General features: G+C 43.1%; 1 protein-coding gene across 11 annotated transcripts; it reads left to right on the top strand.

The window, feature by feature from the left end:
- Positions 1 to 38945: 38945 nt before the first annotated feature.
- ARHGAP12 (Rho GTPase activating protein 12) lies at positions 38946 to 103384 on the top strand. 11 transcript variants are annotated; one of them, XM_077302488.1, is made up of 20 exons: positions 38981 to 39085; positions 39521 to 40000; positions 46390 to 47136; positions 66583 to 66846; positions 71774 to 71914; positions 75726 to 75806; positions 86260 to 86385; positions 90331 to 90399; positions 90637 to 90729; positions 92128 to 92193; positions 92293 to 92370; positions 93085 to 93186; positions 93430 to 93528; positions 95821 to 95923; positions 96576 to 96695; positions 97854 to 97952; positions 99764 to 99841; positions 100074 to 100208; positions 101075 to 101177; positions 101620 to 103384. In XM_077302488.1, the coding sequence occupies exons 3-20, from the start codon at positions 46471 to 46473 to the stop codon at positions 101792 to 101794; spliced, it is 2598 nt and encodes an 865-aa protein (XP_077158603.1). In that variant the 5' UTR covers positions 38981 to 39085; positions 39521 to 40000; positions 46390 to 46470; the 3' UTR covers positions 101795 to 103384. The 11 variants fall into 11 exon arrangements, with proteins under 11 accessions (XP_077158601.1, XP_077158604.1, XP_077158605.1 ...); XM_077302486.1 differs by lacking the exon at positions 39521 to 40000 and having other exon boundaries at positions 38946 to 39085; XM_077302489.1 differs by lacking the exon at positions 39521 to 40000 and having other exon boundaries at positions 38946 to 39085; positions 93088 to 93186.
- The last annotated feature ends 40795 nt before the right edge of the window (positions 103385 to 144179 follow it).

Raw genomic sequence — 144179 nt, forward strand, 5'->3', positions numbered from 1 at the left:
AAAACGAGGCTTTATGCCTAGGAACTCGTTCTGAATAAAGCTTCTTGCCATCGCCAGCTTGGAAATTTCTTTCTGCTTAATCACCTGGAGGCTGGCATCCCTAGCAAGGCTTCCTCTGGTGCAGAGCTCCTCCACTTGTGCTGGGACATTGTATTTCCAGGCACCTTGAAGGACCTCGCGTGACAGGAGCACAGTGGAGGTTGGCCTTCACAATGCACAAGCGAAAGAAGCCTGAAGCACAGGTGTTAGATCCTTACGATAATTTCAAAATAAAATAGGAGGACTCCTCTCGGTTTAAACAGGCTCCGGGCTGGGCAGGTTATAAGAGACTGGCGTGACCACTGAGCAAGGTGGAGTGGCATGCAGCAGGTCTGGGACTACCATTAAAGGCACCAACCAGTCCGTCTTGGAGTTTCTTATCTTCTTGCAATTATTCCAGCCTCAAGTTTTAACAAGAACTCCAGCAGGATGTCTAATCAGGATGTTGACAGATTCCAAGGTAGCAGCAAGCCTGCACAGTTAGCCAAAACAACCAGCGTGGCTTGTGGGGCAATTTGTAAGCACCGGCATTCTTTTCGCGGCAAAGGGATGTGGTGGATGCCGGAGCCGGCTCGGCATTCTCACTCGGTGGCAGAACATGCGTGGCGACAAGAGGGTAATGATTTGAATGACTCCAGGAGCCCAATGAACTGCAGGGGCTGATGTAATCGTCTTTTCACCAGCAGGCTGAGTCAGGGAGGAGCACATGCTCTTGACACCAGAAGCAGAGAGGGAAAAAAAACAGCACAGCTGTGATTCACAGGAAAGCCCTCTTGCCCTCAAGTGATGTGTAGAAATAAGCAGGCTGCCATCTTTGGGCATCCGGCCTTTGCCATGAATTCCGTCCTTGGCATCTTTTGTAGAATGAAGCCGAGCTGAGATATATTTTGAGACTGGAGCTGATTCCGTTGGAGTATTCTCAGGCTACAGGCAAGTCTTGAATGGATTGAGACAGACACCCCCACTGTAATTAGGCCCTGTGACAACTTCAAAGCCCACAATGTTTCATTCTTGGACTGAGAATTAGACCTTGTTGGTCTTAAAGATGCCCTTCAGACCGACACAGCTACCCACCTGAACCCTTTTCCTGGGGTTGGGAAGAGGTGTGGTTGATACAGACAAAAAGCTGTGTAAAGAATTCCCGGTTGCAATATATGTGACCTTTGACCCAGTAAGTGGAATCCTGCAACTTCCTGTCCAATACATGCTGGCTTGCTAAAAGGGGAATTACCCCTTGTGCTGAAGCATTGCATTGTACTCTTCTGAAATCCGGCCCGAGTGTACTGCTTACCAGCAAAATTCTCTGTGCCAGATTTCATTCAATCTTTCCGAAATATTTCGTGGCTTTAGTATGTTGTTAACCGAATGCTGCTTTAAGCCTACGTGGCAAGCACACCGGGATGAGTGTTTAATGGGGTGTGAAGTAGACAAGGTGAGCAACCCCTTCGAACTATCAGTTTAAAATAGTGGATGATCCCAGCACCTTTCCCGTGTGCACCGCACTACAGGAGGTAGCTGAGTCACAACCGCAGCCGTTGGTAGCAGCTTACTCTGTTCCTGCATGCAAGTAAAATGACCATGTAAAAAATCCCACTCAGCACTGGAAACATCTGGGAGCAGCTATCGGCCTACAGAGCTGCACTGCACGCTAAATGCCAACTAATGATTGCACTGGGAGGCCAATCGGGATCGTGACCTCCCTGCCTTTGGAAGCCGTGTGATGCATAAGGAAGTGAGCCTTGAGCCACATCATGCAATGTGTATCCTTCTATATCCCTATTCGGAATGACGGCAGCCTGCTAGCCTCAGCTGTTTTCATTCGTCCCAGATCTGCCCGTGACATTGGGGACTCATGATCTGATCAGATACTCAGACATATACATTGAGCTGTAAAAAAAAAAGAAAAAAAAAGGAAGAGGCAATCTGGATTAGAATCATAGAATTATAGAATCACAGAGAATCATAGAGTTGGAAGGGGCCATACAGGCCATTTAGTCCAACCCCCTGCTCAACACAGGATCAGCCCTAAGCATCCTAAAGCATCCAAGAAAAGTGTGTATCCAACCTTTGCTTGAAGACTGCCAGTGAGGGGGAGCTCACCACCTCCTTAGGCAGCCTATTCCACTGCTGAACTACTCTGACTGTGAAAATTTTTTTCCTGATATCTAGCCTATATCGTTGTACTTGTAGTTTAAACCCATTACTGTGTGTCTTCTCCTCTGCAGCCAGCAGAAACAGCATCCTGCCCTCCTCCAAGTGACAACCTTTCAAATACTTAAAGAGGGCTAATGTCCCCTCTCAACCTCCTTTTCTCCAGGCTGAACATTCCCAAGTCCCTCAACCTATCTTCATAGGGCTTGGTCCCTTGGCCCCAGATCATCTTCGTTGCTCTCCTCTGTACCCTTTCAATTTTATCGACGTCCTTCTTGAAGTGAGGCCTCCAGAACTGCACACAGTGCTCCAGGTGTGGTCTGACCAGTGCCGTATACAATGGGACTATGACGTCTTGTGATTTTGATGTGATGCCCCTGTTGATACAGCCCAAAATGGCATTTGCCTTTTTTACCGCTGCATCACACTGCCTGCTCATGTTTAGTTTACAGTCCACAAGTACCCCAAGGTCTCGTTCACACACAGTGCTACCTAGAAGCGTATCCCCCATCCAGTAGGCATGCTTTTCATTTTTCTGACCCAGATGCAGAACTTTACACTTATCTTTATTAAATTGCATCTTGTTCTCATTTGCCCATTTTTCCATTGTGTTCAGATCTCGTTGAACTCTGTCTCTATCTTCCGGAGTATTTGCCAGTCCTCCCAATTTGGTGTCATCTGCAAACTTGATGAGGTGTCCAGCTTTGGTTATATACTGAGAATGAACACACCCTAAGGGATAAGCCATTCCCAAAGAGGTAAACAATGTGGTGTGGGGTGAGAGTCAGTGTAGAGTAGTAGTTAATAGTGGTGGACTTTGGACGAATTTGGAAGAACTGGGTTTGGTTCCCCACACCTCCTCCACATGAAGCCTGGGACGGATTCTCGGTTGGATAGAATGGAGAGATGGGGGCGCACCCTCTTTTGGAACCCCCGGATGTGGACCAATTGTTGTGAAATCCAGAGGAGGGGGAGCAGGGAAGAGGCTCTCGGAGCTACCCTGAAAGTTTGGAGGCTGTAACTGGAACCCCCCACCCCCCTGGGAAAGGTAGGAATGCCGGGACTCCCATTAAAGTCAATGGCGCCATTGACTTTAATGGGTGCTGAAGCCGAATCGGTCCGGATCAGGCTCCTGGTGCACAAACGTAACTCCCGTCCAAATGGGAGTGCCATGTTTCATACATCTCCCAGCACTGCATGAGTTTGACTATGAGTGACATCATAAAGGGAACGTTATTACATTTATTTCAATGTATAACTTTGAGCTCAGTGAGAACCATTCACATTTTTCAGCACTAAATGGGAGGGGGGGGCTGTCTGTGAAGTCCTTGCAAATCATTCCCAGATCCCCACCCCAATCCAAGGGGTATTTATCAAAGTCCATTCAGTTCACTCTATGAGGATTTAGGAGTCCTGCATTTCCTAGCTGTATAACTAAGGTTGCCAGCTCTTGATGGGGAAATACCCAAAGATTTTAGGGGTGGAGTCTGAAGAGGTCAGGCTTTGAGGGAGGGAGTGAGGGAGGGACTTCAATGGGGGATAATGCCATAGAGTCCATCTTCCAGAGCGGCCATTTTCTCCAGGTGTCACCCAGAGATCAGTGGTAACACCAGGAGATCATCTGCCACCTGGTGGTTGCCATCCCTTCATCTTCCTTTAGTCATCTGTGGTCCTAACTAGCACTGATCTCAGTAATTTGCAGGTGAGGGGGGTTAAGTGCTGGTTGGTTAGCTTCAATGAAGGAGCACCAAGGAAGTGAATGTCTCTGTTCAGCTCCATGGTATTCACTGGCAGCCTTGGCCATAGAGAAGCTGCTGCTCAACTTTCCACTTTGGCAAAGATCCACATGATGGGACATCACAAGGTAACTTTGTCACCTCAGGTTGCATAAGAGAAACCCGCTGTCTGAAATCAGCAGCATGTGAACAATCTTCAAGATGACCTCAGTCACAGTGGAGTGAAGGTTTGGACAACAACAGTCTCCCTCATGCAGAAATTCTAGCAATTTCCTCCTTATGCAAAACATCTCTACAGTCCACACAGGGAAGAGAGGAATTATGCCACCTCAAAGTCTTAGGTTTAAAGGCATAACCAGTACAGCGTGGTGTAGTGCTTAAGAGAGGTGGCTTCTAATATGGAGAGTTGGGTTTGATTCCCTACTCCTTTTCTCCATGCAGCTAGCTGGGTGACCTAGGGCTAGTTGCAATCCTGTTAGAGCTTTTCTCATAGAGCAGTTCTGTTTGAGCTCTTTTAGCCTCACAAGAATATCTGTGGTGGGGAGAGGAAAAGAAGGCAATAGTAAGCCGCTTTGAGACTCCTTCTGGTAGAGGAAAGTGGCATATAAGAACCAAGTCTTCTTCAAAGCTGTTCTGACCGAGCAGTAATATCAGGGCTCTCTCAGCCTCACCTCCCTCACAGGGTGTCTGTTGTGGGGAGAGGAAAGGGAAGACTTTGAGACTCCTTTGGGTAGAGAAAAGCGGCATATAAGAACTAACTCTTCTTCCTTCTTCAGTAATATCAGGGCTCTCTCAGCCTCACCGCCCTCACAGGGTGTCTGTTGTGGTGAGAGGAAAGGGAAGGAGATTGTAAGCTGCTTTGAGACTCCTTCTGGTAGTGAAAAGCGGTGTATAAAAACCAACTCTTCTTCAGCTTCTTACCACAGAATGCTGTTATGTTTCATTTGTGAAAGGTTGACAAAATGATATAGCCCTTTAAAACGTATGTTCAGTAGGTGATGTGAGGGAGAGAACATGACTTAATTAGTAATTTTCAGGATCCTCTACCTTCTCTGCACCGTTTTGACACCAGGCCCAGCTGCCCCCCCTCCCTTTGTCACCCCCTATGACCCACTTCTCCCTTTTCCTTAAATGCTGTCTGTCCTCTGAGGCTATGACCTAGAAACAGGAAGACAGCCCATGGGGCACAAAGGGTATGTATCAGATACATGCAGATAAAGCTGACAAGCATGGAAAACAATCAGCCACCGAAGAGAGGAAGCACAAGGTTACTCCTGCTCATAATGTGATCTTCACTGATCCCCACCTCATAGAAGTGTTAATATTCCCTTATAATCCTCGGTTCTGAGGGCAGCTTCAGTTTGGTGCCAGAAATTCGAAGGAAACAGTTGTGCTAACAGCTGCAAGAATACATGGCGATGACTTCACTAAACCCCTTCTTAATATGCTCCTTATTAAAGCGTAAACATATTACTTACTTGTTCTGAGGTAATGGGTGTTTTATTCCTACTGCATTGTGTAACAAGCTCTTTGGAACATTAATGGGGTTTTTTTTTCAATTCTGTCATGCCTTTGGTGATCTATGCCAGTCTTTCTCTCTTCCGGTTTGGAAGAAAATTGCTCAAGCGCTTATCTCATCATGTTTTCCTTCCTTAAGACCAGAAGAAAGTCATCTCACTTGAGTTTGTGTCCAAAGCCTTGGGAAGGGGGGCATCCTGATCATGGATAGATTAGTATCTCATCAGCCACTTCCAGGACTAATCAATACAAAAAGGAGTATGAATACATCAGTCTCCATCAGGCTTGCGAGATTTGGCTTGAGGCCTGTCTGTCACCACGGTCATTCCAGAGATTTAGAAAAAGTTGTTTCTGGACTCAGTTTCTCAGTGTGCCAAACTGGGATTTGAAATGCTTGCAGTATACTTTATGTCAAGGGTTCATATACTTAGTGAGTAATGATCTACCTTTGTCCTGGAACTAGGAAGGTTGATAACTAGCCAAAGAACTCAAAAAAAAACCCCAGTGTGATGTAGCTGTTAGTGTCAGAATATCACTGAGAACCTGGCTTTGACCTCCTTTCTTCTATGGATGTTTGTCGAATAACTTTGGGTCTGTCATCATCCATCAACCAAATCTATCACGTTTGGCCACTGAGAAGATAAAGTGGAGAAATGGAGAACCATGTATGCTTCCTTGAGTTTCTTTTGGGGGATGGCAAGAAGAAAAATCTCTAAAAAATAGGGAAGCAATGGAGCAATTTTTGCATATTTAACAGGGTTAAGTAAGTCTTTCAGATGCTAGAAGATCTCTGTATGCTGGGATGAGGAGGATTCATGTCTCAAAAGCATGACCAAATTACTCCTCGTCCTAAGGGTTTCTTCTTTACAAAGCCCAACCGTCACTTAACGACGATCTCTTCCAAAGCAATTTTCTTGGCTTATGATTGTGTCCAATTTGCAAGATTGGTACTGCCAGCTTCCATCTCATCAACAGATCCTTAATGATCTCTTTGTTAATAAGATTCTTCTGCTGGCAAATGTCTGTCAGAGGTTTGGCTTAGATTTGCAAGAGATTTAAAAAAAAACATCCTTCAGCTAGGCTTCATAATTTGAAACTTAGTTTTGCAATACTTTGTTATATGATTAGTTTTCAGTTCTTGACTGGGAAACCATACCACTGGTGGATGTGTGGATACTTACATTCAGAGATTGGGGCCATGGAAGTACAAAGCAAATATTTCTTCAACCTAAGGAAAATTCCAGCTTTGCAGAGAAGTTAACACCTTCCAGAATGATAGAAGCAATACCTGTATCTTTAAGGAATGAATGGCCGTTGCTAAGCAACCACAACAGTATTGCCAGCCTTTGTTTCTGTCGGTAAAATTTGAGAACAAGGCCTTTATGTACCTGTTTTGGTTTTTGTGGGAGGACTGTTCAGGGCCATGTCTGGCAGCAACCATGTGTCACTTAATACCATGTGACAGGGCTCACCCAGAACTGACTGCTTGCTACTGTTCAACAACCACCACCCATGGAAGTCAATGTAGTATAGTGATTAGAGTTTCAGACTATGATGTTTCCCTTTCAAATCCCCACTCTTCCCCATGGAAGCTCACTGGGCGACCTTGGGACAGTTATACATTCCCAGCCACTGAGTGACCTGGGACCAATTATTTATTCTCAGCCTAGCCTACCATGCAGGGTTGCTATGAGGGGAAAAAATTCTAAAAGAAGAGAATGCTGTGCACTGCTTTGAGTCCCCATTGAGGAGAAAGGCAGAGTATAAATTAAGAAAATGAATAATAAATAGAGCTGAAGATTGTGGGCAGATAAAAGGCAGATTCATTGGCAAGCTAGAAAGAGATAGGGAAGGGAAAAGTGAGGATCTGGTGACAGGAGGAGAAAAGTGAGGTGGCCATGAGATAGACAACGTATGATTGCATCTGGCCAAAAATGCAGAACTCAGACATAGTTTTCCTGAGTAGAGGCTGCCGGGGGGGGGGGGGGGGGAGAGAAAGCTAAAGATGTAGGGTAGATTGGCTAGTGCAAAGGAAGCATAAAAAAGGGAGAGGCTATGAAGACTTTCAGGGAAGAGAAAAAGGAAATGGGGGAGGGGGGGAGGAAAATGAGATGTATCCTGCATGTCCTTGAGGGCCTTCCACGTGCTTAATATAATTCCTTGTTCATTCTTTAGAAGAAGCAGAAGAGGAGTTGGTTCTTATATGCTGCTTTTCTCTACCAGAAGGAGTCTGGCTTATTATGTCTGTCTGAACAGGTATAGGATATTACAGCATCTTTGGCTGTCTTGGCAAATTAAAAACACTGCAGTTGTTATTCCAGGACTTTCTGATTGCTAAAAGAGATTAATCCAACCTGTATTTTTACACTTGCAAAGCACTAGGTATCCTGTATTTATATTCTGCTTAGTGTATGCAATAAATCATATTGCTAAAACCTTAATACTCCCAGTGCAATGGTATCATGTGTTACTCATTTATGTCAACAAGGAGTCTTGGAGTTAATTCCAAGCCAAAGTTCAGAGGTAGCTCAGGGATAGGCTGCTTTATATAGCTTCTGTACCGCAAGGAATTTGTTATACATAGAATGAAGACAGAACAAGGAGATTGTCTAACAAGATAAGTGGGGCAGTTAGATTTTGCTGGTTATATTTTCAGGTCACCAATTACAAAACCATAAGGAAGGAACAGAGGACTACAAATTTTGGTCACAAATTCCGGTGAAATAACAATGCTGCTGGGTGGTGGTTGTTGTTGTGTGTGTGTGTTTTTACAAAGACAAATGGTCACACGGTTAAGGAGAAAAAAAATTGCTGACAACAGAGTAAGAGCAATGGAATGTAAAATGCAGAGGGTGTAACATTATTATGAACACTTCTTGTGTATTCAGGAAAGTAAGGTGACTATTTGCAGTGCAATAATTGGTGATAATTCCCCCTGTTGTTTTGTTAAGTTTTCCCAGGACCTTTCAGATGATTTTGTAAGTAAATAGCTCCGAGTTAAGCAGATCACTGCCTAGTTTTTGTTATAATTTTCAGAAGCTTAAACCTCTGCTTAACTTCAGCCAAGGAGAATCTCTTATTTATCTCTCCATGTAAGAGAATGAGCTTTCTGCCTTTATTGATATACCAAAACTTTGTTTTTATAACTATTACTTTCTGTTGAAATTAAACTAGAACAGTCCCACTGATCAGAATAAAATGGATTTAACCTTTTCTGTCCCAATCAGTTTTTGCCGTGTACATCACCTAAGTAAGACAATATGTTTTAAAGGGCAGATTGCACATCTGGGTGATGAGTAGGCTTTTTTGTTTTGCTGATTTTGCTGCTTAGCAGTATTGTGGATATTATTGCTTTGTGCTTCTTTTGTGTTGCTTTGCATGTCGAGTCCAAATAGGAGGTTAGAAATGCTCTAAAACTGAATGAACAAATATCACGTTGTCTGCTGCCAGGATTTGCATGTAGTATTAATAATTCACATGTGAATTAATACTGTGTAGTGTGTAGGGTATTGGGCTAGGACTGGAAACCAGTGCAATATAATCAGACTTAGGCTTGGAGACACATTGGATAATGCACTTCCAATGTGCTTTTGCATCTGGATTTTCCTGTGCAGAACAGGATAATCTGTTTCTAAAATGTATTGAAAGTGCATCATTCAATGTGTGCAGAATGTATCCTGGTCTCCAAGTCTAAGTGTGCAGAGAGGGTTCAAGTGCTCAGCTGGGCATGGAGGTCACCATTTTTAAATTCTATTTCACAGATTGGTTGTGAGGATAAAATATATAGCATTAAACCCACCATTTTTGTTAAGTTTCAGTGAATATTCTCTGAAAACTCCACCATCATTTCTTTTAATTCAAAATCCACTTAATTGCTCGAGGGATTCTTTTAAAGCTCTGCAGAGGGTTTTCCATTCAAAGATGAAAAACAGCTTTAAACATACTGGGGAAATTTCCTGATGCTTTCATCACATGAACTGTTTTAATCTGAAGGAGTCCTTCCTCTCTAGCAGGGGTAGTCAACCTGTGGTCCTCCAGATGTTCATGGACTACAATTCCCATGAACACCTGGAGGACCACAGGTTGACTACCCCTGCTCTATAGTTCATGGAGCCTACTGACTGATGCCATCCCAGTTAAGCAAAGTGCCAAACTGGGTCCTCCAAATATTCAGATGGCATCATTGAGTGCATTGGCTTCTTTATTTCTCCACAGTAAGCTAAAATAGAACTTTGGAAAGAAAATGAAAGGTATTTTTGACAGTGCAGTCCTAAACACTCTTCTAAACTCATTAGCTGCAATGCACTTAAAGGTAAAGGTATCCCCTGTGCAAGCACCGGGTCATGTCTGACCCTTGGGGTGACGCCCTCCAGCGTTTTCATGGCAGACTCAATACGGGGTGGTTTGCCAGTGCCTTCCCCAGTCATTACCGTTTACCCCCCAGCAAGCTGGGTACTCATTTTACTGACCTCGGAAGGATGGCAGGCTGAGTCGACCTTGAGCCGGCTGCTGGGATCGAATGCCCAGCCTCATGGGCAGAGCTTTCAGACTGCATGTCTGCTGCCTTACCACTCTGCGCCACAAGAGGCAATTCACATAGAAGGATGTAATTCTGTTTAGGATTTTACTGTAAATAGACATTTTTTCCCCCTTGGTGCTTCTCATGGAGATTAACAATTTTGTGAGGCTCCGAGAACTTTCACACATAAATGCCAGATAATGATAGCAGATGTTCAGGAAAAACAATCTGGGAAAATTAGTTCTGAAAGGGTCATTTGTCCTTTGTATTGCTTAGCAGATTGGGAACCTGAAGTTAGAAAATGCCCCGAGAACAGAGTGGCCCTAAAATATGTTCTCATCCAGGGCTTGAAATTGTGTGGAAAACAATGCCATTAAAAAAAGCTATGTATAATAAAGAATTCTATCTTCAGCAGTCATCCGATTGGCCATCCAACATTACAATAGGGTCTATTTGTAAAGTCCAAATTATTTGGGACTGTTTTACAGCCTTCTTTCACTTACATGCTTCAGATCAAGGGGTGGTGGTGGGGGAGAGGCTTCCTCAGTACTGGTTTTATTAGCTCATAATAATGTGCTAAAATAATAATAATACATAACCACATCACTCCGGCAACATGGGTGTTTCGTGAGTCGCGCCTAGCCCCGCGGGGCATATATATATATTTTGTTTACACTGCAGAGGAAAAGAGCTGCTGACTTCTCCCCTTTCCAAAAGGTCTTGTTCTAAAGTCAGCAATTCATGCCTCCGGACTGCAACAGAAAGGTGCATACAGACAACCTTAGCAGTATACGAGGCATGTCTTTGGAAGTCAGGGTTAGGAGGAGAAGTGGCACATTCACAGTGTTTATTGTTTTGAACGATGTGACATGACTTCCAGGAATCTGGGAAGTTATTATGCCCTAGCCGATCCTGTCCTTCCGGCAGATGGCAATAAGTCATAATGGATGAGCACTGCAAATGGAATGTTTTCATGGCCTGGCTAGTTAGGGTGTCCACATTAGAAGGAGCTTCCATTGATGTCATAGGGATGGGGGAGAACCCAAGACGCCACGGAAATTAATGGATTGTTTGTGAGAACGTTGACAGCAATGCCCGCTCAGAAGGAGGAGTGGATTGATCTCTGGTGGTTAACCCTTCTAGTCCTCTTGAGAAGCTTTGGAACAGGCGTCATCTACCCTGGACTTGAAAGCTGAATAGAGGCCAGGGATGTACGGAGCTGAGTCAGCCGTACTTCCTGGGGTCCCGGTACCAACAGCAGATTTGTATCCGCAGAGCAGAGTGCTCTGCAGGGGGGGCATAAGGAGGTAAGAGGTCCCTCACGTATGTAGGGGAGAGGAAAGGGAAGGCAAATGTAAGCTGCTTTGAGATTCCTTCTGGTAGAGAAAATAAGCATATAAGAACCAACTTTTCCTTCCTTCCTTCCTTCCTTCCTTCCTTCCTTCCTTCCTTCCTTCCTTCCTTCCTTCCTTCCTTCCTTCCTTCCTTCCTTCCTTCCTTCCTTCCTTCAATGGCTTCAATGGCTTCAGTGCAGTTTTTGAATCTGGAGCTGATGGGCCCAATCAGCAAATTTATAGTTTATTTTTGGGAGAAGGAGTTGTTTATCTACAACTTGCATTTTGGGGGGAAAAAAACAGCCACTTCCCTGTTCATCTCCAATTTCAGTGACGGAGAGTCTATCTATTTCCTTATGGGATTGGACATTTATTTTCTACTTCATGAGTAACAGAAGAAAGAATAACAAACTGTAGACTGCATCAGCCTAAGCAAGAGCCAAGAATGGAGAGAGAAGCTGACATTCTCCCTGACATATTATAAACAAACAAACACAAGTATGTGAGGCTTTATTGCTACCAAAAAGCACAACCCAACAGGCAGGATCTTGTAGAGATTCTTAACATAAGAAATTATCATTTTTCACCCCACGACAGCTGGAAAAAATTCAGCCAGAACATCCTGCCAGAAATAAGGTCTAGTGGGAATGAGTCTGTACAGGTGCCTCAGCGATATTGCAAAAGTTCCACGTTTGGTTCCAACATTCCATCTTCGTGTTTTCTAGCTTTAAAAAGATTGTTATGGGAAAAACAAGGAACAGACCTCAGCTGGACATGTTTTTCACCAGTGGCTGATTTGAGCATCCGGCCAGATTCCCACATGTGGACAACCTTCCCTCACCTGGGCCCCTTGCCTCCCGTATCACCTTAATTCTGCAAATATTCCACTGCTCTGATATGTCAGATAAATACATAAAAGCATGAAGAAACCCCAGGATTCCGCAAAACGAAGGACACCGACAGATGTGATAGCCATAACCCCTGCTGAGACTTCCTGTTCAGTTATGCATATTTTAGGGGTGGGGGAGACTTTAAAGACCTGTATTTGTCTCCCTCGTGAAACAATAATGATATCACCGGAGACCCCAATAGGGTTAGTGAATCTAACTAAGGGCTCAAGGATTGGAAACTGTTTCCACTTTCCCAGCCAGCCCTTATCCATGTGCTATTTGTCTTTTACGGAAAGTTGGAAATCTGTGAGCACCATTAACTCTGTTTGTACCCATAGGTGCCTAATGTACTCTGTCCCTTATACCCCATTGAAATCAGGGAGTTGAGACTGGAGTAACTCTGCGTGGGGCTGCACTTACAGGGCTGTTCCCCCCTGTGGGGGGCATTACTTGAAATAGGCACACAGGAACCAAAAGTCTCTTTGACAAATAAATGCATTAATCACTTTCCTCTAAGTCACAATGCAGGAGCCGTCTCTTCAGTGATCATTCTACACAGGCACCAGTCTTTGGGCTGTGGGAAGTCAGAAATTTGTCTATTCCAGGTCTTGGTGAAAAACCTGAATCCCAGGCAATGGTCATTTCTTTTAACAATTCTATTTAGAAGAAGAGTTAGTTTTTATACCGCTCTTTTCACTGCCCAAAGGAGGCTCAGAGTGGCTTGCCTTCCCTTCCTCTCCCTACAACAGACAGCCTGTGAAGTACATGGGGCTGAGAGAGCTGTAAGAACTGTGATTGGCCCAAGGTCACCCAGCTGGCTGCAGGGGGAGGAGCGGGGAATTAGAGGCTGACCTTCTTAACCATTACACTAACCTGGTTAAAAACACTTGTTATCCTTGAAGAAGAGTAGATTTTCATACCTGCTTTTTTCTACCTTAAGGAGTCTCAAAGCGACTTAAAATTGCCTCCCCTTCCTCTCCCCACGACAGGCACCCTGCAGGGCTGAGAGAGTTCTGAAAGAACTGTGCCTGGCCCAAGGTCACTCAGCAGGTTTCAGGTGGAGGAGTGAGGAATCAAACCTGGTTCTCCAGAGTCCGCTGCTCTTAACTGCTACCCCATGCTATGTCTCATTATCCTTGAAGAAATACACAAAAATCACGATCCCCCCATCTAAATGAAATTAGAAATAAAAGCATATCCCTTCTCCTACCTAGCCTGCATTTAAGAACAAAACACCATTTCAATAATGCTTACCAAGCCTTTTCAGAAAAGATACGTCTCACTGCAACCCAGATTCAAGAGATTCAGGGCTTTTTGGGGTGTGGCAATCTTGAATAGACACAGTTGCATGTGCCTCACACAACTTTCTTGAACCATCTAAGTTCTTCTCTCCACAGGCAAGATGTTAGACACCTCTGAGCACCCCAAAGAAAATTGTCACAAACTCTTTTCCATTTGTTCTAGGTCTTATTCCAGACATAAAGCCATTGATTCATAAATTATCTTTCTCAAGGCTGAAGCTGTGGATTTGCAAGAACAGTTTTTTTTAAGAGCATGTTGGTAAATTTGTACAAGGATGTAAGAGCAAACATTCAGGCCTCCTGTGTCAAAGCATTCTAAATGGTGATTTCGAATGATCATTAGGCAAACCTAGGAGCTGCCTAGGGTGCCAGGTACCAGGAGGTAAAAGGAGCCCCATCTTTTCCCTATGCATTTCATAGAATCATAGCGTTGGAAGGGATCTCCAGAGTCATCTAGTCCAATGCAGGAACTCACAACTACCTGCCCACCCACAGTGACCCCAATTTCATGCCTAGATGATCCCCCACACCAAAAATCTCCAGAATCCAGCCTGGCCTGGAGGGAATCCACCTACTAACCCACAGTGGCGATCAGCAATTCCCTGGGTATGCAAGGCACATCCCTTCTTGCCCACCCACTCACACTCTGCCTAAGTTCATAAAACCAGCATTTTTGTCATGGTAATCATGGGAAAGCTGATACCATGCAAAGTTATCTATTCCCAAATATCTTATTTTAGGAGGATAAGACCTTCTTAAAATAAATACCATTCATTCTTGCAACTTCATATCATAATGAAGAGTAAGTAATTGCATGATTTTCATATGCATGGGATAAAAATATTCTTATATTGTTCATTTTGAACACCCCCTAAGTGAGACATTTTAGATGGCTCACTTTTAGCTCTGTTGAATTGGGGGGGGGGGGACAAAGTAACAGTCCACTCAGGGACCCAGAAAGCTGGGCTGGCCCTGAAAATACGCTTTAGCGCTTCAGCAGCCCTCCACCAAAATCCATGGGGTCACGCTGATACCGCTTGCTGAATAAACTCGATGGGTTGCTGTGGGAATACTGTTAGTCACCCCACCTTCACCCTACCTCTTAAATAAATATTTGCTGAAAGTAAAGCTTTAGAGGACAAGAAAGAGCCATTGCTCACTATATGTACAAATGTCCAAGGAGAAGTACAAGGAGAGGGAGAGAAGAAAGTGGCAGCAACATACATTATACATCAAAGTTAGGAGGGCATGAATAATACATCAGAGTTATGATAAGCAGGCCTCTTCCTGCCGGGATTCCTCTTCTTTGGGCAATTCCCCTCTGATGATGGTGTGTGTTTGTGTGGGGTGTGTGTGTGCAAGAAACAGTTCAGACCTCTGCAGCAAAGCCATAAGATCGAGTTCTCACTTCCCAGCACCAGGGTAGGGGTGTGTTCTTCTGTGGAGGGTGAGAGGGATGCTTGGCCATTGATGTGGGGTCACAGTAGCAGCCCAAGAGCACCAGGGCACAAGCCCCTGGGCAGAGAATGGGGCCCCCACCTGGAATGCTGATTCGCTCAGCCTAACGATTATGTTTAGAATTGAGCACCCCTACATCTTATGGGGGAATTAACAGCAAGACTCAGTGTGGGTGAGCTAATGTTAGCTATTTATTTATTTATTTATTTATTTATTTATTTATTTATTTATTTATTTATCAATCATACTTATATACCGCCCTCCCCGGAGGCTCAGGGCGGTTTACATAAGAACAAGGAACAATACATAAAACGGTCTATAAAAACACGTGAATAACCTTACAATAATAACTAATAGTTGTAACCAGATAACAATGTAACAGTACAATATAACAGTTTTAATTGTATTTTAAACGTCTCTTTGTGTTTTACGCTATAATGTAGTATGCTGCCCCGAGATGACGGGCTTAAATGGGGCGGCCTATACATTTAAATAACTAACAAACAGACATGGCACATTGACAACTTCCACATTAAGAACAAGCTCTTTCCCCCATACAAATAGGAACAATTCCTGTTTTTTGTTTTTTTAAGAAAGAAAAACACAAACTCTTTCTCATTGCAGCAATGTCTCCTTCCTGACACCAGCAACTTTGATTTCTCAAGATCGTCCTGGCTCTGGGTGGATCTTTCAAGTTCACTGTCCTCCTTATCGTGCTTCGATCTTCCAGGAGCCAAATGACTCTTTAACAACTATGACCAATTATATGGCAGAGGAGGGGAGGGGAGGGAAGTAGTCATTTACAGCAGAATGCAAAAAAAAAAAAAAACACTCTCCTGGGCTTAAGCACCATGGAATAAAAGGGGACTTACTTCTGAGTCAGCCTCCTCAGGACCACTCCTTTATTATTCATCCAAGGAAGGCTTCATTAGGCAAAAGTTTCTGAACTCAAAAGGAATGTTCTTGCTGCTTCTGATGCTAACAGCTTGTAAGTTTTAAAATACATAGTTATAGAAGGAAACACTGACCCATCAGTCTTCTTACCGAAGTCCAACGCTGCCAACGATCACAGCTTGCCATGTCAATGAGTTCTGCTCTGCATTCTGTACCCTCAGCAGGTCCTCCCATATTATGGGGTTGTGTGACTCCCATTTTCCAGAGGCTGATCACACAGCAGAGAATCCGCTTGTCCTCCACAGTGTGGGAAAAGGGGGCTTTGCAGCTGCTGGTCAGTTTCAAAAACACTCTTGTCAGTTTCAAAATCAATGGTTCCCCCCTTCTCTTTGCCTGCATTCCTTTCTGTTCCTTTTCTTTCAACAAACGAATGCCAAAACGCATGTGCAAAAACTGAGCCACGAGGATTAAAATGGAAGGCACTTGTTGGATATTAGTGTGATGGTGCCAGTTGAATTCTGGATCAGCTTCAAGGTTTTGGTAGTGACCTTCAAGATCCTATGTGGTCTTGGTCCCTTGTATCTGAGGGACCATCTCTCCCAATATGCCAACCCCCAAGAATACCTAGTTCATTAAGTGACTGGTGATTCTGAGCCTTAAAGACATCTGCCTCAGCTTAACCAGAGCCAGACTTCCAGCCTGGTAGAACAATTTGCCACCTGGGATTCAGACCCTATCACAGCTCTGCAGGGCCTATAAGACAGCAGTCTTCCTCCAGGCCTATGGTTGAGGCCCGGCTGGCCTAAGATCATAGGGACCTCCCTCCTCTCTTGAAGATGGCTGGAGAGGGGGTTTTGTTTGGTAGATTTAACTGTTTAGGATGTTTTAATTTGTTAATGAATGGTTTTATCTATCAATGTAAACTGCTCCAAGCCCACCTGTGGAGAGGGGTGGCCTATAAACCAGAAAATATATTATATACAGAAGGTGTACATATCCCAGAAAAATGTAAATACCACTGATGTTGCTTTTTGTTTTACAAAAGTCAGAGAGGGAGACAGATTGGGCATACGGGGACAGACAGAAGCCCTTTTCTCAGACTGAACATGCGTGGGCTGTCAGGCTGTTGTCAGAGAGTTCATGGCGGTAAGTGGCTCTGTTCTTTTGTATTGCGTGAGTCTTGTTTTGGGCAGGGAGGTTTGTTGGTGGAGCGTGTGAAAATCTGAAATGTGGCAGCAACCCTTGTGCATTCAGTCTTCTGTATACAGGCCCCACAGCACAGAGACACTCTGTGCACACAGATATGCTGTATGTGCAAGTTGAGAGTCTTGCAAAGATTTCCAATAGCCTGTACAAACCAATATGCAATGTTTGTCTGTGGAAGGGAATTACGCACACAGAAGTAGACCTAATGTACATAGGGCAAGGGAAAAGCTTATTGCTGGAATCCCATGTTCTACTTGCTTTTCTTTTGTGTGCTTTGATTGATTGGAAAGGGCTAGAGCAGGGGTGACCAAACGGTGGCTCTCCAGAGGTCCATGGACTACAATTCCCATGAGCCCCTGCCAGCTCTCCATGGACCTCTGGAGAGCCACCGTTTGGCCACCCCTGGGCTAGAACACTGTGTCTTATTGCATTTTTCAGCAGGAATGCTTCAGGGAAGAGTGTTTTGTGCTAGGAATATTAAGTTCAAGCAGTTTTATAGCACTTAGATTCAGCTTATACCTATGCTGCTTCCAGGCTATAGTCAGATGTGTCATGACCATCTCACGGACACAGGACTGAGCCAGGGCCCAAACAACTAGTTGAGAAAAATATTTGGGGGTTGTTGTTGTTGCTCCCGTCTCAGTTTTTGACCCTGGATCTTCTAGACTTTATTTTGTTAATCACCATTATTTCTGAGTTCAGCACTGAATTGTCTCTGAATGTTTCTACTGTTTCGGTAGACATAATACCGAGACCTAAAACAGTTGCGCGGAGTTAAAGTTTTCTTATTTCCTGTTTCCATTGTTCTGGCTAATAATGTTTGCAAGGTTTGCTGTTTGCTGGGCTGATTCAGCACAGATGGGCTGGGATCGCTGGCGCTGTGCAAACAAAATTTCATGCTCTGCACGTCTGTGGAGTTTTCTTTGTAGAATCTCAAAATACTTATGTAAATAATGCCAAGCGGACGGACGAACGAAAAAGGTGGAGGAAACCAGTTAGGCAACAGGGCTCAGCAGAACCCGACTTCAATCAGTTCGAGAGATGAAAAGGCTGCTGAAAATTCGTTGTGGGAACATTTGCCCATTAAGTACTCTTTGTGCTCGTATATCGCATGAAGCAGATAAGCATGGACATAATCGTGTCTTCTTAATATGGCCTAAGAGCATTGATGGTGTTCAGGGATGAGGACCTTTTCACCAGTAAGAATGCACATATTATGTATTCAATGTGCTTTCCTCTTGCTCTACCCCTGGTTATGGTTTAAATCCAGGAGTGGTTTAAGGATTTGCAGGGCCCATAGCATGGGCGCCAGTTTGATTTGCGGGGCCCTAGCAGAGTACAGTTGTGGCATGAGCACCTGGACTGAGAGCAGAAGGCCAACCCAGAGTGGAAAGGGGTGTCACTCTGAGCATCCTTAAAGAAGGAAAAGAGGGCGGGAAAGAGGCTACAGCCCTGATCCGTAGGGGCGAAGGCACCATGTAGGGCCTCTGGAAGTACAGGGCCAGTAGCACGTGCTACATGTGCTACATCAGTGCTTCTCAACCTGGGGGTCGGGACACTCTATGGGGGTCGAATGCAGGGGTCGTGGCAGGGCAAGCAGCTTGGTCGGAGGGGAGTGCTGCCACTGTTGCCGCTTCTCCTCCTGGACTCAATTTTTGTTCTTCCAAATCATTGGTTTTCATTACTCGGTTCATACCCTTCCCTTCTCTCCAAGGGGCCGACATTGCTCCTCTTCCATTTCATCCACACAACAGCCTTGCCGGCTAGATCAAGATAGAGCGTTCATCAGTCGGAAAAGAGCGAGATTGGCATGGTGGGGCAAGAGGCAGAAATGAACTGAGAAACCCCGTGGGGGAAACCAATTTATATACAATCATGAACAATGGATCTTCATGCCATTGGTCAGTTTCGGTTTAATTTCTGTGAAAGAACCCTTGCATAATTGTATGGCTGGGGGTCACCACAACATGAGGAACTGTATTAAAGGGTCACAGCATTAGGAAGGTTGACAACCACTGTGCTACATGGATAAACCGGCCCTGTTCAAATCTAAACAAGACAATATTCGCCCCTTCCACATCCAGATCAAAGCTTTTGTGTGATCTCTGTGTGTGTACATTTATCAACACAAGATATCTGCACCCAAAAAGCCCTTCCAATGACAGAAATACGGATGCTGCATTTATTTTGTCCCCTGTGCCAGCACCGGGTCATGTCTGACCCTTGGGATGATGCCCTCTAGCGTTCTCATGGCAGACTCAATACGGGGTGGTTTGCCAGTGCCTTCCCCAGTCATTACCGTTTACCCCGCAGCAAGCTGGGTCCTCATTTTACCGACCTCGGAAGGATGGAAGGCTGAGTCAACCTTGAGCCGGCTGCTGGGATCGAACTGGGAGCGTCTCTCCTTGCATTTAGTTCGGGCAGCTCTGTGTTGTTTATGGTGGGCAGGTTGCCCTGCTTGCTTTTAACGGTGTCCATCAAGCATTCAAAGCAATGAGAGGCAGCAGTGTGCAACTGTGCTAAATAAATAACGAGGTATCTAGAATTCCATTCATGGAATCACAACATCACCCATAACTTGGCATTACTTCTCAACTGGATCACGTTTGTTGAGCATCCTCTTGGACTTACATCCAGTCTGGTGTATTAATTTAAAAAAGTATTATTTTTGCCCTTCTCTCCATCATATTTAGGCACCCTTACCGATGTAATGTCCATAGGTTTCTGTGATATCATTGGCAGCCAATAACGTGGACTGGGGTTGGGAAGCACATGGCCAAATGCAGTCACAACTATGGGTAAATCTCCATTAAAAATATTTGGAATGGGGGGGGAGGGTTTGGTACAAGGGTGGTCAGAGCTTGACATGGGGCAGCTGATTTCAGCAGCAAAAACAGTTCTTTGAGAAGCATTCGCTGAGCCACCATAAGAGTGGAGAACAAACCCCAAGGTGGTAGTATCTTTGCAATCCAGCATCCTGCAAGATACACCAGTTCTTTCCTATGTTTTCCCCCTCCGGCTATTTCTCCCCCTCCCCTTCACACTCCCTGACCAGACGGCTTCCCAAACCCGCTCCTGAATGTATTCTGCTGCTTTGTAAAATCATCAACTCATGCTCACGCTGAATCCCTGCAAACTTTGGCTGGAATGTATATGAGCCCTAAGGGCATCTATTCCAGATATCATCTGCCTCACTTATGTTTGTCCTTTGATACCTCCCTTTGAAGTTGATATTACATCCACAGTCTGTTGAAACACCACAACATCCTTGAAAAGTAGCTTAGACAGATAGCGACCGAAGCAAGTTCATCCGAGGGAAAAAAAATCAGGAATTTAAACATTTTTTTCACTCAGAGTTGTTCAGCAGTGGAATAGTCTGCCTAAGGAGGTGGAGAGCTCCCCCTCACTGGCAGTCTTTAAGGAGCAGCTAATAGAATCATAAAATCATAGAGTTGGAAGGGGCCACACAGGCCATCTAGTCTAATCCCCCTACTTTTTAGGTTCAGCCTAAAGTATCCACTCTTCAGTTGCCCCATCCAACTGCTGTTCGAAGACTTCCAGTGAGGGGGAGCTCAGCACCTCCTTAGGCAGACAATTCCACAGCTAAGCGACTCGGACTGTGAATTTTTCTCACCTGATATATAGCCGATATCATTGTGCACATAGTTTAAACCCATTACTGTGGGTCCTATCCTTTGTTGCCAACAGGGTACTTATCCTGGATGCTTTGGGCTGATCCTGCATTAAGCAGACGGTTGGACTAGGTGGTCTGTCTGGCCCCTACCAACTCTGATTCTATGGTTTTATGATTCCGAGTGAATGCCTAGGCCCTGAAATACCATCCCTGCTTATATTTCATGCTCATCTCTTACCTCCAAATAACTATGTTTTGTCTCTGGCCAAAAATAATGATTTTGATCTACAAGAAAAATTTATCTTCGTAGCTGAGTAGGGATTTGTATTTAGGCATTCTCAACAGTAGTGTGTTTTCAGTCCAGTGTATTCGCTGGGGCTTCCTCCTAGGTCAGCTGCATATTTCTTGGCTAATTTCTCGAAAACAACCATGTCAGACTGACATAACAGCACCTCTAAAGGCGGCTCCCCTCCCCTCCGCTTGTTCAGCTCCTTGGCAGCTTCTTCCTACTCATCCCTTTATAGCAATTCTTTTAAACACCTCCTCGCATTAAACAATGCAGTCACCTCCTCCTCTCTGTTTCCTCTTTTAACCCAAGCAAACATTGTTCGTTAGAAGCAGGAATTCTGCTTCCAATTCTTGTAATTTTGGGGGTCTTCGTTGTCCAGTGAATAATTTAAAATCCCATTTATATCTTAAATATTCAATCAAATTGTTTGTTAAATGCCTGTTTTCCACTGTCTTGGCAGTCCCGAACATCTAAATGCCAGCGGATGAATCTGTTCATGCCAGAGAACTAATCTGGTGGAATGACAAGCCCTATGAAAGTAGGTTGAGGGATTTGGGAATGTTCAGCCTGGAGAAAAGAAGGTTGAGAGGGGACATGATAGCCCTCTTTAAGTATTTGAAAGGTTGTCACTTGGAGGAGGGCAGGATGCTGTTTCTGCTGGCTGCAGAGGAGAGGACACACAGTAATGGGTTTAAACTTAAAGTACAACGATATAGGCTAGATATCAGGAAAAAGTTTTTCACAGTCAGAGTAGTTCAGCAGTGGAATAGGCTGCCTAAGGAGGTGGTGAGCTCCCCCTCACTGGCAGTCTTCAAGCAAAGGTTGGATGCACACTTTTCTTGGATGCTTTAGGATGCTTAGGGCTGATCCTGCGTTGAGCAGGGGGTTGGACTACATGGCCTGTGTGGCCCCTTCCAACTCTATGATTCTGTGATTCTGTGATTCTGTGATCCTAAACTCGGTGAAGCCTATTGACTTGAAGGGTGGAATTGTGCTGAGTCCCAACGTTCCCCTACAGCTCCCCTCTCAGAGCAGCGTCTGATAAGATGGTGACATAGGAAAACAGGAAGCACAAGCACCCAATGCTTCCTGTTCCTTCGGATCTCTGTTACCTTCCTCACAGGAGACAACCTTGTTAAGGTTGAAGAAGAAAAAGAGTTCACTTTTTGTACCCTGCTTTTCTCTACCCAAAGGAGCCCCAAAGTGACTTACAATCTTCCTCTTCCCACACAACAGGTGAGGTAGAGAGAGCTCTGAGAGAACTGTGACTGGCCCAAGGTCACCCAGCCGGCTGCACGTGGAGGAGTAGGGAATCAAATCCCATTCTCCAGATTAGAGGCTGCAGCTCTTAATCACTATACCAAGACGGCCCTCCAGAAAACTGTGCTGTCGCTTGAACAGAGAAGCTGGATAAAAGGCACAAGATGAAGCTTTTTATGTCATAGAGGTAAACAGCATTCCATTCAACTTTTATTAAAGGAACAGGACAGTGTTCACCCTGGCATTTGGCCCTTTCTAATTCACTTTTGTTAGTTTTCACACACATAGGAGAAGCTTTTGCCCCTACAGAAAGATCTTGGAGATACTTGCTAGCTAGATTCTGGCTCAGTGGTAAACCATCAGCTTTGCACCCAGAAGGCTGCAGGTTCAGTCCTCAAGCACCCCTAGTTAAACACACCAGATAGTAGACAATGTGAAAGACCTCAGATTGAGACCCTGGAGAGCCCCTGCTGGGCTGAGTAGACAATATGAACCAAAGTCCTTGCTCAGTTACTAGAATAATACTCCATGTTGTAGGACTTACTGTGAATGATAACTGGCGAGATGAAATCGAAATGTCTGAGGAGAGCACCCAGCATCTCTTGCTACTCTGAATCGGGCAGGCTGGTTTGCTGCTATTACAGGTTTGGGGACTTTTATTTCTCAGAAAAATAGACTTTTAGTTTACACTGAGTTTAATTTAACTCATTCGTTGCTTAAAATGTATCCTCTTGAACCCAAATCTCATGATTGGTTCTAGGACAAGCTAGAAATAAACCTTAAATAAAAACCCAACAATGTCAATAAATGAAAACTAATGGTTTACTGAAGGAAAACTGGCATCACTTGTTGCTGATGGTTCATCTGCCAGGCAACTGATGGTCATCCAACACTTGTAGCAAGTATTGTCTGGGTTTTCAACCACACAATTTCCGCAATAACGTTTGGTTTCCACAAAACGTCATCTCCCATTAGTCAAGAATGGCTTATCCTTGCCGCAAAGAATTCCACTTTTTAAAAACTTTACCCTCCCCTCCACCCCCATGTTTCCTGGCATGACATTGAGGGAACTTTTCTTTGTTTCTGAATGGGAAGGTCAATCTTGCGTTTGAATGAAAGCAAACATCCCCTTTCCCTGCATTTACTGTGAACTGCTTGCGGAGTCTACTCATTTTTTGGAGGAGGTGGTAGGGCAGCCTTGTAGTACAGTTACTTGAGTACAGGAACACAAACCTGGGGAGATAGAGATGGGAGGATACCTGCACCCAGGGTCCTACTCATCCAGTGTTGAAATGGAGCTCAAATAGAGGTAGACAGGGCAGGCGGTGGGAATTGACACCAAGTATTATGTTCTGTGCAGCAACAGATCCCAAATATATTGGAGTAACAAATTCACACACAGTGAGATTTGGGGGATGTGCCCAGTGCCTTCTTCAATGCTGCAACAGAATAACTGCACTTAAAAAGAGTGAGTAGAATTGTAGTCTCCTTAGGGAGTGCTCCTTTTGACCCCCAATTTTTAAATTCAGGATGGGTTGAGAATGACGGCAGCATGACAACAATGGGGGTTGGGGGAGATGCAATGTGCATCAGGTGCAAAAGGGAAACCGTGGTGACCAGTGGTGAAAAAAACAAACACAGATTATCCTACAAGTTTACAGATGACAGCTCTTAAGTATAAACCAACCAACAATTACACTGACAACAGGACAAACACTGGGGGGGAAACCGTGTGTGGAATCAGCCACATTAATCCTGCTCACAATTATTGATTCTTGCTCATGTTTATTATTGTTTATTACTATTGGGTTTATTGATTTTGCTGCAACATGGCTGGCCTTTCGTCATCTTGTGGGACTTCAGTCTGGCTCTGACACTTCTATTCTCTGTGATCCTGGTCTGGGATACCCATCCAGATTGCAGCTGCTAGTTCTGGTTTGGTCCTCTTGAGGTTAATTTGTCCCCTCTATGTCAAGGTCTGATTGCTGACATGATCACCATGTGGGCATCATGTCTCAATGTGAAGTCCCTTAGAAATCAGTGACATGCAACAGTATGATATTGTGGGAAGAGAAAGAAAACCACAGATGTAAAACAGAAGTGATGGTCTTTTTGTAGCTAGACATTACATGTGTGGTTTAGGGTTGAATGAACAGAAATAGGAGAGAGAGAGAGAGAGAGAGAGAGAAATTGGGGCATTCTAAAGTTGCCTGAATTCTTAAAATAGAGACAATAATGTCATTTAAAAAAATCTCCGGAAGGTTATCCCAGCAGACCTCCTACTTTAATCTTACATCTGGTCCTCTGTAACCTTCACAATGACACCTCTTTCCATTTGTACGTCTCAAAGGACTTTAGATGCCTGCTGATGTATCAAAGTCTTAATTTATGCCACAGTAGTGGGAGTTGCAGATATGGTTTGAGGGCATTAAATGGCTGGGTGTAGGCACCTGAATCACTTTCTCTTTTGTTCAGGAACAGTCAGAAGGAGGCACTTGGCAGGCATTCTTTGCCGGCAAAATCATCTGATTCAGCTTCTTTCATGAAATGCCAGGAAATTAGAAGGGCATGTATTAGGACATGTTGGCGGAGTTAAAGGGAATCTACTTCTAAAATGGAAACCAGACTATTGATGCCAGTGGGAGAAAGTGACATGGAACAAAACAAACGGTACACCAGCTTGGCGTAGTGGTTAGAAGTGCAAACATCTACTCTGGCAAGCTGGATTTGATTCCTTGCTCCTCCACATGCAGCCAGCTGGGTGACCTTGGGTTCGCCACAGCACTGATAAAACTGTTCTGACTGAGCAGGAATATCAGGGCTCTCTCAGCCTCCCCCACCTCATAGGGTCTCCATTGTGGGGAGAGGAAAGGGAAAGGGATTGTAAGCCACTTTGAGACTCCTTCAGGTAGAGAAAAGCGGCATATAAGAACCAACTCTTCTATGGGGTGTAGGATTATTCTTGCCTTGGTGTACTCATGAGATGGAGCACACTGTTTGTAGGTTATACCTATGGTCTTAAAGCAGATATGTCTGTATTTTATTTCTCTTATGACTAGGCCTGCTCTGTATTTTTATCATTGTACTCTTACTTCAGTATTTTTACTGCTGTCTTATATTTTGTCCTTTGTATGATATTAAGGCCTGTGGCTATAATACCTACAAAATTACTGACTTACCTAAATCATAGAAGGCAGGGATGACTAACCTCTTCAGCCTGGAGGGGCTGAATGTTCCTTCCAGACATGTTTCTTAGCAATCATGCACCCCCCCCCCCAAAAAAAAAAAGGCTAGTCAGAAATTCTGGCTCCCTAGAGTGGAGAACTTCTTATGTTGGGATGGAGGCCTAGTGGATGAAAAGTAGCCTTATCCATCGTACAAGGAAAGGCAGAGGCAGATTTCTCTTGGGGCCTTAGCTAACCTTGAGTTGTCAGATGTCCATTTCCAATATAAGCCAACTAGGCTTCTGATGTTGAAGGCAAGCGAAGACTCAAGAATGTGAAAGCCCTGCTTCTCTGCTATGATACAGAATTCAGAGAGAAAATTTGCTGATATTCTACGTATCAAGCAAGCCTAGGTTTGCAGGCAGGATGCTCCCATTAGAAAGCACCACATCCCCAGCTTGGGCCAGATTCCATTCACCATTGTTTTCAGAAAAAAGTTCATGCCTTACTAGTATGTGCAAACTTATTTTTTTATAAAAAGATCTGATCTTAACCAAATCCTGTGTTTTCTATTGTTGCATTTAGCAACAATACAATACCAGCCTAAGCGGTTACAGAATCCAGCTGGCCTGTGTGGCAGGGAAGGAAGGTTCTTGCTATTTATCACCTACCCACTGCAAATGCTGGCAGGGGCTCATGGGAATTGTAGTCCATGGACATCTGAAGGGCCGCAGTTTGATTACCCCTGCCTTAGAGTGTTCCAAGCCTTGGTCTTCCTCTTTTATGAAAGGGTTCTTCCAACTGGTCACTAATCTAAAACAGGATAAAGTGAATGTGCCCTGCAGTCCATTCTCCCTTCCTTTTCTTCAACAGCCTACCCAACTGGTATTCTGCTTGCACTGGAACAGCCCGTCTAACGACTGCATAGGTAGAGTGGTTCCTAATTACTTCTGGAACATGTTGGGCTTCAATAGCTTATTAATTATAAATTATTTCTCACTATGCCTTCAGGTAAATCCTGGTCGAGCTCCTTTGTGGATGACATAACCAGATTTCACAATGCTAACACAAAGGAGAAAATACAATTGAATTCCTGCTTTCTTTATATGTTATGAACAAATTATGTGTATCTTCTGCCAGCAACACCAGAAGGGAAGAGGATGAGATCACCAGAGATGTGTTTAGTTATTTATACTCCAAGTTCCTCCCCAAAGAGGACTTTACAATGTCATTGTCCCCTCCTCCACTTTCCAACACAACAAGCACCTGTGAGGTAGGTTAGGGCCCAGCCTAGCTCTGGGCTAGAAATTGCCTGGCCTGGAGATTTTTTTTAGAGGATAGAGCTTTGGGGGGAGGGGTTGTCCATGTAGTCTGGAGATCAGTCGTAATTCTGAGAAATCTCCAGACTCTGCCAGTTCACCACTGAGCAACGTTTAAGGTTTTTGAAACTGTGCATATGTTACAAGGTCCTCCCAAGCAGAGTTGCAGCCTTCTAAGCCCATTTGCCTCCATGGATTTAGAAGGGTGCACTTCTGTTTAGGATTTACTACCAACGAGTAATTTAAAAAGGAGATATTTTTTTCAGGCTAATTTAAACTTGCTTTTGTCAACAAACTATGTCACTCAAACTCTTGAAGAATACATGAATCAATGCTTGAGGGGTTGGATTATTTTTGTTGTTTGGATATTTTTGTGGGTTTATTTTTTCAGTTTTTGTTTGCTCTGCCGTAAATGTTGGAATATATATTCCGATTTATGTATTTAATTGATGTTTCATTGCTGTATTAAGTTGGGAGTCGTCCTTGGAAACTGAATAGCTAAGTGTGAGGGAGGGTTGGGTTTGTTTGGTCTGTTTTTTTAATAAGTCATAGCTGACTCGCGGCAACCTTATGTGGCTTTCAAGGCAAGAATCGTTCAGAGGTGGTTTTGCCATTGGCTATCTCCTCATTATGACCCTGGTATTGCTTGGAGGGACCAATCTTGGTACTTCCGAGTTCTGACAAGATCCAGACCGGCGCTAAAGGATCAGGCTGAGATAATTCATGATTTCCCTACCCATACCACTTCTGTCATTAAAAACATTTAAAACATATATGCCAGGAGATAAAAACCCATATGTGTACCCATACACACTGTGGAACAACTGCTGTTTCTGACTAGAATAACTTACAATTGACTGATTGCTTTAAAAAATGTTTTCATCCCTCACACTCAGCTGTTCAGTTTCCAAGGTGAACTCACAATATAATAATGCAGTGAAGCTACAATTAAATGTACAAACCACAATACATATTGCAACATCTATGGCAGAGCAGCACCTGGGCTCCTCTCTGGTTTGAGGAAGGGATTACATTATTGACTCAACATTGGGGACTAATATATTGAGAAAGGGAGGAAGAAGAAATAGTTTAGATTGTTGCTTTTTCTTTTAATGTTGTGAGCTACTTTGGGGACGCTATGGTCAAAAAGCTATATACATATATCATCAGCTTTGACAATCGTCAGATACAAAAAGTAGCACAACACTGGAAGTAATCAGCTGTCATCAGAATGAAGTTATGAACAGGAGCACAAACCACACACAGAAGCAGAGTAATGCAGAACCATGATGGAAACCACAACAGCAAAAACATAAAAACTAGAGCTAAGCAGTGCAAAAGGTTCTTTCCAATAGATCCAAGTCAAATGTAAAGAGTCCTCCAGTTTTCAGAAGTGGCTGGGCAGTAATTTTAAGAGGTTATAGTAGGATAAGGGACCTCATTTCATGGTCGTTTTGATTTCCCCATTGTGCCAATCCTGTACCAAGTGTCTCTCATGGAAGAGATGAAGCATGTACAATAAATGGGAACCAGATGGCAACTGTAGGATGTTCAGTATGTCCAGCAGTAAACAGTGGCTTCAGTTTGTAACCCATTTGCTCAAGTTTTGTCAAAACATGACATCCAAAGAGGCAAAGCTAGTAAACTGAGAGAACCTGTAACTAATAAAACTGTTTCTGCAATAGGGAAGTTTGTTTACAAGGATAGCTGTGTCGGTCTGCAGTAAAAAAGCTACATTTGAGCCCAATAACACCTTAGAGACAAACAAGATTTTGGGGAGCATCCGCTTTTGAGAGTCAAAATACCAGACGAAGGAAGCTTTGACTCTTGAAAGCTTATACCTCTAAAATCCTATTGGTCTCTAAGGTGCTACTGAACTTAAATCCAGCTGAAAATCACGGTCTCGTTTTTTCCTTCAATGTAATTTGTTATATGAAAAAGTATAAAAATGTAAGTATCCTTATCCATGGTTCCTCTATATATTTGTGAAACAGCCTGGGGGGTGGAATGTGTCCGGCTGTCCAAGTTGGAATAGGGCCAATCAGGGTGCAGCCAGCAGAGTAAAGCGGGCTGCACCCTGTTTGGCCCTGCCCCTGCAGGTCCTGCCCTCCATCTCTGGACGCTAGCCTCTTTGCCCTCAGACGTGCCTCAGTGCCTGGAGCCAGCAGCAGGTAAGGGAAGAAGGCCCTGGCCAAAGGGTTGTGGTGGAGGGCCTGCTAACGAGGGCCTCTTGGCCTGCTAAGCAGGGCCTGCTAACAAGAGCCTCTTGGCCTGCTAGGCTGGGCCTGCTAATGACAGACTCCCGGCCTGCTGACTGCCTGCTAAAGAGCTCTGTCCCGGGCCTGCTAATGAGCTGGCCAGCCCCCGCCCGCCCCACTTGATCCAGCAGCAAGCTGTGGCCCAAAGCCACCTTAAGCTGCCTGGCCAGGGACAAGGGGAGGGGGCCCTTTCAAGGCCCATTCTTAGGAACAGGCTTTGAAACTAGTTATATAATAAGCATGCAGCAGATGTAACACAATTCAGATCTGATGTACATTTTCCTTACATCTGGGCATTCATATCTGCAGTGTTTATTGTTTAACTCAGATAGTAGTCTTTAAGAGCTCGGTAATATTATCTGGTTCAACTGCTTCGTGGTTTGGTATGGTTCCTAATCAAAACCATGATAGGTTTCTGTATCCTCTTTCATTTCCTACATAAAAAATGTGGTTGGTTTTTTTTTTGCTCTAGCCAAATTTTACAGAGAGACATTAATGCAACAGCATCAAATGCACTGGACTATTTGATAACATAATGGACCAGATCCGTTCATCTTTCCTACTGGTGAAAGAGGAAGGTGAGTGGTCCTTTTGATTATCAAACCATTTATGCTGGGGATCTTAAGATAGTTTTATTATCACTCAGCCAGCAACAGAGTCAGCAACACATAAAGGAAATAAGTATATGCAGTAAACACATTCACAGCTTCGTAATAAACTAATTTCCATGATACATGCATAATTAATTAAAAGGGATTAACCACCTGCTTCCTTATTAAACAGGCTGAAGCGCAAAAGTTAGCCACCTTAGTTTCATTAGATCTGAAAAAAGGACAAATAAAATTTGTCCGATCTGCCTGGAAAATTAGAAAGAATTAGGGTAATGCTATAAGGAACAAATAAAATAATATTATAAAATAATAATATAAAATAATCAATAAAAGAGCACAATTTCAATCATATTCAATTGGCAAGGGCGGACACATTGAGGTATGTGAATCACAGAAGAGCTGAAGATAAAAATCTTAAAGCATACCAAAGCGACGGCTCTTTGAAATTTGAGGGACTCCTAGGCATAAAGGTATTTTACCAGGACAAAACTTTTGCCATGAGTTGAAACCCTCTATCGGCTTGGATGATTTTAACAAAAAAAAAATTGTTTTTTTTTGCTCCCCAAAACTTAAGATGCTATGGGGCTGTGGGAGCAGTAAACTCATAAAGTTATAACTCCTTCTCAACAGCTCTCATCCATCCTGAATGGAGATCTATAAAAATTACCGATGTTTATCTAAGAGGGCCAAAATTCAACTTGAGTCAAAGACATTTTGCTTGGAACCATCCATGCGCTTCAAGCAGCACTATCCCCAATTCTAGTCTGACAAGGTCATTAGGAAGGGACGCCAAACATGGATCTGAGAAATTTAGTTCATATTGCTTCCACAGAATGAAAAATTTTATGAAGACATATCTTTATTCAATTTCCCTTCCACAACCAGTCAATCACCATATACCCATCCCTCACTGCCTAGGATATAAGTTTAGGATCAATTGTCCCATTCCAGTAGATAAAGTGGTGTTATTTTAAGCATATTTTATTCTTTCCAAACAAGATATACCACAGACTAGTCATTATTCCCTCTCCCCAGGGAACTTTGGGAACTGTAGTTCTGGAAGGGTACTGATGGATCTGAAAATAGGAAGTGAGGAAGAACTGAGAACAGAGCACAAGAGGAATTGGAGTGGGACATTGTGTAAGCAGTCAATATCCGAATAAAGACAAAATTAATAAAGACAAAATGAAACATAGTCATTGAAGTGTCTGAAGGTTTCTTCACACAATCAGTTTTCTTTGGAAAGTAAACCCCAAAGAACAGCAACAACAAGATCAATGACTCTTGATTCATAGCTATTTCATTCGGGAAGAATTGATAATGTAAACAGTGATACGGGTATTATCTCTGATGGGTGGAAGCTCATATTTTCATAAGGCAACAAAGAGACTTGAGGATTACTCAAAGTAGTCAACTGAAGATGAAACATTGTGCCTGATTCCTAATTGTGGAAACAGGGAAATTATTTGCAGGACTCCTTTGTGTGTACATATTTATATGATCATACATATTTAAAAGTTGTGCTACTGCTCGTAGCTGGAGGCATTTTTCCTTTGGTATTTAGCAAAAGATGCACATAAATATTTAATCAGCACATTGTACTGCCAGCTGTACAAATGGGATATTTGATTGTTCCATAGCATTAGAATTAGGTTGGAAGATAGTAGTAAAATTGTACAGCCCATCTGCAAGTTCAGCAGCATTACATGGAGTAGTTCTCTTGGAACTATATTAAGAATGATGGTAGGGAAAGAATGAAAGGAAAGTTGGATACAACCAGATTTACCAAGGCCCCCTTGTGTGGGCAGGGGTTCGCCGCTGCCAGGCCCCACCTGCACACTGCCAATCAACTGGCTGGTGGAGGAGAGGACTTACCCCGAAACAGAGGGAGATCCATCCAATGTGCAGCAATGTGTCTACATCACTGCCCATGTGACCTAGAATGGTAGAAGCCAAAATTATCACAGAGTTTTTGCCCAAATACCAGTGCATCACCCCAATGTCCTGGACATGATGATGTCACTTCCGCTCCTAGTAAGTCCTCCCCCATCCCCTGCCAGTTGACAGGACATACCAGGCAACCCTATTTATGAGTATACTCTCTCAGAACTGTTCTCTCTCTTAGTTTAAAGCATAGTTTAATGCTGTTGGTTTGTTATATTTTGAATATCGACCTTAATCTGAACAAATGTTTAGCCACTCATAAAACTGGCATTAATGTGGATATCCTGAGATGACTCTTAAAAGCTACCTCACAATAGGAGCATTCTAAGGAGACTGGGTACTAAAAGTTTATTTACATTATTTATTTATTCATTTATATTATTTATATATATATTATTTATAGAATGCCTTTTTCTCTGAGAATCAAGATGAATAACTCAATGTAAAACAATATAATCAATATGGTGATACACCTAATAAGCAATTCATAAGATTAGAATTGCAACAATTTTAAACAAAGCATCAGTTCTAAATATGACATTTTAAACAACGGAGAATGTGGTATTACATAAATAGAAACCCAACGCATTTTCTGGTCTAATTTGTTATAGTGTAGCCCTATTTCCTTGATAAAAACGCTGTCCTGAAAAATTCTGCTTTACAGAACTCACGATGTATCAGAAATATGGGAGCCTTCTTGACCTCCTCAGGCAGGCTATTCAAAAGGCTGATGGCTGCTACAGAGCAGGCATGTGTAGGGGCAGTTGTTGATCTTGCCTGTTTGCAGAGACCCCTACATAGATGAACAAAGCCGTTGTAGCAGAACATAGGTGGAGAGGCAGTCTCCAAGGCCATAGTGACCCATTTGTGTGATAGCTTGAACTGAACTGGATAACTCCTGGGCAGCTCATGGAGTGACCAGAAATTTCATTCTGTAACGAAAACTCATTTTACAATTTCATAAACTTTGGTGTAGCTCAATGTCATTTTAGATCTCAATTACTTCTTCCACTACTCAAGTCCCTCAGTATCTGAAACAAATTTATCATCCAATCCGGAATTTAAATAGCTCAGACACATCTTCATGCAGCATATCCAAATGGCGACTTCCAGATCATCAACATCTCGAATCCTGCCTTTCTGTTCTAGCTCAGACAGGCTCAGGAATTGGTATAGCTTGCGATGACCTATATTGCATTTGAATTGAGTTAAATAAAGGTAGAGACCACAGATTGGGCCTTAATGAGATTGACCTCATTTCCTCGCAACTGCAAATTCATTTCGCTGAACTTTACTAAGAGTTCTGAAAAATATCCATGCCTGATCTATTGAGTTCGTCACTGAGTAAGGCATTTGTGTCTTCCGAGAACTCCACAATAATGTAAAAAAGGACATATAAGTGTCTCAAGCAGTTGATTTTTGATAGCCAATGAACTTCAGTATGAAGTAGCAGATTTTCAAAATCTTCATCATTCTCAATACAGAGTTTCCAGAATAATCAATCATTAGGGTTGCCAGCCTTCAGGTGATAAGTGGTACCTGGCAATCTCCCAGGATTGCAATTTGCAACCGTCTCCAGGTTATAGAGATCAATTGCCCTTGAGAAAATAGCTGCTTTGGAAAGTGGATTCTATGACATTGTACCCCACTAAAGTCCCTCCCCTATCCAGATCCCACTCTTTCCAGGGCTGGTAATTAAGCAAGAAGATCGTGTAATGACAATGTAGATGGTTCCTGAGAAGGGCAAGAATCCCAGTGGAGTACAATGCCCTACAGTTCACCATCCAAAGCACAATTTTCTACAAGGGAACTTATTAAATCGTGGGTTCAGTAAGACACGATAGCAAATGTCCAACAACCAGCTCTTTATTTACCAACAATCGACATTAAACAACAACAACTGAGAACTTATATACAGTTTGAGGCATCCCACCAAGGCCCCTGATTGGCCCTCAAACCTGCCTTGGATTGGCTTATAAAATAGTCCAATTACTGTAGGATTTCAGGCCTTCAGCAAATCAGGACAGAGTTCATAATGCCAGTCTGCGGCTCCAAGCCTACTGCCTCTATTAGGCCACATACACAACGGAACTATCTTTGTAGTCTGGAAACAAACAGTAATTCTGAGGGACATCCAGGTCCCTAATTTTTAGATTTCTGTACATGTGTTTTCTGCTCTGAGGTCATGGCTACTAAAGAAATGCACATAGAAAAGATTAATGCTGTTTGGGAAATGACAAAAAATCTTTAAGGATGTGTGAAATAGTTATTTTAAATGGCCTTCAACTCGAGAGGGAATGTTGGAGTTAAGTCTTAAAATTAATTTGTCAGACCCAAGAATGTGAGTGGAAGATAATTTAATTAAAAGAGAGGAGAAGGTGAAGAGAAGGGCGTCTTTAGTATTTAGAGGTCAGAATTGTGCAGCAGAATGTCATAGGGGGATGAGAGAAGCTAGTATTTCTTAGATCTCTGATGGTAGGGAATATTCTGTTCCTCAAATCTGAAGCTGCCTTATGCACTCCATGACTTCCCGTCTTTGTCATTCCGAATCATCTGCGAGAGGAATGGCCTTTCAGCTGGGTAGCAGGCGACACCGAAACCAGAGAAGGCAAATGGGCAAGAGAACAAATAGAGGGCTGATATTTAAGGAAGCTCAGGACATGGTTTTTTTGGGATCAAGTATAATCAAGTATTGATCCCAAGTATTTTGTGTGTTATTGTGTAATTGGGGTTTAATGGATTTTATTGTATGGTTTTATGCTGTTACTTGCCTTGAGCCTCCAGGGAGAGGTGAGTAATAAGTCTAATAAATAATAATAATAATAATAATAATAATAATAATAATATTTTCCTTTTAAAAGAATAATTGATCACATAAGCAGCTTATATCCTACCTCAGTTTCAACTTGTTGAATATCACCCTGTTTATTATTGTAACCCAAGGCAATACAGTGTTTTGAGATGAGAATATTTTGGCATGGACAAAATGATCTGGGGAATGACAGAAAACAGCACAATACTCAAGCCATCTAAACCCCACATACAGAGGGCAATCCTAAACAAAATTAGACCCTTCTAAGTTCATTGACTTCGAGGGATTTAGAAGGGCATAACTGTTCTTAGGATTGCACTGACAGGAAGTGGAGTGGCTTGGCTGATGACTAGACTATAAGTGGAAGAAAATTTCTAGGAGGCAAGACTGAACACAGGCTAGGGCATATCTTCATGACTGTGGTAGGGATGGCAGGGGAGTGCTCATACTTGTCTGTCACCATCACGCTTCTGCAATTTCATCCCGCTGAGCTTTCTGAATTGTGACAACAAGGCTCTTCCATGTTGCTCTTTATCATGTTAGCTCAGATACTTGTTCTGACTCATTTGCCAGGCATTTGTATATTAGATCTTGAAGATCATTCTTTTGTCAGGATTAGCCTCTGTTTCAGTCTCACTTTCAGGCTTGTTTTGGAACTGAAACTGCCACTGTTGCTGTTCTCCCTAGCCAGGCAGCCTTTAGCTAGAGTGCTGAGAAACAGGAGATATTCTCCCCTGTCACTTTAAGAGATAGCATGCTGGGAATTGTAGTAAGTTGTTTTGGTCGCTTTGGAGGGTGGAATCTATTGCATTATACTCCACTGAGGTCTCTCCCTGCCCACTCTTGGCTCCTTCCCCAAAGTTTCCAGATATTTCCCAACCCAGAACTGGAAACTGTACCTTTATGAGGCAAGAGACAAGGAGAGTGCAATCTGCTGGACCTGATGGTGGGTTTTGGTATAAAGCCTGTGATATTATTCTGAATCAGTTGAGAATCATACCACATAGCCCTCTTTAAGTATTTGAATAGCCCTCTTTAAGTCTTTGAAAGGTTGTCATTTGGAGGAGGGCAGGATGCTGTTCCCATTGGCTGCAGAGGAAAGGACACACAGTAATAGGTTTAAACTACAAGTTCAACAATATAGGCTAGATATCAGGAAAAAAATTCAGTCAGAGTAGTTCAGCAGTGGAATAGGCTGCCTGAGGAGGTAGTGAACTCCCCCTCACTGGCAGTCTTCAAGCAAAGGTTGGATACACACTTTTCTTGGATGCTTTAGGATGCTTAGGGCTGATCCTGCGTTGAGCAGGGGGTTGGACTAGATGGCCTGTATGGCCCCTTCCAGCTCTATGATTCACATCCATTGGTTCCATTTCCATCTAATTTAATTATAATCTCAAACAGCAGTCATTTTCTCAGCAATAATCATGGTAATAAAAAAGTTCATTATGGAAGATGAGAATACGCTAATATGATCCAGAGTCCTCATTGTGAAGAAAAATGGCTTATAAATATCTAAAGAGATAAATATTCAGAGAACTGTGTGAGATTTTAGTGACCATATGAGTAACTGTTTAAATGCTTTATGACCTACAGTCTGAATGTAAACTATTTGGAAGGTACAGAGCTTAAATATGAGAAGGAAAAAAATGCCAGAAATACTCATATTAATTCCTTCAGACATTTAATATACTCCTAGCCTAGACCCTTATTTTCTATTTTCTTCAATGAGCCAATGACATAGTTGTGCTTAAAAAAGGGGAAACAAGAGATAAGAACTATTGGCCCCAGGTATTGATTGCATCTTTGAAACAACACCAGAAATATTACGTATTTATCACAAATATCCTTCCTCCCTTGCTTCATTTCTGCTATTCTTTCTCCTTCATCTCTTTTGATACATGGCATATTTTATGGATGACTTTTTCTTGCTCTCTGCACAAGCCTTATTCTCACTGAAATGGTAAACCTGCGTCTTGGATGTTAAAAAAAACAAGAAAAAGAATAATGCATACAAAAATTAACATGGGTGTGAGGAGAAAATAATACTAAACTCTCTGGATATCTAGTTGTTGTTTTTTAAAGAAAACTAATGAAAATGTTCTCTTTTTGGGTTGGAATGTCAGGAATATTTCTACTTGCTAACAATGATCACAGGGGTATTTAGGAGGGGTATTTAAAATGAGATTTGTCATAGTGATCACTTGTTTCAAGATATGTCCTCTTTTTTGCTTTTCAACCCTAGTATTGTATGGCAAATGTTCTGATGACGTAAAAGATACCCCCGCTGCAACTGGAGAGCCACTACCTGTCAGACTGGACAGTTCTGTCCATGTCATCTGATTCAGTGTGGTGCAGTTCAAGTAGGTAGCCATGTTAGTCTGAAGTAGCACAACAAAAATTGGAGTCCAATGGCACCTTTAAGGCCAAAAAAGATTTATTCAAGGTGTGAGCTTTTGTGTGCATGTATACTTCCTCAGACAGTGCAGGGTCATTAGAACCCTTCCCTGCTGTCCTGTGTCACACAGCCCAGACATAGCTTTATTATCATCACAAATGGGGCCTGGAATTGGGGGTGCCAGTCCCCAGGTGGGACCTGGGGATTCTCTGATTTTACAGCTCATCTCCAGACGAAAGAGATCAGTTCCCCTGCAGAAAATTGCTGTTTTGGAGAGTGGACTCCATAGCATTATACTCCATTGAGGTCCCTCCCCTCCCCAAATCCTATCCACGCCTGGTTCTACCCCCAAAGTCTCCAGGTATTTCCCAATCCTAAACTGGCAATCCTACCTAAAATTAAGCAATTTATCATCCATAATATCACAAGGAAGTAAGTATCCTTTGAATACTTCCTCATACTTGAACCATTGAAATCCAAGAGAGGCAAACCCCTGCTTTGTATATATCAAGAGAATAGACCTCGCTTCAGAAAAGAGATGAAGAGCAGCTGTTTTTCGGTACCTCACTTCTCTTTACTGTAAGGAGTCTCTAAGCGGTTTACAATCGCCTTCCGTTCCTCTCCCCACACCGTATGAGGTATGTTTATTATTATTATTGGATTTATATCCCGCCTCTTCCTTTAGGCTCGAGGCGGGTCACAATAGTCTCAATGTGGGATGGAGAGAGCTCTGAGAGAACTGTGATTGGCTCAAAATCACCCAGCTGGCTACATGTGGAGGAGGAGTGGTGAATCAAATCCCCTTCTCCAGGTTAGAGGCCGCTGCTCTTAACCACTATGCCATTGGCTGTCATATACCACATGTGAAGGCTTACAGCATTGCTTTCCACAATTTCTGCTAGCCTTTACCCTGGCAGGGATCTGTCCTCGCAATTATTAACAACGCTTACAACTTCTTTCATAAGCCTATTTTGAAAAGAGTGGGGATATCATCCTCTTTGGCTGCGGAAGCCCCGTCGACACGGACGGGATTTGCTTCCTAAATCCTGTTGCCAGCCACTCAACGGGAATTAGTTATCCCAATTTCTGTCATCAGATCAGGCTGCTTAAACCTCGAGGTTCCAACTAATGGATTTGGGAAAACTGGCATCTCCTGCAGGTTCAATCACGCTGGTCCTCAGTGCCAAGGACAAAAAGAATAATTAAAAAAAAAACACTCTAACTAATCCATATAAATTGTTCCCGGAATGGCTCTGCAGATAATGCATTTTCAGTATGCTTTTGCGCCTGGATTTTCCCCTGCAGGACAGATGAAAATCTACTCCTAAAGACTCACTCAAAAAACCTTTATTGTCAAACAAATCTACTCCACAGTGGGTAGCTGGTGGTCTGAAGCAGCACAACCAAATTGGAGTCCAGGGGCACCCTTAAGGCCAACCAAGTTTGGTTCAAGGGATGAGCTTTCGGGTGCATGCACACTTCCTCAGATACAATGTGTGTGCGCATGAAAGCTCATCCCTCAAATAAAACTTGGCTGGCCTTAACTTTGGACTCCAACTTTGTCCTGCTACTTCTAAAGTGCACTGAGAGCGCATTTTTTACTGCCAAGTTGTGTTGTAATGTTGGCTTTTTAAAAATGGGCTCCTATGTTTTTATAGGGGCTTTAACGCTGAGACCTGCCACGAGACGGCTTGCCCTGAATGGCGGGATATAAATTTAATAAATAATAAAAATTGGCCCGCTTCTGAGGGGCAGGCCAGCTGCCACCAGGGTCTGCCCTGGCGCTGATACCCAATCAATCGCCTAACCCAACCCAGGCGAGTGCGTCTGCGGGCAGCTCGACCAGACCCCCCCTTCCCAAAGAAGACGCCTCTGTCCGCAGTCCCCTTCCCAGGCATGCCTCCACTCCTCCTCCTCCTGGAAGGCTGAGGGGTCACACGGCGGGGGAGCCTGGGGCTTGGTGGCGGGGGAAATGGGTGGCCGTCCAGCTGTGAGGGGTTGTGCTTTCTACTTCCACCAAGGTTTCCTCAACGACCCTTCCTCACCCCTCAGAGTGACAGAGAGCGAGCGACAAACGGCCGTTTGGCAAAACCGACGTTCACCCCTCCCCCAACCCCTCCCTTCTTCCCGCCGATTCCCCCCTTTTCCCCGTCGCCCCGCCTCCCCCCCGGCACGTGACGGGGGCCTCTGACGCCGGGCCGCGCGATGCCCTGGCGCTGACACTCGAAGGGGGCGGGGCCGTCGGACTGGGTCGCGGCTGGCATAGGCGGGCTGGAGGCGAGAGCAGGCAAGGCGAGCGGAAGGGAGGCAGCCAGGCAGGCGCGGAGCCGCGCGACCGGGACCTTTAACTGAGGTGAGGGGCCGTTATGGGGGGCTGTGGGGAAGGGGCGCCTGGCGTGGCTCCCGCCCGTTGGCTTGCAGAAGAGACTCCCTCCCCACCCACCTACTTCTCTCCTTCCCCCTTCATACAGTTGCGGTGTTAGTGCTCCGGGGTAGCAGCCCCGGAGTAACTCTCACTCTGCCCCCCCCCACCCCCCCCCCTCGTGGCTGAGCTCTTCGCCGCTCAAAGTGGATTACGGTCGAGGAGGGGAGAATAACAAGGGGAGGCGGGGGGCGTGTCCAGTGGTCCGGGGTGGGGGCCCTGCCTGCCTGCCTGCCTCGCTGCGGGTGGGGAAACGGTGCCATATGGGCGCCTCTGCAGGTCTAACCTGGCGAAAAACGGGGGCGGAGATGTATTTTTGTTTTTGAAGAAGATAATGTCTTTTTTGTTTGCTTGCCTTTAATTTAGGGGGGTGCAGAGGAGGTCCCAGGAAGAACTTGCTGGTGGCACCTGTCGGCTGGGCTCTGGGCCCCTGCCACCAGCCTTCCCCCTGCTTGTGGGCTGGAGGGGGGCAGAAGGACCCCTCTCTTTCCCCTGCCCCCCTTCCCAGGACACCTCCGAAGCCAGAGTTTGGGGGCTGGGGCTGGTGCAACCTGCTTCCGGAAATATGTAGGAATCCGCGTCCTAGGACGTCCCCATCAGCGGCATTGTTGCCTCAGCAGCCTGTGACTGGTTCATGCCCGGAAGCGTTGATGTTTGTGTGGCTCATACCCAGATGGAATGCCACCGTGGTAGTGCGGCTGGCCACCCCCTCCCCCTGGGCTTTTCCCCAACGGAGCTTCATGCATTGCTGGGGAAGTGGAGGCTTATTACTGTGGCGCATTTTGCTCTTGCTCCAAAGCGTGGTCGAGAGAGGTGCCACCTGCCTGTGAACACACAGCGTGCAAGGTATTTGCTGTACCGTGTATATTTGAGCAAGTAACAAGCCCCTGTCGGGTGGAATAATGATTAAGGAAGCATTACATAACTTTGTTTTACCAGTTAAGACAAACTGAAGAGTGGTGGGTGGGTGGGAGCTAGTAGCTGAGCTCTAAGTGGAAGTTTGGCATTTTCTCTCTTTGCTCTAGAGATTGCCAGTGTAGGCCTTAAACTGCTTCGAGCCTCGCTTATTTATGAGTTAACCACATTGTGTTAGGAACAGATTTCCCACTCCCCACCATTCTTCATAATCAATTGTAGTTAACACCATGTCAGAAGAGCATAGAGAAGGTGAATGTCTGCGATTGTGTTGCCTGTTTAGTTGTTTGACATTTAAATACCCCATGCCTTGAGAAACTAACAAGAGGTGTGAATGGTGAGTGATGTTTAAAATGACTGTGATTGGATGCTTCCTAATGTTACTGGGGATGGAGGTTTTGCAGGAGGAGTTAGACCATGCTTCTGGATCTGGACCCGACTGTCCATGCTTGCCATCTGTGTCTTTTTGTCTCGGTCCTCGTTTTGAAACTATTTCATGCAACGTTCAGTACAAATGAGTCATTGCAAGCTGTCAAGCAAAATTATTCTGATGCAATTTCAGTGTGTGAAATTGATTTTCCTCAGCAAATATGAAGAGAATGTATATGAAAGCTGGGGACTTGGCCTTCTGTGATGTGTTTGCTTCTCTGCCATAGTGACTAGGAACATTTCTGTTGTCGCTCTTTAGATTAGTCTCGTGTTCTTGATTCTTGTCAGTTGAATCTTCAGTTGTTTGTAAAGAAAGCCCTTTGTATTGCATTCCTTTACTGAAATAGGGGGGAAAAACCACTATCAAGGACAAAACTGTTATGACAGGAGAGGTGCATTTGGTTCTTAAGTGAAATTATGTCCTTAACAGAAAAGTTCTTGAATCCGAGTTTGTTCCTTGCATGCTGACAAGTCACAACATAAGAAAAAAGCATTTATTGTGTAGAAGACTGTTGGCTGTATTTTATTTCATCTGGCCTTGAATTGGCAAGAACTTATAGCAACGGGGAATCCAAATGTCCTCCAATGAGGCTTCAATGACTAACTTTGTTTATGCCTCAACATCATTAATGTGTTCATTGCAGCTGCTGGAAATAATGTTTGGCAGCACAATGGTCTGTGGTGAAGAACAAAGCTATTGTGCATGCTCTTTTGGGGTCACATAAAAGGTAGTAAAGCCTTTTTTTTACTTCCAGTTTTCACTACTGAGTTTTGAACACTGAACTTTGATGACTTTTAAAGTTATATTTTGGGGCCTTGGCTAGGCTCCGTGAATGTGAGCTGATGACAAATTCTGTATGGATTAAAAAAGGTTACAGAAATGGGAATGCATCAAGCCAGAAATTTAGCACACAGTTATATTGGTAGTGATATTGTAGTGATAATGTAGTGATTGCTATCGGGGTTTTCTTTGCTAATTTTGGGCTGCTGTGAAATTTGGAGAAGGAGATCAGTTGTAATGCTAATTTCAGAGCATCCTTGTAACTGCCTTGATTTGCATTGGTTTAGTGAAGTATATAGATTTTGAAGAGAAAAAAAATTGCTTCCAGTGTCTCCTACATTGCCACCCAACTGGAGAGGTATGCATTAGTAAGCTGTATTAAAAAATAATCACACTTTGAGAAACAGCAGGTGGATTTTATGACACCTTAGGGGGATTTGTCTTATGTGTTCTGAATAAGATGCTGACTGTTAGAGTAAGATAATCATAGTAAAAAAAAAAGGACACAGTAGGATGAAACCAAAGGCTGCAGGACAGGTTTATTGATCAGCTGTTTTCCCCAATGTGTTTTGAGCATACATGTTTTTCAGTAGGGGAAGCTGCTGACATATGAATTTGATTTCAGCAGGCTTTCCAAATCATCAGTTTATTTCAGAATAAAAGGACCACATGAACAGGTGTATTAAAATATACATTGCATTCAGGCTTCTGGAGTACTGAAAGGCTGTTTTTGCTACAAGTTTGCCTGCACAGTTCTGCAAGATGTAGCTTTCCCCCCAGGCTTTTGTTTGAGGCCAGGGCAAGGGAAGATCCCAGACCCCTCCTATAGGCACCAACCCTGAGAAATATGGCTGCAGTGGCAGGTTTTTGAGGTGGGCGGGATTATTTTTTAGTTGTTTTTAGACTGTTGTATTTTTAATATATCCATTTAATGTATCACCTGTCACGAGATGTCTGGTCTGGGAGTGGCAGTCTACATATGCAGTAAATAAATAGCTGAAATGGTCCATGGAATTAAACCAAAATGTGTATCTCTCTACTCTCCTCCTGTTTATTTCAGAGTAAATTGAATGTTTCAGCTGTTTGAATGTAAAATTTTAATGTAAGCTTGAAGCTTTAACTACAGTAGGTTTTTTTGCTTTGATGATATGAGAAGCTGCTGTAATAGGAAAAACTAATTTAATATTGATTAAAGCACATTATTACAATCTTCCAGTGTGGTGTAGTGGTTAAGAGTGGCAACCTCTAATCCTCTAATGGAACGGAAGGTGACTTATGCCACTTTGAGACTCCTTTGGCTAGTGAAAAGCAGGGTATGAAAACCAACTATTCTTTTAAAAAATATCAGTAGGAAATCGTTTGGTTTCTTTTTTATACCTTCGGAGTCAATTATACCCCTTGTGAAAAGTTGTTTGCAAGTTTGATCAAGCTGTATGTGATAGTTAACACCTTCCTGTCTAATAAGTTTGATCAGACAACCAGAATGGTGCCTTAATGTTCAATGAAATTACTAAGGTGCCAAAGCAGCAGAAACTCTTGTGAGATGTGAGGGTCAGTGACTCTTGTTAATTCTTAGGCCAGGCTTTCTCAACAACCCTTCTTAACAACCCTAGAAAGTTTTCCTGAATTGGGTGGGAGTTAATTTTTAATATTTTAAAATTAAACTTTTATCAGATGATATGATCGTATGTGGTCATGTTGACCCGCCACCCCCCCCTCTTCCCAAAATGGCCAGTGAAGGGCCTGGAGGGGAGAGCTCCTGTGTGGGCATGTACACACCCATTCTTCCCAACCATATTCTGCACGATCAAACCACTTCTGGAGTTCCTTAAAACTTGAAGAATGTTTCAGGGGTTTCTCAATGGTAAAGAAGTTGATAAATGCTCGTTAGATTAATGTATATTAAGGATACTTCCTCCTTTTTGGAAGGGCCATTGGGAAAAACTATATTCTCCTTTTATCTTTACAATACTTCTGTAGTAGGGTAAACAGAGAGTGAACTTCATGGCTGTGAGGATTTGACCTGTCTGCCTGGTCATGATCCAGCTCTCTAGCCACAACATCACACTGGCCCCTGACTTTTCAAAACCCTGTACTGTTGGCATTTTAAAGGCAAAAGGTGGGGGCATGTCATCTTTTCCAACTCTATAATTGCATGGAAAGATCCTGTTTCAATCAGGGGATTTTATTTTCTTAGTTTTTTAATGGTCTACCTCTTTTCTCTCTTTTATGGATAGAATTTATGCTGCTTATTTCTAATGACTTTTTGTTTTTTTTTATCCTGTGGTTTTTAATTATAAGTTGTGTCGGTGAGGACCCTGAAGAGGCAGCCTAGAGATATCTTTAATAAGTAACTGATATTCCCTTCTCCTTGTGTGGGCATGATTCAGATTGGGTGTGCATGCACTCACTATCTTTTATAGATTTGGTACCATCTATGTTGCCTCTATGATATCTACCTACTGATTATGTGAAATATTTTGCTGATTGAACCAAGATTCTTGCAAACTGAATTGTCTTTGCAAGGTATTAGCTAGAGAGCTGGATCATGACCAGGCAGACAGGTCAAATGACCCTTAAATGCCCTCATGTATATGCCCTTTAAAGCACTCCCCGCCCCTGGTAATGAAATGCAGGTTTTCCACTAATGCATAGCTAAATTATAAGTATTACACTCTTGTGTCTGTCAGCAAGGTGCAAGCACCTCAGAAAGATTTGACTAGGGAAGGCCAGGAAAAAAATTGGAATATTTTTTCCCTGAAGCTGTTTTTCCTCAGGAAAATGCATTACGGAATATTTTCTTTTCCCGTGATAAATAATTTGTTTATGACAAGGTGTTCATACATTTAATCCTCCAATATTATTTCTAAAAACTATGTAAAATGAAGACTTTTATGTAACACTATGTAAATTATCAAATCATTGCAATTCCTGTACACTGATGAAAAGCAAATACCTGGAATATAATACAAATACTGAGAAAATGTTGAGGGTACAGTACTAAAAACGGAAGAGGAAGATGCATTTCTTTCTCTGGGGGGTACTGCAGTTGTCTCAAGAAAAGGAAAAAAGTTTCAGTTTCCTTCTGCTTTTGGGCCCTTCAGGACTTTTTAGTTCCATTTTTGTAACAAAAATAATTTTTAAACTTCTCTGAATAATTTTTACTTGTAATATATCAAACATGATACTGTCTTCCATGTCAGTTTATATGACTTCCTGTAAAGAGTACTAATATTACATTTTTTCATTTCCCCTCAAAACTTCTCATATTTCCACAGAAACCCCTCCCCCGCTTTAATGTGTTTGGAAATTTTACATCTCTATTAACCCCAATATCTTTCATGTCAGATCTGTATTTGTGTACAAGAAACAAACCTTGAACATTTTAATCTGGAGTAGTTTTCATGATAAACACCTGCAGAGTTTTTGAACTGTAACTTAATTGAAGCATATCACATTACTTGTCCATCACTAATTTAAGGTGGAAGGGGTTAAGAGGGGAAAATGCACCACAAATCCTGAATTGCTAAAATGGTATAATTGCCCAGGTCCATTCAGTCCTGAATGCTAGAAATTGATGACAAAATAACCAAGAGTGTACAGGGTATTCAGGCTAAAACTTTCAAATAATAATGTAATTACCGAGATTTAGTGACTGGGATGGGAGGTCTTGGTTACCACAAGCAAAGCTTGTCAGGGTCAGGAACACATAACAGAAGAATTCAGTTGAAGCCAGTATTGGGAACTCTACGTATCTGTATACTCTTAATGTTTTTTGGAGTCTTATGAAGGTGGTGAGAATGGGTTTCCCAGACTGACACTGGGAGAAGTATAAATCTTTCATTTGCTTTCTCCTTTTCTGGCTCTGTTTGTGGTAAACGTTCCCCTCCTCTTCCTTTCTGTTGGTGGAACATTTTTGTTTAGGTGAACGTGCTTAGGGATTGCTGATCCTGAAGGGCATGTTGCAACAAAAATAATGCTGTCTCTAAGACTGCATTAATTAATTAATAATGAATGCACATAGCTTTCAATTATTCCAAGGAAGTAATGGGAAGATGCTGGTTTAATATGCTTTCAGTTATGCACCTCTTTCAAGAACAGCCCCACCTAGTGTGCTTTATGGTGGTTTGAAAGTTAGGAAGATACAAATGTTATTAGCAAGTTCTGGCTAGGCTAGACAAAGTATCATGCTATTGGAAAGGGAGATGGGCATTTGTATCATTCAAACTCCTAGCACTCTAACTCCTGTATCATTCTAACTCCTGTCCAAAATAGCTTGAATTATATATTGGAATTTGTCAGCTACTAGTGACATATATCTAGATGAAACATCCATAACTTCTGCAAGTTCTGGTTGTGCTAAGAGCTTTACAGCATTACCTGAGCAAAATCATTTTCTGTATATAGAAGGATGATTAAAAAGTATTTTATAACTCCCAGAGGTCTTTGACAAATGTTAATATTTAGGATAATATAATTAAAAAGGGGCCACTTCCAGTGCCTTTCAGTGATTATTTTTGGTAGAATTAACTTTTAGGATGGAACTAGTGAAATTATGGGATATGTATGTAATAGCAACTCCTTAATTAAGAAAATATGTTAAAATAAACAAAATGATCTTTTTCTTTACCTGAGATATAATAATATCTGAGCTATGTAAATAATTCCTGTACGTAAGCAAGAGAGATTGTCTTGAGCTAAAAAAAGATCTGATCCATTTTGTTAAGTAACTGAAACAATAGGCTTAGTAGATAGTGGGCAAAATGTAAGCGGCTAACAGTTACATGTGTTCATAAAGGTTATCTTGCTTTAATATATAATGTTCATCTACAGAATCTTTGGGCAGAGAAATAATAGTTTTGTGCATCACTGGACAAAATGCATATGGATCAGATCTTTAAGACCGAAATACAGTGATGCTTAATACTAGAGTCAGGATAACGAGCTCCAGAGCATTTGGCAAGTTGTTTTTGGGCATTTGTTCTGATGTTTTTGGAAATTTGTTCTGATTATGGACATGTCCTATTAAAGGACTGCCAAACAGATTCGGTTAAGTTGAAGATGAAACTCATTATATTATATGGTAATACTTGCGTTTCTTTCCTTACAGTTGTGCTGAAGAATTGAAGGAAAAACAACCATAATGCAGCTTACCTTTCACCTGGAAAGGTGAATACAACGTGACAAAGAAATGGCAGACAAAAGTGGAAAAATTCTTCCAGGGCCATTGTATATTGAGGTTGAATACGACTATGAGTATGAAGCAAAGGACAAAAGGATTGTGATAAAACAAGGGGAGAGATACATCTTGTTGAAAAAGACAAATGATGACTGGTGGCAAGTCAAAAAGGATGAGAATTCCAAGCCTTTTTATGTCCCAGCACAGTATGTGAAAGAAGTGACTCGCAAAGCATTAATGCCACCTATTAAACAGGTGGGTGGACTGCCAAACAGTTCGCTCAAACTTATGCATGGCTTACAGAGGTCTACAGAAAATGTGAATAAATCTCCAGAGCTTTCGAGTTTTGGAAAATCATCTCCGGTTCAAGTGTCGGGCCTAGTTCGGGATGCCAATCAGAATCTTGGACCAAACAGTAGTCCAGGTCAGACTTTTGGACTGAGCTTGGACCTTGCACAAAATAATGGAAAACTTAATGAATTGCAGTTCCCTAAAGTCTCCACTCAGAACAGAACCTTCTCCATGTCCTATTTTCCTTGTTCTGAATGTATGGAAATAGAAAAGACCAGTTTTTTGCAAGAGCAGGCTTGTGATTCTGCAGGAGAAGGTTCAGAAAAAATCCACCAGGATTCAGAATCTGGGGATGAGCTCAGCAGCAGCTCCACAGAGCAAGTGCAGGTAAGATGAGATGCATTGCAGTAAGTATTGTTCTTTCAAGCCAAAGTTTATATTAATATTCCTGAAAAATACTTGCTCATTATGTTGGGGAGGGGGCTCTTTGCAGTTCTGTTTATGAATTTGTCCCATTGATCTCAGTTGAACAGGCATGTTCCATCTGTGCTGCCTAAGAGCATCTCCTGGGTGTTCTGTGACCTTAGTACATGTAAGCAGCCGGTAAGGTTGAAGTGGAATATTTTGGCATTAAACTCCTGCTTCAAAATAGTGTCATGGAGTTGATTGCATGGCTGCTGTTGGCTTGAATTCTTTTTCTTATGGTGAATGGGTTTGCATCTACCCATTGCTTTTATATCTCCTTCCCCTCTTTGGACCAACCTGTGGTCCTGCAACTGCTTTTTCTACTTCCCTTCCCTTTTTTTTTTTTTTTGTTTTTTGTCCAGGCTGTTTGATGGCAGCACCAGCATTCCTTAGGAAATAACATCCTTAGTAGCAGGAAATGAACCAATACAATACTTGGTTCATGCTTGTAAAATTAGTTTTGCACATCTGAAAAAGTTTAGTTCCAGTGTTAATGTTGAAAAATGTAGTTGTGTCTGGGAGAGGCAGATTCAAATCCCCATATTGCCATAGAAGCTTCCTGGGTGGCCTTAGTCCAGCCTTTCTCACCTTTTTTTGCCATTGAGAAACTCCTGAAACTCTTCAGGCTTTGAGAAACCCCAGAAGTGGCTAGATGGAACAGAATATGGTTGGAGAGGATAGCTGTGTACGCGTCCACCCATGACCCTCCCTCTTCCCACCCCCTCCAGGCCTATCAATGGCCATTTTGGGAGGGGGGGGAATGTCAACATGACTGTATATGGTCATACCACCCATAAATGTTTAACAAATTTAGAAAATACATAGCAATTGATTAACTCCCACTAATTTGGGAAACCTTTCCAAAGCAGTTAAGAACCTCCAAGGTTGAGAAAGCCTGCCTTAGCCAGTCAGATGTACTCAGACTAACCTAATTCAGAGGTTGGTTGTTAGGATAAGATGAATGAGGAAATAATTATTATGTAAGCCATACATATGTTGTCTTAGTCCCCATTGGGAAGAAAAGTGAGGTATAAATGAAATAAAATTAATAAATTCTGATTTGCATATCTGATCAGGTGTCACTGTGATATTGTACCATAAATGATACTGGATTTGTAGAAAAGCCTGAAACATATCCAGTAAGTTGATTCATAATAGTGTAAAGGTGAAATTAAAAAAAATGTTAAAAACAACTTTGATCTTTGTTGTTAGAGTATAGGAAGATGTAATGTGTAGAAGCTAACTGCCTCTTCCCACATTCATATACCATCTATTTTACTCTGCTGATATTTTTGGTCCTGTTTTTTGTGGCTTCCTGTCTTCATCTTACACTTTTGTGAACAGTTCCAGACTGCCTTAGTTACAGCTCTTTATCTTGCCTGCCCTAGTGGATGGCAAAGAACAGAAGTCTGGGCTAATTCACAGGTTGTATAAAAGTGGATTTCATGTGTTCATGATTCATTGAAGTTGCATGTGGATGAGAGGGCGTTCATTGTACCACCACTATATTATGTGAACTATCAAACTTCTAGTAGCCTGAATTGCTGCTGTTGGTTCTCTTTCCCCCTTGTTCAGGTTCAATAGACAATTTCTGATAATGTTTCTACTACTGTTTATGGGAGAAAATTCCAGTTTGGATTTTGGTTTGGGTTTGATCTTGAGTTTCAACTTTTTCTCTTTTATGTATTTTTATTATATTTAGTTTATGTCCTGTACAGTTTAGTGTACTGTGTTTTATAGAGGAAATGCATTGCACAGAGTAAAGTGACTTTGTACCTTATTAAAATGGGATTTAACTGTTCTATAGTTTCTTTCCATTTGTGGCTGTGTGAATTGATATATTAAAGGGTTATTGAAGAACGCAACTTTCACATAGAGGAATTTTGACCCCAAGTAGACCCCTTTTAAGATTTTAATGCCTAGTATTATTGGCTACAGAACTGCCCAACATTTTACCAAGTAGGATTAGCAGGTAGTATCCCAAACTAGAAATAAGTGTTTACTTTTAAAGAATGAATTTTAACTAGCAAAAAATTGAAAGGGTTTAAAAGTGATGTGGGAGTGAACACTTTTGAGTAAATGGATTGTCATTCGTAGGGGGCGGGTCCTTTCTTTTTGTAGATATGGCAGCTCATTTACTTGTGTGGTACAGTATTAGCAGTCAGAAAGAATTTAGGTGTCCCAACTTCCCCTCCAAATCAGACTCCTGGAACCAAACTGAGCCACTAGTCCTGCAATGAGCATCTCTTGTGTTGTTCCGGTGGTGGAAGAAGCATTCACGGCCCTCCTCCTCCATGCCTGGCCATTTAAGAACAAGCAAACGTTGCTGAATTAATCAGAACTAGGGACTGTGCCAGCCAAATCCACTGCTTTCTATAAATCTTCCAGTAATGACCATTGTTTGGCAGCCATTGACTGTGTAGAAATTAGAGGTTTAACAAGCTGTTCTTATTGGTGCCAGAACGTGAAGTTCCAAACTGCATATTTTTGAAAGTAAGTGTTAAGCCAAATGCTGAAAAGTGAACTCCACATGATGTTTGTGCCTTTCATTTGTAGGCTGAAAGAAGAAAGATCTTGAGTAGATTCTGGTAACATGCAGGGACTTGGTGTCCTATTCTTACATAATTTGAAGTTTTGAGTGTGTGTGTGTGTGTGTTGGGAGGAGAAGGAAAGAAATTGTAGCTCACTTTTTAATAATTGAAACACAGTATTAGAATAGTTTAGACAATAAATCTTTTAAGTATAGGGTTGTATAAAATCTTTATTTCTGATGAGGATGATAGTTGATTACAGGATGCTCAGATTACTAAAATGTATACCAAACTGGCCACACTGTTTCCCTTTTTGCTTGATTTGCTTAGGTTGCCGTAAGAAGCTTCTGGTTTTTCCCTTCTGGTTCATTTTCCCCTTCTGGGTCATTATTTTTTCAAATGCTCTGTTACGGTCTAAAATCATTATAAAGAGTATACCAATAAAAACCATGTACATATACTTTGGGTCACTGTATGTATATATTTTTGCTAATATTATGTTCACAGTGCAGGTAATTTTTTAAATTAAATATAAAATGCTTAAAGATGGCTTAGGCTACGCATCTCACATAATTTCTAAATATGGATGGGACTTCTTACAAGAGATGCCCCCAACAATTTTTAGAGCAAAACCCTGCTTTGATACCTTCTGACAGGAGATGTTCTCGTGTTGAATTCTGCCAATTAGCATTTTGTTTCAGGGCTTCTGTTTATGAATTAGTAATCTGTTGGCATTTCTCTGGCATATGGGTGTCTATGTAAAGTGCCATCAAGTCACAGCAATAGGATTTTGAAGATGGGCTAACGGAGGTGGGTCAGCCATTGCATTCCTCTGCACAGGGACCCTGAAACACCTTGGTAGTCTCCAAATCCTAACCAGGGCCAACCTTGCTTAGCTTCCAAGGTCTGATGACACCTTGGCTAACCCAAACCAATTCAGATCAGGACTTCCCAGGTGGGCAGTCAACAAAAATATTCTCTGGGAAAATATGAGAATTGAATGTTAACACAACTAAATATATTTATAAGCATCTTAAGCTTTGTTTGTGGAGCTTTGTGTGCTCTAAGTGTTGGCTCTTGCTGAGTGTCTTAAGCACTCAATAGTAACGAGACAAAAACATCAGAAACTTATCAGATCAAATTCAGTGTTCAGGAAGATGCATTCACGCTCTTCTCTTATGGCACCTTTTAAGGAGCTTTATTACATGTCCAAACCTCAGACTGTCTTGTGTTCCTATGACAGTTATGTATATGCAGTTTGTACATCTGAACTTACGGCTGTTGGGGGCAGGCTCTGTGTATGAGGGTTTATTTACTTAGTGTTACATGCCCAAGGGAAGGAAGACAAAACATGAAGGGTAGTGGAATTTTCTAGGAATCATACGTGTCGGTTTTTAAAAATCCATTTAAACATTTATATCCCGTACTCTTAGCCAGTATTTGGTTCTCAATGCAGCTTACAATGAAAATAAAATAATTTTTAAAAATGCAGCAGACAGAATGGGAAGTATCACAATATGAAAACACCAGCAGAATCTGAAAATAGCCAGTAGGTATAGCTGCATCAAACAGTTGAAACTGGTGCCATCTAAATGTCTTATAATGATCATAGTCTAATTGTCTTGGCTGGATTTGTTCATGATTTGCGGTAGGGATACTGCATTGGATTTCAAACTGCCACTGTAAAGAATCAAGTATCATTGATCACAAAAGCAGAATATATAGTTGTAGATGATTCTTCCCTCTGCCTTCTGCACCACCTTCCCATTATTCTGTAATAACACTGTGAACTTGGGTAGATGCAGTACTAGCTTCTGTGACTTATAAATCAGGAACTAAGCTCATGATCCAGGCCTTGACAAATTTTCTTTGGTTCTAAAATTTATGTGTCAGCTTTCAAGGCTATGGATGATGATAGTTTCCAATTATTGCTACCCCCAAAAAATATTAGTCACTTCTGAAGAAATTAATTTTCCTTGAAGGCTGAAATGAGCAAACCCTCACCCCTCTTTCTCTGTCTCTCTCTCTCTCTGTGTGTGCAGAAAACAGGGGAGGAGAAGGAAATCAGTCAAATAGCTTTCCAGGCTCACTTCAACTGCCTCTTAAGAAATGTTAATAGGTCTAGCTAGAGACAATAGAGTCTAATCTCTGCCCTCCCCAAGCAGGGAACAGAGGTCTGGGGGAATTAAATACTAGAGAGACTTCATGAAGAATCTCCAGGAAATGCTTCTTTGACCTGGCCTGATCTGGTCACCGGGTGGGGAAAAGAGAGGAGATAAAACTCAGGGGAACAAGGAGAAAGGTCTGTTTCATGCTGTCCATTAGACTAGACAGACCTCTTAACTGAGGCTGGAAAATGGTGGCCATTATAATGTGCTGGCCTAGACAGCAGGATGAAATAGTAAGGTAATGGTAACTCTGTAGGGATCTATAGCATCCTAAGGTAAGGAGCCTATGCAATACGATAGGGGTATGTATAGAGAGAGGGACAGAAGAATTGCATTTTACCCATTCATTTAGTATCTTGTTCAATCTGGTGCTGTGCTAAAAGTATAGTTGTGAACATTTTCTTTTTAACAAATACTGTGTGATTTTTTAAGCTAGTAGTGGCTCACTGTACCACATAGACTTCCACCATCTTGGATACAGTATTTTAAAAGGAGTGCCGGGGGAGACATTCACTTGGCAAGAGGCTATTCTTCCAGTGGTGCACAAGACTGTAAATGGTCCCCATGGTGACCAGGCATTGGGCAGTGGGAGACACAGAAGCAAGGCCTCATTACTTGGAAGAGAAACTGGGAGTCCTGGCCTTCCCAGTGGACAATTGCTTACAAAAGGTTAGGTGGTGACAGTGGTTACCTGAGAGAGAAAGAAAAGTCTTTCCTGACACCATCTTAGCATATGCATATCATTCAGTTTGGGGAATTGCATGGTTGCATCCCTTTTAGATTCACTTGAACATAATGAATGACGTTTTCTGACGTCTGTGTCCGCTTAAAATACATTTACAAAAGTACAGTGAGAGTTACATTGAAAAAAACACCCTTTTTTGCAGAACATTTTTATTCCCTTTATTGGTTTACTAGCCAGCTTCTGTTTCTGCTAGCCACAACCTTCCTCTTAATTTCCTCTTCTCCACTCAGTTCTGTGGTAAGTTCAGAGAGCTTGTGGGAGAAACAGGGCTTAGAGCTGAAATCTGTTGGATTGTTGCTCTTAAAATTTCTGATGGTACCAGGGGGAGCAGGTAAAGGGATGTAGGAGGGTTAATAAATGGAAACTCAGTCCAGACAAGACTGAGGTGCTGTTGGTCAATGACTGTTGGTCAATGACTGCTGTTGGTCAATGACTGGAGGACTTGAGGAGCCAGCAGGTCTTGGAGGGGATTGCAGTAACCCTGAAGGAACAGGCTTGTAGTTGAAGGTGCGGTTTGATCCTGGCCTGTGATTAGAGATTTAATGTTCCCGTGGTACATGAATGGGATTGCGTTCAGGCTAAATTGCGGTCATGTACTTTATAGGACTGCCTTTGGACGTACTGAATTTTCTGGACCATTTCCAAAATGCAGCAGCCAGATTATTATTGGGAGCTAGATATGGGGATTGTGTCAACACCTGTGGTAAAAAGATCTGCACTGGTGCCTCTTTGCTTCTGAGCTGGGTTCAGAGTGCTGGTTCATATCCTTAAAGCCGTAAATGTATAGGGCCAAGAGTACCTGAAGAGCTACCTCCTCCCTTATGCAGCCTGCCATTTAAGACCTGCCTCACAAGCCATGCTGTTCCTTCTTTAATGGAGAGAATCATATGCATTCATGTTCTTCTCTTGTGGAGCTGTGTTGCATGTCCAAGCCACAAACTGTCTTGTGTGCCTATGAGAGTGATGTGAATGTGGTTTGTACATCTGAACATATGGCTCTTGGACAGGTTCTGTGCATGAGGGTTAATTACTGTGGCTTCACTATTAGATATTAGGCATGTTGTTTTCTCTTGGTCCCAGTTTAACATCCCCCCCCCCCAATTCCTCTGAAGGGATTTCCCATGAATTGTGTAAATTCAGAAGGATTTTCTGCCACAGTTACTTGTATGACATTAATCTCGGGGTTTCATGAAACTCTGGTTGACAAAGCCTGGGTTAGAGTGTTGGACTAGATTGGGGAAACCCAGGTTCAAATCCCCACTCTGCCATGGAAGGTTGCTGGGTGCCCTTGGGCCAGACACCTAGTCTCCCCCACATTTGCCTCTCAGGGTTATATTTTGAGGATAAAATGAAGTAGAGAACTATATACACTGCTTCGGCCAAATATTGCTGTGAATGCTTCTGATCAATGTGGCATCACGTGGTTTTATCCCATGACATCATGACACCCTGCTGAATGGACTTGAGGGAGTGGGTTGATGAGAAACGGGCAGCTCTGTCTGTCTCCCTCTCAGTGTACCTGGCCTCACCATAATAATTAGGCCTAAAGGCCTGCTCCTGGCCAGAGGGCCTGAGGCCCTTGGTGAATGAGTTGGTTGAAAGCTACTCTTTCATATAATGCAGTGGTCCCTGACCTTTTTATCACTGGGGACCGGTCAATGCTTGACAATTTTACTGAGGCCCGGGGGGGGGGGGGGAGGCAGTCTTTTTTTGAGGGACATCGCTGCCGCCTGAGTCCCTGCTCCGTTTGCTTTCCTGCTGGTGCCCCTGACTTCCCGCTGTCCACTGGGGGCGCTGCCAGCAGCAGCTGTGCACTGCCACGCTGAGGGTGAGCCCCAGCCATGGCGGCCGCTGGAGAGGACCAAAGGTGAGCCGGTGGCAGAGTGGCAGGGCAGCCCCCAAGGCAGCAGCCGGAGAGGAGGATGAGGAGGAGCCGCGGTACCAACTGATCCATGGACTGGCACCGGTCCCCGGACCGGGGGTTGGAGACCACTGATATAATGCAAAGATTGCAGGCAGGCTTTTAGTACTACTGCACTTGGAATGCTCCAATTTCCTTTTATTTTATCAAGATAGTTTCTTGATTCTGTTGTGTTAACATTCTTTCAAGCCTTTAAAAAAAAAACTGTGCTAGATCGCTTGAGAAACCTTGCATCTTTAGTTAAGTTTAGCTTTACATATGCCTTTAACTTCATTTCAAGCCCCTATTTTGGCTTCTGGTGGTGTCTGTGATAATAATTTATTATCACACTTAAGCATCACCTTCCCCCATTCATAGAAAAGCTATTATTAGTAGCGAGATGGGTTGATCAGTACAAATATAGGCACTGACCTATTTACAAAGATTGCTCTGTCTTTCATCCTCTTTAGTAATTGACTATTGCATAAACTGTGAAGCACTAAAGGGGATTATCACTACGAAGACAGTATCTTGCCTTCATAACTATTCCGTGGTGATGATCTCTTTTCTGCTTCAGGTTTATACTGATAATCTGCAGCTTTGATCAAAAAATGGTTGAGGAAATGTGTATTAATCATCTCTGAGGAACTCTATCTCCTCCCCCCCCCTCAATTCTGGGAGTAGAAGGAATTGGTATAAAGGCAGTTCATGTTCTCAGAGTTCCCTAGCCTAACAAATACATGTGTTTGAAACACAAAAACAGTCTTACAAAAATAGGATACCCTCTTCTAGGCATAGGAGCATTTCTCACTCACATTCTCTCCATATCACCTGGCTGATAAATTCTTTCCTAAATGTGATTCTAGATGTGCTATGAGCCGAAATGTATGCTAATTATTATCAAAACTGTGGCTGCTGACATATGGCTTTGAGGAACTGAATTGGCAACTATCCTTAATCTTGTACTGAATGGCAGATGGCATTCTCTTTCTGTCACAAATAATACTGTGGATAGAAATGATGGATCTGAAAGCAGAGAGTTTCATATCTCATTACTAATCCCTAATTCTCAATTATATTATTTATTTGGTTTTTCCCCCCTCAGTGATTCCAGTCACTTTGGAGGGCTGGGGAGTAGTTCATTGGTTCTTGGATACAATGGAAACAAAGAAGTTTATCATGGTTGTCCTGTGCAGTCTCATGCCGAGTTATGCATAACAGATGCTGTAAGTTTTTTCTAGTTAGCCTAGTAACAGAGCAGGAGTGCATCTTTGACATGTGCTCTCCCAGCTGCATTGGCTTCAGATTGAGGGCTGAATCAGGTTCAAGGTTTTGATGATCACCTTAAAGCCCTAAACAGTCTGGAACCATACCTGTGGGACTGCTATCTCCCCCAACAGAGAGAGGCTGAGGCCTTCCCCTCAAGAACATCAGGAGAGTCCTGCTGGGTCAGACCAGTGAGGGTCTATCCTGCCTCACACAGTGTCCAACCAGCTCTTCTGAAGGGCCAGTAACAAGACCCAGAGGCCGAGGCCTTCCTCTAACGTTGCCTTCTGGCTCTCAGATTCAGAGTGTTAGTGCCTCTGAATGTGGAGGCTCCCCTCAGTCACCATGGCCAGTAGTCACAGACAGATTTATCCTCTATGAATCTGTCTCATCCCTTTAAAAGTTAAATCCCTTTTAAAGTTAAAATCTCACTCCTGGCTGCTGCCCAGTTAAAATGTAATAATGCGATAAACATTTTTAACCTGTTTGTAAAATATCTAGCACATTTTCTTATGCCGTTAATGAGCATGTGAACCAATGGAGTTCAATTTATAAAAGTACGTGCCTCAACGTAGGCCGTGACATGAAGTTTATTTGCCTCAATGCTAGACTGACTTAATGTGCTTTGGTTATACTTGCATCCTGCCTTTCAAGTCATTCAGGGTAGTGCGTATGAGGTTTTTCTACTTTTAGCTTCTAATAACTGTGGCATATTATTTGGAAAGGTTGACTTGCTCTTGTACAGTAGTTACAATTTACTAGGTGTGGCAACCATGCTAGGCAGCATTTGTTAATTAGAATATGGAAAGATTACAGGTCAGGGTCAATACAGCAACATCTGAAGGGTTGTGAAAACTGCTTGTACATTGTCTGGTCATAGATGGTTCGTGTTTCTTTAATATCGAAAGACTACTGAGGCAAAGGAGCATGAGGACATTTGCTGACGTGTCAGCTTTTTTTATGGCTTGCCAGATAACCTGTTTATAACTTATTTAAAAATGCTGAACATAGCAAGCTTTCCAGTATCAGAAGGTTTAGAACTTCTTGGTTTCATGCCAGAGTTCAGGAAATGGACTTCCCGAACTTTGGCTTTTCACGTGAGAGATAATTAGGGCTGCATAAGTATTTCTCTTCTAGTTAAATAGGTTCTTTCCACAGTATTTGGAACAAGTTCCGTCTGCTATATGTGTTTTTCTGTAGGCAATGTTCTGAGGTATAGTCAGAAGAATATTTTGACATAACTGTCAGTGAATGAAGATGAAAAAGGAAAGTGAAGCAACACTAGAAATGCGAAGCATTCAAGTAAGTCCGCTGACTAAGTTTTCTAGTTTTATGCGTCATGTTAGGGCTTGCAGATGCGAGTTTTTCCTTCCCTGATTTTTTGCTGTCTTGTGTCTCTGAAATAGCATTGTTTCTTCTATGTAAAGCTTTGGGAAGGAGCAACTTGGGGGATGAATGTTTGTGGGAGGGGATGTTCAGCACTCGGGCTTCCTTGAATTTGTTGCATCTCCTTGCTGAGTCATACAGCTGCTTCCTTGGGGTGCTGAAGAAGCCACTTAACTAAAAACTGAAAAAAATGTAATTTGTAGGAACAAGATGGTGGCAAGAATGCACAGCTCCTTCGCCTGCTGTCTGTCCCCCATCAGAAGTGGCTCCAGACCCATATCTATAGCCACTTTGTTGTGAGTGGCTGAGGAAAAAAGTCCGGTCCCTTTCATAAAGACAATATTTGGGATGGGTTGTTAAAGCTTTTCATGGCATGGCAATGAATAACAACCCATTAAGTCCGTTAGGGCAGGGGTAGTCAACCTGTGGTCCCCCAGATGTCCATGGACTACAATTCCCATGACCCCTGCCAGCATTTTTTGCCAGGGGATCATGGGAATTGTAGTCCATGGACATCTGGAGGACCACAGGTTGACTACCCCTGTGTTAGGAGGTTTTCTCCGGACTACTAGCTGCCCTTTTGTAACTTTCCTGGCAGATCGTTGCCTTTATTCCAGGACTGTGGTCAAGGATTCACCAGGAGTGTTAAATGAGACCATGCACTTGAACTAGCAGCAAACGTAGTTTTACGTTTGGGTAATGTTAAAATTCCACTTCCATTTATCAACTCTACAAGGAAAGGTTTGAGGCAGTATGTAATTACAGATTTAGATTGTGATCACCCACACTCCTCTTTTTATTATTAATCATATTAAAGGTTTTAATTTAAGTTCATGAGCTTTCCAAATGAACTAGTTACATAATGACAAAGCTTGTCAGTCTGCAGTGTAAAGATCAAAAAAAGCTTACCAAATTAATTTTACTTGAATGGTGAGGAAAAAGTAAAGGTGGTAGTTCTCGTGAAAGTGGCCTAATACTAGATTGAAGGAATTTGCTTGTGGGCAGGCTACAAATTAAAGCCTGAATTTGGTCTTCACTTTGTCACATGGGCACATAGTTATGCTCAGTGTCAAGTTACACTTGACACAAATGAAATTATTTCCTTGCCATCTAACGCAAATAAGTTAGATGGAGCCAGCTGTAGGTAAGATGAAGGGCATATGAGGGGGCAGAAGGTAGTTTAATTAGAGCATAGTGAACAATAATTGTTACATTAGCCAGAGTGGATAGAAATGAACCTAAATAGTTTTAATTATATCAAAGTTCAAGTTTGTATATTCCTAAAAAACTTCCTGGTTTAAAATGAAATCTTGGTTTAGTATGTATGCATGTTTTAAGGTCTATGAGTTCTATCCAAAGCACCACAAGTGGAATGAGCTCAAAAGAATTCCTGTCTTACCCCCTTCTGCAGCAGTCTGCTGAACTCCTTTGACATTCTGCTCCTGTGAGTCAAGGAATACTCAGCAGCAATATGGGGTAAGGCGGCAGTGGAGGAATTCATAAAATTGCCCCCCCCCCATAGACCATAGATCAACATTCTTATAAACAATTTGTTTATAACGGCTTTATCTTTTTCCAACTCCAGTTTGGTGTAGTGGTTAGAAGTGATGACTTCTAATCTGTTTGATTCTCTGCTCCCCTACATGCAACCAGCTGGGTGATCTTGGGCTAGTCACAGCACTGATAAAGCTGTGTTCTGACTGAGCAGTATTATCAGGGCTCTCTCAGCCTCACCTACCTCACAGGATATCTGTTGTGGGGAGAGGAAAGGGAAGGTGATTGGAATGTGGCATATAAGAACCAACTCCTCCTCCTCCTATTCTTATTAATTTTGTCTGTGGATAGAAATATATACCTTTTTGAGAATGGAGCATTATAAAAATAGTGCAGTAGTTAACCACTGGTACTAGAGATTAGCCAGTCTTCATCGGGCAGTAGGATGCAGCCACTGTTTCCAGGAGCCAGCAGTTGTTTATATTATGGCCATCTATTGAGAATGCCTGGGTTATTTTATAAAACTAAATATTGGAGTACCTGGGCTGGGCTATTTAGGCAGTCTTTTTGCCTCGTGATACAGGAATCTGTTCTGTGATTTCAAGTCAGTAAGTTCAGTCCAGTGAAAACTTTCTGCTGATGGAAGGGAGGCTTCTGAAGGCTTCCCCTTTCCACTGCAAGCTCCTCCTCCTCACATTGTTCCAGGGCAAAGTCGTTTGCCCTCCAAGAGCAGCATTTGAAGTAGTGTTTTTTACTCAGACCTCTGAAGGCCCTTTAATTTTAGTTGCACCATTAGCCATGTTTTTGAAAACTGGCTGTTGCATGTTCAGTGCTTAGACACCTTCTTCAGTATATGTGTGGATAATAAAATATGAACTGGCTACCAGTCATTAATTTTAGATGTCGGGGATCCCTAAAGAAATTCCTGGGAAAGGGAAATACAATTTTTGCCCTTCTCTGCCAGTCTCTGGTCCCACTGTGTGTGGTGTTAGAAGGCCTACTGATTTGGGTGGAATTGGACTGAAACTTGGGATCCAACCCACCATTAGTAGCCTTGAGCCTCCGGTGACGATCTCTGTCAGCAAGGCGACTTCAAATACACATATAAATCTCTAGGTTTAGTTTTTAAATTCATGTAATATTTGAAGCAGTACATTTTTTAAAAGAGCTGATTATAGTCAAAGCATTTTCTTGATTACAAGTCTGCTTAGGGTTCTGCTGTGTCAGTTAGCAATACTTAAAGGGTACTAATAAGGTTATTTCTCTCAATATTTTATATTTTCCACTTCTTTAACACCATATTTCATGTTATCCTTCTTAGAATTGGGAAAATGGGTTTTAATCTTTTCATTAAAAAATCAGGTTACATTACTCTGAGAACTTGAGCCACAATTTCCCTCTGTTTTAAAATGGCTGTGCAGCTTCTGTAAATTGCTACATATACATTTTATTCAAACCAAGTTGCATATTATATGTTGGTTCCATTCCATGAAAGGAAGGCTAGTGGAACTGCATCCGGTGAATAGAAACTTGGGATCCAACCCACCATCAGTAGCTAAAAATGAAAAATTAAGAGTTGGACTTCATTATTGTTATTGAGTGCCACAGCTATGGCACCCAATAACAATATGGGCTTAAATGCTGACAACTGTAGAACAGATTTTGTGCTTTGCTCCCTTAATTGTGCATAGTATGCATGTAAAAACAAACAAATGTTGTCTCATTTTGGCCCTGATGGGAATTTTAGTATTCTCTTTTTCTTAAGGCTTAGTGATGGTGGCTGTTTATTTATATTTTGTGAAATATTTATAGGCCCACTGATTTCTATTTTCCTGTTTTAAAATACTGCAAAGCTGGTAGGTTAAAAAAAAGAAAGAAAGAAAAGAAGCCAGAGACTGAGGCATCTTTCATTAGATAAATGATGACTAGAGTTTACACACAGTTATGTCCTATCAATCTTCCCTATGTGTTACAAACAAAAACAGAGTTTTATGCTTGGTTGCAGGCTTTTCAGCCACCTGCTGTTTATGTTAATTTTAAAAATTCCAGAGGGGTGGCTTGTTGTGCTGCTGCAGTTACAATTGCACAGTGTCTTCTGACACCTTAAAAAACTATCAAATTGGTTATGGCAGCAGCTTCCACAAGCTAGAGTCACTTTGTTATGTAGATTAATAAGTTAGTTTGTATGTGAAAGTAGATTCTAGCTCGAACCCTTACTGCAGTAAGTGTGTGTTTAGATTTATTTATTACATTTGTATACCACCCTCCCTGGAGGCTCAGGGTGGCTCACCTGGAACATAAAGGAACTATACATCGAACTCAGGTTTTTGTATCAAATAAGAAACGACAACAATAATTACAAGAGAATAACAGTTGAACAGAATAACAAGCAGGTCCCTGGTTGCTCAAGTCAGGTGCGTGGACTCCAGGGAGGGGAGGTTCAGGGGCCCAGTGGGCGTTGTTGGTTCCGGTCGACCTCAGCCGAATGCCTGGCAGAGGAGCTCCCTTTTGCAGGCCTTGCAGAACTGTTTTAGATTGCAAAGTGCCACACGTTTGTACACATAATCTTGTACGTGTTCTTTTAATCCCCCCAAAGCATTAAGGTTCATCAGTATTTGAGGTTGATGCATAATTCACCATAAACAGTTTATCAGCGTTTCCTAGGAAACTCCAAAGTGTAAAAAGCAGTTGTCAGCCTGAACCAGGATGTGGTCACAGACAGAATTTTAGGCAGGAACTTGCATTTCAGCTTTCAGTAAACCACTGGAATTTCTGTCAGTTGCAAATCAGTAGAGCTTCAGAAAGTTCCCTTCCATCTCTCGTATTTTTCATAGTTTGTTTCTTGGTTGATGTTCAGGTCTGAAAATGTCCTTGTTGGCTGGCTGAAAAATGCCCTCCACTAGCGCTTTTTAATAAATTATCTAGTCGGTGCTTGCAGAAAGATCAGAAGAACAAGAGTAGAAACTGCGACGCAGTGGGGACACTTAACTTCAGCTTGCTACTCTAATGAGCTGTAGATGGCTGAAGTTTTCAGTTGTGACAGGTGCAGCTTGCTTTTGGGAAACATGCAAGGATGTAACCTTTTCAGCAGAGCCTTGTATATTTTGCAAGCATTTCAACAAGTGGAGATTTGTGTCATTTGTCACCCTGTTACCAGTTTTAAAGGGGAATGTTCTCCAACGATTTGCTGTTCTAGCTGATCCTTTGAATGCTGAGCATCCTATTATAACCGAGCCACGTGTGCAGCGAGTGTGTGTATGGAACAGGGAGGAAGAGGGAGAACGTGGCAGCGACTTGTTACTCTATGTTGCTTTGTCAGCTTCCCATTTTTCTGGCTGTCTCAGCTATGGGAGCTCTGGTCCATGATTCATTCTCCTTACTAGGTATGCTTGTCTTAAAAACCTTCCCCCCCCCCCAATATCTTTTCAAAGGGAAGAAAGTAGTGGGGGCAGGGATGGAAGAGAGGCAAGAGCACCTCAGCCTTTTCTGCCATTGCTGTTTTGGTGGGGAAAACTTATAGGGAAAAGAATAATGTTGTTAAATCAGTCGCATCAAAAAATCAAGGGTACGTTGTATGGTGTAACCTAAAACAAACGGGCTAATGTTTTAAATGCTGAAGTGTGCCTTCAGATTAAGCACGCAGTGACATTGAGCAGAGTTAAGTCTACTGAAAGGCTTCATACTGGAAGGAGGAGTGTTCACAGCTGCTTTTGCTAATCCTTCTTGCGTGAGTTTGTAGATTTACAGGTATTCCTGCTTGTTGGAATATCACACTCTATTCCTATTCAGCTTCTCTGAGCTGTTAGGCTGGGCAGTTTGGGATTTCCTTTTTTTTTGTGTGAAACCGCCACACATGATGCTAAGTTATGGAAAGGTATCTGCAGTTGTTGGCACAGAGCATGCAGCATTTTTGCCCCACAGCATCCTTTCTATACTATTAATTTTGACTGACTCGTTATGGGTGGGGCTACATTCCATTCACTGTGGTCTAGACACATTCATTGTTTCGATTTACCTAGAAAGGTATAGAACTGAAACCAATCCATTCTGATTTCTGAGTTGTGCATAGTCTGAACTTCACGTTTCCACATTTGACTGTATTTTATAGCCTAAGTAAATAATGGACTTGAATATTTTCATCTTGAACATATTTTGCTTCTGCTGGTTTTCACATGACGTTCTGAAGATCCACGTCTTCTGACAAATCCAACATGGCTGACCAAGGAACACTTCCTCAGGAGTAAGCCCCATTGAACCAACCTGAGTGGGATTTTGAGTAGATCTGGGCTAGTGATTCTCAAATAAGGATTATTTGTTTGAGGCTGAGGCTCTCTCAGCCTCACCCACCTCACAGGGTGTCTGTTGTGGGGAGAGGAATGGGAAGGCGACTGTAAGCCGCTTTGAGCCTCCTTTGGGTAGGGAAAAGCGGCATATAAGAACCAACTCTTCTTCTTCTTCTTCTTGTTTCTGTACCACCCTCCCATGAGGCTCAGGGTGGTTTACACAAAATGTGAAGAATATACATTGAATTATAATAACAATAGTAACAGTCACAATGGTGGGTTCCACATTGAACAGCAGGAACTGTTAAACTATAACAATTTATAATACAACAATAACTTTCATAACATCTAATATAAAACCACAGGAAGGTCAGCGTGGGTTCAGATCATGTGTGTGTGTGGGGTCTCCTGTATTCTGGATAATAATAAAATTTTATTTTTTGTTTGCCATTTGGTATTGGTCAGGGCAGATAACAGTACAATAAAACATCATCATCGCATCATAAAATTAAAGCGTCGATTAAAACTAAGCTGATACCCCCAACTAAAATTCCAGGCAGGAGGGTGTTGGAGTAGGAGCTGGTTTTCCATCTCGCCCCATCTTTGACAGCGGTGAGGCCAGCATCTTTTTAATGGTAAATTAGTAAATGTGGCTCCTGGTAGTAGAGTTCTCCTGGATTTCTACTTGAAAAAGTTGCAGGAAGCAAGGATTATCTTAAATAACACTAGTAAGTGACACTAGTAGTGTGCATACTAGTATATTATCTGTGACATATAATTGACAACAACTGACTCTGTAGAAGACCTTGGAAAACATTAGCAAATCTTGTAGCATATCAGACCAAAATGTGATCTAGAACTACTTTTAAAATAGTGTGACCGCACTTCCCTGTGAAATTGTCAGGGTGCAGAAAAGAACTCTGTGGTTTAAGGAGTGTTTTTTTGTCTTCCTAAGATGGACTGAATTGTCAAATGGTGGCTAGGTGAAGATATCAGAATGTTAAATAGAAGATGTTGGAGGTAATTGCTTGTTCAAAACATGAATATCCCCTCAAAATATTACGTTGACTGATTTAAGGGTTTTATTTACAATTACAAAGAGGAAAGAGTAGCTGGAATTGAGGAATCATGGTTATATACAGAAATAAGCTAGTTCATTGGCTTTTCTGATTTTTTAAAGGCTTTTCTTTAGGCTAAAGTTTTTTTTTAATTGAGAGGTTTCCTTAGGTTTATTCCCCAATATACCTTGGTTTTACTTTGAGCATAATGAGCTCCACTGAATCACCTTCTAGAGACCCAGCTTAATGTAGTGGTTAGGAGTGCGGACTTCTAATCTGGCGAGCCAGGTTTGATTCAACGCTCCCCCACATGCAACCAGCTGGGTGACCTTGGGCTCGGCACAGCATTGATAAAGCTGTTCTGACCGAGCAGTAATTTTGGGGCTCTCTCAGCCTCACCCACCTCACAGGGTGTCTGTTGTAGGGAGAGGAAAGGGGTGGCAAATGTTGTAAGCTGCTTTGAGACTCCTTCAGGTAGAGTAAAGTGGCATATAAGAACCAACTCGTTTTCTTCTAGTTCTTAGAAAGTGGATACTATCAGCTTATGATACATCTTTCTGCCTTCCTGGACAAACTAGTACTTTACTAACTTCTGAAGTAAATAAAGCTCTACCTCACAGACACAGATGTCTTGGGACGTACACCTCTGATTTCCCCTTACAACAGTGGTTCTCAACCTGGGGGTCTGGACCCCTTTGGGGGTCGAATGACCCTTTCACAGGGGTCGCGGCTGGGCAAGCAGTTTGGCCGGGTGGGCGCCATCCACACAACAGCCTCGCGGGGTAGATAATTTTATGTTTGGGGATACCACAACATGAGGATCTGTATTAAAGGGTTGCGGCATTAGGAAGGTTGAGAACCACTGTCTTATAACTAAGTAGGGTTCCGCCGTCTCTTCCCTAGAAGGCTTCACCTTACACTCCGGCTTCATTTGGAGCAAACACCTGACTCCCCTAAGTCTCACTGATGAATCGCTGCCCTAGTTGACCAGACACTGCATGTATTAGCTCTGGCAGTTGAAAACCCAGTATGTTCGCTAAACTTGGAAAGCCAGTAGTGTTGTTATGGTTGCCTAGCAACCACAGAAATTGTCACTGAGACCTCAAATGTAGTCTCAGAAGAGTATGGGAAGTGCATGAAAGTACCGCAATGCCCCCCCTCTTTCCAAGCAATGATGAACTTGGGGCAAATAACCTTTGTGAAAACAGCCGTTTGTAAATTGGTATGGAAGAACCTGAAAGTTGAGGCAAACTAGTTAAGGTGCTTTGTTTTAAGTGGGGGCGGATGTTTTAAATAGAGGCAGATGTTATGGGTAAAAGTTATTCTCAGCTGTATTCATTGGTGTGTCCTTAATGTTCTACTTCCTCTGTCTAATAGTAACCTCAGTGGTTTAGAATGGTGTAATTTTGTGTAAGATTGCATGATAACTGAACCTGAAAAGCAATGCACAGCCAGTCACCCTACTTCAGGGAAGAGTATGGTGTGGGGAAGCCTCCATGCTTGTGGGGAGACAAGGTGTAGTAAAACAGGGGATACATCTATTTATTGATATAAAAAATAATAGGTAAATAAGTAAGTATATTTATATTCCCTTGTGGCTCAGGGCAGTTTACATAGAACCATTTAATCTGTCCATTAGTTTCTAATCTTTACATATTTATTTCCTTTACTGTGTTTCTCCCCTAGAGTTGAACCCAAACAAGTGATAACCTTATAAACTTAGCTTGGTATTAGTGATCTTCATTATGCTGTGTCCTAGTTTATTGCTCCCCATCTGCCTATATATATATGGATTTGTAATTCCCATTTCATTGAGTGTGAGGAAGTGTGCACGTGAGGAGGTCTGCGTTCACATAAAAGCTTACACCCTGAATAAAATGTTGTTGGTGTTAAAGGTGCCTCTGGACTCAAACTTCATTCTGTTGCTTCAGACCAACATGGCTGCCCAGCTGAATCAGTCTCTGTGTTTAACTCCTAGCAGTTTTTCTGGGTCAATAGTCTCTACTAAAATAAATGTTATAGCAAAAATTGCATTATTTGAGAAGGACAGCGAAGATAATTTATCCTGCAGTAAGGCGAGGAGGCTGTCTTTGTTCAAGGCTAAGCTCTTTATCTCTATTTCACTCACTTATCTATAATTTCAACCCACAGCAGGCATACTCGAGCAATACTTGTTGGAACTAATGAATAAACGGACTGCAAATTAGCCATTTAGTTACTAAGCTATCTGTTTTTTTGCCTGTTAAGACTGACAAAGAAATCATGTGTTCTAAAAGGCACAACTGTGAATTAAAAACATCTTTTTCATGCAGCACAGATGTTTGGAAAAAGTAACCTATGCTTGTGAATGGTATAAGCAGTTTTGGGTTCCCATTGGGAGGAAAAGTGGGGTGTAAATTAATTAAATAAGTAATATTAGATTTGCTTGTTAAAAGCACTGAATGTTCCCAGCACCGTACTAATTCAGTATCTATTGTTATGCAGTCATAATACGCACTTTTAAGTAATGCAAAATTTCTTTTTTTTTTTCAAAACAGCCAACTACTCCACCAAGCCAAGGAAGGCCAGATTCACCAGTTTATGCTAACTTGCAAGAATTAAAAATATCACAGTCTGCACTCCCACCTGTACCTATGACCGTTCCAATTCAAATCAATGGAGAGTGGGAAACCCACAAAGATAATACAGGACGCAGTTACTATTACAACAAAGTAACGCAAGAAAGAACCTGGAAGCCACCACGCTGGACTCGGGATTCGAGCATAAGTCGAGGAGACTCTCTGAATCAAATAGATCAAGAGGTAAGCTTAGAGTTAAGTGTGAATTGTGGAATAAACGTAGTTGGATTAAAATTTGGAGCTCTTGAGATGGTCTTAATTTCTCTCCATTAGGGAACATTCCACTTTTTATGACATTTCTGTCAGAATAAAAGGTCCCTGTTTTATTTAATTGTTGAGGCCCAGCTTGGGATAGTGGTTAAGACTGTGGCCTCTAATTTGGAGAGGTTAGTTTGATTGCCCACTCCATGCAGCCAGATGGGTGACCTTGGGCCAGTCACTGTTCTTAGAGTTCTTTCAGCCTCACCTATCTTTCAGGGGAGAAGGCTAGGTGATTGTAAGCCACTTTGAGACTCCTTCAGGTAGTAAAAAGCAGGTAGTAAAAAGCACTTCTTTAAACAACCCAGGATCTGATCCAAGGACTCCTTTATTCTAAGGGGAATTTTCTTTGCCAGAAGGGGTAATTGGATCCAAACCAAAGAACCTTAGAGTCTCTTGAACCTAATAGATAAGCACACTCTGCCTTAGCTTATAATTGACAAATATGACTTCATTGTAAAAGGTCAAGGCAAGACAGCTTCAGTCTAAAGCTACTGGGTAATTAACACATTTGTATTGCATCTGTTGAAACTGGGATAATTCTGGATTAATTTTATATTTGTGGTAAGTGTGTATCTTTTTGGTATCTGCCAGGTATTCCAAAAGTAGTGGCTTGAAATGGTTCTGCTTACAGTGGTGTTTTTCTCCGTAATGAGGCACCTTGCACTGGCACAAGAGGTTTTTCCACTGGTGCATGGAGGGAATATAAACAGTGTAAACAAGTAAATATGCCACTGCAGGTGGGAAAGTTTTGTAGAACCCAACTCAATCCCTCTAGAACCAGAAAAACATGAAGCTGCTATTGTGACTTACACACCTTAATTTGGAGGAGAAAGAGCAGATGGCCTCTATTGCTAATGCAACTGGCCTGCCTAGCTCCAATCCCTAGTATGTGTGCTGTTATTAGGGGTGTTATTAGCAAGCATACAGAGTGCAGCAGGAGAAGATAAGTGAGTGAGGAGAAAGGTTTAAGAAAGGAATGTTTGAGAAAGGAGGGTAAAAGAGTGTTATAGGGTCATTTGTTGCCAGGGCTTTTTACTTTGCTACATTCAAGAAGATACACCTTTCTTTTTTCTTCCCCTGTTGTCTTTGATATTTTGGCTGCTTACTGCCAGGCCATTTGGTAAGCTTAAAAATGGGTTTCATTGTTCTTGTTGAACAAGTTTCTGCTGAATTGAATGAGAGCTTAGAGGCATATCTATTAAAAAATTATGGTATGGGGTGGTAGGGACTAAAATCTTTGTGTTAAATCCCCAGCTTCCTATAACTGGGAATGCAATATAATATGCCTGATTTATGATAGCGGCATTTTTTAATTCCTAAAACAGTTTATGATAAGAATTTCAGCACTGCGGGAGGCAGCTGTGAAATTCTTGTAACTTTAGCTGTAAGATGTTGCAAGCTTGCTGATCATATTTGCATTATGCCTTCTGTGGTAGCTCAGATTGGCCATTACTTTGAGACTGGAGAAGCATAATCATTCCCCTCTTGTGGGTGGATTAGGTATTTAAGAAATAGTACCTAATTTGATTCTGGGTCTCTTCTTGGAAAACTATGGTCTATCAGCTGTTTGATCCTTGATACAGAGGACTCCAGTGAAGCCACTTAAGCCTGGGCTTTGGTGACTGTTCCATGACTGCTTAAGCCCTGATACATGTTTTAGTGACATAATCAGTGCAGCTCCCCTAAAAAACCTTGCTGCACTCAGGAATGGAAGGGTAGTATGGGACTGTTCTTGAAAAGGAGGAGCTGTTGTAGATGGTAGTTGAAATGGCTGATGAGCTGATTATGGGTAGTGTAGGTCACGGGTAGTCCTGGTCCTCCAGAGGTCCATGGACTGTGGTCCTCCGGATGTCCATGGACTACAATTCCCGTGAGCCCCTGCCAGCAAATGCTGGCAGGAGCTCATGGGAATTGTAGTCCATGGACATCTGGAGGACCACAGGTTGACTACCCCTGGTGTAGGTGAGCTGATTCCCTCAGGACAATCTAGATGATCAGGTTTGTGTGTGTTCCTGTAGATTCTACTAAGTGGTGGTAGTATAACATGATTTCAGAAATAGAACTGGAAAGTTGGTTGAACCTACCTCTGTTTTGAATTAAGATGTCGTTTTTGCCTGTGTTATTCCAAATATTAGCACAGTGGTACTTGCTCTGCCGCTCATAGAGAACCACATTCACAGTTATCAGCACTCCACCAAACAATAATATAAGATACTTATTTAATATTCAAAATATTATAACCTCTTAAATTACCAGGGTACTTCTGAGCCTGTAGGGCTGTCTTTATCCACCACTGCTGAACCTTAATAAGTGAGGGGAAGGTCTTTCCACTCCGCCTTTCCACTCTGTTCACAGCATAAAGTTCATCAGATCAGGTAAGATCACCAGGGTGCCTGAAGAAGGACCAGTTAGCCATGGAGAAAGCGGAGTAAAAAACCATCACTACCCAACTATGTCTAGCTTCCTCTTTTCCTGGGTGGCTGCTGTGATGGTGCTGGTTTCACTCTTCTTTGCAGTAAGCTTGTTCTCTTTCCCAGGGAACTGGGATGAGAACATGGAGGCAGCAGAGTAAAGTGAAGCTGGTGGTTGGAGAACACAGGCCCTTTGCTTCCATCCTTGATCGAGGTCTGCAGCTCAGGAAGCCTTACAGTTTACCCAGTCCTTCCAGCGGTGGTGGTTTTAGAGAAGGAACTGTTTACCAACCATAAATGCTACCAGGCAATAGACTTCTCCACTTTTCTAGAATGTAGGAAGGGTGCCATATTGGGGAACAGCCACAGGTAGCAAGTCAAAGAGCCGTAAGTGACACCAAAGCCACTGAAGTATGGGTGGATTAATGGATCAGCATTAATCCCCAGGATTGTTGAGTAATGTATGTGAAACATTCTCTTCATGGTTTTAGTACCTTGTTCTTTTATCAAAAGTTTTAGTTGCTTTTCCTGCTCTAGTTAGCTTGAATGTACACGAAAAAAATGATCAATGTGTTATGTAGCTTCTCTGAATTCCAGGAGTCATCTGCTTTATCGTGTTTTCATTAACGTTCTCTGTTGCCTTCAGCAGATAACCTGCGCTTGCAATCTGTTATTTTTTGAGGGTTGGTTTGTTGGGTAATTTTAACCTCTTCCCATTCATAAGAGTATCTCGAAATAATATTAGGACCTCTGTCAAATTATTATGATATATAATTTCTGAGATTCTACTGATAGATTAACTATCAGTAACAATTAACTACTGACAGAGCCTTTAGGGTAAATGTGAAAATAAAACAAACCTATAAGTCTTAGAGATAGGCTTAGCTTCCTCCCATGTTTTACTAGGAAAAAACAATATAGAACTGGTAGCTCAGTTGCAGAATGAATATTTTAACAATCTTGATCTCCATAAAATTGTATTTGAACATGTCTGATACTCTGAAATAACTATAGCTAAAGCGTTGTACATTAATTCTCTAAGTAAATGGTGGTAAACATTCAGAAATAAAATTTCTAGAAATCCTGGTAGTCATTTCCTGATAAGTTATATTAGAAACAATAAAGAAAAGCAACCAAATTGTGCAACTATTATCTAAGAATTTACATGTTTGCATGCATAGACTGTTTTTAACCTTTGGAAAGAATGCTAGTTATATACATTCTCTGTTCAAATTAGAAATTATGGCAGTTAGAATCCACGAGGGAAGTAAATCTGCTGAGTCAAATTAAGTAGTACAGTTCACACTGTACTTAGCCCAGTTCCCTAATATAGTTCATTAAGCTGGATGCATACTCTTTGAACATTCTAATTAAAACATTAGAATTGTTTTGTTACATTCCAAATCAAGACTTTGGCAAATTAAGGGCAACTGCTTGTTAACTATATGCAACATGTACTACTCTATTTCTGCCATGCTGAAAAATGAGAGAAGATAATTTATTGACAGGCTGCCTTTCTCACTGAAGCTCAAGGCAGGTTGGTGATGCAAAACAATGCAATCCAGTAGCATGAAATATCGACCAAGCAATATAATAAGACTATGATTACAAATATTAGAAATATATGGGTAGAAGCACCAGATATCTGAAAAATGGTTTGGTGATGAATATCTCTTCTAGGTTTGCAACTACCATCTGATATTCTATATTACTTTAAAAGTTTTGGGGCATAGTGTTCTCCTAGCTTAAATATAAAAAGGGTAAACATTTAATAGCGTTGTGTGCATGCAAGTATTAGTTTGAAATTTGACTCTAAAAATTGGAACATTGGGTTTTGTAGAGTTCAAAGGTAATGTCTCATAATGTTATTGTGGTGAAGTTGCCTATAATGGGTTCCCAAAACAATGTTGTCTGAGGAAAGGAGATGTAGGAATGATCATTTCTAGCAAGGGAGAATAGAAGGAAACAAAATTTTTAAAAAGACAAGTCAGGAGAGGGGGTCATAGACATTTTAAGTCGTACAATACATGTGCCGTCTGTTCCTTACATTTGGAGACAATGCTAGTTGCCTATGCTCACCCTGCAGTTGTTTCCTTTGCACATTGCTTGCATTTACTTTCATAGGTAATTATGGCACAGTTCAGCCAAGTTCACTTAGTTTTTCCACTGATTTCAGTAGGATGTAGATGGCATTATCTGTTTAAACTCAGTTAAGAAAATTGCATTTGAATTTCAACATGCACAAAGGTCATAAGGAATATAATTGTTCAGTGATCAGCAGAAATCGGGGGGAAATCTAAAGCGATCTGCTATCTCCAGCTCTTACCTGTAAAGCCCTGAATTCATTTTTCTTTTAAAGTATTATTTCCTAGACTGAACCTTTCAGAATTTGAAATAATCAATTCTCAGTACTTCTGTGTGTGTTTGACCATTTGTAGACTCTGTCATCCCAAGAAAACTGCCACAGTTCTTGTAACAGCCAGTCAGATAGTCAGTATGGTTCTCCTCCCAAAGGGTGGTCAGAAGAATTGGATGAACGTGGCCAAACGCTATATACCAGTGACTATACTAATGAAAAGGTACATGCTTTTCTTCATCACATTTCTTAAGTTGATAGAAACTTAGTGGTTAAGAATTCCAAATAGGTGCCATTTCCTGTCATTCGTGGTAGAAAAGTGTTGGTTTAGTGCCGGCTTCCTCCTCTGTTTTTTCACAGTCATGCTTGTTTCTATCTGCTTTTCTTTCTTTAAGAAACTGTTCTTATAGATGCTACATATAGAAATGTATCACACTGCATTTGTTACTTGTTGCTCAGGTAGGGTGGGGGGCTTGTTTGATTACAGCTATCATATCTGATTTTATAATATGCTATGAGAAATTGTGTATTCCCATGTAAGGTAGCAATCCAAGTGACTATTTATCAGCAGTGCCATGTTTAATACAGCTGCTAAACAGGCTTTCTCATCTAACAACTGCCTAACATGTCATTTTATCAACTGCTGTTTTCCATCCTGTCGTGTTAAAACAGCACTGTTGTTCATTTAACAGTTCTAAAACGAGGTTCTTGCATTGCCACTTCTTCCTTTTGGAGCAAAACAGGTTACTGTCCTGGGGGTGGGTGGGATGTAGTTTACATCATTAAAATTCAATATTTGAACTGGAGAAGTCTTAAACTAGAGATTTCTGTGGAAGGCATTTGAGTTGCCTGGAACATAAATAGTTGCTTTGGCTCGTTACGAATTGCCCCTAGGCAACCAAGGAAAAGACCTAATAGTTCAGTTGCCCTGTAAATCTGGGTGCAGAACTGAAGTCTGAATGCCGGGTGGGTGGTCTCTCTCACTCTCTCAGGAAGGGGGAGATATTTTGCCTCCTGAATGGAGCTCTGTGTTATGTGTACTGGCTGGTGGGGTTGACCCTCTGCCCCTTCCTCTCCGTGGTGGAGAATGTCAGAGAAAAAAAAGTAGGTTCTAGCTCTGCTGTTCTTGTACCGATTAAATGTAGCAGAGCTTGTTCCTACTTTTGTTCTCCAGTGTCCCCCAGCAAAAGGGAGAAGGACAGAAAGTAAATTTGGAAAGAGTTCCACCAGTAAACAAGAGGGGGAAGGGAAGAAGCAAGCAGAAAAAAGCTGGTCTCCCTCCACTTGGCTCTATTTTTTGTTAGGGAGAGACACAAGGATCAGTCTTCTGAGCTGTATTGCCCTCCCCAGGGCATATTCAGAGGGTGGCTTAATGGGTCTCTAAGGCAGCAGTGTTCTATCAAGGAGATGCGGAATTTACGCAACTGGCACTTGACCATGATAAATCACTTTATTATCCTCATCTGAAATAAGATATTTTTATTGCTTGCCATCAGCAATAACATTGTTCATAGCTTTTATTCTTCCTACCGGCCAAAAACCTCTTTTTTTAGTATTTCAGGCTCAGGGCGGAGTTCCTTCTCCTCCTCTTTGTATCTCGGTAAATGTGTGTCTAGCTTAGACATGCATGGGGCTCATAATAAAACACCAATTTCATAAAAAGGAAACACACACTTTGCTTGTAATTAAATAAATTAACTGCAGAAAATGGGGGATAGCACCATGATCAAAGTATCTGTCTGCAGCACCAAGGGAAAAATAAAAAAAATGAGTGAAACTAAGCTTTATTTCTCCATGACAAATGGAGAGAGAGCCAGAATTAAGTTTAGATGGCTAGATTTTAGTTTTCATCTTTTGGTGCTGGTTCCTAAAGTTACCCTTGTAAAACCACCTTTTTTCCAGGTCTCAGCTATTCCCCAGCCAGGTATTCCTACTTCCCAATTAACCCCTGTCTTAGAGTCTCCAAGGACATGCTCATACAGTTTCTGCAATTCCATGCCACTTCTGCCTTGTGCACTTTTTATAAAATGTGTTGAAGTTATTGCTGTAACCAAGAAATCCTGGGTTCTTTTATTTCACACCTCTTATTTTCTGGCAAAACATTCTGGGCTCTCAGATTTAGAACATTCTTAGGAGGCTTAGATTCCTCAGAGAGAAAATCAGTGACGTGGTTGACAGCAATATGCCCACAGAATACTTCTTTGGAATTTGCAAAGCAAATGGATTTCTTCTATCAGCTGAGAAAAGAAAACTGACCTTTAAAAGAAAATTGAATTCAGAATGAATTTTCATTCACCTAGTTAGAAGGATCTTGAATGTGGGATATGTAGCTGATATCTTCTAAGTAGATTTCTTCTCCTCTAGTCTCGCTATTGGGATGGCTGTACTGATATTTAAGGTTATTAAGCATGTTTTTGCTAACCATTCCATATTTTAGGTCTGCTGTTCTGGGAAGGAGGGATATACTGTATTTCCCTTTCTATTTCTGTTGGGGGGTGGGGAGAGAATTCTGGCTTCTAGGCATAATAAATGGCTATCCAAGCAATAATTAAATTTCACACTGCATTCTGGTTTTCTTTTAATAAACTGTGAAATAAATGTCTCCAGTAACGCATGTGGAGATAGTGAAGGACATACAGAGGCTTTTGGTTTGGCTGTACTCCTGGCCCACACCCTCAGTCTGCTTCTCTGACCTGAGCAAAGGTCCGAAGCCTGTACAAACTTTGACAGAATTGTCACCACCCTGTATAAATGTGTTTCCACGGATACCTTAGGAATTCATCGGTCCTCAATATTACCATGATTTAAGTCAGTTAACATGACAACACATGGTGGGTTGAGCTGAATTTGAAACATCCTGAAGAAATTGAGTTAAAAAGTAAAGCAGAGTGTATGTGGCCAAAAATGGTAAAAGAAGAAAAAGAACCTTTGACTAAAGGCGTCAGCAGGAGCCAAATATAATCTTTCAGTGCTGACTGGTATGAAGTCTTGAATCACTAGGTAGGATGCAATCCATTTTCAAAGTGCAGTCATGTGTGTGGGTTGGGTCCACACAAAGATGCAAATATAAATGGGAAGGTCAAAGAATGCTTAGCTGGTTCCCAACTTGAACTTGAAAAGCTAGAGACAGTAGAACAAACCAGAGTGTGGTTGTCAGCCACTGATGGGAAGGATGTAAATATTAGCATGGCACAAAGTATCAGATGGGGTTTTTAATTTGATGTAAATGGATGACCTTGACAGAGATATAGACTTCCTCTGCCTTGGCATAAGGGAGACTATGTGCATGCGTTCTTCAGCAGAGAAGTTATTTCCGTTGGGAAGTTAGAAGGTCTTGGGCTGTAGAGAGGATATTGTAATGTTGAGGTGGATGGACGAAGCTTTAAACTGCAGCTTGTAATGACTGACTTTATCAGGTGCATCTAGGATTATAGATGCTGAAATCTAGCCTTTCAGATGCATACAGTGAGATCAATAAACAGGATGTTGAACATCATAGTGTTCAGATAGTTACCCTTCAGTTCATTGACATTCTGTTCAACATGGTATCAAATAGATATCCTGCATATCTAAAGTACTTTGGTGGACCACAAGGATTCTACTGAAAAGAAAGTAGGTCACAGTCCATCCCTGTAGCTCCAAAGATGTGAGGCATAGCATTTTTGTTCTGAGTCATGAACAATGCTTGTATTAGAAGCACAGTGTTCTCACCCATACAACAACCAAAATTAGGCAGTAGTAGAAATTTCCATAAGGATTTAGATTTGTACCCAAAAAATATTATTAGTGTTCTCAGAAACCATCACAAACCTTAACATTGTTCAGATATATTTTATGGTTTTAATTCATTAGGATTCATGGTATATGCTAATCGTGAGAGACGTACACTGTATTACAATTTATGATAGTTTTTGCTGTATCAGTGAGATTTTGAGTAGAACCAAGGTCTAACCATGGAGATTCTGGCTATGATCATCTTTGGTGGAATGAGAAAGTTAGTTTATTAATCAATATTTAAATTTTTGTTTCTGCAGTGGATAAAACATGTAGATGAACAAGGTCGATCATATTATTATAATGCAGATGGATCTCGATCGGAGTGGGCACTGCCAAAAGTAAGTCGTGAAAACAAAAATATTTGTGGCTCATGATTAAGAAGCTGGTAACTGCTGTAATTTATACAAAAGATGCAGAACTTCTAGAATGCATCATTGATTTTTTAAATTGTATTCTAAATCTTGGTGAAAATAGCTATTTTTCTCTCAGTATGTAGTCTAGTTCATGTTATGGCTTGCGGAACCTTGAATAGATTAAAAGTAATATTCATACCAAAGGACTATTAATTTAGCACAATTTAGCACGTTTTAGGACAACTGTAACAATATCTTAAGTTTTCCCAAAGAATGAGTTCTTAGGTTGTGAACTATCATAGCGAGTACTTGTGTAATCTGGGACAGAAGACCATTGAAGTGGCTACATTTGTCAGTTCATTTAAGACTGTGGATGGATTAGAAGTTTAATAAAACAATATATTTCTGATATGGTCACAACCTGGGGTTTTGTAGTTTGCTCAGTGGAGTAGTACAGAACTGAATAATGCCAATAAACATTTCTTTTCGATTTGATTGATGTTAAAGCAGATTGTTGTTTAGCCTGCCCTACACAAAATTGGTCATATCCTTTATTTCACCAGTCTTTGAAAGCACCTGTCAGGTTATCTGTTCCCTGAATAGCCTAAAAGTCCTTAATGCTCTTCAGGTCATTTTAGACAAACAGAAGACCATCTGAATTGGGGTCTCAAGTGATTGTAAAAGGTAAAGGTATCCCCTGTGCAAGCACCAAGTCATGTCTGACCCTTGGGGTGACGCCCTCCAGCGTTTTTATGGCAGACTCAATATGGGGTGGTTTGCCAGTGCCTTCCCCACAAGTGATTGTAACTAGCTTTAAAAGATGCCAGGAAGATCTGTTCAGCCTCAATCATAAGTCAAAAGTGTCTGTTCTTTGTTCTTTGTTTCCTTGGAGAGTTCCAGTGCTTAAACCAATACAAATCTTCAAAAAAAGAAACATGAGCCTGCAAACATTATTGTGTAGTTTCTGTTTCAGAAGGCAGCTATGTTGGTTTGCAGTACAACAGCTAGCTTTGAGTCCAGTAGCATCTTAGAGACAAACAAGATTTCAAGAGTTAATGCTCAGTGGGTGTGTAGATTTTCCATTTTGCAGTATGATCATGGCAATGCAGATGGTAGACTGCTAGATTACTAAGAATTTCTGAGAAATAGGTGTGGTAGAACTGTTCGGAATATAGAGGTCGGTCTTCAAGGTATACTATAATCCTTATACAATTCTGCACGTTAACTCTAAAATGGAATCCCAGTTTTTCACATGTGATGTAGCTTTAGCTTTGTATTTCTCAAACATTATTCTGCATAGCAAATCAGTGGATTATAGTGGTTTATAGTGGATTATATAGGCACAGGTGTCTTCTATTCAAAGAAAAATATGCAAAATCTTGCAAGCCACGCCAAGCACCTAAAGCATTACTTCAGGTTCCAGCCCTGTTAAACAATGATTGTATGGCAATTGTCATTCTGGCAGGATTTCACTGATAGGAAATAAATGGACTTGAGGCATTCACTTCATTGTAACTTGATAAAATATATAGTAAAATTCTTTTAAAAATACTTGTGGATACTTTTGTAGAACTGCTGTTATACTGCATATTGAAGGAGAGTATACTACCCATTCTCCCTCTGAGGTGGAGGACATCTTGATTGGATGATTCCCACCACTCAGTCAGGGAGGCAGGAAGAAATCTTCCTCTTCCTGTTTCCTTGTGTGGGGGTCAGCCTTAACTTAGTTTTCTTCCTGCCTCGAACAGGGAATGCATTTTCCACCAAATTAAATACTAAGGTAGCAAAACAATAATTTGTTATTCCAGGCAGTAAGCAGAAGGCAGAGCTTCACTTTAAATATAGTGATCAGAACTGTGTTCAAGAATTTGGAAATATGCTACAAGAACTATCTTTCGCTTTGTTCCCTTTGCCTCTGTATACCTAGAGATGGTTTAATTGGCAGCACACAGGGAACCAACTTCAGAATCTGTATTCCCTCTTTTCATCCTCTCCCAGCAAATTAATGTATCCATAATTCAGCCTTTCTTAACTTTTCTACTGTTGAGAAACCTCTGAGACATTCTTCAGGCTTCGAGAACCCCAGAAATGAAATGATTATACAGAATGTGTTTGGGAAGGATAGATGTGCACATGCCCATCTGGGGGGCCCTTCCCTTCCCACCCCTCCAGATCCATCATTGGCCATTTTGGAAGGGGGGGAGTCAACATGACCATATATGTTCATATCACCTAATAGCATTTAAATATATATATATTTAACTCCCACCGGTTTGGGAAACCACTCCAGGCCCATCAAGAAACTCTAGGGTTTCATAAAACCCTGATTGAGACAGCCTGCCGTAACCGAAGAACAGGAAATGCTTGAAAGGTTGATCTCGGAATATTGACTGGCAAAGCTCTTCATAATTTAGAAATACTCATGAGACAGGAGTCTGAGACAAAGAAGGAATTCAGGAAACAGGCGGGGAATTAGATCTTAACTAGCTTCCATATACATCAAAATCCCTGAAGACATTTAAGCTGAAAACCAGTTTTTAGGCAGCCTGATGCTCTTCCGTCCTTTCACTAAAAACCAAACCCAAATTGAACTTGAACTTCTGGTATGCTTGTTGGGTGATCAGAGCTACAATATGAATGACAGAATTGTTTTCAAGACAGTTTTAGCATGAAACTACAGGAATATCAGTAAGTGTTTGGTCATAATTCTTTTGCTAAATATCAGTTGTTCTTTTTCAGAAAGAGATAAAACTACTTAGAAAAATGGCTGAATGCTTTGTTAATGTTTTATTTGGCCCTTTATAGAAATACATGCATGGAGTTTGCAGGTGATCTCCCACCTTTACCTAATATAGCTTTCAAAGAGAGAAGTTTATCAGGTAGTGTTAGGCTTCCCCAGCTCTTTGCAGAACTGGCCTTGGACAAACCAACTTATCTTTAACCACTCCCCGCGGAGCGGATAAAATAAACGAGTAAGGGCTCTGTCGGCAAGCCCTGTCCGGGATGAGGAAGGGTGCCGGTAGGCCCCTTCCCCCGGACTGACAATCGGAGGGCCTAATCGTCAGGTGCGAAGCACCTGCCGATTGCGCCCTCCGATTGTCAGTCCGGTGGCAAGGGACCAATTGCGAGCCACGCACAGCGCGGCTCACAATTGGTCCCTTGCCGCCAGACTGACCAATCGGGAGATGCGAAGGAGGGGATCCATCCTCCCTCCGCGTTCGAATCCATGCGGCCGCTCAAAGCAGACAAATACTCTTCCTAATTCCTGGGTTCAGTACTGGTTTCGATACTGTTGCAATTCTTGCAACAATTGACTGTAAGGTGTAATAAATATTAGCCAACAATTCTAGGGGCCATTTCGCACGGCTTCAAAATAGCACAATGGTTGCTAATTGAAAACGCTACTAATTTGCCTTAACGCACGACGTCGCAGACAATCTGCAACACTCCTGAAACCAATCAGCAAAAAGCGCTTCGTTGTAGCGCTTTCAGGGGAATCCAGAAAAGTGGATTCACCCTCCAGATAGCGATACACTCCTGCAACCAATCTGCAACACTAGCGCTAAAGACCTGTGCGTTACCATTGTTGCGGGTTCTTCAAAGTCCCTCCTCCTGAGCCTGTCCTCCAAACTTCCGGCGAAGCGATCACCATTTTTTTTTCTCCGAGCGAGCGGGGATAAACGCACCAGCGAGCCTCTTTCTGTTTAGAGGCTTCCCTGGCTTCAGTCCTTCACCTTTAGTCACTAAGCACAAACCACATAAAAGCCCGTTTGCTGAAATAAAGTCCCTTTATTTTTTACACATTAATTCAGCCGAAAATCAGGCCCGTGAGAGGGGGGGGGATTTTTTTTTTATCACTCGAGGCAGCGTGCCAACGATCATACAATCAAACGACAGCTCACATCAGGCAGCTGGATGGGTCTCTCCGTTGCAACGAATCTACCTAGATTCGTTGCTATGGGTCTGTTTTTTTTTTTTTAAACCTTTCTTAAAGGGAAAGGGGCTGTTTGGGAGCATGCTAACGGCTGCCCATTGGCTGCTTGACGGCCAGGGGCGGGACGAGCTTGGCAATAGCGCTTCCTTTCTAGCGATTTCTTCCGAGACCGGAAGCCTGTGGGAAACGCTAAAAAACGCAACTGATTCCACTACAAAGGCAGGTATGCATAACGACGAATTCCACTATTTTAAATGGCGATTTTTCATTCCGCAAACAATTTGCAACAAAGATCCCCATGCGAAAAGGCCCTCGCTTTCCCACACCCCTTCCCTTATTCTGATTCTGTTGGCTCAGACAAGCTGCAGAAGCATCACGTAGCAGAGAATCCTAGAAGCTGGTTACAGAAGGGGTAGTGAAACTGCGGCCCACCAGATGTCTATGGACTACAATTCCCATGAGCCTCTTCCAGTGTTCACTGGCAGGGGCTCATGGGAACTGTAGTCCATAGACATCTGGAGGGCTGCAGTTTGAGTACCCCTGGGTTATAGCCTTCAATGAGATGTACTTGAACATTAGTGCCCCCCATGCATTAATTTAATTGGGGGGGAGGACATGGAATAAATCTAGTCCCAAACAATAGATGTATATGTTTGTGGATTATTAATTTTATCATCTCTTTCCCCTTATGCTGATATCAGTCAGTCTAATGACATAGTTTTTAGTAGTTCAGTGTCAGGAGAGAAAAAAACTCAGGGCCTGCACATCTGTGCCAGTGTTTACAATTAACTCTCATGTTGCATTAACCTTGGATTTGGAAGCAGCTTCAAAATAGCATAAACTGAAACCAGGAAATAGTAGACAAATCTGTGTGCAGTTTTATAGACGTGCTGGAACAGCTTTAAATGAAACAGTCGAGCTTGCATCTGTATATTGAATGCAACCCTGCTGCATCTTTTCAAACAGTAATTCTTTAAAGTCAAGAAAGGGAAGTTCAAGGATGAAGTTAGTTTAGAGAATTATGGTTAGTTACACGACCACCATGGGGATTGTGGTGATGAGTTATGCTAGCAGCAGCCTGCTGGATCTGGGCTGGCATGCCTCAGAACTGAAAGGGAAATAGTTTAAGCTGTATAGTCAACGGCTGTTTTTTTTTTTCCCCTGCTCCACAGCTGCAGTTGTCATCTTATATTTTGTAGCATCAGGAGGGCAGCTGTAGAAGAAGTCCTCATCCTGCAAATCATAGTCCAAAACATTTGTATGGTAAAATTCCCATTGTGGTCTTAGTTGCTTGGTGCGTCTCTGCATATAAGTTGCTCCGACTAAGTGATGTTACTGCCTCTTCCTCTTTGGAGGCACTCACTGAAGATTTAGTGAATTGCTTGTGTGAGCATTGCATGGACAGGAGGCAGGTTTCTCTGTGTACCGTAGGCTCATGTTCGGTCTACCTTCTGCAGCCATTCACAGCAGAGGGAGAGGATTAACTGTGGATCTAATTGCCACTGGGGGAAAAACCGAGGGATATTCACATTCACTACAGACAGGTGAGTGAAGGGTGCTTACCCCTCTTTCTGTGAAATGCCAAAACAAAGAGAGCTGCAAAATATACATTTTTCTACCCACACCGACCACCACTTTGGGCTTTCCCTTTTCTCCCATTAATGCCGTGGAGTGAGAAGAGGCTCCCCAGCTTTCTCATTTGCCTTCCTTTGCAAACCCCACAATGGCCCACAGCTCCCTGGCAGAGATGACAATGGTTAATTTTGATTAGAAGTACCCTCTGGGGAATAACCACTCTGCAATACATCTGTGCATATGTTTTCCATGTGGTGCTGGTTCTCCCCCAAACTGTGCTTAATCATACCTTTTTGGGCATGAATAACAATGCACCTAGAGCTGCATGGGTCGAATTGATTCACAGAATGTCACGGCTTGACTCTGCATGATTTGGAACACACATGAATGGCATGGTATATCCTGTTCCATCGAGCTAATACGGTTTCCCCCCATCCCGGCAGAAATGCGACATGAAAATGCACTCTTCGAGATCACTGTCATGCAAAGCTTTTAAATGTTTCACAGGCGTATAAGACGACTGGGCGTATAAGACGACCCCCCAACATTTCCACTCAAAATATAGAGTTTGTTACATTACATTACAGTACTATGGGCCACTATGGGCAGCTATGTCTATCCCAACTGAAGTGCACCCGGCGTATAGGATGACCCCCCCACTTGGAGGCATGTTTTTCAGGGGGGAAAAGTAGTCTTATACGCCAGCAAATACTGTACCTGTTTTTCTTTATGGACTTGTGGGTCATGATGACCTGGGGAGGAGCAGAAAATGTTCAGCTATGATAGTGAAATGTTACGTTTGGTCTGAAGGTCCCGTCAGCTTGAACCACAGAAAATGTAGTTCTTTACATCTACAACCCTGTAAAATAAGCTAGCATTATTTTCTCATTATAAGATGGATGCTGAGACTGAGTAGCTTGCTCACTACTTAGTGAAGTCCTGGCTGAACTGTGCTCATGTGCTGTAGATTCGTACAGTGATGATACGTCACTGGGATTTCATTACCCTAAATATTTTCCTAAATTCCAATGTTTTTAAAAAGCACAAACTAATCTGGGCCTATGCTGTCAGTTACTACAGTGATGTGAATTTGTGTGTTTAGGAGAATAGAGCCAGCTTGGTATAGTGATTAGGAACACGGATCTTTGATCTGGCGAGCCGGGTTTGATTCCCCACTCCTCCACATGCAGCCAGCTGGGTGACCTTGGGTTCGCCACAGCTCTGATAAAGCTGTTCGGACTGAGCAGTAATATCAGGGCTCTCTCAGCCTCACCCACCTCACAAGGTGTCTGTTATGGGGAGAGGAAAGGGAAAAGCTGCTTTGAGACTTCTTTTGTTAGAGAAAAGTGGCATAGAAGAACCAACTCCTCTTCTTATGCCATTCTGTGTCTTCTAACAGTGCACCTATTCAAGTCCTGGCCGCATATTTTAGTATTTTTATAGATTATTTTGTTCTGCATATTCAGTGTTTGTTATAGAGTCTGTTTGCTATTAAGAAAGCATAGCTTTTAAAAGAAAAGAGCTAGCTGTTTAATTTTACTTTTTCTTCTAAGGTTAATACCCAGTTTACACCATTTCTGTGTCCTAGAAACCCCCAAAAGGGCAAGCTTGTTTAGTGATGACCCTGAGACATTTTCAACTACAGGCTGCTCTCACTTCAAATTAAAACAGAAGTCTAGTAGAACCTTAAAAACTTACAAACATTTATTCTAGCATGAACTCTTGCATGTCAGAGCTTGCTTCTTTGGATGCTCATAACTGATGCTTATAACTCCTTATTATAGATGAGAATGAAACTATAAATGTATAGGAATTTGTGTCAACATCATGTAAAAAGGTAGCCTATAAATTGGAGAATCCTAAAATAATGCACATAGAACATTTTAATTGTATCTGATGATGAGTTTCACAGAGCTTGGAGTTGATTCTGGGGTTCCCTCTGGGTTGTAAGTAGAGCACTTTATGTGATAGCTGCAGAGATATGGCCTATACTCACAGGCTTGATTCTGAAAGCATTTCAACCCTTTGCTGTGCATAACTCTTTCTGGTTATGCTACCTCCTATATCACAATATTGGACTCTTACGCAGATCAGCTTTATTGTACAGGAAAAAAGTCTGTTTCTTCCATGTAATCAATAAAGATATCCCACCATTAAAATGATATGTAGTTTTGCACAGAATGATAAATGTCTTTCTGGACTGAGCAAACCTCATTGGTATTAAGATATCTGGAAAACTGATATTGATTTCTAGTAGTTCTCCTGGGTATTAATAATCGGTCTGGCCTCAAGTCATGTTAGTGGTGGAGTATCTACCAATCAAAGGGATTCAAGAGTTAAAAACAACAGAGTTAAATTGAATTAATACACTAGTTTTCATAATGCGTAAACCTAATATTAAAAACATCAGTCGACTATTTTTTTTGCATGAGAGAGGCTGCTATAAATGTAAAAGAAATTGATCATGAGTCTTCTCTCATTTAAAAAGGAAATGGTTTCTGCAGAAAATACATATCCAATCTCATAATGTTACCTGCCATTAACTAACAGTTTATCTTCGTGGTTGCTGTGTAGTAGAATCCTAGAATCATAGAGTTGGAAGGGGCCATACAGGCCATCTAGTCCAACCCCTTGCTCAACGTAGGATCAGCCCTAAGCATCCTAATGTCACACATTGGCAGTCCCACATGGGACTGCATCTTCTCAGGCCTGCCATGGAGAAAAACTTGAAAGCTTAAAAGAAGTTTCTAGAAGCTCCCAAGATTGCTCCCCCCTTTCCTGCTGAAAGTCACAAGATGTGGAAGGGGTTAGCCCTCTCCCTTCAGTTCTCTTTTTGCCCCCGCTGAGAGAGGACTGTTCAGCAAGCCGAAGCAGAATATTTACCTCAAATTCAGAATGAGAAGTGAACGACTTAGAAGTCTGATATTATTGGCCACTGTTGTAAGGACTTGACCTTGTTGAAAGAGGAAGGAGGGAAGGAAGGAGTGTAATGTAAAAATAGCCCCAAATGGAGAGCTCTGAGTTTGTCAACTCTATTCTGACAGAAAACTTTGACAATACCTCAGCCTTGCTGCCAAACCACCCCAGAAATCAAGGGAATGAAGAGCAGTTCATCTGGAAACTCTCTGGGAAATGGCCTCAGTGCCCCAAATCCACAAGGAGAGAGAGCTCAGGTGGCTGATTTATGGGCCAGCAGCCACCTTGGTGAACTCAGTGCCAATCCTGATGGTGCCTAATTGGCAAAGGGATGCTAGGAATGGAAATTTCACTGAATCCCCTGGAATCCATAGCCCCAGTGTTGGGGGGGGGGGTCTGCCATATATTTTCTGGAAACTTATCCTATTGTTCACATGTTTGGGAAACAGTGGTCATGTGCGACTGCACAGAAGACCACTCAATGAACAACAGTTACAGGTAAGTGCAACCTGTTTACCTGCCTGTCTTGCAGTCCTGTGCACTGGATTAATGTGAAATAAATCCAAAACCTCAGAATTCAAAATCCCGTGTATATGGTTCTGGCAATAAATGAAGCATGAATTCTACTGTTTGTTGTATGTACAGCGGTTGAAATCCAACTAGCCCTGTAACTATCTCATGAGCATGTGTATAGAATTGAGATGGGTATGGAATTGAAGCACATGTTTCATAACATCAGCAAAAAGTCTAGCTATGCACCATTGTCTGGCATTGGTAGTTCTGTAAAATCAGAGTTCCTATTTTTGGGACCTATTGCCTGTTTAGTTTGCATGTACATAAGCTGCACAGGTAAGGGCAGCAGGTGTGATATTGCCCTCGACAGGTATTCCATGTAAAGGGCTCATGTTTATGCAGGACTATGCCATGTCTTTGTACCACCTAATTCAGGGTAAATTAATGATCTTAACAGTTAAATAGATATCACATTTTAACCTATAATTTCTAATGCTGAGAAACTTCAGTAGTGGTGTCCAACAATGTTTCTAATTGTGGTGCACATTGCATGGAATATGCATTGTAAGAACAATGTGTGGGGTGGGGAGTCACTGTTCACCTCCATGACTAGACTGGGTAGAGGTATTGTTTGATACAGCAAACCCATTACTCAGTTTCACTTTGGTGGTGTCATGTAACTAATTTAATTAACAAGTCACTAGCTGTTTCAGTTACCATATTGTATCCTTTGTAAGGTTATGGTCTTGGTTTCATTCCATTCATCCCCATTTCCCCCCCCCCCTTTTAAATCGATTGTCAGGTGGGTTTTCATCAGTTTATAAATGTCACTGGCAGAGATATGTGTGTTTCAGGGGTGAGCACTTTAATATATCCAAAGCACATTGAGCTGGAAGGCTGCCCCTGCATCCTAACCCACATAGAATAATCATAATTTCCATATGCAAGTGCCATATTATATTTCTGTATTACTTAGAAGTCATCAGATTTTCTGCGGGCTTATCACCACAATGATCGAAAATAACCTTCCTTCTGGTTCTTTTTGAAACCACATTTTCACGCTTAACACTTGCTGCTTTTGAAACCAAATTTTGGGGCACCAAGACCATGGGTATTGGGAGGGGTGAAAAATTGTGCCTTGATGCCTGCCTCTATTTCTTCCTCCATAACATTTCTTGCCACTGTTGTGGATCTTGATTGCCTTTGCCCAACATTGTAACTTTCCCTATGACACACATTGTGCTTGTTAGTCATTTGGGAGACCCTGAAGTCAGTGGAACCATAGCTTATGCTGCGAAAGAAGCTATGCAACCCGTAAACAAAACTAAAGGATCCTAGGCAAATTTGTGCCAACTTGCTTGGAGGAAATATTAAGAGAGAAAATGCAGGTCTTCTCCTTGCACTTTCATATATGGCATGATTGCCTTGTGTCACTGGGCTTTTGTTTGCATCACTGGTTCAATTTTGTTTACAGTGTGTGGCTTTCCCTCCTTTTTTTAGTATAACGCCTCACCACAACAACAAAGAGAGATCATTAAGAGTAGGAGCCTGGACCGTCGGCTACAGGAACCAATTGTATTAACCAAGTGGAGGCACAGTACGATTGTGTTAGATACCAATGACAAGGTAGGAGTGTCTTAAAGAACATATTATTATTTCATTGTTCACATACAGTAAAGTAACTTGCTTAATTGTTACTTACTTGCTGATCCCAATAGGCTATTTAATCTGAATTTCCCACACAATCATTGCCCCATTCTACATTTGCTTCCTTGATGAATATTAGTGACTTTGTTAGATGCACTAACGCAGCGGTCCCCAACCTTCTTGTGGTCGAGGACTGCCTCCGGGGGTGGGGGAGAGCTGGCGGCCCGGGCGCCGTGCATGCACAGCAGCTGTGCGTAAATGCACTTTCGCCTCCAGGTGGCGCTAATGCGCAGAGTTGCCCCCCTTCCCCTTTTTTGCCAGCAGGGGGCGCAAACACGCATGTGCGGCAGCTCTGTGCATGCGCGTTTGCATTGCTGGCGTGCCAGTGGCCGTGCCTACCTCCCCCCTCGCAGTGAGCAGCTAGCCGGGCTGTGAGTGAAGTGACCGCTTTGCTCGTGGCCTGGCAACCTTCTCGCTGCGGGGGGGGGGGGGGGAGGCAGGTATGGCCACCGGCGGCCCGGTACTATGGCCTTCCGGGCCGCGGACTGGGGGTTGAGGACCCCCGTACTAACGTATTTCTTTTAGAGTCCACAGCTTGTCATGGCTAAGTGCATTCTTGTACTTGCTTTCATTCAGTCAGCATGAGCTATTCATTCTTACAGGAGAAAATTAAGTAGCTGCAGTTGGGAACACAACTGGGACAGACATTGGTAATCTTCAGAACACGGAATTGGAGTTGTGCAGCAATGATTTCCTTGGTGGCAGCTATTTCACTTCCTCTTGACAGAATGTTACAGGAGAGTGTAATTCTGAAAAAAAATTAAGCCTTTTGTACAGGCCTTCTGCAAAAGATTCACAGCTTAGGAAAGGAGTGGCGTTAAAAAACTGTTTAAGACAGTTGATGAACACTGCAAGTCCAGTCCACCAATCCCTCTGTTTCCTCCAAAGTTCTTGATCTGTCTTAACAATTAAGTTGAAAAGGCCAGATAAACTTCCCCAGGGCAGATAAATTGGAAGTCATTACTGGGAAAGCCTGTTGTTTTTCAGAGTTGCCCATTGGTGCCTCTGGTGGTGAGAGGTATTTGGACCAGAACCCTTGAAGATTACTTGAAGAGTTGGACAGGCCTTTATGAGAGTAGATGGTCCTTGAGGGAGTCTGTTCCCAAACTTTATAAGGCTTTAAAGATTCATGTGTGCTATCACAGTGATGGAGTTCCTTATGATTTAAAGCAAAGTATTGTCGAGTGGACTTGATTTCCAGCACACTGTGGATAACTTCCTTCCTTTGGAATTACAAGGATAACTGTTTGCCTTTTGATCCCAGTCCAATAGGAAGAGTGGGTAGAGCTACGAAGTCATTGTTCAAGGGTTGTTACGGTACAGAATGAATAAACATTTTCAGAGAGTTGGGAAGAACCTGCCTCTTGTTTTGCAAATTAGTACACATTTGTGGCATTCTTGTTACCATGTGTTATTGCAGAGTCATTTGCCCCTTCTTTTCAGTTTGATCCCAGCATTTTAATAGGGTTGCCTATTAAGGGAACAAAACCTTTCAGCCACTTGAGCCTGCTAGCTTAGATCTTAAAGCTGACTTAAGGGAAATAGCCGCATCTAGGCAAAGACCAATATAGATTGTAATCTTGAGATTATTTTTGCCAAAAATGAAACTCCTTGCATTGACTTGGAAGAAGCACTGAACCTCCGAGTGCAGTGAAATTCAAGAGGTTCACTGAAGAAAATATTGAGCACACATAATAGTCATAGGAAACAGCAACAGTTCCACCTACTGGAATGCCTGTATTAAGGTGCAGTAAATTCCAGGTGGCCAACCACACACACTCTGCAATGGCTTGTGGGAAGGCAAAAAAACGCAAAGACAGAGGAAGAGTGTGAAGCTGTCTTATCTGTGAAGGTTCCGGGGGGAAAATCTGAAGCGGGGGTCTTCTTTGTGAGTAGCCATTAACTTTCAAGGCTAATCCAAAAGAGAAAGTAGAGAAGTATGTGGTATTTCTATGCAGGGGAAATGATAGCAAAAGAAATGCACGTAGGCAATTCCTGGGTGCAGTTGAAGATAACAAAAGTATGGCACTCAAAATTGCAGAAGTGCAATTTGGGGACAACCTTGGGTTAGACACAGTCCTGACAGAGCAGTCCTGTCAGAGCTCTCTCAGCCCCACCTACCTCCCAGGGTGTCTGTTGTGGGGAGGGGAAGGGAAGGTGATTGTATGTGGGAGCAGAAATCCGGGGAGAACAAGGTGCACTGGGCCAAATGTCTTATTGCCGAGTTAGGAGCTGTAGGTCTGTACAGTGGTTAAGAGCCAGGTCTTAACCACTGTGAGTCTGGAGAGCAAGGTTGGATTACCACTCCTCCCCACACTGCCAGCTAGGTGACCCTGGGCCAGCCACAGTCCTGTTAGAACTGTTCTCACACAGCAGTTCTGTCAGAGCTCTCTCAGGCCCACCTACCTCCCAGGGTGTCTGTTGTGGGGAGGGGAAGGGAAGGTGATTGTATGCTGCTTTGAGATTCCATTGGGTAATGAAAAGCGGGTTATAAGAACCAGTTCTTCTAATGCAGAGGATTCCTTGGTGTCTAAATATATCTTGATTAATTACTAAGAGAGCCTGATTAATTGTCTGGGGTTATGGAAAGGAGTGGCTTAAGTAGTATGATGAGATAATGTGGACTGATTCTACCCTTCTCTGGTAGCTATCAGCCTTTGTATTGTGGATCAGGGGTAGTCAACCTGTGGTCCTCCAGATGTCCATGGACTACAATTCCCATGAGCCCCTGCCAGCAAACGCTGGCAGGGGCTCATGGGAATTGTAGTCCATGGACATCTGGAGGACCACAGGTTGATTACCCCTGTTGTAGATGGACTGAGACTTGCTTTCTTGGTCTCATGGAACTGGCAAAGAAGAGCTGGTCTCAGCACCAAGATAGGGGAGAGGGTGTAAGCTATGCCAAATAGCCTTGATGGCTGCAGCATCTCTTGGTTTACCTTATAAATTCTTTCACTGAGAATTGCTAGAAGGTGGAAATCAAGAAAGTATGCACCTATGCCTTTCGCTGGATTGCGATATTGTCAATGAGTATAAGCCGCTCTTGAAGGGATAGTATGTATTGACAAAATAACGAGCTTGCTTTTATGGACCATTTGGAAGCTGTGAAGGTTGACACTTCATTAAGACCTTCCTTTTCTAAGGAGTGAGGGTTAATCATATGAATCTAGATTCTAGAAGAAAGGAACAAAGGAATTAGCCTGCAGTGTGTGTAGTTTTTTTTTTTTTAATGCTCAAGTTTAATATGAAATGCTTTGAGCAAAACAAGTGCTATATAAGGATCTAAAGGTAGGTAGCAATTTCAGTTTCTTAATCTGTCATCAGCATTAAAATTATCTGATGAAATAGTTGCAACAATACAGTGCATTATGTAGGGGGAAAATACCGTTACAAAGCATGTTTGTTAGCCATCTCTGCTGGGATTGCATTTTTGCTTTTTAATGGAAAATAACCCTCAAGTGCCTTCAGGAAAAATGCCTCTAATTTCTTTCCAACCTCCTTAATCATTAAAGAGCAAGGGGGGTGGGTGGGTTGGTAGGCTGGTGTGGGAGCATTACTGAATAATTCATGCTTATTTCAGAAAGCTTTGGCTATCATCTAGGAAGGATACAAATAAGCATTGATCTCAAGCCATTACAGCTTGTAGTCAAACTGCGGCCCTCCAGATGTCCATGGACTACAATTCCCATAAACTACAATTCCCAAATGCTGGCAGGGGCTCATGGGAATTGTCGTCCATGGACATCTGGAGGGCCGCAGTTCTGACTACCCCCGCATTACAGTATAAACTATTTAAAACCAATCCTGATAACAGAATCAATGAGAAAATAATGTTATATTAAAATAGTTCTTGTATTTTTACAGTTGCCTACTAATTCCTCCGAACACCTCTTGACTAATCCTGCATATTTGTTCCCAACACATCAGGACCAAGTTAGTATTTGAAACATGGTTTATGTATAGACAATAATAATAGAGTGCTTTTGTACAAGAGAGAATCAGTGCCTACAATTATGAATGGAATGAGAGCTAGTTTAGTCTTGGACATGTCTGCCACTCTCATGTCTTAGTGTTAGATGCCTTGTCAGTAATTCTGTCCAAATTCTATTAATCTTGAGCTTCTGCCTGAGATCTGTGATGTCAATAATTCAATGCACTTTCCCTTTGTAGGATTCTTCAACTTCAGTTGCTTCAAAGACCTCTTTTCCTGATAGCGAGTCATCCTCTCCTTCCTCGCCAAAGCATCAAGTCAGTATAAACATTGTAAGGCACTGGGTGGGGTGTGTGTGTGGAGCGGGTGGGGGTAGGTTGTTAGTTTGCTGCGAAGTTACTGTGGATCTTAATTTTTTTTAATTTAATATATTTATTTATTTTATTTATTTATCATACTTCTATACCGCCCTCCCCGGAGGCTCAGGGCGGTTTACATTATAACAGAAAACAATACATAAAACAGTCTGTAGAACATGTATAACTGATAACTAATAATTGTAACCAAATAACAACACAGTATAACAGTAACAATATAGTAATACAAACAGGTCCAGGGCTTATTGATGGGATTCTGAGGGGGGCGGGAGTAGGGGCCCTTGGTAGCTGATTGATTACGTCTGGTCTCGGCCAAATGCCTGGTGGAGGAGCTCCTTTTTGCCGGCCCTGCGGAACTGTTTAAACTCCGTCAGGGCCCTGATCTCCTCTGGTGATGATATGATATGATGATATTCTGTCTCAATTAAGGTGACCAGATTTTAACATTGGTAAAGCGGGACACCATTGACCGGAGGGGGGTTCTTGATTAAAAATTTGGTCTATATGGAGCAACAAAAAGTTTCATAGAACGTATACAACGCAAAAATAGTATTGCAATATATATTTTTTTAATTTCAACGCAAGTACAATTTGTCAGGTACCCCCAGATGTTCCTCCAAAAGTGGGACAATCTGGTCACCTTAGTCTTAATGAATGGATGGCACTAGGCATAATCAGTTGTTTGGCATCTTAAATTGATCCGCCAGTGTTTATTGACGGGCTCTATGAGTAGAAATAAGCTTTTATCATTATGAAATTTTGAAACCATTATAGGAATATTGAAAGGAAATGATGAAGCAAGTATGATGCTATCAGTTTCCCCAAGATGTGGTCTAAGAGTATTAAAATTAGTTGCTAAAACGTAATTGTTCAGTTTTGAGAAGAAGCCCTAGGATTTTTCAAATCCCAGCCTTGAAAATGAACTTCATTGTCAAAAATTTGTCAAGGAACATTGAACATGAGCTTGCAGTAGCCTACGTGCCTTGTCACTGTTAGCAAGGAAGAGAATAGTCTTCAAGCATCTAGGCGTAAAACCTTTACAAAATGCCTCCTCCCTCTAGTTGCCTTACTGGCAAAAGTGCATAGACTAATAAGGAGGTACCTTTGGTTTTATTGTATTTATTTTAAATTATAATGTGTTAAATGTGACTTCTAGACTGACGACCGACGAGAAAAGGCAATGATGTAAATGTTTTAATAAAGTTCAGAGTGCATGAACTCTGCTTGGGATCATACTTTTGCAACCCAGTTACCTTCCAGCAGGTATAAAAGGTTCTTCTATCTGCACAGTAAAAGAACAGGGAGCTTCTCTTTTCACTGACCTGCTGAATGTTCAATGTTCTCTTCTCTCAGGGCCAAGAGAAATACGGATTACTAAATGTCACGAAAATAACAGAGAATGGGAAAAAAGTTCGGCAAGTAACACTTAAAAATGCTTTTTGCTTTATACTTTATTATATGTTGATGACACTTGATAAATGTGTCACTGTGTATGATCTCTCTCTCTTTCACAGGAAGAATTGGATGTCGTCCTGGGCTGTCCTGCAGGGCTCATCACTACTGTTTACCAAGACTCAGGGAGGTGGGACTAGCTGGGTAAGGACACCAGTGGTAATTTCTGTGCCATCACTAGGTTGAAAAAGAGCAGATACAAACGATGTAATAGAGCCTCTTGTGGCACACAGTGGTAAAGCAGCAGACATGCAGTCTGAAAGCTCTGCCCATGAGGCTGGGAGTTCGATCCCAGCAGCCGGCTCAAGGTTGACTCAACCTTCCATCCTTCCAAGGTCGGTAAAATGAGTACCCAGCTTGCTGGGGGGTAAACGGTAATGACTGGGGAAGGCACTGGCAAACCACCCCGTATTGAGTCTGCCATGAAAACACTGGAGGGCATCACCCCAAGGGTCAGACATGTCCCAGTGCTTGCACAGGAGATTCCTTTACCTTTTTTACAAACTATGTAAGAAGCTGATTTAATTCAGTTTTAGTGGGGAAAAGACTAGTTTAACCAGGTTGCATCAGCAATATAATGTGTGTGGAAACTGAGGAAGAACAGCTCTTGGTCACCAGACATGCTTGTTCATGTTTCTTATACTAGTTTCAGCAAAACAAAAATGTGGAACTCGGAGCGCTCAGTATGTAGCATTCAAAAGAAAGCCTGTTGAGATCAGGGTGAGGAAAACAGTATTCCTGAATCATGATCTGAAGACCAAGGTTGTGTTTCTGAGAGCTGTTTTGTGGCCATTGGTTAAGTATGGAATCCCTTTAGTTTAAAAAAAATCAGTTAATACTCGCTTGTTTCTTCCCCAGAAGTTCGGAAACCAGTCTAAACCAGAATTCACAGTTGATCTCAGGGGCGCAGTTGTTGATTGGGCTTCGAAGGAGAAATCTAGCAAGAAGAATGTGATTGAGGTGACTTTCCCCTTCCTTTTTACCTCATTTTATTTGGGATGTTAGGGGGAATGGAGTACTGTTGGACATTCTGTTCTGTAAACCTATCTTTAGGCTTTGCACTTACTGCTGTAAAATATAAAGAGACAAAATGTATTTTAGAATCACTGACCTCTAATGTCATGGATCTTCCTGTGATAAAAGTGCTTTAGGATTGCTTGTAAGTACTTCCATGCTAATATTCTGGTTTCTTTTCTTTTCAAGTTGAAAACACGGCAAGGAACAGAATTGTTAATTCAATCGGATAATGACATTTCTATTAATGAATGGCTTAAAGTTCTTAATTCTACTATTAGTAACCAGGTATGTACTTAGACCTTTTTACTATGAATTTTGTTTGCTCTTCCCCATGACCAAAGTTGTGCAGTAGCCATTTTGCAAAGTAGGTCATCACGAAACCAAAAATTGAATCAGGATATGGGATCAAGGTTTTCCCAACATGTTTTGCATTGAAACTTGAACTGCTTTGTTGCTGTGCAAATCCTGCATGTGGCTTGACTTAAAACAGAATGCTGGTTAGACAGGAACATCAGTCAAAATCTCTTGCATGAAACATGTCTTTGGTTCCTTTCCACTGTTGTAATGAGCCTCTCTGGACTTCAAGGCTTTGAATACATTATCTCAGCTGAGATTTGAAAAGGAAGCAGGTTAAGATAGAAAAGCTCAGAATGATTTATAGCTGCCCTGAACTCTGCTTAGTGTCCTACATAACAATTCTGTGTGTTCAGGGCACTGAACAACTGCAGTGAGCTTGGTTAACATTAACTGTACTGGACCATTTATTTATTTATTCATTCGTTTGTTTGCTTGTTTATTATCAGTCAGTATGTTTATTTGGTTCATTGACCCATATAAATAATACATCTATAAAAACTGCAATCAATTATAAAAGTTAATCGATATGAGTTGTGAAAAAATACAAGAGTATTGCTATATTAAAATATTAAGATAACAATGTTAAAACAATGCATTGTTGGAAACAATTGTAGGTAGGGGGGGGAAAGGGTTATAAGATGTAGAGGAGAAGAAGGGGGAAGAAACCTCAGGGAAGTTAACTGCAGGGACAAGGAATCTTCTTGATTTATTTATTGTTAGATTTCTATACCGCTGCTCACCTTAGCCTGGCAGCGGTTTACACATACCGTTCTAAAACAATAAAACCCCAATAAAATCCCCACTAAAATAACAATCACATTATTAACCAACTATGCAATGGCGACCATAATCTCTAATAATCCCTCCTTGATCAGGGTGGGGCACTGATCTCAATCTAATATTAGTCTGATGTTAATCTAATCTAGTGTAATGAGAGCCGGGGCCGAGATGAATTTGGGAGCCATCAGAATTTTTCCAAAACAAAAAAGGCACCCTTTCTGCCATCCTAGAAAGCATTTCTGTATAAAGAACTGAGGAAGCATGTTGACTACTGTTCATATCCAATTATTAATGTTAATTATTTGCAGTTTTCGTGCATGTCTTTCCCAGCCTGGCAATTTGTCAAAATGCTATGTTCAGACCAAGCATCATGTTGCAAAATGCATTCTTTTGGGAAACTGCCAGCACTTTCTACGCAAAGTTTGGAATTGATACTTGGCACTGGAAAGTAGCCCGAACAGATTACATGTGGCTGAATGATTCAGCTAAACATTCAAGGAGAACGCCAGTGTTAATTGAGAGGGTAGAGCCTCCAAGGGCTGTCAGTACACTGTGTTAGATGGACATAACTGCTTGGCCCTTTGCCTGAGAAGTCTTTGCCAACATGTATTTCCAGTTCAGCATAAGGCTCTACGAAACTGTCAGGACCCAGATCTGTTGATGAAGTTGGATTCTTCAGTTTCACATGAATAACTAATAACTTCGTAGCACGGCATTAAAACTGGGTTCCCACCAACTTGCTTACTGTGACTGTGTGCTTGCGAGCAACTCCAGTACAGGAATGTGACGCTGCAGCAAGACATTTGGGCTTGTGCTGGTCTTAAAACTCAGCTCTATGCTATTTAAGGGAAGGGTAGGATAGTGCTGTGACAAATACCAATTGATATGCAGGCAGAGGAGCTGCAGCATAGCTTGGATGGCACCAGGGTATTGCAGAATAAATCGGAATCTTCCATGATGGGCATTTAATTCTTCCCGATAAAAGCTCCCACTAATAATAGTAATTATGACTGTTCTGCCCAGTGACATAATTACCTAACCAGGCACTAACAAAGTCCTTTAGTAAAACTCCTGAGGCTGTGGACCATAAAGCGGAGGGGAGGGAGCCAAACAGAATGCTAAATTGAAGGACTATCATAGAAATGCAGAAGCTCTTGTCTGTAGCTTGAAGATGTCAGCTATCTAGCTCCAGAATGCACATGTTTCAGAAGCTATTTATGGGCCCTATCAGGAGAACAGACATAGTTTCATGGCCAAGGAAACTGAAACAGTTAGATCTCAGCTTCATAGAGTTGTTGAAATGCTGTGATAATCCTCTTTCTAGGGATATTTCAGAAGAATGCTACTGTTTAAAAATCAAGGGTTTTCTTAAGCAAGGGAGCTGTCAAGCTTTATAAGAGCAGATACTCATGAAATTCCCTTTGAAACAAATCTCAATAGACATTGGAGTCCGATGAAGCATTGGATGATGAAGTGCCAGATTCTCCCGGGGTGGAAAAACAAGACAAAGAAAAGGACCATAAAGACTCCAAAAAGCTTCGTTGTAAGTTGAAATTGCACATTGAACATCTGTACTTGAGGCTAAAAATCTGTCTCAGATACTTGAGCTGAAGCCCTGTCTTCACATCAAGGCCTAATGTACCTTGTACTTGTACGTCTCTTCCATATTGGCACAAAATAAGCATATATGAAGGCAAAGAGCTTTAGAAGCTGCTACTTTCCTTTCTTCATAGTGTTTAGAGATTTATCCACATTCTAGTGTTGGTGAGTCAGCAGGTTGACAAAATATTTTCTAGTTCAGCAAGTGGCAAAATGGAAGTCTCCTAGATTAATAAGACCACAGCTCTCTCTTTCTGAACATCTGCATTCCACTTGTGAACAAAGAACTATTTGTTGACAAGTAGCTCTGTGTGGTTTAAAAGCCATCAAGTTATGTAATCAGAATAAATGTTAACAGCCTTATGTGAAACTTGTAAATATGTATTTGGTCAAGGCTAGCATTTGCAGCTGTTCAGACTTGAGCCCTTCTTGAGGATTGCTCTGTCTTTCCACAGATATCAGGAAATGTGCTAGTGACAGGTTGCATGAAGCATCATGCATTCAAATCTGATAGGGGGTACAGGGTCTAACTTAGCAAACTACCATTTGCAAGTTGACATCAGGAGAAACTAAGCTTAAAGCCTGCTTTCTTTCAGCAATAAAATTATCTGGCAGCATTGATTCGTCAGAACAAAAGAAAACTAAAACGAAACTGAAGAAGTTTTTGACCCGCAGACCCACATTACAGGCTGTCCGCGAGAAAGGCTACATCAAAGGTAAGACCACTTTCAATTGTGTGGTGACCCTCTTGCAAACAAGATAGATACCTGGTCAGGAAATGGCCAGGTATCTGTCTGTGTGTGTGTGAGGCTGGAATATTGATGGTAAAAACAAAGGCCATTAGGGGAATGCTAGTATTCTGTATGGATGCCACATTTTACGTAGAAAGGCAATAGAAGCAGAGACACTTGAGTGACAATCGAAGGACTTGGGAAGTTGAAGACAAACATATTTGTATCTTTTTTGTGATGCTAGTTTTGAGCTCAAAGGTCTTGTTCAGTTAAATAATTCTTGTTTATGCTTCCCCAATAGACTAATTATGTGCAGGAGTATGACCGTTTATGCACTGGAGGTTTTCTGCTGGGCTGCAGGCTGGAGTTTTAGTCGTGGCAGGTTGTCCCACTTCTTCCTGCACCCACATGGGAGAGCATTTGGCCTGGTGCACATCATCTGTCCCTGATTTGTGCTTCTGCACAGGAGGTGGGGCAGTGAAGTTCCCAGTGCATAAACGGTCTAGGAGATACACACACTTCGGGGTGTGTGTGTGTGATTGCACCTACCTTTTCTATTTTTTTCTGGTCATGCCTGTCCTGTGGGGCTCTAGCCTGTTCTGCAACTAGCAACCAAGTTCCTAGCACATGAAAGACTAGATCAGGGGTAGTCAACCTGTGGTCCTCCAGATGTCCATGGACTACAGTTCCCATAAGCCTTTTGCACATAAATCTCACGCTGTGACTCAAATGCTGGTGTTAATTCCAAGATTAAATGTGGGCTATTGTTCCTGAAGCTAAGTGCCTAAACAAATATTATAGTCATGTATGAATGTTCACAATCATGAAAGCAGGACAGTCACGCAATGTGTAGTTCCTACTCCATTGTAGGCTCCCGATTGGCCGCTGCAAGTTTTTATCACAGCCTCCCCCCCCCTTTTCTACCCACCTACCCCTTGCTGAATTATTTCTACCGCTCTGCGGAGTGGTTACAGATGTGTTTAAGTCTCTTTGTTCTGATTGCATACAGTATAACGTTAGCAATTGAAAAATTCAAAGAAGGCCAATGCAGTCATGTTCCTCAGGGATCGTTTGAATGTGTTCCGTGTAATTTTGAGGTAGTCATTCCCTCTTTTGTAACCGTTTTTCCTTCTCTGTTTTCAGATCAAGTGTTTGGTTGCAATTTATCCAGCTTGTGTCAAAGAGAAAATAACACTGTGCCAAAATTTGTGAAGTTGTGTATTGAACATGTTGAAGAACATGGTGAGTAGAAGATATGACATTTTTGATGTTAGAGAATGTTATTGCTAGAGTTTTTTGTCTCAAGTAATAGAGCATGTTAATATTTGCAGATTTTTATATAGGCCCTGCATAATGGTATAATCCTCAATTTCATCTTCTTGTTCAGACCCACATTGGGACTGTGCCTGTGCAGGCTAGCCATGGACATTTTCTCTCTTGCTCAAAGGCTCCAAACTGGGGCAGCCCACCCCTTTTGGAGCCAGCACATGAACGGGGTTCTGGCCCAATGCATCGCATGTTCTGAAAGCGGGCGGCCCTCTTCTCTCAGCTCCGTTTTCACCACTTGTGAGGATAGGAAGCCTTCTAGCAGCACTGCATTGGTATTCATCAATTAGTTCTCCTTCAGAGAGTTACTTTTCAGACTTTGAGAGCCTATTTTCTAAAGCTGAGGATCTCCCCTTTGAGGGGTCTACTCTGGTCTCATAATCTACCGATGATTTCCTTGCTGTCGTGAAAAAGAAGTGGCAGACGGCCAAGTCATTAACATGTGATGCAGTGGTAAGGAAGGCAAATGCAGTCTTGGGCTGCATCAACAGAGGCATCAGATCAAAATCGCAAGATGTCGTAGTCCCGCTTGGAGTACTTGGAGCACTGAAGGCCTCACTTCTAAAAGGACATGGACAAAATTGAGGGGGTTCAGAGGAGAGTGACAAGGATGATCTGGGGCCTGGGAAAAGGCTGAAGGACTTGGGAATGCTCAACCTGGAGAAGAGGAGGTTGGGAGGGGACATGATTGTTCTCTTGAAGACTTTGAATGGTTGTCATTTAGCAGACAACAGGGTGCAGTTCCTATTGGCAACAGAGAAGAGGGCCCACAGTCATGGGTTAAACTATGTGTGTAGAATGTTGTGTGTGTAGAATGATGTCGGCTAGATATTGGGGGGAAATTTCACAGAGTAGTTCAGCAATGGAATCAGTTGCCTAAGGAAGGAGTAAGCTCCCCCTCACTGGCGGTCTTCAAGGAGCAGCTGGACAGATACTTATCCTGAATGCTTTAGGCTGACCCTGTGTTGAGCAGGAGGCTGGACTCGATGGCCCGTCTAGCCCTTTCCAACTCTATGATTCTATGATGATGATGATAACAATCCGTGTATCCTTTCCCTGACAATAGCTTGGCTGTTGCATTTTGGACCATTTGCAAAGACAGCCTCTCATAAATGCAAGACAGTTATCTAACTTGTTAAATTCAGAGCAGGGATCACTGTGGCCAGAAAAAATTTATTGGTTTGTAATAGTTGATGCATTGAATGGGAATACAGTGAAAGGTAAACTGACAAAGAAAGCTTGCTCGAAAGAACGGCTTGCTTGAAGTCAAGGTTGGATTCTGGCCCCCTATTCTTCCTTTTGGTTGACCAAGCACTTCTGCTGCTGGCCTGATTTGATTAGCTTACACTTACTCACCATAGTACTGGGTGTCATGCGTCTTCTGAAAGGAAACGGGGAAAGCTACAGCGTAAGTTCTAGACTGACAGGTCTGACTACTGCTGACTTAGTCCCATGGCTAAACATAGCAAGATATCACAGGCATAACAGCACCATGTCCTTTAAGGGTATATTGCCTAAGATGACAAGGGGTTAAGAGATGGCAGAGCTCACAGGTGATCATGCTGTAGGCCAAGCTTGGCTTTTCTTTAATCATAATAATCATATTTGTTTTGCCGAAACTTCAACGGTGACTTTCCTTCAAAGTAATACAGACTCTCAGGTGTGCATCCAGACCTAATAACCTTTGGAAAACCACCCCTCTGAACAAAATTTGAACTGTGTTTCAGGACTGGATGTTGATGGCTTGTACCGAGTAAGCGGCAATCTTGCAGTAATACAGAAGCTGAGATTTGCAGTCAATCATGGTGAGTTCCCTTACAGTAATAATCGATAGTCATAGAGCTACACCGTTTGCTCATTTCTTAGATTTAATTTCCTGACATCTTCATCAAACTGAATTGCAACTGATAAGGCTTTTTGTATTGATTTTAATATTTTGTCAGAATACCCTTCTCTCTTCTTCATGTGAAAGTTGCGTTGGTGAGTAAATGACGGTATGAACACGGCAGTGTAGCTGAGACGTGCTTTCTCTTTCAGATGAAAAGCTGGTCTTGAACGACAGCAAATGGGAAGATATCCATGTCATCACAGGAGCGCTAAAGATGTTTTTTAGAGAATTGCCAGAACCACTCTTCACTTTCCATCATTTCAATGATTTTGTCAACGCAATCAGTAAGTCTGGGCCATGCAGAGTGTTTGCTGTTGAGTGACAACTCTCATAACATTTACAGAGTGGTAGCCTTCGTAGCCTGTTCTGCAACTAGCAACCAAGTTCCTAGCACATGAAAGACTAGATCAGTGGTAGTCAACCTGTGGTCCTCCAGATGTTCATGGACTACAATTCCCATGAGCCCCCACCAGCATTCGCTGGCAGGGACCCATGGGAATTGTAGTCCACGAACATCTGGAGGACCACAGGTTGACTACCCCTGGGCTAGATCATGTATTGTTGTGTAAGCTCTTGATGGGATGTCGTGTGTTATATACTTGTATGTGCATATGTCCATACACCTCTGTCCAAAGAAAAAGAAATTGCAGACAGTGGGCTCAAAAGGGACTGAAATGTACAGTTAGTGTGTCAAACTTATGGGCAGGACCCAAGTAAACACAAGATGAAAGCCAGTGGTTCATTTACATCAAGACCATGGAGAAATCTGCTCTGCTCTGCTAACTGGAAACCTAAAAAGGCAAATTGATTTTTGTAATAGGCAAAATAATAGTGATCTGATATTGTCTCAGTTTACTGAACTTAATCTGGTGTTTGGATAGGGGAGTCCCTGGTTCACTTCTCCCTCTAGCCTGTGCCATGGAAGTGCTAATGGCTGACGTTACAAGAGTGCTGTTAAGATATAATGCAAGTGATTCTCTGGAGCGTGCTAATTGGGCAACATTTTAACACCATGATTTCTATGAGGAAACAATAGTGTTGCATGGCTATCCTAAATCCGGCCACTAGGTGGTGGCATGTGTCAGCTAATGTCTTCAAATAATGTTTTACGCTATTTATGGAAGTTTTTACCTTTCCCTCCCTTTCCCAGAACAAGAGGCCAGGCAGCGTGTTCCTGCTGTACGAGAGCTGATTAAGCAGTTGCCAAAGCCAAATCAAGATACCATGCAGGTGCTCTTTAGGCACCTCAAAAGGTGAGCAGTACTTAATGTGACTCAATTCTGTAATTTGCACCAATGAATAAGGAAACGATATGAAATTGTGCTTTCCCATGGAGGTCACCTTGGCCCATCCTATCACAGTTCAGCCAATCCTAGTCCTAACTCAAGATTAGATTTTTTTTTTAAACCCTCTTACCAGCATAAATTGGTGACAGGGAAAAGCCAGCATTGTAAGGTTTCCTGTTGGGAGGAAGATTTTGTTGTGTGTGGAAGAATGGCAGTCTGTGTGGCCACATGGCTTGGGGATGGGCACCTGTGGCTCTGTGAGGCCACAGGATAAGCAGGGAGCTCTGTGCAAACATGGGGTGCATCATTCCTGGTATGGCCGGGCTGAAGAGGGCCCAGTAAAGAGACTCTGCTAAAGGACGGGAATCATCCATGTTGCAAACTTACATTTGTCTTTTTTCATCCACAGAGTCGTGGAAAACGGAGAGAAGAACCGAATGACCTATCAAAGCATCGCCATAGTCTTTGGCCCGACTCTCCTAAAGCCCGAGAAAGAGACTTGTAACATAGCAGTTCACACGGTGTATCAGAATCAGATTGTGGAGTTGATCCTGCTGGAACTGAACTCAGTCTTTGGGCGCTGAATTGCTTCAAAGGCAGCTCGCTTTAGCGGGAGGCGGCCTGGTCTCCCGCAGAAGCGGCCTCTCTTCCGTACACGGGCTGTTGTGTTTGCAGACCAAGCCACAACTTGATGTCTTTTGCACTTTTGTGGGAGAGGGAAGTGTGCGTGACTTGTTTTAGCTGGGTTTTTTTTTGTGGAAGCTGTTAAAAAAAAACCCTTTGCCACTCACTCAATGTTGTGAAAATGTCAAGGCCTGTGTACTTGAAACTGCAGGTCTAGTCTAGATGTACACACTGGATTCCACAGCGAGCGAAGCTAAGCCGGACACTTGGCCTGGATAACCTGGAATTGTTTTGTAACATTGCGTTTGGCTGCTAGGTTCACCACGGCACGGGGAAGATAAACCATCAGCCGACTTTAGGACACCTCCGTGGGCATTTTAAGTGAATCACTGCATTATGTGCTTACTTGCAACTCTTTTAAGGTCCTTCCCGATGCTGTCCACAGAATTTCTGCATTCTTTGACAGGCTTTAACAAACATGCTAACGGTGGCCAGTGTCGTTCCTCGCTTGAGGTATGGATTTTTATTTTTATCCGGTACCATTTAACTTCGTTGTACAGATTCCTTCCTGGTTCACTTGGATGCCTCATTAGTATTATTTAAAACTCTGAACCGGTACTCCTATTCCACAGAGAATATACCAGGGTCTGAAACGAGCTAGAGCTTTCAGTTAATAGAGTTCACTTTTTTTTTCCAGGGTATTGCTTGGGCTGCGCTTGAAAGGCTAAATTGCACCTAACACAGTCCTTAATGAAAGATTGATTTTAATGCTGTACTGAATTCTTGGTCTGAACCTGTGGCAGTAAAACGAGATGTAAATACAGTCTGGAGCCCTAACAACTTTTGGTTTTTACCACTTATACATTGTTGTATAGTCTCCGAGTACCACCTAATCATGCATTTCTAATCATCGGTGGATGTGTAACAGTTATTCTAATACAGGGGTAGTCAAACTGCGTCCCTCCAGATGTCCATGGACTACAATTCCCATGAGCCCCTGCCAGCATTCACTGGCAGGGGCTCATGGGAATTGTAGTCCATGGACATCTGGAGGGACACAGTTTGGCTACCCCTGCTCTAATACATTTCCTAATGGACGGCTGGGATTTCACCGAGGAACGGGCTAAAATGCCGTGCGCTCTTAGATGCCAATTACATCTGCATGCAAATAAATGGAATGGTACTGGGGAAATTCCGAGTGTGCTTGCTTCAATGGTTAATGCACTACAAGCAAGAGCCGCTGATATTTAATATGTACAGGGAGATACATTAGAAACAATGTATTACAAATCCTAACACCTATAAATAGCAGAAGCCTATGTTTGAATAGAAGGATGTCTGGGAAATAATGAAAGTGCTAAACTTCGGGATTCCTTTTTACATGAATAATGTAGATTGATTTGTAAAATAGGTTGCAGAAGATTTTGTTACAGGAGCCGTGGTCCGCAGAAGATTTTTTTTTTTTAAACGTATTTTTCTAGACTAACTGCTGTACCTGACATTTGCTATGTTGAATCTGAATAAAGAGAGACCTGTTAGCTGTTTTGGAATTTGCTGCTCCAAGTCTGACTGGTATTGCGGCCTGTTGAAACTGGGAGACAAACTCATTGGTAGCGCCTCCGTGTCACTTTTCAGTACATGTTTTGAAGAAGCAGCAAGAGCATTGGGTGTGGTCTCTTAGAAAAGCTGTTTAGGAATACCAGTAATTTAGCTGTTTGTATGACCAGGACTAAAACAGTTATAAAACACCTGCACTGAATCCTCTTGAACCAGAGAGAGACTAGTCACTTTGAAAGTTCTTGTCTTGCATTGTTTTGAGCATGCTGGACTCCCTGGCATGGCTTTCCAACACTGTGAACTAGGGAACAAGCCCTGATGACTTAAATTCATTGTCTGTGCTACAGTAGCGAGAACTTCAGCGGTAGTCAGACTGCGGCCCTCCAGATGTCCATGGACTACAATTCCCATGAGCCCCTGCCAGCGTTTGCTGGCAGGGGCTCATGGGAATTGTAGTCCATGAACATCTGGAGGGCTGCAGTTTGACTACCCCTGACTTAGAGCGTCAGACTGGAGGAGTTCTTTTAGAGATGCTGTGTTTGAGCTATTCCGATAGGGTCCTTCCCACTCCTCGTAAATGTACCGCATCCCCCGTTGACTGCTCTAAGGCAGGGGTAGTCAACCTGTGGTCCTCCAGATGTTCATGGACTACGATTCCCATGAGCCCCTGCCAGCAAATGCATCTGGAGGACCACAGGTTGACTACCCCTGCTGGGGACAATATGCTTTGTTACATCCCCACTCATCCGGATCTTGTCCTTCCAAGGGAGAATGACCCATTGATATTTACATGTTGGCTTAGTGCCTCCAAGATCCTGCTGGCATTCTCATGTACCAGTATGTGAAAGTAATCAGAGTATCTGATGTAATGTTCGGATTACACTTCAGCTTGGGTTCAGGCAGCTGTCTGCGATGCATTTCTCCCCATTAACTGTTCACTTGAGAACCTTGTTGACTGGTAGAATACATAGAGAAGCCCTGTGATTCAATCTTTGATAAGGGTCTCTGTTAGAAGCTCAAAAGGACCTGTACCTGTGAGCAGAGAAAGCTGCTGCCTATTATTATTATATATTATTATTATTTTGATTTATTTCCTTATCATTATTTATTTATTATCAGCCCTATATGTAATAAGAATTCCAATAAAAACCCAATTAAAAACATTAATACAAAGAAACACAAAATGCAACAACATCAACCCTCACCACCAAACGCAACTGCCAGCAGGGGTGGCAAGAGAGTACCATTCGTGCATATTGGACTAGATGATTTGGTAGGAAGTAGTTTCCCATAATTTCTACAACGATTTCAGATGTCAAGTACCTTAAATCTCTGACAACTTAATAACTGGTATGTATCCATGTATTCCACACCATGAATTAATTGTGGGTCTTGGAACTGGCAGCCTGTTTCTCCAAGTGGCTTTGTAAATTTACTTGTTCTGTTTTAACATGTGATGCACAAATAAGAAACTTAAGTTGAAATTGCTATTTACCTGGGGGGGGGAGGGGGGCTTCTACAAGTTCCTTAAGAGCAGCGGTAGTCAACCTGTGGTCCTCCAGATGTCCATGGACTACAATTCCCACGAGCCCATGAACTGTAGTCCATGGACATCTGGAGGACCACAGGTTGACTACCCCCTGCTTAAGAGGACATACCAAAGAAACGGCCACCGAAATAACTAGTCCATTAGCCTGAAGTACGTCTCTCTCTCAAAAGAACAAAAAAGTTTTGCTAACTTAGGGTGTGCTTTGTTGGCAGCTATTGGAGTGCGTTCCTTGGGATGCTGGCTAGGCTGCCATGAACGAGTGACGCTCAAAATATATTGAACTTTGCAAATTGAGCAATGACAACTTACTGTGGAGAGCTGGCAGCGGAGCTGATGCTATGTGGACTTACAAAAGAGACCAGAGTGTTCAAGCGGTGTTCTGAAGCTGTGAGAGTGAACAGACGGTTTTTTGCCCTTTCACTGAACATCCTTTTAAAAAAAAAATCCCTCTATAGCAGGGGTAGTCAAACTGCGGCCCTCCAGATGTCCATGGACTACAATTCCCATGAGCCCCCTGCCAGCGAATGCTGGCAGGGGGCTCCTGGGAATTGTAGTCCATGGACATCTGGAGGGCCGCAGTTTGACTACCCCTGCTCTATAGCATGCTTATCTGTGTTAGGACTATACAGATTCCTTCTTGGCATCGTTTAATAATAAGGGCATTCACTCCCATGCAGTCGTGACAGGAAAAAGTAACTCAGAGAGCAGGGGTAGGTTTGGGTGAGCTTTGTGCCCAGGCAGAAAAGAGCAGCGGTGTGCAGCAATCAGTGGCTGCTTTATCGGCCATAAAGTTTGGCCGGGCCCAGCGGACCCAGGGCTCCAAAGAAGGGGCCAGCTACCGACTGGCTAATGAGCCATTCCAGAGTCACCAAAGAGGAGAAGGGAGCTGCTCCCGAGAATCTTAATGAGGCTCCACAATGGCAAAGCTGTGCAGACAAGCAGCTGCTGAGGCCGTTTTCGGCTGGATCAAGTCCTTACAAAATAGCCCATCCTCATCATAATGGAGCTTAAGTGAATGTTTTCTGCATTGCAATTTTGCTGAACTGGGGCATTTGTTTAGGAAGGGGTGCGTGTCTGTGTGTCTGTCTTTCTGCTGTTCCTTTTTTCCTCTGGAGGAGACAGGTAGAGGGCAGCTCTGCTTTGCTAGCATTTTTTAAAATTTTTTGATTGATTTTAATTGCTTGGAGAATGTTGATTGGGAAGCAAGAAGGCTCTTGGCTTTGATCACCGGTTGCATTTTTCACTGCAAAGTAATCAGATTTGAAAGCAACTTTCCACAAAAGCCAGCGTTGCTGCAGATGTAGAATTAACTCACTGGCTACGGCTCGCCCTATCTGCTTTTATTAAAGCTTGTCACTAGCGCGTTAATCCGTTTAATCTTGCCTCTTTAAATTACTGGTACAAAAGAAACCTTTTCTTGGGCATTCAGGAATGCAAAAACGGGCCGTTCGAGGCTTGGATTCCTTTGCATTTCCCAACAGAAGATACACCATGAAGTGAGCAGTAAGAGCGCAGCTGCCTCTCTCTTTTGGGAACTTTCTGAAGGTTCTTGGCTGGCGACTTGCAGGGGCAGGTGATGTCCTGGGATCTGGTAACAATAGGGGGTCATTGGCAATTAAAGTCACCAATTAAAGTCACAGCATTTGGCCTCTATGGCTTCTATGCTATAGACACACCTAATGCATCTTTCTCTAACTTAATTTAGGTACACTTTTTTTGGGGGGGGGGACTAAAGCATGCCGCAGGGATTTTAGAGAACATCAATGCATCGCTAAAGTCCAAAATGTTATTTCCATGGGAATCTGTAGGGGACTGCCAAGGTGCTGACATCCGTGTTGCATGGACACTGAACCGGCCAGCCCCTGATTGGTGCTTTTTCAAATAAGCTTTTTCAAATAACATTTTGACATTTGCTAGAGTCCCAAGAATGTTTTATGTCCCAGGTGCAAAGATACTTTATAGGCCATGTTCAATTTCTCATTTCGGCAGAAAGAGATGAATTGCAGGTAGGTTTGGTAATAAGGTTTCCCTTCGAAGAGATGAATTATGTAATGAGACTGTTTGTATGAAAGGATGTTTTGTATTATCGGCAGTCCCATGCCCAATCTCTCTGAAGAAGAATCGGCACCACAGTTTCACAACAACCCTGCATGGTAGCTTTTAAACTGGGAGTGACCATTCAGTTAAAATCATGTCAGAAGGTAGGGTTGCCGATTTTTAAACTGCTGCTCCTAGCTGTTCCTTTAACATCTGTTTCAGGGGTAGTCAACCTGTGGTCCTCCAGATGTTCATGGACTACAATTCCCATGAGCCCCTGCCAGCAAATGTTGGCAGGGGCTCATGGGAATTGTAATCCATGAACATCTGGAGGACCACAGGTTGACTACCCCTGATCTGTTTGATCTGCAAGTAATTATCAGGTGAGGTCAGTTAACTCCATCCCATGAAAAGTTTCAGCTGCCCCCCAGCCCTCATTCAACCTCAGTAAAAAGGGCGGGACCTTTTTCTTCTCCAGTCGGCAACCTTAAAATTCGCATGATGGAGATACAACCAGCGGCACCGGCCTAGTGAAGACAACTCATATACCCGAAGGGTTACAATGATTGAAAAAGATGACCTGGAAACAAACTTAACAACAAAACAAAGGGCATTTGTGCTCTGAACTCTGTTCAGTCAAAGGATTTCTCATCAGACAGCAGGAAGTAAGAATCTCTCTCCCCCAATGAATTTTTCAGATTTTGACGAGTCTCTCTAGACTGGTAGGTCAACCAGAGACAACAACTAGGGTTTGGCTTCTTTCATGGGGAGGTTAAGCAGCCAAGACAACAGTTTTGAGCCCAAGTGAAAAAGAAGTTTAAAAAACCTCCGCTTTTCATTGCCTGAAGGAGTCTCAAAATGGCTTACAGTCACCTTCCCTTTCCTCTCCCCACAACAGACACCCTGTGAAGGAGGTGAGGCTGAGAGAGCCCTGAGAAGAAGAGTTGGTTCTTATATGCCGCTTTTCTCTACCCAAAGAAGTCTCAAAGCAGCTTACAGTCGCCTTCCCTTTCCTCTCCCCACAACAGACACCCCATGAGGTAGGTGAGGCTGAGCGAGCCCTGAGATTACTGCTCGGTCAGAACAGTGTTATCAGTGCTGTGATGAGCTAAAGGTCACCCAGCTGGCTGCACATGGAAGAGGAGCGGGGAATCAAGCCCAGTTCACAAGTCGCCGCTCTTAACCACTATACTGCACTGGCTCTCAAGTCTTCTGAACAGCATCCATTTGAAAGGGAAGAGTCCCTTTGGGATGCAATTCACATTGTTTGAAAGCACCATTTCCAGGACATTGGTAGCGGTTTCAAAGTATCGTACGCACACACATGCACGCGCACATCATCATCACCTGCACGCATTTCTGTGCCTGCCGTTCCTCTCCCCCTTTCGGTACGTGCAGCTATTTCTCCGGGGCCTCGTCCGCCCACCTGCTCTTTTGCCTGCCCTGAGAGGTCCGTGGGACTGGAGAGGGTTTCTTTCCTTATTTGTACAATCTCCTCGTTCAGAATGCAGGCAGGAATGTGCCGTGCCTGGCAAGAGCTCCGGCTCCACTGCTTTGCCTGCAGACGGCGTCGGGAAGGGCTTGAATTAGTCCCGCCGCTGCCGTGAACAAGGCTGGATTGAGAAGGAGGGACGCCGCGTCTCTTCCGAGTTGCAGATATTGAAACGATTCCCTTTAATTTTGACCCAGCAGACATCGGTGGAGGGACCGTTGACTTTTAAGTGCAAAAAGTTAGAGCTGGGCAGACTCCTTTTACGCTGAGCGTTCATGTCTTAATCCGTGACCCTTCTCCGTCAGCTTCCTGTGCCCCTTTCCATGGGGAGCTGATCAAGCATGTCAGTCACAGCTTTCGTCTGGGTGAGGGCTGAGCACCCAAAATAGTTCTCTCTGACAGTTCTGAGCAAATACAGACAGTAGTGTGCTTTTCTTTGCCTTTGTGGACATGATACGGGTTATTTTTAAAGGATCTCCGGTCCGTATGGAGCTGTGCTGGTTCCAAGGTTTTGACTAGCACTTGGCATCAACAGGGGGCAAAATGGACCCCCGTCAACAGGAGAGGCTGCTCCTGTTTCTCTCCGCCACCCACAGGGTGCCTAGGGCTTTGAGAGCACTCTCTGCCAGCACTGTGTTCCTCAGACTCTCTGAGAGCCACCAGAAAACCATCTGGATCCATTAGGCTCTGGGATGGATCCCACTTTGAAGGGTCTCCATCCCACACGGCAACTGGGCCCTCCAAGGAAAGCACACTGAGCCAAAGAATGTCAATTCAAATCCCTCCCACCCTCACAATGAGTTGGGGCATCCTGCTAATGCCAAATGTTTATTTTCTTTTAGTGAAATAGCCAATGAAAACAAGGAAACGTATTAGGCAATATTTGTAAGTAGAGGGATCAGTATTTTATATGGGTTGGATGTATATACACAGTTATAGAATCACAATCCTAGGGGCCACACAGGCCAGCTAGTCCGTCTTCAAATGCTTGAAGGGCTGTCCTAGAGAAGAGGGAGCAGAGCATTTTCGGCTAAACATCCGGAAGAAGTTCTTGACAGAGTGGTACCTCAGTGGAACAGGCTTCCTTGGGGGGGGGGTCAGTGAGTTCTCCTCCTTTGGAAGTTTTTAAGCAGGGGATAGGTAGTCATCTGGCAGAAATGCTGATTTTATGAACTTAGGCAGATTGTGAGTAGGTGGGCAGGAAGGGATGTGTCACTGTTGTCTCTTGTGGACCTTCCTTGCTTACCCTGGGAATTGCTGATCGCCACTGTGGGATGGTAGGTGAATTTCCTCCAGGCCTGGCTGGATTCTGGAGATTTTTGGTTGGGAGGGGTGATCACTTGGGCATGAAATTGGGGTCACTGTGGGTGGGCAGGTAGTTGTGTGTTCCTACACTGTGCAGAGGGTTTGACTAGATGACCCTGGAGGTCCCTCACATTTGTGATTCTAACCCCCTGCTCAATGCAGGATCAGCCTTAAAGCATCCAGGAAAAGCATCTATCCAGCCATTGCTTGAAGACTGCCAGTGTGCGGGAGCTTATCTGCTCCTTAGACAGCTGATTCCATTTCTGAACTACCCTGACTGTGAAAGGTCCTGCAAGCTCTCCGGGAAGTTATTTGAGTACTCTTGGGTGCACACCATCCAGCCCAGAGGATCTGAACTCATCCAGTGCAGCCAGGTGCCTCTAGAGCAGGGGTAGTCAACCTGTGGTCCTCCAGATGTTCATGGACTACAATTCCCATGAGCCCCTGCCAGCATTTGCTGGCAGGGGCTCATAGGAATTGTAGTCCATGAACATCTGGAGGACCACAGGTTGACTACCCCTGCTCTAGACAACCTCCATGTCAACATTCCACCCAGACACGATACCTTGCCTACTACCATCCCTAGATGTATCTTTCTGCTTCCTCTCTGTCCTCTGTCTCTTCCACTGCAAGCCGATTGCTAGCATGGAACTTGGCCAGATGCCTTTCTTTTAGTGGAGTCATCATCATCTCTGGAATAGTCTTTACAAAACAGCTCAGCTGTTGTTTCCCCAAAGGCTGGAAAACCTTTCAGAGCGTATTGCTATGCCCTGAATGCTAAGCTGTTGTTTACAGCATAATTATTCTTCTTTCATGCTTCAGAAACTGAAGTTCTTGACGCCTCTGAGTGTCTGGACCAGGGTCATTTTTCACTGCCTTTTGAAGCTTTCTGAAACTTCCTGCAGTAATGGAGCAAGGGCCTCCAGGGGCAGCATGGCCGAAATCTGGCACTGTCGTTTACTTGAACTCAAAGTAGAGAGCTTCCGAGACCTATTTATCCCATTAAAATTTAGAGTTGGCTATTTCAGTGTTGTGGAAACAGTACCTATGGCTTTCTCTAAAAATCGCTTTCTTCTGTGTCCACAATGGAATGATGCTGCTGGCAATTGGTACACAAGTATGGCAAGTGGTGAGAATGCTTCATGGGGAAGTGGAAAGCCAAACAGGAAAAACCATATAGACGCCCAACAAGTAGCAAGTCTCTCTGGCTGCAATATCCTTGGCTAGCCAGCACGACCTACCAGTGAATGTTCAGCAATTCTCCTAGACTGGCCTCTGAAAGCCCACCTGACCTTAGGAGAGGATGTGCAACCCCCAGTTTCCTGCTAGGACCAAGACACTGGAGAACTGGACTATATTGCTAAAATCATCCCAGTAATTCCTTATTTCTGCCTGTGGGCACCGTAGTACTTGCCAGTGTATTTTGGGCACCCACTTACTTCTTCCCTGAAGCATAAAACGCTGGCAGGGGCTCATGGGAATTGTAGTCCATGGACATCTGGAGGACCACAGGTTGACTACCCCTGCTTTATGCCACTTCTGCTCTCACGCCAGCCATCTCAGTCCCAACAACTTCAAGTTCTCTTCTGCCCTTAGAGGAAGATAAAACCTATGAGCTAGATCAGTGGTCCCCAACCTTTTTATCACCGGGGACCACTCACTGGGGACCACTCAACACCTTTTACTGAGGCCTGCGGGGGGGGTAGTTTACTCCTCTACTCTCAACCACTGCCCTAACGCTCTCTGATCGCTATGGTAATGTTTAAACATCCCTTCAAAATAAGATACAGACACGCCACAACAATGAACGTAAGGAACATTTTATTTTCATGGAAATTTTAACTCATGACAATGACAAATCAATGGGAACCCTGAGCTTGTTTCTCTGCAACGAGATAGTCCCATCTGGGAGTGATGGGAGACAATGACACCCAAAGTGTGTTGTAAAGGGCCCGGGAGGTGGGGGGAGAAGGCATCCTTCGGGGCCCACCTCCAATTAGTCGAAGGACCACATGTGGTCCGCGGCCCACAGGTTGGGGATCGCTATGCTAGATGACTCCATGGTCCGGCCTGCTGTGGGGCAGCTTCAAAAGTGGACACCGTTCTGCTTCTGAAGGGCCAGAAATGTGACAACAACTTTTCCTCTCCCCTCTGTACATTAAAGAGTGAGGAGCTTTGCTTTTTAAAAGGATCCAGGGTGATACCATAGACCAGAATGGCGAATGACGTTAACGTCAGAAGATGCCCAAGGTATAAAGTTGTAAGCTTTGCTGCCTGCGAGTCTGCCACAATTATGCTTCAAAGGCATTGATCAATCTTGCCGGTTCTTCTGTCCATCTGAAATCAATGATAAACTGGATGCCACTCTGCTTCTAGAGTGGCCACTCTCACATTACACGAGGTATAAAACAGCATCGAGGCTGCAGATTAGAAGGCGATTGATTTTTAGCCATTGTTGCCCTGGGGGAGAACAGAGAGGATGCAGCTCCTGCCGCACATGGAGATGAAGGCGAGGAGAAGCAGCAGCAGCAGCAGCAGCAGCAGCAGCCCACCCCCAAATTCAAATCAGCCGGTGACTCCGCTCCCGAGTTGGTAGGGCGTGAATGCTAAGCAGCCTGCTTGGGGTTCAATCTGTTCAGTGCCTAGCTAATAATTATTCTCCAGAGAAACTCTACAGGAGACAATGATTGTTCTCTCCCCCTCCGCTTCTATTGCTCCTGTATTTATATAAGATTAAGTAGCCCCGTTATGTTTCTGCCTCCCTGATTGGAGCTCATTTTAACCTCGTTTAAAGCTCCGGGCTGAGCTTTCCCTGCAGAAAGAGTCAGGCCCTCCCTTTCCTTCCCTGCTCCCATTGCACCTCTCTCCCTCTTTTGTATGAAAATCATGCCGCTGATTGGCTGCTTCGGGGATTGCCGCGTGGCAGGTGACCAATGAGGAAAGGCAGGGGAGGATAAACGGTGCCAGACTCCCAGAGGTGCTGTGGCACGGTGTAATTATGGCTCCAGACAGCTGAAAGCCAGCAGGGCTTCTCGTTCCCCCGGCTTCCTTGCAGCCTGCCATGATTGCTGGCACAGAAAGATGCTGATTATAAGTAAACATTAATTATGCCCCTGCTATCGGTGCGGTTTGAAGTACTGTTATCTTAACAGAGAAACAATCCTTTCCAAAAAGCAGAAATGTATTTTCTGAGCCGCAGCCGTGAGATCCTAAGTGACTTTTCTTGTGCGGAGAGCATTTCCTCATGCATGGCTGGAGATGGTGAACTGTCTTCTTGTCCCTGGCATGAAGGACTCTTGGCTTATTATTGCGGCCTTTACTACAGCCTTTTTCTCATTCTCCCTGCCTGGCTCCTTCCTTTCCTCCCAAGCTTCATGGGAAATCTATTTCTGGGAGCCCAGCTGCAGACCACCGAAAGGGGGGGGGGAATGTCAAAACACAAGTGCAGGAATAAAATGTACCTATGAGGATATCATACACTGCTGTGGTTTTTTTTTAAATAGCAAGAGGATAATCATCTTGAATAAAAACTCGGTGCAACAACTCAAGCCTTTTAAGGTGGCCTCTTCTGTCTTGTTCTCAGGATCCTAACAGAATCCGGCTGATTTGAATTTGGGGGTGGGAGTGGTATCTGGACAAAGCTCTCCCATACCTGTGAGCTGAAGGCTGGTATTATATGCATAGAATTTTGATTACAACTTGGAGTTGGTTGAACTATTGAAAACTTCTAAGATAAGTTTCAAAATCACAGGAGGAAACAACCACCGATGAAAGGTCTACTTTGAAAACGGAACAAAATCCAGATTGGTTGTTTCATTTATCATTGAAATAGAGATTGTATAAATATACTGCTAAGTGATTTTGATAGCCTGGGACAGGTTCTCTCTTTTTCTGTTAGGATATTTATTTAGAACCACCTGTTTTTTTGCGTTGTAGTTGTTCTCAGGATCCGGCAGGCACAGGAAAGGATAGCGCAAGACCGCTCAAGATCCCAGAGGTGTCATTCTTCATTGGTTCTCTTCAGTGCTACCTTGCCCATGAGAACTCAATGGGTCCTTTGCTGGAATTCGTAAAGCCCCGAGAGGTTCCATTTCTGTCCAGACTTGAGAATGATACAGTGATCCTTTTGTTATCTATTATTTGACTGCAATGAGATCTTACAACGCTTGTGTCCTAGGATGAAGTTCTCCCCCAGTTTTCTTCTCCAGTAGACCCTTGAGTCCTCCAAAACATCAGTCGTAGAGGCGGCAGAAGTTGTGTAGACACAAACTAATTTCCCTGGGAGTTGCCATGAAGAATAGGAACCAGTCAAAAGCTTCCTTCCTTCCTTTTTCTGTTGGCCAAGGAGTGGTGGTGACAACTTGTTTCGCCCTCCTCGGTGCAACCCCTCTGGCCACATGACTTTTTTGTCTATGTGAATCTTGCAGCATTGATATTTCAGCAGTCTCAAGTAGCTACTGGAGGGAGGGAAAGGGGTGAGAAAGAATGGGATCTGTATATTTTCACAGGTCAGCTCCACTATTGATGACTGATTCTAGGGCATGATCAAAGTGTCTCTAAGTATGGTTCATAACCTACACCGGTTACGTTTCTCTGCTTTAAAAAAAGCCTATGAAGAACTGTGTTAGAAGGTTTGTATGAAAAGACAAGTCCTGGACAGGTATTGGTCATATAGTGTATTTGCATCCACTGGACAAAGTTCTGAGTGTGGAGTCTGGTAATCAAAGTATGGCTGGTAATCAAATATGCCTCTGACTCCTTGCTTGCCAAGTGGTTCATCTTCTTAACCAGGTCATGAGCTCTTGGATCATGCAAAGACATGTTTTTGTAATTAATGCTATTAATTTGGAGAAACTGTTGCAGAGAGATCAGTTGCACCTGATTACCTGGTACAAACTCTTTAGGGATTCCTTCCCTGGCAAAAAACTGAGGCTGTGAATATAATCACTGCTTTTGAGATAACCCTCCCAGCCAATGGTTAGACTCGTTCCCAGGTAAACTGAAGATCAATGACCAGATGAACAGCACGTGAATCAAACCTAACCAGGTTTTACAAGACATTCATTTCTGAAGTTCCCCATATCTACGATAGATTGATCACAAAATAAATATTTATATGTTGCATCTTTTCTGGTATCTTCAGCAGTCATCGGAACTTCTGGGTAAAGTCCCGTAAACACTGGAGAGGTCTTGTGGAACCCTGGTTGGGAATCCCTGACATAAGGGAAGGATGAAAGGAAGCATAAAGGTAAAGGTATCCCTTGTGCAAGCACCGAGTCATATATGACCCTTGGGGTGACGCCCTCCAGCATTTTCATGGCAGCCTCAATACGGGGTGGTTTGCCATTCCTTTCCCCAGTCATTACCGTTTACCCCCCAGCAAGCTGGGTACTCATTTTACCGACCTCGGAAGGATGGAAGGCTGAGTCAACCTTGAGCCGGCTGCTGGGATCGAACTCCCAGCCTCATGGGCAGAGCTTTCAGACAGTCTTTCAGCCGCTTACCACTCTGCGCCACAAGAGGCTCTGAAAGGAAGCATATGAATACAATGAGAACACATTCAAGTGGGTAGCCATGTTAGACTGAAGTAGAACAACAAAAATAGAGTCCAAAAGCACCTTTAAGAACAACAAAGATTTATTCAAGGTGTGAGCTCACACCTTGAATAAATCTTTGTTGGTCTTAAAGTTGCTATTGGACTCTATTTTTAATAGCACGTGTTCATGTCCATCAGGGGCATTCCTATTTGTCAGTGCTCTCATAACCGTTGAACTACAACCTCCAATGTTCCCATCAGATGGAAAGTTTCCTGCAATGCGAAGTACAACAGGAGCAGCAGTGATGTCATCGTGCCAAAAAGCAGAAGGTTTTAGGACACTGAGCTCAGACTTGCCGAACAGAAAGGAAAGAGACATTCTTAGTCGAGGCATCCCTGGCTGGACTGCTCAGAGGTGATGTATCACCAAGACAACCGGATGAAGGTTAAAAAGCGAGGCTGTACCTTTAACTGCTGTGGGCAGCAAGGCAGTCACATGGGGTAATCAGAAGTAGGCCCTTGAGGATCCCTCGGAGCCAAGAGCAGCAAATCCAGGGAGAGGCGTTACGGACTGAGACATTAAACGTGAATGAACAATGAGCTATAGACTTTCTGTGCCTCTTTAAGCTCATCACTAATTCATTTTGCAGCTTGTCCCTGACAAGGAGGACCTACTAGGATTTGAAGCACATACACACAGAGGGAGAAAAACATCCACACTCAGTCTTTTTGATGGCACCCCCTTCTGCAGCTCCTGCCTGGCTTTCCTCTCCCCTTTGAGCATAATGGGAAGTCTTGTTCCGAGAAGGACTAGGCTACAGAAACTCGGAAGGGACAAACACCGAGACCCAGCCAGAGGAATAAACAGTAGCTGTCAGGCTCAAAGACTCTCCCAGTACTTTGCTTTGGCTAAGTAGCTACAATGAGTCCAGAAACACCTGGCTCCTTCTTTTGTGCAGTGGCCAACGCGTTTGGTGGGTTGGAACTTCTCCAGCCTTCTTTCCTAAAAGACAGGGATACAGTTTTCCTCCCTCCTCCTCCTCTTGTCCCCACTGCTCTCTCTTCAGCATGTCACTCCCGGTAGGAAATGGCTTCATTGAGAAAGGACAGTATGATTGCCAAGCATGGCCTAGAAACCAGCAGGAGATTGGGCAAGAATGGGGTCATCATAGCTGGTCATCAGTGTGACTTCCTTGGGGGGGGGAATCCAGAAGTGGCCTCATGCCTCTCTAGGAATGGCTTCCAACAATTCATGGAAAGGCATGACCTCACTTCCAGGTTTTATAAAAAGTGACATCATGCCATTAGCCTGATGGCCATTTTTAAAAAGAATCCTCAAGTGACAGTGGCAATCTTGTGGCATAAGCATCCCATAGTCATCAGTTTCAATATGCAAGACTATATTAAGCAGCACCCTATGAGATAAATCAGTGGTCCCCAACCTTTCCGAGGCTGGGGACCGGCAGAGCATCGGGCCGCGCCCGCACGGACCGGCCACGCCCGCGGGCTGTGGCCGTGCATCGGGCCGCACCCACGGGCTGTGCCCGGACATCGGCCCGCGCATGCGCGATGCGCGGCCCGGCCCTGATTCCCTCTCCCCGCCCTCCCACAGTAAGAAGCTTCCCGGGCCGCAAGCTTGCGGCCTGGGAAGTTTTTTACTGCGGGGGGGGGGCGGGGAGAGGGAGCCGCGGCCCGATACCGGGCCACGGCCCGCAGGTTGGGGACCACTGAGATAAATGACACCTTTGGGGATTCTGGTGTTTTTTTTTTTTGGAGGGGGGGCATCACCTGGCCATGGAATTGGGCTCACTGTGGGTGGGCAGGCTGTTGTGAATTTCCTGCATTCTGCGGAAGGGTGGACTAGATGACCCTGGAGGCACCTTCCAACTCTAGATTCTATGAAAATGAGAAACCCTCTTAAGATAATTTTTTAAAATGAAAAACTTCTTCCCTGCAAATTTTCCTTCCTGGTGTGGAAATGTTCTCCTCAGATTCCCACTGGAGCTCTTGCTCAGAGCTTTCTTAGCAGAGAATTTACTTAACTTACAGAAGAGTTAAGATTGGCCGGAGAAACATTCAGACGGTTGGAATCTTCTTGTTAATAGTTGTACTGAACAATGCTTCTCCCTGGCATGCCCTCCCTTTAGAAGAAACTACCCCAAGATCAGAGGTGGCACCACCGGTTTCTTTCAGCCTTTAAGCAGAACTAAACAGGGAGAGGCCCTGGGAAATCACACAGGAGGGCTCCCCTCCCCCTTCAATCACCCTCTTTGCCTTGTACATTCAGAGGGTTTTCTCAATTTAGGCAGGGATGGATTAGACAACGCCTTGGGTCCCTTCTAAAGCTATGATTTTGAGCTGGTGACATCAGGGCATTCGGCTATGCCAGCTGCTCAGAAGACCTGGCTGGTAAGACAGGATTTATCCAAGTGCCAGCATCACTGAAAGATCTGTGGCTTCATGTGGAGAGGATGCAGCTGGTACTACAAGAAAGGCTGACTTATTTCAAAGAACGGCACATGAAAAACGACCTGCTGGTTTCTGATCCTCTTGCCACGTCCCCTGACAGGCTGGCTGGCGGCATTTTGAGTCACAAACAATTCCCTGCTCTGCTTTTGTGGCCTCCTCCGTCATGAAGAGGTTGGCTCCCTCCAGACTGGCAGGGAAGCCCAGGAAGACGAAGTGCCCCTGCTTTTTCCCTGACGGCGTATTTCCTGCTAGATTACCTGGGCTGATGAGCATTGTGACCCTTTTCTGGTTCCCCTCTGTGGACCCTGAGGCTCCACGGTTGCAGTGCTTTTGGAATTGGTAGGCCATAGTCAAGAAACTCCTCCTGTGCCTTCAAGTTTGTAGCTGAATCAGGAGGGAAGCCTATTGTGCCTTCTTCTGCTCATATCCCCTCTCCTGTTATTCTCCCCCTTATGTTTCCTGCCTTAGCAAGCAGAACCAAAGGCAGACTGGGACATCAAGACGATCCTGCAAACCAAGCTGAGCAACCCTGGCCGGACCAGAAGTACTGCAGGGGCCACAGGCCCTGGATCTGCAGTATGGTGGCGATGTCTCTGGGTTGATCACTCCTGCAGAGTGAACAGTATTAAATGGACATCCAGTGGGGCCGGTTTAAATGTTCGCAATCATATATACGTCAATGGGTCTGTTATTGTTTTTGTCACTGAGTCACTTATGGCAACCCCATAAAGCTTGTAAGGCATGAAGCGTTCAAAGGTGATTTGCCATTGCCTTCCTCCTTCTCATGACCTGGTCCTTGGGCAAATCCTGTCCAAATATTAGCCAGAGCTGTCTCTACTTGGCTTCTGAGACCTGATGAGGCTGGGCTAGCCTTGGCAACCCAGGTCAGGTTGGATGAAAGTGGAAGCTGGATTAGATGGATCTATGGTCTGATCCAGCAGGCTTTTCTTGCGTTCATATATAATTGACATGCAAGGGTGTGGAAAAGTACACATACAACCATTCCATTTTGTTCACAACGGAATAAGTGTCTTGTCTTTGCACCTGGTTGCTAAAGACCTCCCATCACCCGATCTGTTGATTTTTCACTGATGGCTTCCAGGGCTGTTGGAAGCTCTATGGACACCTCCCCCTTACTAGCTTAAAGACCTTGTGTCTCAAGATGTATTTTTTATACTATACTGACATCTGCAGGAATGCAATGATAGATTTGGTTATCCTACAGAAGCAGAGGTTTCTGATGACGTGCTAGGCCCACTGGCAGCCACCATTTCCCACAAGCAGCTGCCGTCTATTTTACCAGCAGCAAAGCCTTAAAGGGCAATGCTGTGCAAACGCTGGGTTTGCAGAATTAATTACCTCTTGCTGATGGAATTGTTCTCACGCCATGGCAGACCAAATGAGAAAAGCTCTCTTCAGCTACGGGTGTTAGTAGGTTTATTCAGGTCAAGGAGGAGAAATGGCCTCACTGAGATGATGCTTTTCAGTTTGGTGTAGTGGTTAGGAGAGCGGACTTCTAATCTGGCATGCTGGGTTCAATTCTGCAGTCCCCCACATGCAACCAGCTGGGTGACCTTGGGCTCCCCACGGCACTGATAAAACTGAGCAGTGATATCAGGCCACTCTCAGCCTCACCCACCCCACAGGGTGTCTGTTGAGGGGAGAGGAAAGGGAAGGCGAATGTAAGCTGCTTTGAGCCTCCTTCGGGTAGGGAAAAGCGGCATATAAGAACCAACTCTTCTTCTTTTTCCTTCTTCTTTTTCCTTCTTTCTTCTTCTTCTTCTTCTTCTTCTTCTTCTTCTTCTTCTTCTTCTTCTTCTTCTTCAATTGTCGTATCAGAAAAAAGGCAGCGTGGACTACAAATATGAAGAATCTGCTCCAATGTTCACCAGATGTGAGGTCCCATGAGGTCCCTTCCATCTCTATTATTCCATGATTCTATAAGTAAATCCTCCAAGGCAGTCAGGGGAACTGACCTCTGCAGTCTAGAGGTCAGCTGGAAAAGTGGGAGATCTCCAGGCCCTACCTGGAAGTTAGAAACGTCTCCCTTTTTCTCTCTATTCTAAGGTGACCAGATTGTCCCACCTTTGGAGGGACATCTGGGGGCACCTGGCAAATTGTACTTATGTTGAAATTAATATATATATTTATATATATATATATATATATATATATATATATATATATATATATATATATATATATATATATATATATATATATTACAATACTATTTTTGCGTTCTATGCAACTTTTTGTTGCTCCATATATTCATTGTGGAACGATGTGTTTTGTATGATTGATGACTAGGAGAGATGCACAATCTTCCAACAGCCCTGGAATAGGGTATTGTGATATAAAGGTTCCTGGCGTTTCACCTTCCCTTTTTTTTGCATGGAAGTTTGAGTCCAGAGTCAAGGTATGAATTTTTGCATGCATGCACACTTTCTCAGACACAAAATAAATTGGATAGAACTTTGTTGGTCTCAAATGTTCCACTGGGCTCAAAATTTGTTCCCTTTTCAGAGTTCATGTCTCCCCTTCCCTTGTTCCTCAAGCTGCTTTCCTCTGTTCTGAGCAGGAAAAATACAGCAGGGGGTGAAAATACTTTCTTCCTCCCACTCCAGCTCACAACTCTGTTTAAAAGAAGAGAGTGGCAAGAAAGAGTAAGACAGAAAGCATATGCAAAGGTAGCAAGCTCTCTTAGAAAGGTGCCATGTAATAGGAAGAGGAACACTGATCTCTGTGACCTTGATTTTCTTCTGTATGTGCTAGTTGGGACTTAGATGCAGTTACTTTTTTGTGAGACATAACATCAGGGTGAACATTAACTCAGAGTGAATGAAAGGTACTTTCAGTGAATATTCAAATCTCATTGTCTGAAGATCTATGTCAAAATCAACTCTGAATGATTAAATCCATGTTATTTTCATGTCTGTTGTGTTGACTTGCCACTAACTGAACAGATTGGCATGATTGTAGACAAAAAGACCCAAGCAATAACAACAAAACTCCGACACCAGAATTGCACAGTTTTTCAATGTGCATTTTTTCTCATGCTTATGACTTCCAAGAAAGGAATATGAAAAATGGAAGAATCAAGGAGAACAGTCTCCACTTTGGGATCCTAGGAAGTATCACCAAGCTACCTTGACAGCAAGAACAGACCATGCATGGACCATGTCTGAAGTTACTCATACAAGCTCTCTACCGTAATTCAGAAGGAACAGAGAAGAAGAGCTGGTTTCCATACCCCACTTTTCACTAACCAACCGACTCTCAAAGTGGCTTGCAATTGCCTTCCCTTCCTCTCCCCACAACAGACACCCTGTCAGGTAGGTGAGGCTGAGAAAACTCTGACAGAACTGCTGTGTGAGAACAGTTCTAACAGGACTGTGGCTGGCCCAGGGTCACCTAGCTGGCAGTGTGGGGAGGAGTGGTAATCAAACCTGGCTCTCCAGACTCAAAGTGGTTAAGACCTGGCTCTTAACCACTGTACAGACCTACAGCTCCTAACTCGGCAATAAGACATTTGGCCCAGTGCACCTTGTTCTCGGATTTCTGCTCCCACAAGGGAGCCAGATCAGTGACATTCCCAGTGCAGAAACGGTCCTGGAGTGGATTACTGTTATGATTCTCCTACAATGAAAGCATTTATGTACAAAGTTTTGGGTTTAAATAATTTTCATCCTTGCAACACCTGAGTAACAGCAATGCATATTTTCTGTTTTTTTAAAAAAATAATCTCATGCCTGCTCTTTAAAGTTGCTGATATTTTTGAGTAAGCAATCTCTCTGTTGTGGAACTCTTCCCTTCTCCCCCCACCGTGGCTAAATTTGCAACAATGAGCTGTTCTTGAACATTTCCAACACAACACAAAGAAAAACAGCCGGACTTTTATTTCCTCACCCCAGGGCTATTTTTGGCTTTGCATGATCTTTCCTTTTAAATACATCATTCAAATATTCCAGGTTTCAGGATATTGTACCACTTCCAGCTATTGTAGATGGTTGTAAGATGGTTAACGTCACTGCAGTAATCGTACACTGGAATCTCAAAAGGTTCCTTTGTCAAAGGGGAGTCCATGAATTTGAGTCCATGAATGATAAGGATCACAAGCAAATGTTGGGACAATTTTGACTTTTTCCTGACACATTTGTTTATACTAAACTACCTTCTCACATCATTTCCAAGTGCAGTTTGATGATATGGTAGAAGAGCAGCGAACGTCTTCATAGAACCCAAAAAAACTAATTCCGGGTGTTGAAACTTTTCTAACTGCTAATACATGCACTGCGAAAACAAGCTACAGGTAAGCAGGAGGCAGAGCAGGTGAAAAATTGGATTGCAAGGGAGTGAGAGACTGTTCTGCCTTGATAAAAGCTTTGTGTCAATTTGTCGGTGCTTCGCAGCCAGGTGAGTTAACAAAACACCAGAGTTTATCTCAAGGCCTACTTAATTCACTCTTTTTTAACGTGAAGTTTTCACAAACTGATGTTGGCATGTTATTCTCTTGCAGTGAATTGGATTAACTCAAATGGGAAGCCAAAACAAGACGACTGAAGAAGAGCTGTTTGTTTGAATCCCGCTTTTCAGTACCCAAAAGAGTCCCACAAACTCCTTTCCCTTCCTCTCCCCATAACAGGCACCCTGTGAGGTGGGTGGGGCCGAGAGGGCTCTAAGAGCACTGCTGGTTTCCTTCACTCAATAACTTTTGATTTCCGCAAACAGTGTGACAATTAGGGTGGTGCATGGCAGCATCCAAATCGGCGATTTTAGGACGACGCAGCCAGTGCTGCGCCGCATGGGGGGAGGGGGGGCGCGGGCACCGGTGCGTAAGTCGGTGCAGCCTGCGTGTGTGCCAAGTTACGCACCAGCGGCCGCGGTGCTGGCTGCGTCGGCCTGGAACAGCCAATTCGGACACCGCCATGCACAACCCTGGTGAAAATACCTCACAGAATTAGTATGTGAGACCCTGGACCACACAAAGCGCCAAAACCGATTGGCCACACAGACAATCATATTCCCAGTAGTAAACTGAAACATTTCCCATAATTCTAATAATATAAGCCCAGGATTCAAGGAAGATGACAGGTGGAGACAACTGTGAGAAGAAATCATTCAACCCCCCCCCTCCCTCCCACCTCTACACCATCTCACATGATGGGATGGCACGGCGAGTCCCTTCGATGCCACATGAGAGCTCTGTTTTTGAGCACTAACCCATCTACGCCTCCACCAGATTTACTGAGATTTTATTGTGGACAAAAGATCTCACCAGTCTATTTAATCTGAAGGCCACCTGTTGTAGCAGCTGAATGGGTAAGTTAGAGAATGCCGTTCCCAAATGGCAGCTCATGAAGAAAAGGAGAAAGACATTTTCCTCATTATCATTTTTTTAAAAACTTGCAGAGCTCTATATCAAAATGATGATTATGGTCTACTGAGGTTAGCCAGTACAATAACTGGATTATGTGTCCAATATCAGGGACAATGTATGAGTCAACAAAACAAGCTAACAGTTCTGGAAATATGAAGAAGAGCTGTTTTTTTGATACCCCACTTTTCATACCCAAAGTGGCCTACAAACCTTTCCCTTCCTCTCCCCAGAACAGGCATCCTGTGAGGTAGGTAGGGCTGAGAGAGCTCTGACAGAACTGCTCTGTGAGAACAGCTCTAAGAGAACTATGACTAGTCCAAGGTCATCTAGCTGGCTGCAGGAGGAGGAGTGGGGAATCAAACTTGGCTCTCCAGATTAGAGTCCACCGTTCTTTAACCACGACATCAGGCTGGTTCTCAGCATTCATGATGAGTCATTCATGAGCGTCATGAAGCATTCATGAGAGTAATTCAAGCAAACTCACCCCACATTTCAACAGATTCTTCTCACTTTACTCTGAGCACCTAGAAGAGCTGTGGGCCCTGCAAGAACTGCCACAGTTCCAGAAGGCCTGCAAAACAGATTTTGGGGTGTTTGGTTGGGGCCACCAGGGCCTAGTCTGCACACAATAGATAATGCACTTTCAATGCACTTTAGAAGTAGATTTTCCTGTTCTGCATTGGAAAATCCAGCTGCCAAAGCGCATTGAAAGTGCATTATCCTATGTGTGCAGACTAGGCCCAGGTGTTTGGTTGGGGCCAATGAGTGAACAGACTACCACCAACAGGGCCCTCCTCCATGGCTTTTCCCCACCCTGTCCTGAAAAGGGAATAGAGCTTTCCAATCGGGAAACCTGGCAGCGATAGCAGGAAGGATCGTTCGAATGGTTTTAAATGCTCTGTTTCATGATTATTGTATACTGTCTACGTTGTAAACCACACAGAGATGGCTGTGCTGAGAGGGGCAGTGATAGAAATCGAATAAATAAACAAATGTCCCCCCTTCCACCCTCCATTCACCACAATGTCTAATAAGAGTCTTTCCCCTCCCCTAGCTAGGGATTTCTTCCCCCGGAGCATATTTTCCGTTCCCTTCACATTTCGCTCCCGCCAGAGGAGAGGCAGCAGAGAACCTGCTTTTATTTATTTATTTGATAAGGAAACGTCTGGAGTGTTTTGTTTTTAAATCTTTTATGTGGCCTCAGGGGAGCCAGTAATGGAAGAACTGGCAGGAGACGGCAGGCTAATCGGCCCGGCGATCCCACACTGCCCTTTTTCGAGAGACTCCTCTGACAGGAGACTGGGCCCTTTGGGATGGGAGCACCGTGGTGCTGATAAATATTTATCACTCCTGCCATTGTTAATTCAGGCACCTTTTAAATCGAGGGCCTTACATTAAATAAAAGTGAGAGGAGGCATGTACATAAAAATGCAAGGAGGCTTTCAGCAAACATCCTCCCTTTGCTATATTTTGCAAGCGTGTACATGGTAAGTATACAAGCTCAAGCCATTAATGCACATTTACTCTAAAGACAGTTGGTGAAATTCAGCCTCTTGTCCATAAGCCTCCCTTTCCCCTCCTCATTACCCAAACCTCATTTTCACACTTGGTGTTCCAGTGTTTTGCATGCAGCTCAATTCCGTCCTCACCTTTGTGTCAATATTTCCATTGACTCCGACTCCACCTGATGAGGAGCCAATCTATTACGAGCTTCCTTCCTGCTTTCCTCACCCAGCACCCCTTTCCCTCCTTCTCACACGTCAGACGGTAACAGATGTTCATGCTGGTTTTATTTTGATAAACCGTACGGCGACGTTTTGGCTCAGATCAAAGTCTTGAACAAAGTCTCGAGAAAAATATGATTATTTTGCTCACACTTTTTGTTTTGGAAGGCTCGTGGCCAAATTCCTCCTAAGCCAGAACTACGTAGCCCTACAGGAGATGCTGTAAAGGTGCCGAGGATTCCATCCAGGTATTTCAACACAATGCCCATACTATTGATTTATTCATCCAAACTTGCCACACAAGGATTCTGGGAAACACAATTTTGTGAGGGGAGGCAGAGGTTAGGGATTTTTAGATGGCAATTTTCATAATACTCACGAAATTAGTTCTCATGATTCTTTGGGGAAAGCTGAATTAAGATTCTCTCTCTCTCTCTCTCTCATCTATCTATCTATCTACCTCTCTCTCTCTCTCTCTCTCTCTCTCTCTCTCTCTCTCTCTCTGACTGTCTGACCTTTCCCAAAGCAGCTCAAACCTGTCCTTACCCAAATCATTACACGATGACAGTTGAAGAGGGAAGGCTGGGACATTAATGACAAATTAATCTCCATTTTTGATGTGGAACATCTACTGGGATGGTCCCCCCAATGGAAGTCTATGGACATGACGTCCATAGTCCTGCCCCGAGGACCATGCCAGTAGATGGGCAGTGGAGCCAGAGCACTGAGGCGCATTCAGTGTTCTGGCATCACCACCGCCAGTCTTCCAAGGTCATTCCCACCCTCCGGAGAGCGGGGCCAGCCTCGGGAGACAGGCGGGGGCAGGGCCAGCCCAGCATGACCCACCACCAGGTAAAGAGAGGGGGTGGGAATAGGGGGGGGGAGGAGGCAGGGTGCAGGGAACAAGGATTCTTGCCACTTATGTGGATGTTCCACATAAGGGGCGAGAATCCTTATTGGTAGATTTTTTTGTCTGAAGTCCACCATACTGCAGTATATGCACAGAATTCCTGCCTCATGCTGGGCCAGCTCATTTCTCCTCATTCCTAGTTGTAGCTCCAGCTCCAGCTCCTCCTACTATTACTACTACTTATTAGATTTCTAAGCTGCCCTCCTGAGATCGGGAGGAAAGAGGAAAGCAAATGTCTTTGCTGCAAGAAGGGATATAAAGGTTTTTTTTAATGGAAGTAAATGGGAGGAATCTTTCTCACCCCGGGTTAAGGGGAAGGCATGGCACATGTGAAAGAATCACTTGCCTCTGACTTCCCACTTCCTGCGTAACTTTGAACAAACGGCCTCCATTCCAAAGCAGAATTCCTTCAGGTGTGGAAAACATCTGAAGCTAGAAGTGAAGCCATGGGGTATCCTCCTGCCGCCCACACTGCGGATTCACATTCCGCACAACACCAATTTGATGCATATTGATATCGTAAAAAAAAAAAAAAACCTGGCTGGGTTCAGGTTGGTAGGCCAAAATGTAAACAACGTTGTGCAACCACCACCAGGGGGAAGCCTGATCAAGCACTCTCCGGCGGGCACACTTCCCGTTCCAAACAAGACTACCGTTCCCGGCCTCCGTACGTTAAAAATATCAGTTCACACCATCGTATCCTGGTGGAACGTGTCTCGTCCAGCCATCAGTAGACAGCCGGGCTCTTAACACTGAAAATCATGTTCCATCTCGTCTTTTCTTGGGGGAGGGGAAACCCCCTACTACTCCGCAAACATCTTTTTTTCCCTCTCTCCTGGCGGCCACACATATTCCCAGTGGGTGTCTGTTTGCTGTATTCCTATCAGCTTAGAGAATAGCTCTGTAACCTCTGAGCCTGCCTGTCTGGTTATAAATTCCAGTCCGTTCCTCCAAGCTGAATATAGAGAGCAGCTGGCCGAAGCTAAATGAATAACACTGTCTCCCAGAACAATGGAGCCAGGTCTTAACATGTTGCACAGGCATCTATTTTGAGTTGAGATATTTAAAGACCACGGCAGCATGAGAGTCACGTTTGCAGGGCCAAGCAGTCACAGCAGAAGGCAGGCGGGGCTGCAGACGCTAGCAGACGCTCCACAAAGAATAGCTGTGTAATTTTCTGGCAGGTGTCTCTGCTTATTTTACAGCAGCAGGGCAGAGATATTGGGATAGCAGGGGGATCTTGGAGAAAACTATTTCTTTAAAGATGTTGAGCTTTTAAACGCATGTACCTTGTGATTAGTTGCCTAAGTAGTACTTGTAAAAGATCACTGTTTCTCCAAAAGTTATTCATAGGATGGAAAAAGGAGAGCGAGAGCTGTTTATTCCCCTTCCGTAATACTACGATCCTAGCTGGCTCTCCAGAGGAACTGGTTGGCTTCTGTGTGCAACAGTATGCTGGATAGGGATGGGCATGAACCAGCTCACAAACTTAAAGTTCATGACAAATTTTGGCTGGTTTGCGGTTTGCGAACCAAAGTTCACGAACTGAAAGAGCTGCCATGAACTTTCATGAATTTTAAGGCAGTTCGTGGCAGGTCATGAAGAGCGGAAAACAGGATTTAAAAGGCTCCAAGCCATTTAAACTCCTGCTTCCTTCTGCTTGCTGCTTTTCATGGGGAGAACCTCTGCTTTCTGCTCCCTGAAAAAATGGCGGGGCGCAGAAAGTAGGGGCCATGAACAGCCACGAATCAGTTCGGTTTGTGAACCAATCTTCTGGTTCATATTGGTTTATGGTTTGGTGATTTGGCCATCCCTGATGGACCACCAGGACAGCTCTTCTTATGTTCCAAGGAGCTCAGGCCAGCATTTATCAATCCCTTTCTCTTTCATGGTCACTTCAAACCTCAGTCAGGAGGCTGTGCTAATAGTTGGTGATGATCATAGTCATGATCATAGTCATGATCATGCTGTGAATGAGTGTGATTGCTGAGTGGACCTAGGACTTCCTGTCCAGTTCTTTTACACAAGTCCAGTGGTACCTTGAATACTAACTTATGACAGTACTGCTATACAGAGAGGCAAATCCACTTTTCCTGCAAAAATTGCCCAGGAGATCACCTGTTTTCTTTCTTTTTCCTTCATCTCAAATTCTACTTCCTCTTATTTTTTTAAGTGTCCTCGGAATTGGAGCCACTGAAGTCACATTAGAGACCCTTGTTTGAATACAGCAAAGGAACTAGGTAGAGGCTGGACTCAGAGCTAATTCTTGTGGCCATTTCCTCCCGTTTCCCCCCATAGAAGAACTGTCTGTGTACATCACACTCACTCAGTGCTCCTGTGACAGCTGCTGCAAAATTTATCTGTGCATTACTGGTTGGTGGAACTTTCTCTGTACAAATGGTAGCACAGATATGCTTGTTCTGTAGAAATATCTTGGCGACAAAAAGACCACATGGGTTGGCCTTTAATCAAGTACACCTTTGACCTTATTTGACTCCAAAAGCTGGCATGAATGGAAGATGTCCCAAAATTAGTCTCATGAACCATTCCTCTTCCTTAGTTCATCTCCAGTTAAAATTTCACTCTACTCAGATCATTATACTGAGCCGGTTTTTCCCCTGTACTACCTTTTCAAGAGACAGTGGTCACTTGTGAACTTCCAGCTGAGGAAAAATGCAATGCACAAAGCTATGATGTATGTCTCCTATAAACTACGTATTATATACAAATATGTCTCAATTTCATGAGCCTCTTGTGGCGCAGAGTGGTAAGGCAGCCGTCTGAAAGCTTTGCCCATAAGGCTGGGAGTTCAATCCCAGCAGCCGGCTCAAGGTTGACTCAGCCTTCCATCCTTCCGAGGTCGGTAAAATGAGTACCCAGCTTGCTGGGGGGTAAACGGTCATGACTGGGGAAGGCACTGGCAAACCACCCCGTATTGAGTCTGCCATGAAAACGCTGCAGGGCGTCACCCCAAGGGTCAGACATGACTCGGTGCTTGCACAGGGGATACCTTTATGTCTCAATTTCATTCTACCTGTGCCTGTGACCATGCCTCTGCTTAGCTGTCTTTGTTTTTGACCTGGACTAAAAAGTCCCAGTGTCTCCAGCATATTCCCATATGAAGGGTGCTCCATTCACCCCAAGTCTGGCCTACTTAGAGATACATGCTGTAAACTATGGGTTGAGAGCCAAGAGCCTTTCGGCTCTTCCCTTCTACTTAAATCGTCTGCATAAAGGAAAGGAAACAATGGCTCAGCAGAGATCATATTAGCTGGGAGTGATGTTCCCAAGAATCGCCTTCCCTTTATGGGAATTTGCCTCGAAGTGTATACAACTTCTGCCTTAAAGATTTGTAGAAGAATGAAACTTCCGCACAGATTTGTTGAGAAACAAACCGAGAAGAGAGGGCTCTACTCATGCATTCTTTGCACAATCACCTTCATGTTATGACCTCCGTGGAGTAATATGATTCAAGCTTGCAAAATCTTTAATCTTTAAACAGCCCGTGGCGCCACGGGCGCCACGGACTAAATAATTCGTTAAGCCCCCTAGAGGTGGGCTTTGTCCGTGATGAGGAAGGGTCCGGGTTGGACCCTTCCTCACGACAGACAATCGGAGTTGCTCCGATTCCCAGCCTGAGCAACTGCGAGCCGCGCGCAGCGCGGCTCGCAGTTGCTCCCGGACTGATGCGGCGAGAGGCGCGAAGCGCCTCTCGCAGCGTCAGACTGCCGCCCGAGGGAACCCCCAGCAGTCGTGCAAAGCGCGGCTGCTGGGGGTTCCCTCCCTGCTGGACTCACGCGCCTTCTCCCCTTTCAAAACCCCTTTTTATAAAGGGGCTTTGAAGCTAGTATACTATAAAGACAGATACCGCATTGGACTTTTTAGCCCTGGATCTCCAGTAGTCATTCTGTTTCTTTCAACTAGCTGACTGTCCTCTCTGACTCTTTTGCTCTGCTGTTCAGTTTACCGTCTCCTTATTACTCCCTAGCTCAGTGGATCTGGCTCTGTCCCACACTATGCAGATTTCAGAGGGTATGACTCCTCCAGTTTGAAGCACAATAAACTCAGAGTCCAGTAGCACCTTTAAGACCAACAAAGATTTATTCAAGGCGTGAGCTTTCGAGTGCAAGCACCCTTCGTCAGACTACGATCTTCTTACATGACAGGGAATATATAGCAAAAATCAATTCTGTTACATCAGTAGACTGTGTCACAACCAAATGCAGCAAAGCTATCGTCCTTCTGTCCCTGTCTCCTTCCTTGTTTTGTCACTTGGCTTACTCTGCTGGAGCCCTGAATGACTCCAACCTGAATTAGAGCTAATAAAAGTCACAGCGTCTAGACACTGCTCGGCATGAAAGCCAGAAGCTACATCTCCACCCCCGGATGCAGCCCCCAGTTGGTCACAAACCATAGAACATTAGTTATTGCTCTCCAAGGGTTCCTCCATGGGCAACGGGAAGCCAGTTCTTTGTGTTGCAAGAATGCACCAAAATCTTTTCTCAGCCAGGGAGAGGTGTCCAGTAGGAATAAACCACTTCCAATGTCCCCGTGTAGATACCCTTTTACATAGTTTGCTCGGTGGGACAAGGAGGAGAGTTGGGAACTCTCCCCACTTCTTCCCCCATGTTCATTCTGTTAGATGGCTTTTGAGCTCTTCCTTACAAGAATGCTGATTTCTTTGACTCTGCCCAGTGGATGAATGCATAGGTCCTCGAGCATCGCCTTGCAAGGCCAAGAAGCAGAACTCTGAATTATGCCCAGCATGCACTGACTGGGAGCTAATTTGGCTCCCACCTGCTGCAAGTCCCCGCAAGGCATTTGCTGTTGCCTGCTTATAAATAGCATACACCTCATGCAAGTGCTAAATTAAATTAGACTTAAAATATTCACACAGCCTACACCTGGTTAACTGCTCGTGGCAACTAACGGTTACAACATGGGTAAACGCTCTTCTTCGTCTGTCCTCTCAGTTCTTGACAAGCATAGTGATTGCATAGCCTCTTGCCAAATGCAGCCGCTTGTTATTACTGAGCTAGTAAGGATCATCCTGGCAACAAGCAATCGACAGATTCAACTTCGTCCCTGTTTTTGCTGCTCTGCATGGATTAGGCCACGGGTAGTCAAATTGTGGCCGTCCAGATGTCCATGGACTACAATTCCCATGAGCCCCATGGACCACAACTCCCATGAGCCTCTGCCAGCATTTTGACTACCCCTGGATTAGGCTGTGAGCCCAAAGCAGCACAAATAGGGAAATAATCTGATCCCCGCTCTGTTTTGGCGTGGGAAAGTGGCTTGGCAGTAGGAATGGCCGTTCCCAGGAAGGACTTCGTGATCCCCTGAAATTATAGCTCATCTCCAGGTGACAGAGATCAGTTCCCTTGGAGAAAAGGGCTGCTTTGGAGAGTGGCTTCCATAACATTATACTCCACTGAGCATCCTCCCCACCTCAAAGCTCACCCACTACTGCATCTACCCCCCAAAGTCTCCAGGTCTTTCCCAATCCACAGCTGAAAATCCTATGGACAAAAGTTGTATACAGCCCCTGGCCAGGTAGACAAGATGGCAGCCATTCACCTGGCTCAATGTATTATACCTTTAACTTATTCAGTTAGTTGGCAACCCAAACGATCAGTCCCCAGGTGGAATTTTCCATTGTGCAAATGGGTTTTAAATTATGACTTTAAACTTTAATAAAAATTTGCTTGTGATTCCATAAGCACAGGCACTGGGCAGCGAAAATATTTTTCCTGACAAACATATATTTCTTTTAATATTTAATTTTAAACTATACAGCCCTGTTTGAGAAAATAGTAATAATCCAGTGGGATAAACACAAAAGTAACTTTATATACAAATGTGCATCCTTATGGTGTATATGGGGTGGAGGAGAAGGAAAGAATCTATAAAGCTATTATATCTATTAAACAATTATAAAGTCTACATTTATGAAATTATTTTGCAGGTAAGAGTATCAGTCTCAGGTCTATGTCTATGGATGGGAAAGCAAGATGTGTTCAGAATTCCTGTAACTATTTTAGCATTTTTATTGCACCTTCTGTTATACTGCTATATGATTTTGACATCAAATGCTAACACATCACTACAGCTTGGTGAGAGCCAGCTTGGTGTAGTGGTTAGGAGCACCAAATTCTAATCTGGCAAGCTGGGTTTGATTTCCCGCTCCCCCACATGCAATCATCTGGGTAACCTTGGGTTCACCACAGCCTGATAAAGCTGTTCTGACCGAGCAGTAATATCAGGGCTCTCTCAGCCTCGCCTACCTCACAGGGCTTCTGTTGTGGGGAGAAGAAGAGAAGGTGATTGTAAGCCACTTGAAGACTCCTTCAGGTAGAGAAAAGTGGTATATAAGAACCAACTCCTCCTTCTCCTCCTCTTCCTCCTCCTACATATTAAAAGCAACATGTCTTACATGCTAACTGATGAGCATGATGGATCCTTCAGATGCTCAACAAAATACATCCTCAAAATTTGTATGTCCAATGTTTGGGAATTTTGACACAAGCCTTTATAACTATAAAATGTAAATACTGTGGAATCTGGATTAATAATATTACCTACTCCCCATGGAATAAATCTGCATATCTGAAACACCATGGCTTCATCTGTCAGGACTAATTAGAAGGAGTCTAGCAGGCTTAAATCTAAACCCGCTTAATGCTCAGAAATCTATTCAAATATTATCACTTGAGCAGAGCACCTGAAGAATGTTTAACGTGTTGCTGAATTGCTTAAAACTTCAGATTAATGTCCAAGACTGTCCCACTTTTTGCAGAGGTGTGGTGATGTGGGTTAATATACAAATTCAACAAGAAATGAAATGTGAGTCCTGAATTTGAGTCTATTTGATTCATCAGCCAATTGCTGGCAGATTGTGCTTGTTTATTTGTTTTTGTGTGTTTGCTGTTCCTGTCTCCAAGAAAAATGTTGGGGGCATGGCAAGAGGCAACAGGTTTTGGCCTTTGGGTCTTAGCACCTGGCTTGCTCAATGTAGCCTTCAATGAAGAAGAAGAAGAGTTGGTTCTTATATGCCGCTTTTCCCTACCCGAAGGAGGTTCAAAGCGGCTTACAGTCGCCTTCCCTTTCCTCTCCCCATGAACGGGCCCATTAGATTTTGATGACTTTACAATTATTGTTGCAAGCTTCTTTGAATCCCTTTGGGAGGGGGGAAAGCTGTTTGTTTAGGATATTTCTATACTGTCTCTTCAGAGTCCTGCTCAAAGCAGCGTGTCACTTAAACCACATTAAAAGCAAACTGTTAAAACACATTGAAGAGCATAAGCAGCATAAAAACAGAGGAAAGTTTAATTTTTAAAGATACAATAAACCACCTAATTAAAAGCCCAAGTAAAAACATGTGTTTTGGCCTGGTACCTAGAAAAAAATAATAAAGTAGGCACCAGGCAAACCTTGAGAAGGAAAGTTTTTCTGAGAGGCCACCACAAAAGATGCCTTGCCTCTAGTCACCACACCAGCTGACTTATGTCTGAAGGCACAGGCACAATTCAAGACCCGGGTCCTCTACACTTTCTTGGTGTGCCACTGTCCATCCCAGAGAGCGATGCTATGACATCACTAGATTTTATTCTCTGGCACAAAACAATTGTATCTCAGGGACTGGAAAAGACAATGCTAATGTTGGCATCCAGAAACTTTATTATATTCAAAGTGTCAACACGGGCTCCTAGGTGGATGGCTCCTTTGCTCCCAAATTGTCGGCTATGACTGCAGGTTCCTGAACTCACAGTAAAATTTTCACCTATTGGTGATTTGGAAAATTGTAGACTCAGCTGTTGGAATACACGATTGTGAACATAAAGAAGAAAAAAAACGACACACAGTGTCACTGGCAAAGGATCTGAAAGCAAACAATCCACCTGGGGGCTTGTTGTGACGCATTGAAGATAATGTTTCTGGATGCCATTGCTAGCTTGAGTTACTTCATGCTTTAATTCACGGCTGCCGGGTCTTGGTTTCTATTGCCTGGGACTGAAAAGCAGGTGGGTTGCCAAGGTAGGCTTTCTCCCAACTGTGGATCGTGAGGTATGCAGGCCTGATCGACCTTCTGAAGGACTCGACAGGAGCCAGCATAAGAGGTTTATCTACCTTACCACTGAGGCTAGGGGCTTATGGGTGCTCCTGTAGCCTCAGCGCCATCATCCATGGGTGCATAGACTATGGCAGGCATATCACACAACTGCACAGTTTACTTAGGAGCTGTGTTGCCAAGGCAACTGGGAGAGTTGAGAAGCGGTGCCGAAGCCTTACGGCCTGGGCCCCATTCACAATGGGCTGCAGAAAGGGGAGTGAGCTGCCTCTGCCTATAAAATGCCTTGGGAAGCACAACTGTTTCTGGCCCTTCTCTTGTCATGGTGCAGCTCTGCCCTCCTGCAGTCTGGGATTTAAAAGGCCAATCTGGTCCAGTGTATAGAACCACAGAATGGGGGAAGGGCCCCTGGGGATAGATAAATAATGGACTCCAAACTCTCCTCAGACCCTTTTTTTATCTACTATTCAGTTTACTGAGAGGAGGTGTTGAAAGGGCTCTGTTCTTATTCAGATGTCCACTTTTGTCTTGTTGTTCTAATTTAGGGTGGGCCCAGTTAAACACTTGAACACCCTCACAGGCCTCAGATGAGATGAGTTCACAGGCAAGAAGAAAAAAGTTTCTTTTGTGTTTAAAAAAAAGAAAGGTCTAAATTCTACCACATACCTGGCAGCTCTGGAAAAAAACTTTTTATGGACCAGCTATCAGGCTGAGATACACAAATTCTGCCCCCCCCCTTGCAGAAATTAACACATGGCAACCTCAGTAGCTCCTGAAATAATTATTTTAGAAAATATCATAATCACCATAAAATATAATACAGTAATATCAAGGAACAAGTAGCATTAATGTTATATACAGTTTAAAAAATGGGATATTTTTCAGCAGATGTCTTTGAAACGACATATGATAAGGGTTCATTCTAACAAACAGACATCGAAGTTATATTCCCATTACTGAATCGAGGCTACTTTAATCCTTATAGAAAATAAGAAAATACAGTGTTTTCACTGTTTCAGCTTATTATTATTTTTATTTTGATATTGTGTAGGACAACTGGACTTTGGAAGTCATTCACAGCTTACATTTCAACAGTGTGTCTTTTAAGATTAAATTTAATAAATAATTTTTTTCAAGGTTCAGTATGAGAATCCCCATGCTATTAGCTATAACATTAACAAAACCTTATAATGTTCTCTTGAGACTGCAAATGCATGTAATGCAGAAACTATATTAATGAGTTTCTTGGTAATAGTGTTAATATGTTGGCGTTTGTCTCAGTCACTATATTTCCGTATCTTTAGGACATGTCCATCACATGTGAATAGTCCCCTTTGTTATTAGGAACATATCAGTTATTAATATGATATATTTTACATTCCCTCCCCCCCAGATGTCAAAAGCCATTACATTGTTCATTTAAGGCAGCTTGTCCTCATTGTCCAAGAGTCCACACTGACATGCCTGGCTCATAAGAAATGGAAGGTTTTCCTATTCAAACATCTTACAAACATTTTAACAACTACAAGTCTGAAGTTCTATGAGTAATTGCTGAAGTATTTAGGGACAGTACTTATTGCTCATCTCTGGCACAATTTCCCCCCAGAGCAAGTAGAATATGTGACTTGGAAGCTCACAGTAAAAAGGAATTTCCACCTGTGAGAATTCTATGAAAAAGGAATGAAAAATGAATAGTGTAGGAAACTATTCCCTGTTTTATGTGGGACATTTCCAAGAGGGACTAAGAAGCAGTGGTACCTTTTGCCAAGCCGTATGTGGTGCAGGGGTGCTGGATCCAGTAATGTGTTTTTATGGGCACACCCATTAGTCATCATTTTCACAGCTCCCTGCTTCCATAACGGCCTTTTGATATGGCCTCCAAGATGCCAATGGGGGTGGGTGGGATTTGGGGGCATATTTTGGGCTGTCATAAGGGAATACCACAAAAGCCACACTTGATGGGCAGAACTACTTGCACCTTCAAAAATGTTCTTTTGAATCTATCTCACTGTGTCTTAGTCAAGAAATATGGTGTTAGAGCCAGATTACGTTATTCAGTCATACAAGACACATATCAGTAGAGCTGAATTCTCCTGCTTCCCCACTCCCTTCTGATGCAGCCCACTGATTTCCCTGAGGGGCCCAGAAACAGCATGAGAGGCAAACTCAGGGGGCCTACATCAGGAAGAGAAAATATCTGTAAATAATTCCACCCCTCCCATTACTGGAAACCTTATTCTCAATCTAACCCATGAATTCAGGCTGGGAAAAGTGCAAGGAAGAGCAAGACATAAATGGAAAATTTATTTCAGGAACAGAGATCAAAACAGCTTGGTTTATTTAGGAAAAGAGAAGCTGAGGACTTGATTTGCCACAGTTATTTGCCCATTCTCAAATAAAGTATGTGTGGAGACTGGTGTAATATTTATAACAAAAGGTGCACATGGATGACGAGAGAGAGCATGTAGGAATGACAGACTTCTTCCTCACAGACCACCTCTGGAAGACAGGCAGACTGTGGAGAAAAGTATTTGAAAATACAAAGTTCAGATGAGTAGGTGACAGGTTTCTCTTCTCACTCACATCTTTCATTGTGAGCTCCCTCTCACAATATACAGATACATGAATAAAGAAAAATGACTGTTCACCAGTTTGTTACTGAGACATTATAGGACAGAACTTCACAAACACGTTGACATTGTTTTTTTGTTATGGTCAGGATACTCCTCCAAAACAGCAAGTCACTGGTATGGCCATAATGAATCACTCAATGCTCAGGAAGTTCTTGACCTAAATATACTAACTACACATCTCCTCTGATGCCCCCTGCAGGACATTCCTTGTGTTCTGTTCAACCATGCACACTGCAAACCTTACATATTTTAACATTCTGTGCATTAACTGAATATTCCAAGAGGGAGAGTAGGCAGAAGTGTGCTGTTATCCACCCTGATCTTTTTAGGAAGCATGGGCTACAAAAATAAATATTTTTTATTTTAATGAGCCCATGGGCCCTACCCTTTCCTCCACAGGACCACCAGTTCATGAACGTGGCTCCTAGGCACCGAGAAAGTCTCCACTCAGGCATGCATTCAGAAAGCAGCATCTTTGATTGTGGGGCAGGAAGACAACCATTTACAAAAAAATGACATTTGGCCTCCAGATACCATGTTCAGTGTCTCAGAAATCCACCCAGACATAAAGTCCAAAAGAACACAACTACCAAAAGGGGGTAGGGGGGAGGAATGCAGTATTGTTCTGGCATTTCTCCATAGCGATGTGGAAGTGTTAATTATTATTAAAAATGCATCTGTGTTGTGGCATCACCACATAGCAATGTAGAAGTGTCTTAAAAATACTTTGGGGGCTCGGGGGGGGGAGTTTCAGTCCACGAGAGAACTGCTGTGCTGTGATTAGTGGCTTGCTGTGATTGACAAGCCAAGGACCAGGGGGGGAGGGAAACATTCGTCGGGAGGCAAAAAGCCACGACGGGGCAGAGGGAAAACACAGGAGGGGTCTCCTGTGAGGAGGGCTGCAAACACAAGATTCACCATCCAGCATTTGCAAGCAGGAGGCCATGCACATTTCAACCCTCCATGCGGAAACGGTCACCAAGTTTGAAGCATTAGCTACTCTTTAAGTATGTGACAGCTATGATTTTTCACTTGCCCATTCTGAATCTCAGCCACATTGCCTGCAGCCAAGCTGGTTGCATGACTGCTGTTGACATGAGCAATTGATCACAGGCCTTCAAAAAGGCACAACTGAGGGCCCAAACAAATTCTTGCTTGGTGTTGCTGAGGCCATTGACTCAAGATCTAAGAATGTGTCAGGCAGTCCTTGAAAGGACAGGCTGATGAGGTAGCATATTGCTGAGGCTTCCAAGGCCAGACCCTTTTGGTTGTCCAATGAGGCCTGACCCATATCCAGCATTTGAGGCCTTTACCTGTAGTCAAAATCAAAAAGATAACACATGGAAACAAAATAAGACACTTGAAAAGAGTAATAAGATCTGTTAGTTGATCCAAAAAAAGTGGGCTGTTAGAGCTCTCTCAGCCCCACCTACCTCACAGGATGTCTGTTGCGGGGAGAAGAAGGGGAGGTGATTTTAAGCTGCTAGGAGACTCCTTTGGATAGTGAAAAACAGGGTATACAAAGCAACCCTTCTTCAAATCACACCTCTTGTTTGCTTAAAATGGCAGTTTTAAGCTAGAGAGAATGTCCCATTTGGTCTGACAGAGATACACATAAAAACAAGTTCTAAAAAAAGGTAAAGGTATCCCCTGTGCAAGCACCGGGTCATGCCTGACCCTTGGGGTGACGCCCTCTAGCGTTTTCATGGCAGACTCAATACAGGGTGGTTTGCTAGTGCCTTCCCCAGTCATTACCGCTTACCCCCCAGCAAGCTGGGTACTCATTTTACTGACCTTGGAAGGATGGAAGGCTGAGTCAACCCTGAGCCAGCTGCTGGGATCGAACTCCCAGCCTCATGGACAGACAGCTTCAGACAGCATTTCTGCCGTTTACCACTCTGCGCCACAAGAGGTTCTTAAAAAAAACAAAACAAGTTCTAAGGCTTAGCAAATGCCAAAAGAAATCACCACTGAGCCCCCCCCCCAATTGAGCTTGGGGCCCAAACTCAACAGTCCTCCTAGTTCCTTTTTCTACTGGCCTTGTCAGAGGGTCATTTAGCACACTCCAAGTAAGGCGTCTATTGGTCACCAGCAGCAATGTACTGGGAAACAGGGCAGTGTAATTCTGGACACAGAAGCTTCAGAATGGGAGCCAAAGATCCAGAAAGTTAGTCCCATTAGCAGGGGTAGTCAACCTGTGGTAGTCAAACGCTGGCAGGGACTCATGGGAATTGTAGTCCATGAACATCTGGAAGACCACAGGTTGACCACCCCTGCATTAGCTCACAGACATTGATTGCTGCAACTGTTACACATCCTTAGGGATATTTCATTAGGAACTTTTCTTGTAGCAGGTGAAATGAACAGAACTTTCCCCACAAGAGTGCAAATTTGCCCATGGACTCCTACAGTCCTTTTCAATGCATTCCCTTTGGATGGTGTCCAGTGTCTGTAAAAGTTGATCTTAGCTGAGAATGTATTTTTTTTAAAGAAGTCTTGGATCCTTCATCTAGGGTGGGCTGAAAAAAAGAAGAGGCATTTTAAATTACGTCTCTCGAGCAAATGGAGTGCTGTATTTATGAAGCTTCTGAGCTGTTCTACAGTTGGTTCAGGTGAAGAGCAAACGTCTGAGCAGACATATGGTGAAGTGAAGAATCGGAATGTGTGGGTTGAAGATAACACCGCCAACTCACCTTCTGGCACTGCTGGGCAATTAAGGCATCTCAGTGTGTTTTTCCTACATGTTTACAAGTGAAAAGAATTTAAACAGTGGTATAGGCTAGGTGTGCATTGACTGCCATTGTGGTGTTACATACCTGAAAATCGTTTCATAAAACAAAGTTTGAAGACACTCCAGACAGTAATTAATCCTGAGATACTGCAAGTGTGAAGGGGAGATGAATTGTTGCACATTTCTTTGGCACACCCAAAATAATAATCTGTATGGATGAAATACAGTTTAATGGAAGACTGAAAGGGAAAAAAAGAAAAACAAGCCAGGCTGTACTTTTCAGTGTTGTGCTGCTCTCTGAACACATAAAGAGGAATCATGGTTGTACTGATAGCTCTAAAACTGGGAATTAATTCTGCCAGTTCACATGATTTATGGAACAGGTTGGCTCCCTTTGCCCTTCAACACTTGATTTGGCTCAATTGTTTCTGACAAGGCCAGCTCCAGGTTTTGGTGAGTCCTCAAGAACAAATTATTACTGTTCCCTGCTTTCCCTTGGAACCCCCCTTCCAGCTCTGCCTACTCATCTCACCCACATTGTCCCCTTCCCTGGCTCTATAGTTCCTCCTCTAACTGCATGCTCTTTCTTGCAAAGAATGATGGGTTGATGAGAAAAACTACTGCTTTTCCCCTGCTCTGTCCTTCCTGCTCCATCCTCAGTGGAACAGAGATGTTGGAGGAAGACATAAATTAGGTCACCACCTCATGCCAGCTTGTTCTCTTCTGGTGAATGCAGGGCAGGCGACCAGACCACTGCTTCCCACCAGTCTGTTCCTTCTTCCTTGTGGCCAAGGAGGGTGCAATAGGCTGGTGGGAAATGGGGACCGACTTTCTCAGGTGTTGCCCTTCCTGTTCTGCCCCCAAGCCATAGAATTGTTGATGGGAGCCGGGGTGGGTGGGAGGTCGGGTACAGACAGCCGCTGGGGTCCTGGCAACTGCTTTGCCTTGCTGAAGGACTTCAGTTGCAAAACAGCATGTGCATATTGAACGAATGGTCCTGTGAACCCAGCAATCTCTGTATTACTTCCAATTCCTTTTCCTCACTCTCAGGTAGCCGGTTCTGTGGCCAGATATAAATATATCACATAAAAGCAGGTAACTTGAGCATTGGCAAGGGAATAGTTTTGCCAAGGTTGCCAAATTATTATTTGAGGTGGTTTTTGATTTTAATCCTAAATTATATGCTAATTGTTTTAACTATGTAAATTGTAATTTTTGTGTATTTTATATTGTTGTCGTCCACCTTGAGCCTACTGAGAACGGCAAGTTACAATGATGATGATGATGATGCACAGAAAATTGAGGAAAACCAAAATATGTGGTAAACATTAGCTCGCTGTCAGTCTATGAAGCCTTCCTAACTACTAGATAACCTACTTGGGATGGGCCAGCTAGGGTTTTGTCCAGCAAGCCTTCTATGAGCCAGCTTGGTGTAGTGGTTAAGAGTGTGGCTTCCTAATCTGGCAGGTTTGATTCCGCACAGCCTTGGGCGACCTTGGGCTCGCCACTGCCCTGATAAAGCTGTTTTGACTGAGCGGTAATTTCAGGGCTTTCTCAGCCTCACCTTCCTCGCAGGGTGTCTGTTGTGGGGAGAGGAAAGGGAAGGCAATTGTAAGCGGCATTTGAGACTCCTTCGGGTAGAGAAAAAGCAGCATATCAGAACCAACTTTTCTTCCTCTGATTGCCCACTGGAGATTTGATTGGCTATGCAGATTTTTAAAAATGTTGCCCTGACAGTAGTTGCCACCACAGCGCACGGATCTTCACTCTGTGATTTAAGGTAAGCTGAGGAAACCATTTTGTAGGTGGTTCTGCCTCCTGGAGCAGACAATTTTATGGCTGCTCTTTTGTGGCGGCATCCACCACAGTGTCAGATTTCCCAAGGTGGCCACAGGCTTAAAGGGATCGGGGACCCCTCCTTAAACAGCTGAGGGCCAGTCTGCTGTGGGGATTTTAAACATTTTCTTATCTGATTTCTCAGACTCCCCATTTTTGATGTATCCTCTATGATCTCCGAAGCTCATTATTTGCCTTATCAGTAAGGGCTGCCAGACACAAAAATGGGATGGAAGGCACTTTAACATTTATGATGGATTACTTGTGGCACTAGTTGTGATACCTCAGGGCACCGTGAGAACAAAAATACTATTTTACTGACAGCGAAATCCTTTGAAACGATTTAAAATAGTTATTGTGAGGAAATGCATTCAGTCCATTTTACCGATTACATCAGGAGCAGCTACCGTACATGGTGCTTTGGGCTGCCCGCTATCCTACCCAAGGCTTCTTGCAGAAACTGGAGCAAAGAGATAATAATATTTGCCCGGCAGAGAGGAGGACTCAATGAGCCTGATTCACAGAACATCAGCAGTTGTCTTTTTGCGGAGTGCTTTGTGGTGCCTTCCAGCACCATCCCCAGTTAGCCCAGATTCTAATCCAGAAGGAGCCGGGGAGGACCTCAGGAGGAGCTTGACATCCCGTCCTAATGTAAACAGCATCGTCAGAGAGTCAGACGGTCCCTCAGGAGTTCTGCTGAGCAGTGATTGATGCGGAAAGGGGTGGAATTGCTGTGATTCGGCATCCGTCACAGCTCTCTTTTGGCTCCCAACCTGACCCTGTTAGCACAGTCTGACTTGGATCATTTGTCTCAGGAGTACCGAGGGATTCGAAAACAGCTGTGGATTCAACCATTTCAAATGGATACATGCGGTCTGGCTTGTGGGAAGAATAAACATGCATCATATGCTTCCAGAATGGGGGGGACTTGCCACTCCTGGCTTGCTCTCTGCCTCTCACTTTCTCATGGTCCCTCCCCCACAGTGGCTTTCGATTTGCCGTCTGTGTCCACTGAACCCGCAGACTTAACATATACAGCGCAGAACTATGTGATTGGCAGCATTTCTCTCATGAACGTTCTCACACAGCAGTAATCAAATCGTATAGAATCATAGAATCATAGAGTTGGAAGGGACCTCATGGGTCATCTAGTCCAACCCCCTACACTGTGCAGGACACTCACAACCCTATTGCTCATCCACTGTAACCTGCCACCCCCTTGGAACCTTCACAGACTCAGCCTCTCTGTCAGATGGCTATCTGGCCTCTGTCTAAAAATCTCCAAAGATGGAGAACCCACCACCTCCTGAATTAATTTCATCCTACTGGTTCTGGTCCATCCCTCCAGGGTCATGACAAAGAAAACCATCTTTTCAAGAAGTGTTTGGTGTTTGGGGAGGCCGGTGTTATTGAATTCATTTTGTACATGAAAGGCATAGTTTCCATGTGACATCATTTAAATCTCTGACCTGACCGTCCAGAACCCTGGGTGGATTGTCTCACCTACTGCACAGGTGTGAAATCCACCCCAAGGCATGATATCCACTGTCTCAGCATCTGCAGAGCTGCAAAGCTGTTCAACAGCTGTTCAAGGTAGACGGTGGATAGGTAAACAGATGGGAGGTCCCACTGATGGGTGAACATGGCTGACAAACAGGGTCTGCCCCCCTATCGTTCACAGGATCCCAACCCATAGACCAATGTTGAAGGGTTTCTAAGAAAATGGTGAATTTAATAGGTATGCATAAGATTTCAATGGAAACTTCCAAAGAAGAGTGACTTGGCTCACTTTACACAGATCTCCTAGATCCACTGGATCTGCAGTTACCCTGTGCAGCACATATTGTCTTATCCTGCTTTCTCCTTGGGGCATGCAGAAGTCTTGGTTACATGAGTTCATCTTCCAGGAAAGCTGATATATTGGATAACAGAACTGTGACCATTTTTCAGATCACTTGGTATCAGCATAGGAGCCTGCAAAGCAGAGCTCTTCCACCAGCCATTTGTCTGAGGCCAGGTGGTGGCCTAGGGGCTAAGATCGGGCCCCTCTCCCTGGGGGGGGAGAGGCCAGTATCAGACTGGACTTGTTCCCTAGATTGTTCCACCCATGCCCAATTATCCATCCGCTCCCTTCTGCTCATCCAGTGGGCCTGTGTGGGAATAATTATTAATTGCCATCATTATGACCGAGTCATTGTTTATGGGGTTTTAATGGGGAATTTTAATGGTTTTAATGTATTGATTTGTAGTAAATTATTGTGAACCGCCGCAAGCCGGTTTCCGAGAGCGGCGGTCATACAAATCGGATTTTCCCCAGGGTAGCTTTTCCCTGCACAATTTGAAAGAAGCTGCACCTAGGTAAATAAAACAAGCACACATACACCATAGAGTTTCAGCAGACTCCTAGAGCATCCCACAGTGTGATGGTGTCACTTCTGCTTACACAGCTAAAAAGTGACACTGTAGTTCCACAGAATGCCATATAGGTCCCCCATCCCCCCCCCGGGCTACTGAGCAATGGCAGGAGACCAAGACCAAGAGCAGGTTGTTTCCCACCCAATTGAACAGTCTGACCACACTAACAACATATGTCAGTATTTTACTTTCCATACAAATCTTCAGGAGTCCCCATAAGACCTGATACTGGCTACCATAATATGGAACCCAGAAATACATGGAACATAGGAATGCCAGTCCCCAGGTGGGATCCGAGGATCCCCTATAATAATAATAATAATAATAATAATAATAATAATAATAATAATAATAATAATAATAATAATAATGATAATAATAATAATGATAATAATAATGATAATAATAATGATAATAATAATAATAATGATAATAATAATAATAATAATAATAATAATAATAATAATAATAATATTTTAAACAGGACCTCTGTGAGGCTGAACAAATAGGATTCTCAAGGATATGATATTCCTGGTATGCTGTATTTTACCGAAGGCAAAGTTACCTGAATTCCTCCCCCCCTTTCCTTTCCCATCTTCAGTCTCTTTATTTCCTCTGCTCTTTTGTTCCCTAGAGACATCCTCTACGAGGAGTGATAAACTGAGAAACAGAATAATTACCACCACTCCTTCCATCTCGA

This window comes from Paroedura picta, chromosome 11 (genome assembly GCF_049243985.1).
Source record: "Paroedura picta isolate Pp20150507F chromosome 11, Ppicta_v3.0, whole genome shotgun sequence".
Lineage (NCBI taxonomy): Eukaryota > Metazoa > Chordata > Lepidosauria > Squamata > Gekkonidae > Paroedura > Paroedura picta.

What these genes read in the sequence shown, in the direction of transcription:
- ARHGAP12 (XM_077302486.1), top strand. Translation starts at nt 46,471, where the DNA reads ATGGCAGACAAAAGTGGAAAAATTCTTCCAGGGCCATTGTATATTGAG. An exon ending in GCAAGAAGAATGTGATTGAG is followed by an intron (nt 93,187 to 93,429) that starts GTGACTTTCCCC and finishes TTTCTTTTCAAG; the next exon opens with TTGAAAACACGGCAAGGAAC. An exon ending in TGATTTTGTCAACGCAATCA is followed by an intron (nt 100,209 to 101,074) that starts GTAAGTCTGGGC and finishes TCCCTTTCCCAG; the next exon opens with AACAAGAGGCCAGGCAGCGT.